The following is a 124,828-nucleotide window of genomic DNA, read 5'->3' on the forward strand; positions in this document are numbered from 1 at the left end:
GAGAGTTAATAATGTTCTTAATGTCATTAGTTAGTTTTCTCTGAAAAGAATTGTAAATGGGTTTGAACTTAATATTACGAACCATCTCGTATAAACCATTCTCAAATGGTATCAAAGCACCATGCTGTGGAGGTGTTCTTTCAGTCGTAAAGCCAAAGTTATTAAAATGCTCAGACTGAGAAACATCCTGCTGGTTAAGATCGAAAAAATAGGCCTTCCAACGTAAACGTTTAATAAAATTTTCAATCTTACCTAACATCGTCTTCAAATATCGATCCTTACTTGGGATAGCAATGTTTTTTAAAGAATAACCGTAGTTAATCTTTTCCAGATTCATAATAACTGGATGGTAGTATCAAAATAAAGTGCTCAACTGACTCAGTGCAGGAGCAATATTAAAACAATGAAAACTATCAATACTACAAAAAAGTGCTCAATGCTAAGCAAAAAAGCAAAGCAGAGCAAATTAAATCAAATATAGTTATTACTATCTGAAGCCTTTACAAATTGTTTCACCTAACGGATCATCAGAAGGTCTGTAAAAACATGTAAACAGTGAAGAATCGATAATTCTGAAAAGATATTAAATATTACAACTGTAATTTAATCTGCCAAAAAAAATCTCTAAACCTGTACTTCCTGAGGAGATATTAAATATTACAACTGTAATTTAATCTGCAAAAAAAACCTCTAAACCTGAATTCCTGAAAAGATATTAAATATTATAACCGTAATCCAATCTGCAGAAAAAACTCCAGAACTACTAAGGACAGCCTCCATCCGCCACGATAAAGTTTCAATCAATTTGTTCCAATGGAAACCAAGCAACTGATGGCAACATCTATGACATCACAAAGAAGCAAAATGCTTGTTATGATCGGCGCATCCTGTAGTAATCTGAACAGAATGAACAAAAATTGTTTTTAAACCTGTAAAAATAAAATGAAATTCAATTTTTTCAAAATTATAACCTGTAAAAATCCCAAGGAATTGTGATGATGTAACCTGTAGTGTCCTGAACAAATGAAATAAAATCTGTTTATAAACCTGTAAAAATTAAATGAGATTTATAGCCTGTAAAAATCAAATGAAATTTTAAAAACCTGTGAAAATCAAAATCAAAAGGAATTTATTTTATTTTGAAGTACTTGAGTTTAAATTTGTTTCTATGACGACATTTGCCGACCAGTTCCGAACGCTTGTTCAAAAGGTGGCCACTATCAGCCTTCAGAATGGCCAGCTTTTCAGCCAAACATAGGCCACAAGGCTTCAGATAGTAATAACTATATTTGATTTAATTTGCTCTGCTTTGCTTTTTTGCTTAGCATTGAGCACTTTTTTGTAGTATTGATAGTTTTCATTGTTTTAATATTGCTCCTGCACTGAGTCAGTTGAGCACTTTATTTTGATACTACCATCCAGTTATTATTAGGGCAACCAAAAGTCAATAAAGTCAAAATTTTTCTGCCTTGTTCAAAGTTCATAAAACGTCCACAAACTAAATTTCAGGCTGACACGAAGAGAAGTTTCAAAGTTATTAAGTAAAAAAAAAGTCAAAATTCATGGTTAGGTCAAAATTTTCTTTTAATGTAGTTTTTCTTCTCTCTATTGATATTTTATTAAAAGCTACACAGATACTGATTTTTTGTTGCAATTTTTGTTGCTATTCTGACGTAATAATTGATTTGTTGCAATTTCTGAGGTAATAATTTTGTTTCGCCCACTACTGACGATTGAATATTAGCCAACTACCCTGCTGTTGATCAGTTGGTTGCCAGGGTTAAAGCAGTGACCATTAAAAACAGGTCAAGAAGAGCTAGTTTTACTTCCATTGGCCAACCTCCACAGCCAAATGTAACTAGATGGGTTACTTGGTTGAAAGCCGCTTACTATTATTCAAGAAGTCTGCCAGAAGTAAGGAATATTGTGGAAGACTTCCATGATGGTGGTGTCTTGATGCGGCGTGCTTAAGATGCTGTAAAAGCTCCCAACTCAGCTACTCACCTTGTAGAAATAGAGGAGCAGTACAGCGCACTGTTCGATTCAATTCAGAAGATGGAAGACAGCCGATACACCATTCAAGAAGCTTACCAGAAAATGAGGTCCCTTAACTTTGGTGTTGATGACTGCCGAATTGGAAAATATATTCAAGCAAGAATCTCAAGGAATGACATCAAGTGCATTGTGAAAATGGGACGAGATGATATTTCACTACATTTTTATAGCCTACTGAGGAACTCCCAAGCAACTTCTGTAGCCTATTTCTCTATTTTAGGAAAAATTTTGGCGAGAGACAGGAACTTCAAAGGCGATAATGTGAAACATTAGTTGATGTTGAAGTATAATAGTGCAAAACCCTCTCAGTAATTTTGGGATATTTAAAGACACTCCATATTTATCTTTTGCAGTTTTTCGAGTGACTTTCTTTATACCTGTTCGCTGTTCGATAGATGTGGTGTCCTTGAGTCTTCCACATTTTTCTCATATTTTATTAGAAAAGAAAATACCCTTACCTAACGGTTTGATTTCTAATATGCTTTGTATTTCGCATTTGGGTTGCAAACGCAGAAAGCTATTGGTCAAAATTAGGTCAAAATTTGTAAATTATAAAGTCAAAATTTCAAGTTTTTAGGTTAAAAAATTGGTTGCCCTAGTTATTATGAATCTGGAAAAGATTAACTACGGTTATTCTTTAAAAAACATTGCTATCCCAAGTAAGGATCGATATTTGAAGACGATGTTAGGTAAGATTGAAAATTTTATTAAACGTTTACGTTGGAAGGCCTATTTTTTCGATCTTAACCAGCAGGATGTTTCTCAGTCTGAGCATTTTAATAACTTTGGCTTTACGACTGAAAGAACACCTCCACAGCATGGTGCTTTGATACCATTTGAGAATGGTTTATACGAGATGGTTCGTAATATTAAGTTCAAACCCATTTACAATTCTTTTCAGAGAAAACTAACTAATGACATTAAGAACATTATTAACTCTCCGGATCTGTTGATATCAGCAGATAAAACTACTAACTTGTACAAAGTTAAAACCCAGGATTATAAAAAATTACTTAATGATAATGTATCGGCAAAATACAAAAAGGTGAATCCTGCTATCAGTGACACAATCAATACTGAGGCTAAAAAGATTGCCAAGGCGTTAAAGGTTGATGATAGGGTTGAAAAAGTATCAAGCAACCCAGCGTTTATTACGCTAAAAGATCATAAACCAAATTTTACATCGAACCCTAAATGCAGGTTGATTAACCTTTCCAAGTCCCAGATTGGCCGTATAAGTAAACAATACTTGGACTCTATTAACGTAACCATCCGTGATGCATCACGACTGAATCAATGGAAAAACACAGACTCTGTGTTATCCTGGTTTAAGGCTATTCCATCTAAACGTCAATGCACCTTTATGAAATTTGACATTGTTGATTTTTACCCATCCATTACGGAGGAACTTTTGTGTAAAGCAATTGAGTTTGCCAAACCATTTATGGATTTGGATGATTGTATCATACAAACAATTTTCCATGCTAGGAAATCGTTGCTTTTTGATGGTGGTGAAACTTGGGCTAAGAAAGATGGTTTGTTTGACGTTACAATGGGCTCATTTGATGGTGCTGAGATTTGTGAGTTGGTCGGCTTGTTTCTTTTGAACGAACTTTCTGCTATTGTTGACAGAGACATGCTTGGCTTATATCGTGATGATGGTCTGGCTATTTTGCGTAATTTATCCGGCCCTAAGATTGATCGTTTGAGAAAGAATGTCATTCAATTATTTAAACAACATGGCTTAAATGTTACTGTGGATACTGGTCTAATTGAAACTGATTTTCTTGATGTCACTTTGAATTTGCTATCTGGTAAATTCTGGCCTTATAGAAAACCCAATAATGATCCAATTTACATCCATGCCCAGTCCAATCACCCACCCAACATTAAGAGACAAATCCCGACTATGATTTCAAAGCGATTGTCCGCCACATCATTTGGCCAAAATGAATTTGATAAGACCGCATCTGTTTATAACGATGCCCTTTTGAAAAGTGGTTTTGCGGAGAGAGTTTGCTACAACCCTGCTAATAACTTACGAACATCTAGGAAAAGGAGCCGTAAAGTTTTATGGTTTAACCCTCCTTTCAGCTTGCAGGTTGATAGCAATATTGGTAAGGAATTTTTCAAACTTGTTTCCATACACTTTCCACCCCATCATAGATTGCACAAAATATTCAACCGTAATACTATTAAGCTGAGCTACAGTTGTACTCCGAATGTTGCAAGCGTCATATCCTCCCACAATAAAGCAATATTGCAGGCTGATAATATACCATCGCAGCCTGGTTGCAATTGTAGGGTGAGGCTAGAATGTCCTTTGAATGGGCAATGCTTGCAGAAGGCCATTGTTTACAAAGCTACCATTGATAACAGCCCGAAGGTTCTTAATTACATTGGTTGTTGTGAAACTACTTTTAAAAAACGTTTTTCCAACCATAAATGTACCTTCATGGATAGGTCTAAACGAAACAGTACCGAACTATCTAAGGCAGTTTGGGACCTTAAGGACAAGGGTGTTGATCCTAAAATAACTTGGTCCATCCACAGCTGTGCTCGGCCTTATAGTGGTGGTGGTCGTAACAATTGTGGCCTATGTTTGGCTGAAAAGCTGGCCATTCTGAAGGCTGATAGTGGCCACCTTTTGAACAAGCGTTCGGAACTGGTCGGCAAATGTCGTCATAGAAACAAATTTAAACTCAAGTACTTCAAAATAAAATAAATTCCTTTTGATTTTGATTTTCACAGGTTTTTAAAATTTCATTTGATTTTTACAGGCTATAAATCTCATTTAATTTTTACAGGTTTATAAACAGATTTTATTTCATTTGTTCAGGACACTACAGGTTACATCATCACAATTCCTTGGGATTTTTACAGGTTATAATTTTGAAAAAATTGAATTTCATTTCATTTTTACAGGTTGTAAATCTCATTTAATTTTTACAGGTTTAAAAACAATTTTTGTTCATTCTGTTCAGATTACTACAGGATGCGCCGATCATAACAAGCATTTTGCTTCTTTGTGATGTCATAGATGTTGCCATCAGTTGCTTGGTTTCCATTGGAACAAATTGATTGAAACTTTATCGTGGCGGATGGAGGCTGTCCTTAGTAGTTCTGGAGTTTTTTCTGCAGATTGGATTACGGTTATAATATTTAATATCTTTTCAGGAATTCAGGTTTAGAGGTTTTTTTTGCAGATTAAATTACAGTTGTAATATTTAATATCTCCTCAGGAAGTACAGGTTTAGAGATTTTTTTTGGCAGATTAAATTACAGTTGTAATATTTAATATCTTTTCAGAATTATCGATTCTTCACTGTTTACATGTTTTTACAGACCTTCTGATGATCCGTTAGGTGAAACAATTTGTAAAGGCTTCAGATAGTAATAACTATATTTGATTTAATTTGCTCTGCTTTGCTTTTTTGCTTAGCATTGAGCACTTTTTTGTAGTATTGATAGTTTTCATTGTTTTTTTTATCTTGTGATTTCAATATAGGCTACTTGTGATTTCAAAAGTAAATTCTTCAGGCAGATTTGCACCGATTTTACTTTGATTGTTGTTTGCACAATGCGTAGAATGACATAGGCTACAGCCCAATAAACCTCTGACAATCACATAGCACCAAATACATAAAAATCTTTAACCTTTTGGGCCTTCCTTTGTAAAATGAACATTTCCTGGAAACTTTGAAACTACCTTGTAAATTGGTGCGTGTCTTGCAGAGTCAATATGTAAGCCAAACATATATAAGTTGAAAAAGCAATATTGCTCTTGTAGAATTTATCTCTCTTTAACAACTGTTTGTGTTTGTTTTGCTACAGGGATAACTGCGAAGCAATGTAAACCGATTTATTTACATTGAGTTAATGATAAATAGCAAAATGTTTCTTGAAAACTTGTCACTAAAACTAAAATCAGCTTTTTTGGTAATTCTATACCAATAGCCATTAGCTCCTGTCAGTTTAAGCTTGTGAAATCAGTTTCATAAAAGACACTTCAGTTTCAGTTCAGTTTGTTTTTTATTTCTGACCATCAAAACGAAAAAAACAATATAGGCTATGCCAAACATAGCAGAGGTCTAGAAAAGATAGAAGCGACAAAAAGCGGACGTTAGTATGAAACTTACATTCTAGTACGAAACATTAGCTGACCTGAAAAAAACAATAATGCTAAATCGTTTCAGCTAAATTGGCTAGAATATTCACAGTTAAAGCTCGTTGTCTTTTGGCCAGTTCATAAATATATTTTCGCATTGGTAAAATGTGTTGAAACTATTAGGCTAGCGGGTAGTGCAGTCCATGGACAGTCTAAAATCAAATGACCAACAGTTTGCTTCCTTTTTTCGCAATTTAGGCACATCGGTGTGTTTTGAAGAGTGGTTAATTGAATAGTGATAGCAGTTTCGTCATGTCGGAATAAATGTTAGTGAGCTTGGCGGAGTGTCGCCAAAACTTAAAAGTCTGTTAGTCGGTGCATATATAAAAATGTTCCAAAGGAGAGGTAATTGCCCCCTTTGCCTCCCCTGACTTCTCCCCTGCCAGGTAGGCGTATTTTTCCAAAACTTGAGAGGTGACATGTTCTGTCGATTTTGTTTGAAATAGATTGAGATAGAGTCCGAAGACATAAAGCTCTAGTTAAAAGTAAGGTAACATTGTGCTCATAAAGAAGATTATTTTCCAAATTTGACAAAATCAAACATGTAGCCAAGGCTCTAGGTCACGTTTATAGATAGGGATTGACAGTTGGGACCCTGGCTGTCGCCGGACGTTATTTGTTTATTTAATTACCTAAAAAACTGGACAATCGGAAAGGATAAGTAGGCTATCGGCTACTGACTACTGTATATATAAAAATTTGTCGATTTCATCTCAAAATACCTTGACTTGAAAATGACCTTTAAAATGATTGTCGTTTTCGTGTGAGCTTCTGGGGCCGAGGATCTATCCTTTTACCACCCCGGATTACACTGGAAGTCTACTAGAGAGCAACCAGTCTTTGGTTTCATTATCCATTAGGCGCATACTTTCCATTCCGTTAGGTGGCTTGAAGATGGTACAATCATTGATGATGTGGTCTGTGGTCTGTTCCTCGGTATCACATTCCCAAGAGGAGGAAGAGGCTATTCCCCATTGGTGCATGGTTGAGCGGAAAAGCCCGACGCCCGTGCGGGGACGGTTGTGTGGCACCCATGCCTGTTTTAAATGATGAGAGACTGACACAGTGCAGAAAAAACTCTCGAAGATTTTTGGTATTACGGTTTTCTTATTTTGCAGCATAATTTCGTGCTGGGCCTTTGAGAGAGCAAGTTGGACAGGTGCTGAGATAATATCCGGACATAGCCCTATCTATTTCAGTAGTTTCTTATATCTGAATTGTATGATTTTATTTTTTAACACCACTGCAAAATAGCTAGCAAAATTTATCATAGTCTAAACATTGAATCGTAATATATTCAAGTCACTTCATCACTTTTCATCAGATTTAGAGTACACCAGTTGCAAGAACTTTACATGTTAATCTTGTAGCCATGAAAGTGATTTGTGCAGGCCAACAGAAAACTGGAACAAAATCGTTGTGTGCTGCTCTGCGTATACTTGGCTTAACAGGTTAGTTGGTAAAACAAGAGTTTTACTGATAATCTGTAGGCAAATCAAGTTTTTTGCACTCAAATACAAAAGCTATTCCGCTATATTATACCGTACACGCATTGCACTGTTAGTAGATGCATAGTAGCCTATCAAATGTGTAATGTAATTATAATTGTAATTTCAAAACAAAATTGGTCTAAATTACAATTAGGCTACATTTGATAAGCTGTACGCATGATATTGGTACTTTTGTTGAGCCGCTATTTGGGGTTCAAAAGGGACTTCTACATTGCAACCTAATCTTTATCAAATACAATTCTACTTGTCTTTGATAAAATCAAACTTTCAAAAATCATCGATAAACATAAATATTGAAACATTTAACTTGTGTAATTAATTACATTTGGAAGAAATTTTAATACATTTGAAAATTCCAGAAGACTGTAGGCCTAATTTTAATGTATTTGAAAATATTGTGATGCATGTAATTGAACTGAAAATGATGTAATTGAACTGAAAATGATGTAATTGATTCAACTTTGCTGTCTAATCGCAACTTGGCTAAGCTAGTGAAAAAGCTTATAATTGATTGTACAATTATCGGGTTGATGTGCATTTTTTTTTGACATAGGTAGCTTAAGGGCCGGATTTAGCTGATGGGGGGCCGGGGCACTTTAGACGGGGGCCCCCGTGCAAAAAAATTGTTCGCGCCTACCGCGCGAAAAACCACCTCTACGTCTACAGTACCATTAATCCAGCACTGCACTGCACAGCATTTTGCAGAAACTTTCAAGGCTAAAAGAAAAAATAATAACCACAAAATCAAAATCACATTTTTTCCACATAGGGAGGGCCTTCAAAAGGGAGGCCCGGGGCACATGTACTCTCTTCCCCCCACCCCTAAATGCGGGCCTGGGTAGCTTACCAGTTTTTCAGCATGTGAGTGAAGTTAAATTCGTTTTTATGGCTGTATACAAAGCTACTCCGAGTGGGTCAAAATTTTTTTTATTGCTTTAACACAATACATTTTATTCCAGTTTATGACTTTGACGAGCAAGCTTGGTATATAGGCAATGAGCTTAAAAAAGCTTTAGATGTCGGATGCAGTAAAGAGGAATATCGGCGCATGCTTGCTGGAGTTGACGCTGTAACGGACACTCCATGCTGCATTCTGTGGGAAGAAATCAGTGCGGCGTTCCCTGATGCCAAAGTACAGTATGCGTTAAGGTTAAAAAAGTAATCTATCTACCCAAACTACTACATTTAAGTGCTTCCAGTAAAATGCTCAATCGGCATAAGCCAAAAGCGTCCTAATCCTAATATTTAAGCAATGTAAACTTACAACTTGCGATACCGCGTTTTGTTTTCAGATTATATTGTGCAAACGTGCTAACGAGGAAGCTTGGGTAAAAAGTGTTCTAAACCAAGCTTCCAAAGTTCGAGAAAAGCCTCTGTTGAGATGCTTGCTTGCGTTATCCTACACAGGATTATGGATACAAGAGTATGGCAACTCATTCAGTAAGTAGGCAACAAGGGCTATAGCCTAGTATTCAAAAACAAAAGATGAATGGCTAATTTCTAAAAGCAAAACTTTCATTTCCTGTTCAGTTGCGAATGAAACTTATCAAGTTTATTTATTATTTAACTGCAGATAGTGCACACCGTTTCGGCCTTCCGGCTTCCTCAGTACAGTAGGTACACTGGGTATGGCCACAGAGATATGTTATTTATTGAGTTAGTATAACTTTATTTAAAATTTCACCAGTCGGCTAGGCCTACATAGCCGAGTGGTGAAAGCTCTGGTTTGACGTTCGATACCGCTCAAGAGCATATGACTGTAGCTTTGGCATGCCGTCGATTACGGAGTGGCGCCCCTTCGACTTCGAGAGAAATGCATACCACCCTTCTTAAGATTAGGCCTATGACCTGCTGAACTAAAGCTTTCTCGGTCCGCAGATAAAGATCTCCTCAATCAATTAAAAGTCAAGTTTTAATGAACTTGTGATTTTTTTATTAAGAGTAAAGTAGCCACCATTGGATTAAACGTTGGTTGGTTGGTTTTGAATCTTTATCCTCTGACTGACAAAGCCTGGATAGGTTATTCCTGGTAGTTTCGCATACGCGCGTAACGACTGAGCTCTGGAATAATCTGAATGCTTATGAGAACTGCCAGCTTCATGTCAGAAATTTTTAAAGGCTTAAAACTGCAAAATGGAAATATGACTTACATCTGTTGTGTGTAGTTTTCTGTATAGCTTTCTGCTGTTGAATTCAACAAATTGTAACTTTTTCGTCTCGAAAATGACGAGACAAAAACTATCTGCTCTTCAGCAGCCTTTCGTTGCGAGTCAAAACAAATACATCAACTAGTAGGCACAGTGCCGGTCTTTGGGGTGTGCAAACCGTGCGATCGCACAGGGCCTGCAATTTACTCAGAAAATGCAGTAATTTTATCATTTCCAATGGAAAAATTCAACAAAGGAATTAGCAACAAGAAAACATAGAGATTCAACGGGTGCAACCTATTTCGTCACCTGAACATTTCGTACTCTGAAAAGATCGAGAAAAAAAACAACAGAACCGAAGTCGCTAGTCGGAGTTGCCGCAAACTTTTCAAAATTTTTCTCGATTTTTTCAAGGGACGAAATAGGTCGAAATTTGATTTTGTTACTCTGATTTCAGGGTACGAAATTGGGGTACGAATTTTTCAGGGGACGAAATAGGTTGCATCCAGACTCAACATAGAGACATAGCTTTATTTCCGAAAAATGCCAAAGAAAGCATGATCTTATCCTTTTGCTATGCCACCGGACAGCACCATTTTACCGTAGGCCTAATATTCATACCCAAATTTTTGTTGAACATGCTCTCAGAATGCCCCAAATTCAAAGTAATTTTTCAAAATTTTCTGGGAGAGGCCCCCAGAAAGACCCAGAAAGTCTGGGGTCCTCCCCAGAAAGACAAAATTTTCTGGGGGAGGAGCCCAGACCCCGCCGCTGGGTGTCGCCTTCGGCGATCACGCCGTCCGACCTGCAAACCACCACTCTCCCCTTTCAACGTGCCTAGCTACGCTACTGAATTGGATCATTGTCATTGGGGCCCGCAAAGCATATTCGTCACAGGGCCCGAAATACCCTAAGACCGGCACTGAGTAGGCATCCTTCCATCTTTTCAGATGATGGTAGCACTCTGGGTACGGCAGCTTCTCATGTGGCTCTGAAGTCCAATCCTGGCGTGGCAGTCTCGTCCACAGTTTGGACATATGAAATCAGCGGAGTTCTGAGGCTGCTGTCTCTCTTTCTTTTATACATCAACTAAAGTTGGAGAATAAGCAGGGTCGTTGAGAGAATAGTTGAAAGAATAGTGCCAACAAGAAGTCCGGACCCCCAAACAAGACTTATAAAGAAACCAATAGGGCTCCAAAACATATGTGGTGATTTCTTCGTTTGTCCAGAAAGTTTTCAATAGCCCTTGAGATTATCCTAGGCCGCGTCCAAATGTGTCCCCGGAAGCCCCTTGTCAATGTTACTGTGATTTAGTGGCGAACGGTGACCATTTTTTTGGGTGTTCATTTTTTCCAGCAGGATTTAAGCACACACCAGATTTACAGTTTGCTCGAGAGTTGTTCAGATCATATCAAAATAAACAGATGTAATATGATTTAAAGACCCACTGTGCAAATCAAGCAAGTGTTTGAAACTTCATAAGAAATGTAAACATCCTAAAAATGGATACCGTATGCCACTGCTGTAAATAGACCATAGGTTCCAGGGATGTCAACAATGATGACAATGACGACAACATTACTTTGTTCTAAACTTCATTTTGCAAGTGAGAGTTGGATTTGGCCAAAAAGGATCAAAGCCATGGAGGCGCGAACCCTTCAATGAACAAGTGATGCTTATGCGATATAGGCAACACAACTCTCACATTTATCAGGTAGGTGAATGGTTGACACATAAGGCTACAACTAAAAAATCAATCCTTTTTGTAAATTTCACTTTTTCTGGTATTGAGTCAATGTAAAAATTGATTGGTGTGGAGTCCCACCCAGAGAACTAGTGTATTTCTACCATTTCTACCTGCGCTGTTGTATTTTATAAAAATAAAGAACGATGAACAAAAATAAATAAATCGCGTACGGTGTTATATTCATTATTCAATAAAATCTACTCGTGGAAAATTCCATCGCATTAGCTTACATCAGGGAAGGACAACATAGCATACGACATGGGGCCGGACCCGGCCGCCGATTGGAGACGTTGCTCGCCCCCGGCTTATATTTTTTGCTTATGTGATTTAGACTGTTCCCAAAGAGAAGCTTTTGGACTTCAACTTAAAGGATGGTTGGGAACCTCTGTGCAAATTTTTGGACCTGCCTGTTCCCAAAGAAGAATTTCCTTTTCGAAATAAAGGAGGAGTGATTATAGACGAACTTATGGACGATTCTTTAATTTTCAATCAAATCAAAAAAGAATGCCTTATTAGTTTAAGTGTCATCTTTATCGTAGTTGCTTACATTGTGTATACTTTTGTGCTATAACTTAATTGCATTACTGTCTACCACAGCAAAAGCTTCTTGATTGTTTACAGCAGATCATCATGGCTATAGATAGGTAGGCTAAAACTTAACACTTAAAAGAAGAAAATATGCTCAAAAACACGATGTTTCAAAACTTTATACTGTGGTTGTTTTGTTGCATAAATCTGGCTTCACGAAGGCCTGAAAGTAGCCTACAAAGATAAGTTGTCATCAGTGGCAATACGGCAATGATTTGAATCATAAATGATTTGATCGCATATTTTAATGAGCTTTTTTTGCTCTCACTAGCCAAATTGTTGACAAGCTATTTACACGAGAAACGACATTAAAAACAATTTTAATGGGCAAATCAGCTTACCCTAATGTAGTTGTCTAGTATTAGAGTACCGTATATTGGTTAATAATGACAATATTAAAAGATGTCATTGTAAATCTAATTTCTTTCTTTTTTGTTTGAGAAAAATGAGTGGAACTCGTACGTGGTAGCCAAGTTATTAAGCTTTTAAATCGCAGTTGTTGGATCTTGAGTGGATATAATAAACAAAACAGCTTTCTAAACTTGTTTCTGAAACGCTTTTTATGTTGAGGGATCTAGAAAATAAACTTTGAAACACTTTTTTGCCATCTGGGTAGTCTATCTGCTTTACTTAGATTCAAAATAATGTTTGAAATAGAAATTGGCATTGCAGCCTGCTGCATAAATAAAGCGATACCGGTAGTCACAATAAATCAATTTCAAGTAAGATCCCAATAACACCGCTACCTTCATTGTGACCCTTGTAGCACTCATCCCGAGAGTTGATCCTTGCTTAATTACACAAGAAAAAAGATATACGGCAGTGGTGGGAATCGAACCCACATCAGCGAAATAAATAGCTTACTTCTCTAACCTTAACCCTCTAGGCTACAAAGGGGCGTGAAAACTTAAAGCACTGCTGGGCCAAATAATACCAGTTTGGTCCGTTAGCTCAAATTTACCGTATAGCCTAGCTCGTGAGCTTACCGTACTTGTGACATATACAGTGCAATACAAGAATAACAAAATTTGCAAATGGAAGATGGAAAAAATTTTTGAGATGGAATGGAAGGTATGATAGATGAAAGTAATGCGTTCTTTTAATGCGTACTACTGTTGCCTATTAAACGGTAATGAACTGCTTTATCAGCATTCCGATTGTTACCGAGGAGTTACTTAGGCCTACCATATTTTCATCGCCTAAGAAGAGGGCACGTTTCGCCAGCGGGTAAAATACAAGTAGAATGTTACGTATGAAGAATTTTTTACATCCTTTTCGATAATTATAGATTTGTGCAGTAAAAGTTACACCAAAAAAATAGACAAGTTTGTTCGTTTCTCGAAAGCCAATTTGTTAGATTTGTGTGACAAAATGAAAATGTGATGTGATAATGTCATAAAAATGTGACAAATCAGGCAGTATCTGCAGCTATAGCAGGGAGCTATAGCCATCATAGCCATGCCTTAACTTTTTTCAGAAAAAATGGATCAGCTTTAACGAAATCATAAAATTACTTGCCCGAAATATAATTGAAGTTGTATACAGCTGTTAATGAGATGCTAAGGACAGACTCAACTAAAAGGCTGTTTCTTTCCCTGTAGCCAACCATTGTGGCTGTATCATAGATTAAAGTCATTCTACATTTGCACTCACATAAGTTGTAAGTATCCATGCCACGATTTATTTTGAAATAGGCTGTATGTCATGCATAGTGCACTTCGGATTATTATTTCGATTTGCTTCACTTGACAAGTTAGCCAAACTATTAAGTTGGTAATCAGCAACGTTTACAAGCGCTGGATCAATACAAAATAGCTCTGGGTAAAATAACTTAATAAGTTGTTGTAAAACTGTGAGAACCTTAAAATGTAAATATGTCAAACTCTTTTGCAAGTTTTTGCGTTTTTTAATGTTTCATTTCTTTGTGATTTATTCCATTTTTTAATTTTCTCATTTTTTTTTAATTTGTCCAATTTTTCATTTTCATAAATTGGTTGATCAGATCTCCTCAAATGAGGAAATTTCCTCACAATGAACGTCAAAGCAATGTAGTATGTTTCAATTGTTTAGAACAGCAGATCAAATAGTACGTCAATGTTTTTTTTTAGTTTATAAATCAGAATGTTGTATTGGTAGAGAAATGGTTAGAAATTGCGAAAAAGTCATATAACAATGAAATCCTGTTGAAAATATGAGCAAGAAAACTGAAAATGTAAAAAAATAGGACATTTGAGCATTTTTGGGTGTCCTCGGAGGACAATATATTTTTCTTCAAAAAAAAGGACAAATCCTCTTAAAAGAGGGCATATGGTAGCCCTAGAGTTACTCCGCTGAATGGAGAGCAGTCTTTAGAATGCGTTGAGAACCAGCGAGTCCAACCAGCGTCGTCATGAGAGTCAAACCATGAGAGTCGAACCAGCGTCGCGTGATCTTGAACCTTTTTCGTTCACGAAGTCGCACGCTAACCAATTGAGCTATCGGACCGTGGTTTCGCATTGGCCTCTGCTGCTTCTAGATCTGATGTCGATTCCAGGTCAGGTCAAACCCAAGACTTTAAAACCGGTGCCGATTGTGTTCTTTCTTGCATAAAGCAGTGAGAATAAATCGGGTGATAATGTGATGATAGCCTATTTGTAAATCTGATATAAAATTTAAAATGAGCCCTGTCGTTAAAAGACCTTAGCTGTTGTAGAGCGACAATAAATATAACCATAACATTATTAAGATAACGATGTAACACGATGTAACTTGTCTTCCAATCAATGGATTTATGAACTAATGCGAACAGACTGCTATTATCAATCTTTGTATTTAGTACATTACGACTCAGCTCTTCGGAGTTGAGTATCTGCTTTGTTTCTACTTTTTATGTGTGATTGTGTAATATGGACCATCTTGAGTCTGATGCAAATAAATAAATAAATAAACAAATTATCCAGATTGGTTGAAGCGCCGTTCTGTCTGCATCTTCTGTTTGGTTCCAAGTTTCACTGCAATCACTGGGCTCTAATAAAGTTCAGTTGGTTTTTATTTCTGACCATCACAACAAAAAAATAATATATGTCAAAGTAGCCTACCAACCATAGAAGATTAGAAAAAGGTAGAAGCAACAAAAAAGTTAAAGCAAATAAAAGTTGTTATATTAAAGAGGCTAAGCTTATATCAACCCTATCAACCAGTGGCGCGGGAACTATTTTTCTCTAGGGGGGGCTGAAGCTGTCGTAGTGCTGACAGCTTCTGCGGGGCTTTGCCCCCCAGACCCCCTTTGTGTGGGAGAACATTCAAAAATGGTAGTAGGCTAACGATTCGCTTCCCTCCTGTGTAAAAAAAAAACGACGCCAAAACACACACATTGTAAATTGTGACCAATCAAGAACGGCAACAACAAAGCAGCTGTTTAGGAAATTAAAATGAAAACGAACAAATTAAAAAGTGATATCAAAACGACAGTTTGTGGAAATTGGTTCTCACACGCTTCCGAAGATTGCTTTTCGCTCAGGTGTTTTCTCTATGAATTGTGTCATGAGTTCTTTGACATCGACAGTGTCCAAAATGTTTTGGTGGACATGCATCAACGCAAGATGAGTAAGTATTTTTTTGTCATTGAGCTTCTCAAGCACGTCTTCAGGCGTCTTAGAGCTGAAAAAAGAACGTTCTGATGGTGCAGCAGAAACTGGAGGCAGAGCTCCACGAATTTTTGCATTTTTTTGAAAAGATCTAGTGTTTGAGGGTTTACTGTAGTTGCGATAGTATCTCAGCAACCTTTTGAACGAATTTGCGGTTTTTCCATATTTTACAACATCCCTGAGCAAGGTAAATTCCGTTTTTAGGCGATCTTTTCTGATGGCATCGGGTAAGCTGATCTCAGTATCAGATCTTTCCTCACCGTTTTCACAGCTCAGAAGGGCCTTCTCTCTGTTGGCTGCTGTAAGCAGATCCGCCTGGTCAAATCTTCGATCAAGCTCAGCTTGAACCAAATCAAGGGCTTCATCGATGTATTTCCGTTTCCACGCTCCTTCTCCAGCCGACGACGACAAAGCATCCGATTCCTCTGTGTTTCGAAATCTCTAATGACGTCTTTAAGGTCATTGGCAGACGCAAAGACGTTCGCTGCTTCCATAAGCTTGGAAACGGATTCATCGTTTCTGAGATTTTTGATCTGTTCGAGGAGAATGGTGATGGATTCCAAGCTGAAGAAGCAGAGATCTTCTTGTTTTGAAGCTATCTTGCGACGGCTTCTGCAGGCTGAAAAACTTCACCGCTGCAAGTAATTGCAAGATAAAGCCTCGTCGTGCGTGCTTGTTTTACTAAGCCGAATATTTTTATGTTTGTCTCCTCTTATTGCACTATCTTCTGTCATGTCAGTAAGACATTGCAACAGGGTAGGGTAGCACTTAACAACACGAGCGAGGACAGAAGCACGAACGCACCAACGAGTAGGACACAAACCCAGCAAATTGCAGGCAACTTCATAGGAACCAAAAAGCGACATGAATAAAGATTTACATGTAGAGTTAGACGATTCACGAATTACAACTGCAACAATTTGAACGAAGTTTAAGGCATCGGCAATAATCCTCACGTCCTTTACAAACAACGTTATGTACTGCACCTTAAATGTCAGAATTTTCTAGGGGGGGGGGGGGGGTGGAGGGCTGAAGCAATTATCGAAAATTCCAGGGGGGGATGAATTGGCTGTAGGGGGGCTGCAGCCCCTAGAGCACCCCTACTTTCCGCGCCCCTGCTATCAACCATAATAACGCTGTAGTAGAAAAGTGTTCTCCGAAGATTTAGTAGCATGCACAAATGCACAACGCATAGCCTAAATACTTGACCCGAAAAGGCAGCGATGGTAGGTTACAATTCAAGTCACTACTTGATAATAATTATTTGCTACTCTTATAAAACCAATGGTTTTCAAATATTTTGTAGAAACATCTTGTTTGTATGAATCGCTTTATAAAATCATAAGCTAAGCCTATTCTCCGAACATTCGGTAAATTATTCAAAAAAATATTTTTAAAAATATTTTAAAGACAATATTCTCTGCTGTGTTTTCGTTCCCTTTCGAAAAAAAAACATAATCAAAGCCGCCAAAGCGGTTCGTGGTTTTACAATTAATAAGTTATAGAAATAATTAGGTGTAGAACAAGAATATCTGCTTAATTTTTTAGATCAGATTAATTAATCATTAATATTAAGAGCACATGATTCTGAAAACCGTATAAAATTATTGGAACTTTTTTAAAAGTAATCATTGGAAAATTGTAGATCCTGCATCGTGATGACACAAGCTTTTCCGTATTCAGTAATTGTTGGGACAATATAAGTTTCAGAGTGGCAACGCTGGTTTTTAGGTCGTCAAATTATCAAATGAGTTTCTGTAATTCTGTTCAGACTTCAGACAGGAACACACAAATCGTGCTACTGAATAGAAAATTAAAGGCTGTGGCTATATTTACACTACATAGTGTAAAAATAGCCTCAATAGTGTTGCCAGATAAGGAGGTCTGTCCTAATTTGAGAAAAGTTTAAAGCTGTTGAAAACAAAAACTTGTATTTTTGGAAATTTTTTTAGTCCTTGGCAAAGATCAAAACCTTAATATTATTCCTAACTTTAACCCTTACCTTAACCCTTCCTAACTTTAATTCTAACTCTGGCAACACCTGATAGTAACCATGGCATTAAGTGTGGAAAAATAGCCACTTCCAAAATTAAATGCTAATGTTCGGGAAATCTTAAGGATTTTGTGAATAAGAAATTGTGATTGTAAAAAATTAGAAGTCCTGTTGAGGTCAATTTTTGTAGTAGTGATGGAAAGTTTATTTGAAGGGCTCAAATTGAATATAATCCTTAAACTGTCTTTTTAAACAAACTTAATTTTGTTGACCGGGTTAAGTACTTAGGTGTGCATATAAGAAGTGACTTGCATGATGATTGTGATATCACCACAAGTTTGTTCCTTTCATTGCTCTGTAAATAAATTACGGTAAGAGCTAGAATTGTTAAGTGTTTTCAACTGGTCGAAAATACCTTATTTCGATCATTTTGTATACATACGGTAGGCCTACTACCGCACCTGTATGTATGGAAGCCAACTACCAGAGCAGATATTTGTGTTTTAATATTCATCGTCTTCGAGTAGCATACGATAATTCGTTTCATATTTTATATGGACTCATTACATCAACATCAGTGAGCTTAACATCTCTTGAATGACTATTAGGGTGTGTCGTGTGCCCCCAAAAATTTAAAAAATGGTTGAAAACAAAATTATTTTTTTTTGTGGGTGAGGCTTGACTAAAAAAGCAAAATTACAAAATTTCAAAAAATTTGGTCAAGGTTTAGGTGCTCCACATCCCAATTGCCTGTATCCCCTTGTTGGTTTGACAATAGGGTGGATTGAAAAAAAATTTTTTTTTAATTAAAAAAAAGGGGGGTCTAGACCACTGACAAATTGGCTAAAAACAATAACAAAACTGGTTTCAGGGAGTTGTACCACATATTGGCCGTTCTACCCCCCATTTTATGGGGAAATACCCCCAAAATTCTCAAATCGGATGTAACTTTGGAACTGCTGGTGCTAGGAACATGAGTTTGGTATCAAATGATGCAGAATCATAATGTTTCTATCTGCTCTATGAGGATTTTTTGGCTTAATTTCACTAGAAAAAAAGTTATGACAAAAGCGTATATTTGACAATGTTTTGGACAAAACGGTAGCGCAGGCACAAGGTAATGAGTAAATGCACATGCTGTACTGCATATGTTGATGCAGGTCACAGATGACTTGGATACTTTTGCTTATTGCATTTGCAATCAATATACAGCATGGTATGCATAATATATGGTACACACTACACATGATGTAGAGAATACAAGGGTTAATCGAGAGCATGTAGGCAGTGGTCTAACGTTACAGTAGTGTGACTGGAAATACAATATAGTGCTCGTGTCATTTACACACACACTCAACACAGTAGCAAGTAACAACTTTACTGCACGACCTGGGGGTTACTAACTGGACTGTTCAAAGTGTAGGTGCATAAAACAAATACTGTAATTAGTAGACATAATTGGTGATGGGTAGACTGTGATCTGCCATGAAATCATTGTCAAGAAAATACCAGCACACAGATTGATATACTCCATACTGCTGCATGTGCTAGACTACCTGTACTACATTGAGACTTTAGCAACCAGCACAAAAAGGTGAACATGTCAATCTAGTGGGAATTCCTTCTTGCTGTTGAATTCTTTCATAAGTTGATGATATCGCACCTTCTGACGAATCAGTCCATCCCTTCTTTCAAAACCTACAGCATATAAGCTTGCTTTAACAGTCACTAGCTTAACGTGACACTCCACTGCTTGGTTGTGGCAAGGATAATCCAGCTGCAGAGGTTCGTCGATGACATTGTCAAGCTGTTGATCTGCTAGCGATCTCATGATAGGTGGCTCAGACTTATGAACTGTGCCAAGCTTCACAAGTTGGTGGTATGATTTTGCTTTAGTATTAAGCTGTAGCACAAGAAATCTGCATATTGCAGGTGGCACGGCTGGTGAAATTTCCTTTCTCAGCTTTCGATTTTCATCTTCTGCTTTTTGTGAGGAGCCAACATGATTCTTGCTTTGCTTTTCCTGTGCTTGTGAACCTAAGGAATAGATTTGTTGGCCTGCTGCTCTTCTAACTTGGCAGTCTTCATCACCTAGCATTCCAACAATGACATTTTCAGAGTGAGCGAATAATGCATTGCATTCCAAAACCTTCTTTGAAATCTTTTACTTCTTGGCTTAAGAAGATTTCTTTGCAACATGTTGAAGAAGTTTTTTGACCCATCAGATAATGAATTGTGGTGTTTTATTTCAAACCAAGGTGGGAAGCAAACCTTGATGCAGTACTCAGACAAGTTCATGAAACTTTTGGAAGGGTTGATTGCATGAGTGTATTTACGAAGTAGCCTACAAGCAAGTGTTAGCCACCTTGAATGACATTACTTTTGTCAAAAGTGGAGGATTTGGTGTTGCGTTCACCACCAACATACGCAGTGCTATAACGAATGGTTAGTGTTAGACAGACCAAAACAGCCTAAGTAAGGTTACTGTACAAGCATTGCCACAGGCCTACTTAATCCTTTGTGGTTTCATGCAAACCTTTGACGGGGGGGGGGGGGGGGGGGTCAGTTATACTTTTAGCCTCCCTTTTAGATTGTTACTACTGCATGGTTAATAATGTTGCTTAGAAAACAAATTGGTATCAAAATTTATATTTGGTGTATTTCAGCTACTTATGCACGACATGGCCTGGATTTCTGCATATAGCAAAATATGTATGTGCAATAAACGCAACGTCAAATCTTCCACTTTTGACAAAAGTAACAATTTGCTGTCATCATATCTCACATACCTGACGTGATAGGATAAATCTGAGGGCAGATTCGGATTCAGCACCCCAAAATTACTCTAAATCAGTTTTCAAAGTTCATAGAGCAAAAATCGTGTACACCAGTGTTATGTTAAAACAAGGTATTTATGGAGTATGGGGGTCAAAATTCCTGTATTTTTAACTGCAATGTGTAGCACCTAAACATTAATATTTTTTGCTGAAACTTCATATTATTGTTGTTTTAGTGAAACCTCACCATTGAAAAAAAATAATACAAAAAATATGAACATTGGGGCACACGACGCACCCTAATGACTATATTTAAGGCATTGATATTTTTGATTTGATTGAATCTTTATCCTCGGACTGGGAAATCTTCTTGCAGAGCTTGATCCTGGCAGTTTCGCATACTTAGAGGCTTTGAATCACTGACACAGGCCCGGTCACAGACATTGACAGAGTGAAGTGTCCGATTGTTAAAGTGTTGCTTGTAAATTATTCCATCCATTAGTTGCCACTGAATGGAGAGCAGTTCTTAACATGCGTTGCTCAATCGCACACCCCGAGAGTCGTACCAGCGCGCTTGATCTTGAAGCTACTTCGTTCCAGAAGTGACACGCTACCCAACTGAGCTATCGGTAATAAGAAAGCTTTTTGCTTTTATCAAACGCTGTAAAGTAATAGTTTAATTTCGTCGCTCATAAAATCAGATTCTTACTGTCATCGTTTCATGAACACTACAAACAAACAAGAAATCGCGTATAACCTTATTATGAATGTATCTACTTGTTTATACTGACATAGCGTATCTCTTACCCACGTAGCCGGTCGTTTGGTCGACAGACATTTGGTCGACAAGACATTTGGACGACAAGACATTTGGTCGACAGGACATTTGGTCGACAGAACATTTGGGTTAGGGTTAGAGTTAGGTTGGGTTAGTTAACTAACCCTAAAATGAATCGTTCTGTCGACCAAATGTCCAGTCGACCAAATGTCTGTCGACCAAATGTCCTGTCAACCAAATGTCTGTCAACCAAACGTCTTGTTGACCAAATGTCTGTCGACCAAATGACTGTCGACCAAATGTCTGTCGACCAAATGACCGGGTACCATAGCCACATGGACTACCAAATAACGTGCGGAGCGATCTTCAAAAAGAGAACCTTGTGGCACATGTTGTGTGCGCTTGGGCAACCCATTTTAGGACTGCTTTCCATTCAGCGACATCTAGTAGTGGATGGAATAATTCCTCATCAACAACGTTTCAACAATTGGAAACTTCACTCTGTCAATCTCGGTAACCGACCTTGCATCAAAAGCCTCTACAAGTATGCGAAACTACCAGGAATAACTTATCAAGGCTTTGTCAGTCCGAGGATAAACATTTAAAACCAACCAACTGATACCGTAGCTTGTAAGATTAGATGCTGAATAAATGATTTTAATTTTTAACTTGTTTAAACACATGATTTGATTTCTAAAGGCTATAGCCATTGTACTGATGTGAAAACGCTTAATGATTGTTTCAGAGTTATAATTGATTATATAAAGCAAGTTAAAGTAAAAATGACCAGCTTATTATTCTGCACAAATGATGAAGTTACTTAGAAAAAGATTATCATGGAAAATTATTAACATTTTCATAAACCAAGTCTTTGGCTTACTTATATTGTAAATTACAATGGCTCGTAAGGACTCATCTTCTAAATCTCCGTCAAAAGACAAAGTGGATCGACTTTCTGTGGTTATTATTGAAACAATATGCCGGGTAGGTGTTGTATAACTGCTTTTATTTTATAAAATTATAATTGGAAGAGGCTATGTTTACCATATATTGTGAATATTATATAGCCTGTTTCTCGGTTTACTCAAGCGAGATATTTGACCTCAATATACGCTCAGGTACCGTATGTTGTATACAATTCATCAGCTTGTATTATTTTGCGAACCGTAAAGTTGCGCATGCATAATAAACGTATGACTGTGGCAGTGTGGCTGTAAAAAATAAATGCAAAACTAAAACCCTCAAATTATACATTGATGAAACTATTGTTTTTTAAACATGTATTGGTAATTTTTGCAGCCGTCAAACTTATTGGGAACAGCAAAATTGTAGTGGGTCAAAACAGTCATTTCCCTAAACCAGTGGTTCTCAAACTTTTTTTGTTGCGACGCCTCTGGAGAAGTTTTCTGGACTTGCGACGCACCAGCAAATAAAAGTTAATGAGGAAAGTTTATTATTAAAGTTGTGTTTATTGATACAACAACAAAAATCAATGCACATTATTTAGCGTGACGTGTGGGTTGTTTGTTTTTACAAAGTTTGTTGAATCTTGGGAGAATTTTTGAAATTGTCACCTGCATTTAACTTTCAGTTTTAATTCGTAAACGATATTTGCTTTTTGTCACCGCCAATGCAGAAAATCCTGCTTCACATAAATACGACGTGGCAAATGGGACAATAATTTGTAGTGATTTTTTCATCAAAGGTGAATAATCATAATTTATTGAAAACCAAAATTTGCCGGATTTCCTGAATTAAACATCTTTTTCAGGGAATTGTCACAGGAAAGGTCAATGTAGGTTTCTTTTTCTTGTGCAGTAAAAGGTGATGAAGTAGGTTAGACGAAAAGATCACGAATCTATTCGTAGTTTAATAAATTTTCGGGGAAGTATTTTGCAAATTTCGACTTGAGCTTGGACAAATGTTGCCCAAATATGCTTCGCAAATTTGAAGGCAGCGCCATACTTTTCTTTTCAAGCAAATTGGACAAGAAAGTAAAGTATTGAGAGCTTCCAGACAGGCTTGCTATATCTTCCTTCCAGCTTCCACTATAACAGCTTATTAACAAATGCTGCAATTCTATCTGAAACGTCAAGCATATTTTTATCCGGCCTTTGCAAAGAAATGTTCAGTTTGGCAAAGATATCACACTTAAGTAAGCCATTTTCAATAAAAAATCGTTCTGAGGAACAATCTGCAAGTGGATTATTTTCTTGCTGCAAAAAAGCCTGTAGTTCGTCTAACAATTTGTAAAAGCGTTCAAAAGATTTTCCAAGTGAAAGCCACCTTGGATGAACAATGAAAGAGCAAACCTTGATGCTCTGCATTCATTTCTCCACAAAGTTTTTCGAAAACTCTTGACTTACCACATCCCCTTTTGACGAACAAAAACTTACCTAGAAAAATTCTCAAATTCCAGCAAAATTTAAAAAAAATTCAACATCTAAACTTTGTTACTCATTATTGAAAAGGCATAAAAAATTGGGTTGTGTTTAATATGCTGCAAAAAAGGCAGTAGTCTACATCAATCGAGTCGCTTAAAATTTGAATCAAGTTTTTAAAAAAAGAAATGCTTCCGGGCTGTATTAAACTGATATCCTTCGGAATCTTTATCACAGGCTACGCAACACACGAGCCACCAATTTTGTCGAAAAAATCTGACTTTAGAAATAACATATGCACTAGGGCGGTCCTTATTTGGGGCTAAAAAATTTTTTTTATAATTTTTCAAGTCTCACCCCCCAAAAAGGTTCCATTTACCACAAAAAACCCTGTGTGAAAATTTTTTTCAAAAATATTAACGTTTAGAGGTTCCTCGAGGCCTCTGAAAATTTCACGTTTTTATGCATGTATGCCATACCTCTGTAAGCTTGGTTTTGCCATGCTGATTTTAAATGCACAAGTGTTAGCCTGTTAGGGCTTGTTTTTATCAGCATGGCATAATTAATAATAACCCAGTTTGGTATACCTAAGACAAAAGTTCTTTTTTACGATCTTGATGATAAATATTATTCATAAAAAAAAATGATAATGTTCACATGTTTGAAACTGATGAAGCATATTTAACTGCTTTGACATATTGCGCAACAAACAGTGTAAAGCAATGGCTATAAGTGAGCCTTTAGTTGCAATAAAAATAACAATGCACGCTGAATAGATATAGCCTATATAAGATGTGTAATTTAGAAAAATTGTGATTCATACGATATTGCAGTCATGTTAAAACAAACTTGCTAAATGCAAATTAATAGTCATTGGTTAATGGTTATAATGGTCAACGCCTCAAAAATGGTAAAATTTCACATTAAAGTCTTTTAAGTTAAGTGGTTCAGAAATGCATTTTTGATGTTGTAAAATGGCTTGAAGAAGATACTGCAACTGTTCCTCATCCTTAGTGAGTCGCCCGGAAAAATTTTGGATATGTGCTATAGCTCTTTCTGCATAATCATTGGTCACAGCTAGAGATTTACATAGTTCTCGAGCAGTCTGATAAGCACGGTTTTCTTCCCACTCTGACACAGGAAGATGGAGAAAAGAATCGGGAAGGCTTAATTTTTTGAACAACAACTTTGTGTTTGTACTGGCAAATAAAGATAGTGTCTTAGTTTTTAAGCTGTCAAGTGTCATGGTGACTCTTTTATTGGGTGCTTCCGAATTTTCTTCTCCAATTCTCACCCCTTCCACTATTTCTTCTTTGATGTTTGCTGCAACATCATCATCAAACAGAGAAAGGGCAACAAGCTCTTCCGAAAGATACCACAGATGACGACCCATCTTTTCAGTTGTTGCTTCGGAGATACCTTTGTTAACAGTTTTATAAGCTTCCAATTCTTTATATAAGGACAAATCATTGTTGGGTGCTTTTATAGCCAAAGGAACTGTTATCCACGCCTTGATATAGATACGTGTAAAAAACACACATAGGTCACGGAAACCGTTTTACTTACGGCACGTCAGGTGAAACTGACTTCGAAATAACCACACCTTAAAGGTGTATATCACTTTCATCATCCACCGTGCATGATGGCTTGCACCAGGTGCTTCAAAATTAGCTTGCCCCAGTGTAGTATCTCCAAGAAAAAGCAATGAGATTTCCATTAGTTCATGATAATCATCACGAGGTTGCTTTTCCTTGGCTAATACTACATGAATGAACTGAATAAGGTCATCCTTGATATCTTTAACACCAGCTGCAGCTTCTTCATCAGTGGAAGAATCTTCATAATTCTCTTGAGCTACGTACTCCCACTGCTCCTTGAACCGTTTAAAGAGCAGAACATCTGGTGCAGAGGTTGTTGACATTGCCTTTGTAAAGGCAGCTCCAGCGATAAGCTCCATGATATGATGGTGACATGCCAAATACAGTAGATCTCGACCAAGAGTTTGCTCAACAATAACACAGGCTCCATTTACACGGCCGGTATTTGAGCTAGTTGTGTCAAAGCACATTGTTTGTACATTTTCCTCCAGACCCCAGTGCTTAATTGCATGGCAAACTGCTAAAGCCTGGGCTTCACCTGTCCCAGATGGCAACTTACGTATGGATAGAAGCTGTGTTTGTCCATAAGAAACTAGTACATCAAGGTGGTCGACACTTTTGTTGCCAGTTAATTCTGGAAGAAGTTTTCCGTCCAAGTGCACAGTCAAAGATGCAGGAGAAAAATTTTGTAAGATCTCTTCCGCCAACTGTTTTCTGTACTGCCGGCGGCTCGCCTGATTGTTGACTGATTCAAAGCAAGATCCCTAATATTATGACCAAGGCTTTTAGCTGTTGAAGAGATGATAAACAATAAACATAGCTGCACGATCAGATACATTAGTACGGTCTAAATTTATTGCAAGATCAGCTGACATGATCTCCTTTTGCCCCCCGTTTTTTTTGGATGTGGAGATCTGGATGAACATGTGGCATCCTTAGAGTCAGTTGCAGAATCATTGTTTGTAGAACTAGAACTATCTTCTAGAACTGCCATCGATTTTAGTTCTACTGCTGCTTTTTCTGCTAAGTGTTGTTTTCTTTGTTTTTCAAACTTCTCTTTTACGTTTTTCTGCTTTCTCAATAAAACCACATCAATCTTGTCCATACATCCACGACTGCACGTCGACCCTTTTATCGTTGTGTCATAAGGAACTGTTTGTCTTCCTCAATGGTAATCATATTCATTGCTTTCAGGTGTTTTCATGTCTGCACAAAGTTGTTTAGAGGGGTTTCAAAAAGTTTATTTCATACCGCATTACACCCCTATACATAGTGTATGGGGAAATTTCAAGGGCCTTGAGGAACCTCTAAACATTAATATTTTTCAAAAATATTTCACACAGAGTGTTTTTATCCAAAATGGAACCTTTTGGGAGGGTGAGACCTTAAATTTTCAAAAGTCAAAAAATAAGGACCACCCTATTATGCACTTATGCAGTTTTTCTATGTTGTTCACATCTCGTTCTTCATTGGTGAAGCCAAGGTGAAAACAATATGTCATGCTCAATAGGGTGATTCATAAATTGAAATTTTTTTTAATTCAATGGGGCACCCTCTTGTATCGTGTCAATACCTGAAAAAATAATCCTGTCAACTTTTTAGGGCAATCGAAAGCATTTTTAAGGTTGCTACCGACTTTGAAAGCTGCACATAATACACAAATGGGTCATTCCATGTCAATTCAACAGGGTGTGTAAGCTCGACCCTCTTAGATTTTCTTGAAATTCTCACTAAAGCTTTGTATTGATGTATAATGAACACAAAAAAAATTTCAGCTCACTATTTCAAGACATTTAGAAATTACAGCCCTTCAAAGTCACCAAGGTGCCTCAAAATGCTTTCGCATATACATTTTCCTCCATGTTTGGGTCTTCATAACTTTTAATTTAAAGCATTTACGCAGCTGAAATTTGGTATTCTGAGTAAGAAGCAGCCCTACTTTTCATATCTACCACCAAAATTGCTAATTTCAGATTAGTTTTAGATGTAGAACCTTTCAAAAATTGAAATTTTTTGTATATAAAAAAAATTTATTGATTTTTAATGTCCACTATCTCCCAAACCAATAGTCACAAAACTACCATTTCGCGTATCATTAATCTATACTAGTTGGTAATTAACCCCCATGAGACTGACATCAAACAAATGTGAAATTATTGAAGTTCGGAGGGTGTAAAGATGGTTCGGGCTTCATCTTTGCACCCTTCAAACTTCAATAATTTCACATTTGTTTGGTGTCAGTCTCATGGGGGTTAATTACCAACTAGTATAGATTAATGATATGCAAAATGGTAGTTCTGTGACTATTGGTTTGGGAGATAGCGGACATCAAAAATTGATAAAAAATTTTCAAATGTAAAAAAATTCAATTTTTGAAAGGTTCTACATCTAAAACTAATTTGAAATTAGCAATTTTGGTGGTAGATATGAAAAGTAGGGCTGCTTTTTAATCAGAATACCAAATTTCAGCTGCGTAAATGCTTTAGATTAAAAGTTATGAAGACCCAAACATGGAGGAAAATTTACATACGAACGCATTTTGAGGCACCTTGGTGACTTTGAAGGGCTATAATTTCTAAACGTCTTGAGATAATGAGCTGAAATTTTTTTGTGTTCATTATACAGTACATCAATATGAAACTATAGTGTAAAATGTCAAGAAAATCTAAGAGGGTCGAGCTTGCACACCCTGTTGAGTTGACATGGAATGACCCATTTGTGTATTATGTGCAGCTTTCAAAGTCGGTAGCCACCTTAAAAATGCTTTCGATTGCCCTAAAAATTTGACAGGATTATTTCTTCAGGTATTGACACGATACAAGAGGGTGCCCCATTGAATTAAAAAAAATTTCAATTTATGAATCACCCTACTCAATGTATTTACAGCCTCGGAGGATGTATTCACAATATATAGTAAGAATAGCCACTGCTTTTATAATTTTATAGGTTATATGCCAAGGATTATTGTGTTTTGTTGCTGCACCCGACACCTAGTGACTATTTTGCTTAGATAATTTTTAATGGTCCTTTTGTATTTTGGAATTTTTTTGAACTCCATCTGTGAATGTTTCTATTGCAGATGTCTGGTATGCTTGCTTTCGAATTTTAAAACACAGAAAGCATTCTGATCAATATATATAACTTGCATTTATTGAATTAATGCAAGTCAAGTGGCAACTATTTTGCTTGTTAAAAATGGATCAGTATCACTAACCAGAGTTTCTACAAAATTCAGAAGCTCTAAAATTTTACTAATCACTGTATCCTGACCTTGACACTGTGGCATCCTAGTGACCCCTTTGTTTTCTACTGCTGTTTTAATCACATTTCTACTTTTTTTTGTTATATTATTGTGCTATACTACATGTACCGGTATCCCAATGTTTCTTCAGATTATGAAAACATCCAGAATCCAGATATCAAACTTTCTTTTGTTGTTGCTATTTCTTTGGTGGTTTTATCAAACATTTTATCTAAATATGAAACGTTTGTATGAATGACATTGAGTACAAACTATACACTACAGTTTATATATTTGATGTTGGATTAATTTTATTGTCCAACATTTTTTTTATTATCATCATGTTTTACTCATGTTTAAATTCAGTTGATTGCTGTTTCTGTTCTTTTTAAATCCACGGTATGTTTGTTTAATTAACTTTAGCACTTCAATTCAAATAGATTCGCAAGCAGAAACAACGTCCTTCTCTTGAACGAATATCAAAACATATTTTGTGTCATGTGTCACCCTCAAACTATACGTTCGATGAAGTCAACACACACCTAGAAGCAATGGTCAAATCAGGAGAAGTTTTAAAAGTATCATCACAATTCTTTACGTTTTTTTTAGTATTTTTATATTTACATAAATCAATCAAATATATATAATATATATTTTCTCGTAATATCCTACTTTTGTTTAAATTATGAAAAATGGCATAAAAGTTTCACAACTAAGTATAAATATATATAATATATTTTATCATGTATGTCGTACTAGTATCGTAAAGAAAATTTGATATCTTTTGTTTATAAAGTCAGAAAATATTTTGGAAAATTTGTTATTTTAATAAGCAAATCCTCGATCCGCATGCATATGATTTTTTTTATTGGTTTGTTGTAGATAAGAAATTAGAATCTAAATGTAAGTAAGAATCTAAGTAAGAATCCAAGTAAGAATCTAAATGTATATGATATACATGATATTATATAGCCTAATCAGTAAATACTATTAATGGCACTACAAAAAGTGCTCAATGCCAAGCAAAAAAGCCAAGCAGAGCAAATTACATCAAATATAGTTATTACTTTCTGAAACCTCCACAGTCCACAGCCTGTTTAACCCAAAAAAAGGATCATCAGAAGGCCCTTATTCAAATAGAATTCGATTTGAACAAGGCGTTGTGACAATCCCTCTTTCTAAAATCTCTACAGCCTGTTTCACCCTAAAAGGGGATCATCAGAAACTCCTTATTCAATAAAGTATTTAATTCTATTTGAATAAGGACCTTCTAATGATCCCCCTTTTATGGTGAAACAGGCTGTAGTGGTTTTAAACAGTATAATAATAACTATATCTGATGTACATGATATAATCCATGCTCACATCTCAAGATTGTAGTTGTACTGTTTTTTTTATTTTATTTCCAATATAATGTAAATTAAACATGTTAATGTTTGTTTTTCTGTAGATTTTTAATCAAGGGAACTTTTCGTATCGTGATCCAAACACAATGACCCCCCTCGCATGTGGTCCTGGTCCAAAAAGTTTACAAAAACAAATTGGGCCAGAGCCATCCTCCCCAACTAAAACACCGAAAAAATTCCAAAAGCAACATCCACTTTCATCCAACCTTGGATTTCCCAAATTGACTCTTGCTCCAAAAGACTCTTTAAAGGATCAGAAAACAATAAAGGTACATCGCATGTGAAACAAGGTCACTTCAATGAGATCATTCGTTTGTCCCATCTTCAGCAGATGAGACCTGGCGATTGTCTCCGCTGGCAGATATGTATAAATAAAAATGGAGTATGCGCCTGAAAAAATAATTTAGTTTTCATGTTTTGTTTAGCAGTGTTTCAAGTTTGCATAGTAAATAAGGTTTTCAATTGAAGAAATGTTCTGAAGAATATCTCTTTTGTATGTTTACTATTGCAATGCAGAGATAAAGCAATCTGCTTGCTAGCTTTTATTAATTTTTGCCTGACAAACAGATTTCAGATAATATCAAAGCAGTACAAGTAGCCTTGGATGGTTTAAACAATAGAAGAGGAGCAACTATTAGGGAAATGGACGAATACTTGGATACAACTTACTTCATTCAGGTATATAATTGAAGACATGGATTCAAACAGGACCCAACTCCAGCAATTGGGCTTTAACCTCTCCATAGTTTCTCCACAGAATTTTTACCGAGTGAAGTTTTCAGGCGTGATGCTTCTTACCAGTATACCTCAGCAATTTTTACTAAAGTTCCACCAAACAAGTAAACGACCAAAATAATAAAAACGCATTTATCTCAATAACACCTTTACGGAAGTTGGGTCTTTTTTTAATTCACTTGGTCAATTGGTCTAGTGACAATTTTGATTAATCAACCTATTTACCTAATTGTCAAGACAGATGCTAACTAAATTTAATTTAGGTTTGTCGGCAGTCGATTGTAGCTTGAATTGACAGCGATAGACAGATTAGACAGTACTGGAGTCTTCAATTCACTATTTCATCCAGTTTTAATTTTGCTCTGAACAATTAACACTTAGCTCTATTTTCTCAAATCTAAAACTGTTGGGAAATAGTTTGGTATATCCAACGGTCATGTCTTGTTTGTATTGTGGTGGTTTTTAAAAGAAGTTTTCTGAAGTGAGTTTATTGAACATATTTGTTTTTGTGCATGGAAGGTCTGAAGAATCGCAATGCTGGCAATTCTTGGGTTATTTAACACGTATTGTTTCTGATCCTGTTTTGCCTAGAATATAGATTTTTAGTCATTATCCGGTAAAAGGCTTTTTCCATCAAATAGCTTGATAGGCCATGCAGTTTTTTGAATCCTCAGGTCCCACAGATCATTACATAGCTTGGAAAAGTTATATTCGCTGGTTTTGTATAGGAACTGCACAAAGATTGATCACTTCAGCAAAATTTCCTGATAAAAATAACAATTTTTGTGATCTTTTAGGGGATATTGCCTTCTGAAATCAGCCACTACCTTCGATTTGCATGCAAACGTGGGCTCCATTCTGGAAAAGTGATCAAAAATGGATTGAAGCGCTACAAGCTTGCTGATAGTGAACCAACTACACAAGAAAATGAGGTATTTCAACTGAACGGTCAGCAATTCAACTAGAAAGAAATTAAATTTAACATGCATGTTGTTGAATGAAGCTATTGTTGTATGTTGTTATTTGCCTCACATATTTAGGTCATAATGTCACGGCTGTTCAAGGTATTTACTTATTTAATAAATTGAGTACTGTACGCTTTTGATTGGGTTTCTATATGTAGGTAGTTTGTTGTCTTGGTCATACCTTGCTAGTATAGTATTTAATCCACACGCTCTACGATGGGATGGCGCAACGGATGAGGCGTTTGCTTTCCAATAGTGCGAATCTGGTTCGACACCCGGCTTAAGCTGATTGTTGGTAAACATCGCTCACATAAATTGGGTGGGTCTAGCCCCCCTACTCTCGTTAGTGCCAATAGCTTAGTGTGATGAGAACTTTATGTATATCTTCTCATTTCCCGAAGCTCAATGATTGGGTGTGGGGCCACCTTTACGATTCACGTTTGCGCGATGTATGTACAATTGTACATCATGTACATGGTTAAGATCGCAGGGAAAATGTAGATCACTGATCACAACATCAAAAAGTTTGATAGATCACTGGCACCGGGCAAGCTTTTTTCTATAAAGAAAGAATCACTGATTGGTCGCGCAGACCTGTATTCGCGCGCACCAGTGCATGACGCATTGTGTGTTTTCGTCTGACTGGTTTATTTGACCAGCAATTTTTTCACACTGGGTTTTGTTGCTTATCTTGAGTACTTTTCGACTTGTTTGGCTTGGACTCATGTAAGAAATCTGAGGATGAACGACAGAACGTGTTTTCAAAAAGATAGATTTTTTATTTATTCTGCTTTGTATTTCATTGTGTGGTGTGGTTGAAAATGTACGTTTGTTAATCCCCTTCCCTCCGTAAAAAATTGAAGATCGTTTTTGTATATTTACAAACGCCGTTTTTTCTAAGAATGCTTTATACTAAACCTGGGAAATCAACTGATCTTTTGATTTTTCAATAGTATGTTCAGTTGTTCACCATGATAACTAACTGCAAAAACTATGAACTCCAGTTATACTGTAGACTGCGTTTGTTTTGTGATGGTCTTCGCTCTACTGACACTGCTCTAGCGTTGACATATTTTAATTTGAAATTACGCGGGAATTCGCGTGTCGTGTGCACATCACCTCCAGCTAATTCCCGCCATGTTTAGTCACTTGTCTGCTATCGGTCGTCTTCACCAGCTGGCAAAACATTTCTGTTTTACATCGTTACAACGTCTGCGGACGATACTTTTGACTCGGCATTTATTTAACGTGTGTATCAGTTCTCATGTGCTTGAGTCAGTTAAAAAAACAACCAACGTTCTTCCATTCAGAAGTTTTCAAGCCGAGATTTTCCAGCTACACGAACTCCAGACAACAAATCTGTCATTTTTATATTGATTCAACCTTGCCAGACGTTGAATCAATGTTACTTTCTGGGGAATGATCTCTTCATTGACGCCACTCTAGCAGACAACGTGTGTAATATCAACGCATTTTTCAATGCGTGCCCCAGACAGCAAAAATCGTCATTTTTACATTGATTCAACGTTCGCAGACATTAAATTTATGTAAAAATGACGGATTTTGCTGTTTAGAACTCTATTGGAAAAGACGAAAGTTTGACTTTTTGTGTCACTGCCATGGTTCAAGAGTCTGAAGTCAGACCGAACGTCTACGACAAGCGCTGTGTGTGTGATTGCGACTGCGTAGCCTATAACTGTGTGTGACAAGTTCAGAAGTAACTTAAAAAGCGACGTCACACGTGTGCAAGCCAACAGACGTTGAATCAACTTTTGTTGGCGGCATATCAGGTCGTGTCCCAGACAATGAAATCTCTCATTTTTACAATAAGGTCGAGCATTTACTCAAGGTCTGCCGACGTTAAATCAATGTAAGAGGACGTAGGCCGCCAGTTGGGTGATTCCCTGCATTGATTATATTTCACTGCAACTTAATATTGCTTCAATCACTGCCAAAATGTTTTGGAAAATTGATGGCTAATTATTTCAGCAACGACAGGGATGTCATTTTCTCACATACTCGCTCCACTGCATCATGATACACTTGAACATTTTCTGGCTCAACGAACCTAAATCTCAGATGCAGTTCCATCGATTTGCGTTGATTATTTATTTTATTGAAAGCAATCACGGCGTGATATTGCAATATTTTGAGAAAAAAATCGATAGAATGTAAATTTAGTAGTTAAAGCATTTTGTTTATTAAACAAAACTATAAACAGATCAATTACCGCAGTGTAATTACCCTCATTTAATTGCCATACTCAGCACAGCTGAATGAAAAATCAAAGCTTTAGGCATATCGAGTAAATAAAATCAGCTAGGTGCGGAAACTTGTATAGTATTTGACAAAGCTTTCGCCACCGTAAAAGCGGTTTCTGCAGTATTTTATTCAAATAGAAGTGCTATTGATTTGTTTATAATAACGTGTCGTCTATTTGTGATAGACACTCTACAATCTACATGTGCAACCAAACGCATTGTACATTAGGACTCATTACGTAAAAATGACGGATTTTGCTGTCTGGGTAGTTTTGTGCCTGTTAAAATTACCTGGTATTTTTTACATTCAGGTTTGGTTGGCACTAATGCACCTGCATTGTATCTTTACCTAGCCGACAAACTCGTTGATTTTGACATTGTACGTTTGCAGACGTTGAATCAATGTAAAATCCAAGGGTATTGCAAACTACTGTGCACCTAGATATCAAATCAGTTCTTTTTACATTGACTTGACGATAACAATTGTTAGATCAATGTGAAAAGGTTAGTTTTTCTTTTGATTGTTGGTTGTTTGATGATATTTATACATCCCGATAAAGCTTTTTCTTGTACTTCTTATCCATTGTTTAGGAGCAGCTGTCCTGCGCACCGCCACAATTAACATGTGGTTACTGTTGTGGTACAGCTCAGTGCAACAAAACAGGAAATTCTGAGGAGCTGCTTTCCTGCGTGGACTGTGGCAACAGTGGTAAGACAAAGCCCATCAAACTTACATTTACGTTTTCATTCAAGCCTCTGTGGACTGAATGCTACTCTATGATATCGATTGACGTTTATTAATGGAAAATCGTTAATTAGGTTGAAGCAGGTTTCAATGAATTCGTATCGTTGGTAAACTCTTGAAGCAAAATAAAGCTCGAAACAGTTTCATGCAGATAAGTATAGTGTGATTTCTATTTGCAGGTCATCCTTCATGCATGAAGCTTCCTCCAGACTTGTCTTCCCGAGCGAAAGAACTGCGATGGCAATGTATTGAATGTAAAAGCTGCAAAGTCTGTGGCTCTAAAGGAAATGCGGTAAGAAATCAAAATCTAACTCTGTGATTTTTGCATTGGATTTTTTACTGTGTTGTTGAGATAACATTTATTGCCACAGCAGTGTTTTGATTTAGCCGTGGCTGTCCAAGCCAGGAAAGTCGTCATTTTACGTTGATTCAACGTCTGCAGACGTTGAATCAATCTAAAAGTGACGGGTTTTGCCTTCTGGGATACAATCCTAATGCCGTGTTATTCTATTACTGTATGACGATGGCTGTATATTATTTGCATGTCTTCAACCATTGGTGGAATTGTAACTGCTCATGGTCTAGCATGGCAATGACGTTCTGGGAGAGCAATCAGTTGCTTGAATAAAATGCCGTTGAACGCTGACCTCTGGGGCATGTACCTTGCTAGCAAAACCCTACTTTTCTCATCGATTTTCAACGTCTGTAGATTGATTCTACCACATTGATTGCGCAAATATCATGTTGGTCCTTTCTACATTGACTCAGTTTGCAAATGTCGAATCAACATAAAAAAATTGTTTTGCCAAACTAGCAAAGTTCGTTTTTTTACACAAATTTAACGTCTACAGAAATTTTAGTAGCTGCGTAGTGAATGACGTGTTGATGACAGAAACTGCGTCACGTCGATAAAATGCTGCAGTTTTTTTTTGGTCTCTAGCTAAAACCGAGTTTTTATTCTTCCAGGATAATCTGCTGTTTTGTGATTCTTGTGACCGTGCCTTCCATATGGAATGTTGCAAGCCTCCTCTTTCCAGGCTCCCGAAAGGTTTGTTGGAAATATATACAATTATACATCAGTGTTGCCCGTAGTTTTTTTCGTGTCCTAGCCAGGCTTACGTCCGGCAATTGAAGATTTGGATGAAGTGGACCGGAAGGCAAGAAAGCCAATCTTCGTGTCCACTTTCAGGCATGCCTTTAAGTGTTCTGCCAAAGACACAGTCGTATGCTCTTGAGCGGTGTCGAACCGGTGCCCTTTCGAATGCCATACTGGGTTACTGGGGTCAAGGCTCCCACCGCTCTGCTTTCAACAAACCCGTCATTAGTAGAACCAGGGTACAATACGCAGAAATGCAATATCAAATAAACTCAACCTTGCCAGATCAATTATTTTTTATTCAACGTCTGAAAACGTTGTACCATCGACGTAATACCGATTGATTGACCGGCTGAGTAATAAAGTGTAGCGCCGCATACATGGGTTATTTTGATGGGTGATCCATCATATTGGGAAAAACGTAAAAACGTAATACCTTATGTACAGCTAGAACACAGTGCACAATTATCTACTTTAACTGTGAGTGCTTGTACATAGCAAAAAAAACAAAACAGATATGACAGCCATTTCATGGAGTTCAACATTTCCGAAGAATCGGGTTTAAAACAAAGCTACCTTGTTTAAGTTTTGAAAGTGGGCTCCGCTTAATGGAAAGATAACATAAGCGGTCAGTCAGTCATTACCTCTGATTAGGATAAATTATGATTTTTACGTTGTGCGCCTGCCAGTTATTAAATCCGAAATCATTTCTGGCCAAGGTGGACTAATTACATTTAAACGCATAAACTATTGTACTTCCAGGAACATTCGAATGCAGCTTATGTAAAGCTGCGGCACTTGTCACAAAGAAACGTGCAAAGTTAAAAGACGGCAAGCTATTCAAAACGGTTCGACCAGGTCTTGGGAGGCCCACCCTCAAACAGAGACGCTCCTTACAAGCGGTGTCCCGCATCAAAAGCAACATGAAGAAAAGTAAGCTTTTCACTTGTGCTCTGAGAGTCATCCTCCTCATCAGAGATTTTATCTTCCTTTCGAAACCCATTCTTCTCATAAAATAAATAAACTTATCCCTAGCCAAAAGACCAATTCTTTTTCACGTTAATTCAGCGTCTGATCAAACGTTGATGACTTCCAGTGTAGTCCTGGGACATCGTGATCCTGGGGTTGTAAAAGTATAGACTCAAAGTGGTAGACCCCACATCCTCAAACGAAGAAGATCAGACATTGAAGTGATGTAAAAAAGATCGAATTACTGGCTGGGCTATACCGGTATACCCCAATCATTACAGTTGTTTATGAGGTAAAGGCCCTCTTTATTTTAAGCTACTTATGGTTTTTCCAACAAACAGTTCCCATTGTTTCCAAAACAACGGGGGTCACATTAAAGAGTATGTGAACTTTCATGGTGGCAATCTTCATTGCAGGGTCTTCATTAGGTTCCACACAGGAAATTTTAGCAGAGAACGGACAACACTTTCTGCAGGTGTCCTATGACAAGAAGCCCAAAGGTTTAATTGATGGAATGACCAGGTACGCATCTTTACTCTCATCTTTAACTGGTTCGTTGCACCAGATGTTTATGGTCTTCTTTACCCGCTATCACAAGGTTTCGTTTGTGGCAAAGGATGTAAGGCACATAATTCGACTTTTTACAATGCTAATGTGCTATAAATAGATTTAACAGTAGTATTGTAGATTTGGTATAGAAGTTGCTTTGTAGTACCGTATACAGGTGATAGGACACACGTTTTTTGCCGCAGCATTGTACTTTAATCAGCAAAATAATCGCAAATACACAATCATTCAAACCAGTTTACTTTGAAATAATTGTTGTTTTTTTTTACTTTGGTTGTTTCGTATTTCAATAAGAGTAGCCAAAAACATAAATTCACTGCATATTTCACATATGACAGTTATCACAATGTTGCAGATTTTTCACCCCTTCTATGGGAGGACGTACCACGGTCACTTCACAAGCAAGGAAAACCCAGCTCATGATTATGCAGGAGCGATCCTTCTCCTCCAGCAAGAAGAAGAAGAAGATCATTTCGAAAAACGATAGTGGTCCATTAGCACAGAATAAAGGTTGGTGAAGATATTTGCGGACAGGTGGCCAACTGGCCATGCTCCACCGATCAGCACCGCTCTGATTGGTCGGATTTTAGCATAGGGAAATTTTTAATCGTACCGTTTCGAAAGTTGCAGCCGGGACTGCTTTCTCCACTATCATCCCGTGGGACTTTAAATATCTTGTTAACTTTTGTGTTGCTTTCAATTCAAAATAATAAATAAACGGATAAAACCAAACAACGACACGGCATGTAACATAATGTAAAAATTTAAACTAGAAATTGCGAACGTTTTCGGCTATACAACAGCGCTTGTCAAGCATTTGAACAACTGATTTTACACATACATGAAATTATAGTGGAAAAATAAAAGAATTGACTAAATCAACATGGTAAAAGAGATAAGGCACATCACATGACGATTGAATTGAATACGTTGAGGTTAAGTTTTCAAGTAACTTTGTTATATTGAAAATTTGTTGAGTAGTCGTTTTTTCGGAGGTATGAACTATAGTTAAGTTAGCTAAGGCTGTCTTGTTTTTTTTGTGGCCCCCAATAAACCCTTTTTACCTCCGGGGACAACCAAGGGATGGACAACAACTTGTCATTAGTTTTACTTGTCAGTTTCTTTCTCTGCTTGATCTGATCCTGTTTCCTCCTAGGAGATCAGGAGAAGTCCTGCAAGGCGAATATAACGGAGCAGGATGAACAAATGTTCTTCCAGGCGAGAGAGGAATCATTACAGGTTTGCAATTAATGTTTTAATTGTTTCTTAGATTTTATGAACTGCTTTTTCACACCATACCTCTTGTTCAACCTCTTTTTTACTTCATTGCGTCAAAATTTACCAGACGTTATAAAAACGCTTTAATAAAGCTACTTTTATCAAATTTTATGCTTGAAAAAATACTTCGACACGGTTAAAACCTTATTGCCAGAGTTTTCCCTTATTTTCTAAACATTGCTTTACGTCATTGCAGCGTACAGGTGCAGTCTCAACCGAGAGCCCTGACCCTTCCTCCACCAGATGCCCTGCTAGCATCCAGTTTGGGAAATACACGATTGAAACTTGGCACTCGTCTCCCTATCCTCAAGAATACGCAAGGTACCCTCGTCCCTCAGACAGCAAATCATCTTTTACATTGATTTAACGTCTGCAGACGTTGAATCAATGTAAAAAACAACTGATTTGCAGTCTGGGCCAATGTCATTTCCTTGTCGTCCGTTTTATTTTCGATTGAAAAGCATTCATATTCGTTTAGTCAACGTAATGAAAACAGAGAATGAGATGCTTGATTCTGTTGCTGTTAAAATCTTGTCAGATTAAGTTCTTGTTGAAACTTTTCAAGCGGCTGTGATTTCCTCTTGTTGAAGCATTGCAAAAATATTTTTACATTTTTTATACTTACGGTAAGTACTTTTAATTCTCGTACTAATTTTTTAGACTTTACCCAAAATCAGATCTCTGACTTAGTTGTACTGTACTTAAAATTAATCATGGGTCCCTAAGATTATCCCGACCCGAGTCCAAAGGTTCCTCTGGGCCTCCCCGTAAACGCTGCTGTTTCGTATTCAAGTAGAATATTCCAACAGTCATTCTATATATCTAATCTATGATTGAAATATAGTTATTAATTTCCAAAACCTCTACAGCCTGTTTCAGTCTAAAAAGAGATCATCAGAAGGTTCTTATTCAAATAGAATCCTTATAGAAATTCGCTCTGCTTGGCTTATTTGCTTGGCATTGAGCACATTTTGTAGTATTAATAGTTGTTTAATTTATGATTCTATTCCTTTTTAGGCTTTCAAAACTTTATCTCTGTGAGTTTTGCTTGAAATACATGAAGTCCAACGTCATCCTAAAGCGCCATGCAGAGAAATGTCTCTGGTTTCACCCCCCTGCCAACGAAATCTACAGATCGGGGGGGTTGTCTGTCTTTGAAGTCGATGGGAACGTGAGCAAGGTTTGTAAAACATTATGCCTGGTATGTAAAGTTGCTTTTCTGTATTGTTCCGACGTCTGCTGACGTTGAATCAATGTAAAATGATGCATTTTTCTGTCTGGGATTTTGTGTGAAATTATAACGTTAGTTTTGTGTTTTTATTACCACATCATTATACATTAGTGTTTCTTTAGTAGTTAATAGTGTCGTAATACGAACCTACTTGTTACTTTTTATCATCCACCGTCATGCCTCTGCTAATTGACTACCAAGCCTATTTTAAGCCATATCCGGTAGTTTTTATTGATTGTAGTACGACAATGCGTAAACTATAGTTTTGCAACACACAGGTTGATAAACACTTTAAAGACGGTGTTGGTTCAACCACTTTGTTTCACGCTGCTTTCATTCGGATGTCTCGAATCTATTCTATCACCCCAATTTGTTTAGAACTGATGTTAAAATTACTTTTCCAATACGTTTTGTGTTTATATTTAGATATATTGTCAAAACCTGTGTCTACTGGCGAAGCTTTTCCTCGACCATAAGACTTTGTATTATGATGTGGAGCCGTTTTCCTTCTATTGCCTCACCACCAATGACTCAAAGGGTTGCCATTTTGTCGGATATTTTTCTAAGGTAACATCCAGTCCAAACCAATTGTTCTACTTATGCGGTGATATAGGTGGTGTCCTAACCCACACAGTATGGCTTTCAAGTGTTTTTCGGCATTCGAGTGTAGCAACAATTGACAGCGATAGACACGTGTTTCGCCCTTGAGCCGCAACTTATCACCAGTTGAGAATTCTGTGATATGAAGTAGTGGTGGGATACTGATGAGCCCGGCCTCATGAGCAAAACACCTCTTTATCGCTTTCAATTCTTTTTATACCGACTGCCGAGAAACTTGTGTTTTTAGAAAAGACGAGATGGCTAGCGTGGAGGCTACACCAGTATGGTTAGCAAAACGCAATGCTCGCTGTTCTAAAGTGAGTAGTCAGCCTTGTGCTGACGACAGGAAGATTGCTCCTTCTACATATGGCATTCAAAGTTAATCTTTGAACAAAAAGTTGTCTTTTTGCAAATGCCTAGCAAAAGTAGAGATTAAGACAAGCTGTAGTGCGTAGTGCGTTAGTGCGTTAATGTAGTGCGTTAATGCTTTCGGACAAACTTTTTAAAGCCTCCCTTTAACAAACGCATCTACGCGCGGGAGTCGCATCTGACGTAAGCGCCATGACGTAGAACGTAAACATTGCAACTTCTAAAAGACAATAGTTTTCGTTGTTTCAACTCAATCTTGTTTTGACAGGAAAAACACTGCCAGCAGAAATTTAATGTCTCATGTATTATGACCATGCCACAGTACCAACGGCAAGGATATGGAAGATTCCTCATCGACTTCAGTAAGCGTAGCGCGAACTTGAGGACAACTAGCTAAAATTGCCATTTTTACGTCGCTTGATTGTATGGCGACATTAAAACGGTGTAAATACGGAAACTTTATGTGTTTTTTCTGGCTCTTGCATTGAAACAATGCATGCTACCAATGAGAATGGTTAAAACCGAATTACGCCACATTTCGTTGCTCATTTTGCAGCCTGATTTATAGTGGGATTCTTTATTCTCGGACTGAAATAGAAATAAAGTCACTGGTAAATAATAATCGGTTGGTTGTTTTTTGAATCTTTATTCTCGTGCTGAAAAGCTTTTCTGAGCTCTCACGCAGAGCCGGTTGCCGAGATTGACAAGGTGAAGCTTCCGCTTGTTGAAGTGTTGTCTGCAAGTTATTCCATCCACTTGGGCCGCTAAATAGAGAGCTGTCCTTGAAGTGCGTTACTCAAGCGCACACCCCGAGGGTCGAACCATCGTTCCGTGATCTTTCCTTGCTTTGTATGGGGCTTGTGCAGTTGTATCTCCTTTTGTGTTGAAACAAATTATTTTATGCTTCTAAAAGTACTTGCTCAGAGCATAAGAATGTTCTCACTCACCCCAGGCTACCTGCTCACGAGGAAGGAGGGTCAGGTTGGGTCGCCGGAGAAGCCGCTGTCGGACCTCGGCCAGGTGTCGTATAACGCCTATTGGCGATCCGCCATCTTGGAATGCTTTGCTGCGAGAATCAACGAGAAGAAAGTTTCGTTGCAAGACATAAGCAAAGCTACCGGTTTGTCAGACGATCTTCTTTTCCTTTTTGTTTCTCATGATGCTCAATACATATTATGAATCGAAAATATTTTTACACCGCTAATCCTTGAATCCATTGTTGTATTAGTTCTCTTTGTGATATCCTCCTTGGAGTTGGGTTAAGATGATCCTAGTTTGAACTGTTTCGTGGGAGATATTTTAATAATCGAGCAAATTACAGGACTGAAAAGCATGCCTAAAATATAATAGGCCCTTTAATTTTAATATATTTAATAAGGCCCTTTTTGCAAACTTTCCACTGCACGCATTTGTGTTCGACGAAAGTTATCTCTACATCGCTGGGATGTGGTATAGCCTAGCAAATTATTTATTCTAGCAAATTCTTCTAATTGGCAAGAAACAGACGTATTGCAGCCTGCGACCAATTGTGTTTCTAAAGACAGAGAACCGCAACAGGAAATTTTGGGTTTTATGACTTTTCGAACTGCTGACATGTCCAGGCGGCTATTCAACCACGATTTTAACTTTATATGGAATTCCCACGATTTCCCCATTCATTGGCGCGGCGTGTATATTGTAACTGGTATTTCTTTTTCGTCCCTAATACGTCATTGAAAAAAATTATACTCAAAAACGTCGATTTAGTTTGAAGATATTTTTTCAGGTATCTGCCCGCATGACGTCATAAGCGTGCTGCAAAAGTTCGGGATGGTTGAAGTCAAGAGGAGAGAGCAGAAGGACGGGATCAAGGATAAAATAATGTAATTTTATCGTCTTTTTGTCGTAGGTTTGACATCAGTTGACATTGTTTTGGCGTAAAATTCTGTTTATTTCGGTTTTTTAATTCCAATCGTAGTAGCAACACAAAGCAGGCTGAATATGAAGCCTTGTTGCTGAAAGGCTTATGCTACAGAATATAAAACTGTTTTACGTTTTCCTTATTCTTTGTATTTGTATAGAATTAGAACTTTACAAATTTTAAAAAATAGGCCATGATTAAGCGTAGTGAAAACTGCCTTAAAATTCAACGTCGGCAGACGTTGAATCAATGTAAAAATAATGGAATTTTCTGTCTGGATAGCAAACCGATTATTAAATTGCAATTTCCGGCACAAACAGATATTTTATGAACTTTCTTAAGATTTCATCTGAGACGCCGGCGCCAACTAGTGGTGGAACATATGGTGAAATTACAAGAATATGAAAAGGACCCCAACAGACCTCCAAGACCCCGCGTTGACCCCGATTCGTTACGGTGGATTCCCTTACAGGCTCCAAGCTTGTTTACTGACCTGGTGAGAATATTGAACTATAGAATACAATGCTACCATGGCAATTCATTGATGGCAACTTTACTGAAACGAAGTTTATCTAGCCATTTGTAATGCTGAGAAACTGACAAAAAACGTCATATAGTAGTGTTTCGATTGGTTTATCACGTCAAATTTTCAACATACGAGACAGTTTGAGCATCTCTGTTTTGCAAGACATCATTCGTTAAGCAGTTTCATCGTCCGCAAATTCCAGTTTAAATCCGTATGGCCTAGTTGCCATGGTAAAGCTTTTATGCAGTAATTGTGTTGTAAGTTGGTGTTCATTCATATGAATATTGACGCAATAACTGATAAATAAATTGATTGCAGCACAGTAGTCCCTGCTTTTAGCTCACCTCGATACTGGACAATTTTGGGATCATTAAATGGAGGGCGATTCCCTGCCATTCTTATACATTCAGTAATTCCGGACCAAATTGGGCTTAATAAGCGGGGACTACTGCATTGACTCAACATTTAACACAAATCGTATCTATTGCAGTCTGGCGTAAGAATACCTGATGCCACTCCAGAGAGAAGCAATCGTCCTTCAAGTAAATCCCAAACTCCTCCATCTTCGCACTCCAATGAGGAACCGAATGTCAATGGCGATCTTGAATCCGATAATGACATTGTGGATGTCACTGAGGTGCAAAGTCCTGGAGGATTTCCCAAGGATACCATGTCAGCTGATGAAAATAAATCAGGAAATGATCTTATGAAGATCACAAAAGTTCACAAAGATGTTGATGGTGTAGTTCCGCATGATAAGATCCTTTCCAAAGACATTCAAGTATTTCCTAAACACAATGGAGCAACATCCAAAGAGAATTCTCCTCCTTCCACGCCGGATCACTGTGGAAGAGGTCGACTAAAAAAGCTCCTTTTTTCACCTTCCTCTGCATCCTCGCTGCATCCTCCCTCTTCTCAAGATGAGATGTCATCTTCTTTAAAGACCAGTTCTCCTAGGAAGAGGAGGAAGAGAAAGGTGAAAGATTACCCATGGGGACATGTCAAGAAGAAAAAGAAAAAGCTACCAGATGTAAGTAAACATAGCACGTGCTACCCATCTTACATTTTTTAATCCAAATGTTGTAGAAGTGGAATTTAAACTTGAATCATCATTATAAGTTATTTAATACACTGAACAAGACACGCTTCGGACTTTGGAACGCCGGGCTGTTTATATGTTTTGCTATGATTTCACCTGAAAATATAATTTCAGCTTTAGAAATAGGTTTACTGAACATAACATGAAAACGAAAGACCTACAATCCTATATATTGTTTATACTGTATAACTAACATTCTATCAATTTCATCATGGTGCGTGAAATCCATGGCTGAAAGCTTGCAAATGTAGAGATCTAGGCCAATCAAGTTCATTTTCGGTACGACCCCACATAAACAAATTAACAGTGAAATAAGCTGCACAACTATTCTCCAACCGATATCCTGATGCACTCTTTTTGATGCTTTATTGTCGAAAGTGTCATTTGTGTTGAATAGACATGCTTTAATACTAATATGATGTGAACTCCATCTCTGTGTAGGATGTGGTTGAAAAGTCACGTGACGGTAAAGCAACCCTTGGTGATGGGCAGGGCTTACAAAGTAACGACGACCAATCAGTGAACGGCAATGGGTGGCGATTGGGGAACCCCCACGTGACATCATGTGATGACAACGATAGCAACAATGAAGGTAATATGACGTCAAACTATTTAAGATAGGCCGTTGTTTAGCATTCTCACAAGTGTTTGTTGCCGCACGTAAGATTTAGATCATCTACTGATGTGTATTTTGCAAACCACATGCACAAGAGCCTTTAAAAACGATTTGCTTTCAAAATGTCTTTTCTGGCTTGTAGATCTTCTTGGAGAAGCATACCCGCCAACTTCAAGTGCACGGCGGCTAAAAAACGATGATGCGACCGATGATGGACTCTTGGTACCTCAAGTAGTCCTAGGTCAACCAACCCTTGGTACAAAACGAACCCGTAGAAAGAAGAAGAGGCGGGAAGTTTCAAGAAGGCTGATGAAAAAAGATTTTTCTGAGTCGGGACACAGTAGAGCTGAATTGAAAGAAACCGTGTTGGACTCTAACGTGAAACTGCGATCTATGGCTAAGGATGAGATGAAAGAAACGGTATTGGACACCAGTTTGGAATCACTCTCTGTCGCTAAAGAAGACGCAACGCCAACTCAAGATGGTTTAACCAGAAAGAAATCGCTTCAAACCACCATGGGCCGCTTTTTTCAAGCGAAAACAAAACCAGTTTTGCAGAAGAAGTGTTCAAACACGAATAGCAACAATGCCACGCATTTGGAAGAAAATGTAAATGCGACGATATCTTTCACTCCAGAAGACCCAGCCGAGCTTGCAGAGGCATCGCCTGATCTAATTTTAGAGTCACAGCAAAAAGATTCCGACGCCGTGCCACATAATCATCTCTTGCAAAATGATGGCAAGCTAGTGTCATCGTCAGCTGGGGGGTCTAAGCCGCGTCGCCGCAGCGCTGTAGCTGGCGATAATTTTGTTGCTAGTTGCCTTTTGTCCAACAAAGACTTAAAACCATTTGCTGTGGACAAAAGAAACACTAAAGCTCGCCCTTCTAAACGTAAACGTTCTCGAAGAAGGGCCCTTAGCACTGATCTTCGCCCACGATTGTCAGATGCTATTGAACATACTAAGTCAGAAGACGAAAGTTCAAAAGATGTTATACAATCGAACGGGACTTTTTTAGGGGAAAGCCCCCAGTATCAAAGCAATGATAACGACTTGAAATCTCTGAATGAAACAGACAGCCAAATATCGGTTGTCGCTTTTGCAAAGCCTTGGATATCTTCTCTCGTAGTTTCAGGCTCTTCCAGCTTCTCTAAAACAAATCGAAGTTTGTCGAAGTTGGCCAGAGATGAAACATTCAGCACAATGTCTCTTCGGATTTCCACCAATGGACCTCTTCCAAAAAAGGAACATGCCAAAATCAATGAAGTCCGATCTCCATCATTGACCAGCTACCGCGAAATGAGCAGAAATGACCTGGATGAAGATACTGCATCTCTGTCTTCCTTAGACGCCGTTGTGGAGTCTTCATCTTGCGGATGTAGCTCTGATGAGGATGCCGATGATGCGTTGGATGCTGCGAGTGATTCCGATGATTTATGGCTGAAAACTAGAAAAAAGAAATCTGTTCAACCAAGCAAGGCAATTGCAAAAGCCAACACCAAAGAGTTGGTCGAATTGAGCAAGAACACAATTCACCAAAATAATCTGCTTAAACCTCTGTCTGTTCACCAAGAGAAATGCTTTGAACTGGGGGCTGAAAAACGGGTTGTGAGGAGACCCAATGTTAAAAGGGGCCGCGGGAGGCCTCGTAAATACCCTGTCATGAAACAGGGTGAAGTCAGTAGTGTTGTAAAGCAGAAGACATCTATGCAAGGACTAAGACGACGGCGAAGACGCAAAGCCGTATGCGCTTCCAGATTATCTGCACAGAAAAATGAAGAGGACGACAGTAAAATACTGAACAAACGTGGTGAAAATTATCTGACCAACGGCGAAGATGATATCGGCAAACCGAATCATGTGCATTCAAACGTAGGTAGCGAATCTAACCTCAACCACCAAAGCTCTGGTGAAGAAAACATCACACTTACAGAATCTGATTCTTTCCTAGAAGACAAAACAGACGTTTTCCAAGATGAAGTTGAACCAGTCGATGAGAATGATGACGCAAGTTCAAAGGTCAGTGACTCGAGTTCAAAACTCAATGATACTTTGCCGTCTATCCAAGTCATCGACAAAGATTCTTCAAATGTATATGATTCGAAATCCAGGGGTAGCTTCCAGGACGTGTCCTCAACGGAAAGATCGTTTTCTCATCACGGAGATCCGAGTTTGGGAACGTGGAGTGAAAAATGTCCTGCAGATGCAGACACGTGGAGTTTGCTGCAAACCTCTTCGAAACCGCTACCAAACGTGGATGATGATTCGTTGATGGAGAGCTCTTCTTTCATCAATGTTCCTATGGATGATAGTTTAGGAGGAGTATTTGCCGCTGTATCAAACGTACCTCCCTCATCTCCACTGTCGAACTCTCCTACGCCTTTCTCCGACTGCGATACAAAACAGGAAGATGACACAGAAAATGAACTGGCATCTACTCTTTCTGAAGATATTGCAAGAAACGTGCCACATGTAAGTAGTCGTGAACAAATCCCGTTTAAACATCTCATGTTTTGTTGTAAGATTTAAATGAAGCGGACACAATAGCAAGGAATGTCCATGTCTAGATTGTCTACCTTCACTTACATTTTTGAGTGTCTCGTGAAAGTGTGTGCACTTGATAAGTCTGCACCACCAGCTTTTGGAGCGCCTGGCAGCCGACATACATTTATTCGCAACCCAGATTGCATGATTGTTAGCTTCGTTTTACGTTCATGCCATGCTGCGTGTGGTACAAGAAGTTGTTACAGCAGAACTGGGTGAGAAATGAGAATTCAAAGCGAAAGTATTATTTTTGCTGATTTCAGAACATAATGAGCACACCGTTACCTGAAGACAACAAACACTTGTTGTCTTCCTATGAAGAAGAACGGGAGATCCGTGCAGCTGTAGCCTCGATAACAGGCCTGGACTCAAATTCTTCCCTTGGTGAGTTTAGTAGTTTACTTTCGTTTTTTTTTTATGTAAATTGGGTTACTTTTTGTTGTTTTTTGGGTTACTTGAGGTCATTCTGGTGCAGATGGCCTTTTAGTCTATCTTGTGATTCAGACTAGCGTCAGAAAATGAAATCGTTAATACAGAAACGTATTTGATAAGTAGTGTGTGCTTCTGCATTCAATCACAGTGTTTTTAAATGGAAGACAAAAGAATCCTTGTGTTTGGACAGAGCATTTCTGCTTGCATTTACTATCAACGCCTTATAAAATTTTCACTCATCACTAAGAATGCTGTTGTTTTGTTACTTCGTTTTACTTTTCAATTTTTGTCATCTAATTGTGGTATACACACTTTAGAGAATATAATACTGGAATAACGCGAAGTTTAAATACAGTAGAAACTATCCCCTTGCGATTTCCCTTAATTTTGACGCTACTGTATTTTTTAAAGGAATTGATTTTGAAGCCCATGGAAGACATGTTAGTGGCTGTGGAGATGCAGTTGAGGTCAGTTATGCAGACGACAAAGAAGAACGAGGACTCCAAGAAAGACATGTGGAAGGTGCAAGTTCTATCAGTGATTTCCAGGGAGAAAACTTCCAGTCTCTTCCTGAATCTCCACAGAGGTTTCCTCAACCTCTCAACATTGCGTTTTGTGATGGCATGCAAACGCAGCAGCTTCATGCATCTTCATTTTCCGCAACTGCAGATGAAAACACAGGGTGCTTTGATACTGAAATTAATCTTCAGCTAAAAGGTATCGTGAAGTCCAGCAACAGTAGCCAAAGTGAAGAGAGCACTCACATGTACGACCAACCTCCCAGCGCTGGACGAGCTTCGGAGAACCACAGTCCACCTGAGCTCTGCCAACAAACTGACAACACTCAACATAGTTTGTTGTCACAAAATCCCCTTCATCAGCAACTCCCAAGCTGTAAAAGTCTAGCGGTGAATAACTCTGAGATATTGGTCGAAAAACCTGGCTGCTTCTCTTCTGTGGCAGAAGTGCCCACCAAAGCAGACTCTCACCATGCGAACGAAGGTTGTTCTACAAGCGGTTATGAAACACAGAGCAATCACAGCACGAGTCCCCATGCGATGCGGGATGACGTCAGCATTTCAAAACCTGGCAGTCGTGTCGAGATGACTTTGGCTGCAATTCCCCAACTCGTGGCTGCCCGCACGTCTCCACCTACACAAGCCAATGACATTGTGATTGACTCCGAACATGGAAAAGCCGATCCTGTGTCAACCAGCCTGTCTACAACTATGCACTCTGCTAGTAACGGCTTCGGTAAGATATATTTTAACTGACGGAAGCACCAACCTTGAATCTTTTAAGCGGCCGATTAAGTTAATTGTGATTTCGGTTTAAGTGGAATTCGTCGGTGGATTAGTAATTTTTAATTCTAATCAGTGGGTTAATTTTGGTGCATAAAAGGAACAAATAGTCCATAAAGCAAACTGCATGGTGATCCATTGGTGATGCATCTGACACTTAGACTCGGCAGTTTCTCGAAATGACAGCTCATTGACAACTAGTTTTGATTTAAATTTTTTCGAAGCGAGGTTTCAAGAGGAACCAGTTGTTATAAGAGTGAAACTCTTTTACAAAGTTTTTTTTTGTAACTAAGAAAATCCATTTTAACGTACTTACTCTCCGAACAAACTGTAGTTCATTGACAGACCGGTTGCCGCACCATTTTGTGGTACCTTTTGATGAATAAGATTTTCTTATTCCTCTTCATACGATAAGTAGACGTGAAGAATTAGCTTTTTTTTCAAAATCTGTATACGTTTATTCCAGTGTACGTAAGCCAAGGAGTCTGTTACAAGATGCACGAATAGAAATAAATTTTAATTTGAGTCTGATCTACCGGCAACAATATTGTTAGTAATTTTCCTTACACACTTACACAGTACGTTGTACAATCGGCACCAAAAATAGTTTTATCATTGAGCAAGTACAATCGAATAGCTACCGGTACACAAAAACTTAGCAGTGCAGGGAAGAAATTAGAACTTGTTGTGGTCACACTTCCATAAGCCAATGCTGTACCAAACTTCAATAATAATAATGTTACTTTTTGTAGTTTAATAAGTAATTTATAAACTTATTTACCTTTTATAGACCAAGGAACAGATTACTTAATGTCTCCTTCCACCCATTATGGAACATCCTCTTGCCATGAAACTGCTTCAAACCAACATCCAGCGACAACATCCTGCTTGGAGCCAGTTATCCCTGATCATCGCTCAATGTCTAAAAATTCCGAGTACTCAGAAACTTTCTCTCCAAACTTTGTATCTTCTGCATCAGTAAGAAGACCCAGCTGCTCTCTTCTAGATGAAGAAATACCAGCATCCGTCGAAAATTCATCTATCCACTCCTGTGTGGTTTTACAACGTCCTCCATCGACCAACAATAACCCAGCTGAGCTATTCCAAAATCTCAATCGTGTCCATGGATTCAGTGACGACAGTTTTTCTCCATCTTGTACTTCCGAGATTGATGTTCCTCAGGAGCTACCTGGAGCGGACCAAACCTCCTCCACACTCGACTCCCACACTTTTCAAAACTATCATCATTTGACTCGTGACACTGGAATGGAATCGTCACTTGCGAAAAATCCGCAGTTTTCTCAAAGAGAGCTTTCTTTTCAGGACTCTCACGTATCATATGAGCAACGCATGACCACTAGTTGCAGACCAAGGTTGAAGTCCGTGGGGGATTTTAGGGCGCCGCCTAACGTTAAGTCTCCCGTGGTAAGACCCCATTCTCAGACTTCCGTTTCAAGGAACGTTAGAGATGTACATTTACCAAGGCAGCAAGGTATAACATCCAAAAGTCATCCTCCCTTCTCATACGAAGACGAATATTTTGCCGGTGATTTCCACTCCAAACAAACTCCTCCCAATCCTCCAGGTCGTTGTTATCGTTCAAGCTTTCAAGCTTATGGTCCTTTTTCTTGCCCATCGCCTTACGAAAATGACACATACAGCAGCTTTTCCTACCACGAGGCCAATGACCCTAACCCCAGCTATGGTGCTCAATTCAACGCCACAAGCCGCCCTAGGCAAGAAGCTAGTTTTGACTTTTCTTCAGATCGCAGAAGACTCGAAAATGTACCTTGTCCATCGAATGTCCCACCACTCCCCTCGCATTACCAAGGCCCGGATTTTGGGGACTTCGAATCAGGTCCGAATCTGCTGCTAAATAACCCAAGGTTTGGACGCAACTTTCAGCACCCTAATCCAGGCCAAAATCCATACGGGCCTCGCCCAAGCCATCCTGTTGGGGATTGCAGCATTGCGTACAATACGTACCGGTAACAAACTGCGCCGACAGTTTGATTCCGTGGGTCAACTGGTGCTCGTGTTCCCAGCAAGAAAATCAGTCCTTTTTTATATTGATTCAACGTCTGCAGACATTGAATCAATGTAACAATGGACTGATTTGCTTGCTGGATTATAAGCTCAAGAGAGACAATGCGTTTTTTCATTGATGCAACTGGAAATATCGGGCTTTGCTTCATTCAGGGGTGTACAATATCCGACTGACGGGTGTACCAGTACCACACTTATGATTTGCTTGCAGTCAATGGAAGAACATATGGCTACTTAGACATTTTAAGAATTTGTGATCACTGATTCTACAGTACTGGATTGTATCATCACCAATCCAATTAGTTGAAGGCTTTTTGCAACAGAAATATTTCATTTTCTATTTTTTGAGGGGCACTCATGCTTTGTTGTTTTTGCACGAATTGTCACTATCAATTTGCTTCTACACATCAATGTTTTGTTACGTTGTACTGGGATAATTTCCGTTAATTTCTACCGAACACCAAACGACATTTGACTTCCAACTGTGATGGCACCTCTAAAAAGCTGCTAAAGTTACGCTGCTCCTTGACTAATTTTAAAGATTTAGGCTGCAATTTACCTTGTGTCAAACAACATTATTTCTCACTACCACATTGAGGTTTTTGCATCCATCAATGATCCTTCTATGGCTAATGTCTCTCATTCTTGTCTATGAGATCACGAGCGTTGTTACAGGAGCGAACATTTTCTAATTAGTGTCGTCACGGGATTTCATATTTTTTTGGTCTGACAATCAAAGCATTGTTTTTAAACTATCGGCGACGTAGTTGTGTAGTAGGAAATGAAATCTCTCAGGCGCAGTAGGCTGCTATGCCAATATAGGCAATATACCACAGCAATCCTGTGCTGTGGGTAAAACTTTTAGAAATGGACAGGCTGTTTATTTACTTTTGTCAACCATTGTAATTTGTGTGATACGTTCAAGATGTCATTTTTCATTTGATTTCTAATGTGATCAGCACAATGAACTACAGTGCTGCTTTGTCCCTGGTAGAAATTCAATAGATTTTCTCCGATTTGTTTCTTTGCACCTTGGAAACACTTTTCTGACATCACCATCGAGTTTGTTTTTTCACATCGCATGTTTTACAGACATTTCTACACCAGATAATCGGCTAGCCACACTTGTGGTAAATTTTACATGAATTGATATTCTGGCAATGCATTTTACACCTTTACCGCTTCCTCGATCAAAAGGACGTTAGAAGAATTTTTTCTCTTGCCATTCGAGTTTATTCCGTGTTTGCGGTGAGACGAAGCATGTGCTAAACAGCTTATATCCCACGTTTTCGCACTACGCCTGTTCTTTCAATATCTTTATGGGGTAGCTTGTATGCGAATGCTGTAAAGACATATCCAGCAAGCAAATAAGTCCTTTTTTGCATTGATTCAACGTTTGCAGATGTTGAATCAAAGTAAAAAAGGACCCGATTTGCTTGCTGAGTATAAGCCCCATGGCATATTGCATTTGCTGCATTAAAACTATGTTCAAAATGTATTGAATTTATATCAACTGCTTTTTTTTACCATGTAAATCGTAGGAGTCGATTGCGTAAACGTAAATTATTGCCAGCTGAAAATTTTGTCTTGACCATAGCATTAAATTATTGTTAAAATATCTAACATTATTAGCTGACCTGTCAGCGATGCGGTTACCGACTTGCACCATGGACAAATCTTTTATTTCTTTTTTGTGTAAATAAAATCTTTTGTCACGTAGATTTAAAGAATTCATTTTTTCTCAACAGCGTTCTAAATTAGACTAGTTGGTAACTTGGTGGCGTTTGGGCTACTTTAAACCCCAATCATAGCAAGACGTGCACGCCACGACGCTAGGCATACGCTACGAGAATACAACAGTTACCTGAGCTATTTTTAAGCTGATTAGTTTTTCAGATGAAGCACATGAAACTTTTTTTATTTTGCAACCGACCACATAGAATAGCCCACGCTGCAAACCACACATAACAGACAGCTGTTGGCGTGTCATCACAGGTCGTGATATGGATCAGCTTACCGATGCTCTTTTGAGCCTGTTGCATGTGCTCATCAGTCAGACTGGCGGGATAAATCAGCAGAGGTGGGCAAAGTTACTTTCAAAAGTAACTGAGTTACAGTTACTTGGCCAAAATAGTAACTGAGTTACCGTTACAGTTACCAATTTTAAAAAGTAACTAGTTACCGTTACTAGTTACAGTTACTAGTTACTTTCAGTTACTCACAAATCTGAACATAAAATTCTGCACCTGGCCAGCTCTGCATGCAAGCCCAGTTTAACCGCAATGTTTGATATATAGTGTTAGAGCCATCCATGCTAACATAACAGCACAAGTACAAAACCAACAAGATTTTATTTTAAAAAAATACTCAGTGGCTTATATGTTTATTTCCTTTGAGAAATACGAGCATTTCAAAGTGCTCGTCACTCAGGCCTGCCCTTTTGGGCTTTAAAATGTCCATCCTTGCCCAATCGTCGTCGTTGTGTGAGTCCCTGGGGCCGAAAGTCTATCCTTTTACCGCCCCAGATTCACGATGTTCCCGGACTACACTGGAAGGCTACTAGAGAGCAGCCAGTCTTTGGTTTCATCATCCATGACGCAGACCTTCCACTCCGTTAGGTGGCTTGAAGATGTTACAGTCATCGATGATGTCCGCCCCGATAGTTCAATTGGTTAGCGGGTCACTTCTGGAACGAAAAAGCTTCAAAATCAAGCGGCACTGGTTCGACTCTCAGGGCATGCGCTTGAGCAACGCACGTTAAGGACTCCTCTCTATTTAGCGGCATCTAATAGATGGAATAATTTCCCCGGCAACAAGACTTCAACAATCGGAAACTTTACTCTGTCAATCTCGGTGACCGGGCCTGCGTCAGTGATTTAAAACCTCTACAAGTATTCGAAACTGCCAGAATTAAGTTCTGCAAGAAGCTTTCCCAGTCCGAGGATAAAGATTTAATCAATCAATCAATGATGTGGTCTGCGGTCTGTTCCTCGGCACCACATTCACAGGAGGAAGAGGCCATTTCCCATTGGTGCATGGTTGAGCGGAAAAGCCCGACGCCCGTACGGAGATGGTTGAGGCGCACCCATGCCTGTCTTGGTAGTGTCAGGCCGATGGAGCGTGTGTCGGCGTCGGGGATGAACGAATAGTCTGGTGATGAACAAGTGCTGCAATGAAAACAACATTTCCAATGCAGCACTTGACGGAATGGGAGTGTTATGTTTTTAAAACAGTTTTTTCATCGGTCCAATTGTGAATCTGGATCCGCTTAACTTGTCCTCAGGGTCCGCTTCCAAATACTCCTGTAACAGATTCAACGCGCATTGCTTTCTTTTCTAGGTATTTGCGTAAAGTGGTGCAAAAGTCCTCCGTGGCTCTACCTACCACCATCCACTTCAGCGTCGCTGCTGCTCCCATCTTCAGCAGACCAGTTTGCTTCTTCAATTGCTTGAAGCATGTTCTGTTTTATTTTTGTCTTCAATTCAGCAGTGTCGCTTAATGATCAGGCATTAAACACAGATAAGTCTAAATTGTAGGTGGAATGCAGTCGCTGTCCTCGAACCAATGACCAAATCTGGTTTGTATTGCTTCCACAAGAACGTCCACCAACGGCAAGCAAACAGCAATGCTGTTGCTGGTTTTAATGTCAGACAATCTTTTTAGAGGCATTGCAAGCGTTACACTAAATGCAATAAGTTTCAACTTCTTGAATGTAACTATAACTAACTGACTATAAGCATCAACAAGTTTCTTTTAATCGCTGCGTGTTTCTTGATGCTTAAAGTCAGTTAGTTAGTTACCTTCAAGAAGTTGAAATTTACTGCATTTTTATAAATATTTTCAGGTTCCTGATGAGGGCTTAAGTTAAACCGAAAACGTTTGACTGTTAAATTCATTTGTAAATATGTAAAATTTATTATTATAATGCTCAACCCTGTTGCATTGTTGTGTCTTGCCTGTCTTTGGTACATATTGATTAATCGCCAAAAACAACTAATTTAGCCAAATCAGTTATAAAAAATCGCCAAAAAAGAGCTAAATCATAAATATGAAGCTAAACGTCTTAAAAAATCGCCAGATTTCTGGACTTTGGCGATCAATTCGCCAATATGGCAACCCTTCTCCACCAGTCCACAAAACAAAAGTAGAACCGCGCATGCGCAGTGCTGCGCCGATACATCTGCGAAAAAAATGCATTATTGCGCAAAACGCAGCAAACACGCACTAAGCAAGACACAAACACGTGCAGAGAAATAAACGGCAATTAAAAACTAAAATTTCAATACAAAAGTAACTTGTAACTGTAACTGTTGAAAAAGTGTTAAAATAGGAACTAGTTACCGCGTTTCGTTACTTTTGGAAAATAGTAACGATCGAAGTTACCGTTACAGTTACTCAAAAAGTAACTAGTTACAGTAACTAGTTACTTTTGTAACTAGTTACTGCCCACCTCTGTAAATCAGCAGTTTAATTCGTCGACTACGCGCTTTTTTGTGCCCGACACGGAAAACAGTTTGTTTCTCCGCATTGGAAGATTACTTAGTTTTTCGTTTATGTATATCAAGAGCGATGCAATTACATGTTTTTAGACGGCCTTTTTCATTGCCAAATTATCCTCCAAAAACGGACCTGTAAAATCATTTAGTTTTTTTAGTTAAATTCCATAGCCCTTTGCATTGTTATGTAGTCAAAGATGAGTCCCAGGCACCTTTACAGAAAAGTAGAAGCCTACTACTGCTACTAGTGAATTTTAGAGGGAGGGGTGACGAGATGGCCATCCCACAGCCCTATAGGGTAGGCCTTTTTTGTTAAAAATGTTTAGTAAGCGCGATTATAATTTTTGTTCAAAGTACGGTATCATAATAAATTGTATTCGACATTTAAACTTTCATAGAGAGGTTCGATTGATGCTTTAATCTATAAGGACATTGCCTTTTAATCAAACTATTAGCCTACAGTTTTTACTTACCGTATCCGTTTTTAGGCATATATCATGCTCTTCATATTCCCATAGCCCAGCGTTTCTCAACCTGGGGACCCCCAAGGGGGTCGCGAAGGTCATTTCATGGGGGTCGCAAAGATATTCATAAAAGACAGATAAAAGATTTTTGAAATCGCAAAAATTTCCGAATAAATGAAAAATCTATGCAGCAATCACTTTAGTAGGCTTATATGGGGTAACTTTGGCCTTCTGGGGTAACTTTGGTCCACATCTGAATTTTTTTGTTTTTTGCACAACTCCAGTTTTTCTTGCAACTTAGACGATTATAACCTCTTGTTTCTGATTATACATCATATCATAACGTATTTCTAGCTGTTAACTTTGTTTTTGCGATATCTGCTGCTGAATAATTCCATCAGAAAAAGGTTAGAAATTTGAAGCCAAATTTCTGAGCTGTCTACTTTCACTTCTGCAGTGAAACTGAGTCAGTGTGGTAAGTTATTTTTTGCAATTTCTCATCCTAAAAGAAGTGTTATTGATAATATATAAGCAATATTATGATTGTGTTACATTAAAAAGCAATCTGTGGGGTGGCCAAAGTTCCCCCACTAAATCACATCATTTTGGGGTAACTTTGGCCAGTGGTCAAATATATGTTTAATGCGGTACAAAGGATGTTTGTGTAAATTTAAAACCTTTTTAAACACATTGGTGTCAGAAGTGCTTCTCTCCCATCTTCAAGAATGGTGGTGTGGAACAAGGTATAGGAAACAGCTCCGCGAAGAAGCGTCGGTTGACTGTTGAGCCAGGGAAAAGCGTTCGTGGGCCTGTTGACGAGCAGGACACAAGTGATTCTGATGCCGAGGAAGGCGGAATGGAGCCTCCAAACGCAGGTGAACGGCAGGAGCTCTTGGACACAAATGGTTCTGTTGCCGAAGCAGTAGAGGTGGAGCCTCCAGATGCAGATGAACGGCAGGATTTCGTTTCAGGGCAAGCCGAGACCGACTACGATGATGAAACCATTGAGGAAGAGTTATCTGATTCCGGATCTGACCCTGAGTGGGATCCCAGGAACCAACCCTCTCACTCCCGTACTAATATTTTCGAAGTGTTTGAGGATTAGAGAGTGTCATCCGGCCGTGCTGGTATCTTAACCTTTTATTGTGTCTTCAAATTGTATTGTTTTTGAAAAAAGGCATTTTCTGCTTCGTTATTGCGCACCGGTGTGATTATCAGAGACCTAGCAGTCTTTAAACACTTTTTTAAAACTTGGATGGTGGCCAATGTTACCCTTAAGCCTGGTCTACACTGCAAGCCCGAAAAGCGCAAACGCCTGCCTTGTCCAGCCTCGACTGACCAAAAACTGTCTACACTGGCAAATTTGATCTTGCGACCGTGTGCATTCAAGCGCTAACAACTTCACTTTCTGCTTGGTTACGTCAACTGGCTGGAAATTCGCCTTCAATTGATTCAAACTTATCAATCAAACGCATCCATCATTGTACTGACACAGTGTAATAGGTCAACTGAAAATAATCTAGAATAGTATTGTAGACCTAGAGCTATCCTATAACTTGTAGAGTTGAACACTGCAAGGCTAGTAGGTAGGCCAACCCAAGTTTGACCAAAAGCCTGGTGAAGTGCTACCTGAACCTGACCAACAGCTAAAGATAGTTTGAATCCGTCTAAAAGGTAGGACCACCATACTAGCTGGCAGTAGCGTAGCCAGAAATTTTGAAAGGGGGGGGTTTTCCCTGAAAACGACACCCAGCGGCAGGGGGTCTGGGTGGCCTCCCCCAGAAAATTTAGAAAAATTACTTTGAATTTGGTGCATTCTGAGAGCATTTTCAACAAAAATGTGGGTATGAATATTACTGCAAAATGGTGCTGTCCGGTGGCATAGCAAAAGGATAAATCATGTTTTCTTCGGCATTTTTCGGAAATAAAACTATAAGTGTCTATGTTTTCTTGTTGCTAATTCCTGGCTGAGATGTTTGAATGTTTGGTATTGGCAAAACTCACTCTTTTACTGCAGTTTTGTATAAAATTAGTCAATTTTTTTTTAGACTGAAAGCATCATTCTCAATATCGTGACGTCACACGTGTGCCAAAGGGGGGGTTGTAACCCCCAAACCCCCCCCCCCCCCCTTGGCTACGCCACTGCTAGTTGGAAGGCCAACTTTAATCATACCAAAAGCCTAGTGAAGTGCCACCTTAACCAAACTAACAGCTATGTAGGCATATGTAAGACTTTTTTAAACCTAACCTTTTAATTTTTATCTACACACACCAACTAACCTATTAACTGAAACAGAGTAGCCTACCATCTTTCCAGAAAACTGAAACTGCCTTTCCACCAAAGTCCCACAAAATGCCAAGACCTGAGCTCAAACTAAATTCTGCGCCAGAACCTTGGTCAAGCGAATCTCTCCAGAGCGTAAAAAAGCTCGCGATGACCAGACATTTTCAGGCCGACGACGGCGCTGTTGCCGAGAGAAGCTTTGTGTTAAATAAACAAAGAATGCGCCACGCTCAGCGCAAAATATTTTGTAGTGTAGACCAGGCTTAAGGCGGTTTAACATTGACATTCAAGGCATTGTATACACATGGCCAAAGTTACCCCATCCTGGGATGGGGTAACTTTGGCCACCACAGTTGTTTTTAAAAAACTCCTTTGTTACGTTGAGTTTTCAGCATCAGCGTATGTAGCGCTTGTGTCAGTTCATAAGCCCATGTTTTGGAATAAAATTCCACTTCTTACAGATTAAGTATTCTGTGATAGCATTCAAGAAACAAAAAAAATGGACCAAAGTTACCCCATATTACGGAATGCCGTAGAAAGTGACTAATTGGTTGCACTGTTACGAAAGAGAACGCGTAGCTCGGTTGTAGACCAATTTATCATCGTTTGTTCAAGTAGAACAATATTTCCCTGAGCTCAAAGAAAGAGATGCCGCATTTGTTCGAAATCCGTTTTCTACTGCTTTGGATTTTGCTGATATTGCAGATGAAATACAAGACCAATTTTATGATCTTCAAAATGATTCTTCCGCATGTGACGTTTTTCATGAAATGCCACTCTCTCAGTTCTGGTGTGCTATGCGTAATCATACCCGCAACTATCTGAACTAGCTTTTTGAATATTATTTCCATTTGCCACAACACAACTCTGCGAAAGCGATTTTTCAGCTCTTGTCCATATCAAAACGAAGGCAAGAAATTGAAGGAAAGTTGAAGATGATATGAGATTGGCGTTATCAAGCACTCAACCACTAATTTAGAAGTTGGCCAAGCAGTTGCAGAGTCAACCGTCGCATTAAAAGTTGTGACCTTCTGCAGTTCTTTGAAATTAAATGTTATTGAAATGTATTTTTGTGCTAATTTTTATGTCTATAGAAAACATAGCAGGAAGGGGGTCGCAGGCTGTATTAAACACCCAAAAGGGGTAATGAACCACAAAAGGTTGAGACACACTGTAGCCTATATCTAATAATTCAATCCAAAAGTACAGTGACATACTTACGCAAAGTATTGATCTTGAAGCTTTTTCGTTCACGAAGTCACGCACTTTAGTCCGCCCTGTTAGCTCAGTGGTTACGCACCCCGGTTCAAGATCACGAGGCGCTGGTTCGATTCTCGCGATGTGCGCTTGAGTAACGCATTTCAGAACTGCTGCTCTCTATTCAGCGGCACCTAGTGAATGGAATAATTCCCCGGCAACAACACTTCAACAATCGGAAAACTTCACTCTGTCAATCTCGGTAACCGGCCCTGCGTCAAGAGCCTCTACAGTCTACAAGTATGCGAAACTACCAGGCAGGGCCTCCGAGAGAAGTCAGCACTGGTCGGGAAACAACACGAAAAATGGGCCCTATAATATTTTTTAGCAAATATTGCATTGCATGTTCGTGTTCAACTGAAATTAGCCTACTTTCCTCAGCATGAAAAGAACTTCGTTCAATGTAAAATTCATCAATATACAGTATAATCACTGGATTACACTTGCAGCAAAAATGCCATTGAGGCAAACTATTTTGTCTAGAAAGCTTTGTAAACACACAATAGGCCGACAAGCAATGAAAATAGTTCAACCAAGCATTTAATTCAGGAGTGTCCAAACTTTTTCTCACGCGAGCCAGATTTGATAATAAGTGTTCGCGGGCCAACAGCCACAATAATTTTTCTAAAAACGGCAAATTGCATTTATATGATTTTTGTGTGTCTACAGACCAAAAATAACACATTGTACAACAACAGGTGCGGGCCATACAAAAACGTCTCGTGGGCCGGAGTTGGCCCGCGGGCCGGACTTTGGACATCCCTGATTTAATTCAACCCATTCTGGACTTTTTGCAATGCAAAGCTACGGATCACAGCATCAAATGATAAAATTTTGCGACGTCTGAATTGATGCACAACATGTATAGTTAGGCTTTTCAATCGGTTTTGAGGCATAGGCTATTAGGCCTGCTGGAGCGCAAACAATTCTTTACAGATTTCAGTAATTGCTAAAACCACGTTCTCAAAGCACAACCGTTGGAGGTAGCTACCGGAACACAAAAAAAAATCATAACAAAACTGTTTGGAAAAACGGGGAAAAACCTTTCGAAAGTTGCAATCAATGATTCCTTGTGCAAAGATTATGGGGAGGTTCGTTCTAGTTTGCAGCTGAAGTTTGCTGTGTGGCTTTCTGTCAAAAGTACCAACTCATCCAAAATGTCTTGAAAAATGTCATTGTTGTAGCCTACAAATGGTTTAAATTTGTCCCACTTGCCCGCAACTGCACAACAGACACACAATGAAATTTTCATGGAACTTCAAACTCATCGACGATATGTTTAAGTTTGTTCATACATTTGTCAATTCCAACAACTATCGAATCCTTTGCAATGTACGGTAGAATACATTTCCTTCGAATGATTCAGCTAGTTAAGTGGAGTTATAAAAACGTTCTGTCCTCAGGAAAACAAAGTCATTTTGTTTTAAATTTATAATTGCCACTGCAACTTTAGCTTGCGAGTAGTAGACTACTCTTCTCAGCTTTCTCTTACTTAGATTACATCTTCCTATAATTTCATTAAATTCATCAGTGAATCTTGTTTAGGACCGTAATCCACATAATGCAAAGCAGTCACAAATTTAAAACTGCTAGTTGTAGGCTACTTTAGCATTGACTCAGCTTCCGATCAAGCTCTTGTTGGTTCCAACTTGATGCATTTAAGAAACGTCTTTAGAGCTTCAACTGCAAAAGGATGATGTAAAGCATTGGGTTTGACTGCACCACGCCTTGATTACCCTCTCGAGGTCAATTTTCTTTGCAAGTTGATGAGACAGCTTTCTTTAGATTTTTCAGAAACTTTCCTCTGACTGAGCTATAACTTTAAAGATGCCACAAGCTTACAGATAATTAATTAGGCCTACTCCAAAAATGATAAGACATTTGAACAACGCTGTCTGTAGGCAACATTATGAATTCCAACTAGATTTAAGCAACAACATCCATAAACAAAAAATATACAGGATTTACTTTCTTTAATCGTGCTTGGAATGATATCTTTAACTTTCCCAGATAACTTATGTTGGATACAACATCCTATGCCTGGCCAACGCAGATTTTGAAGTTAAGGTTCAGTTGTCGAGCAAAAATAGTTCCCGCTTAGCTAAAACAGCGCCAATTTTCAAGTTGAAACTATCAATACAATCGAAACCGTTCAGTGATACAGAAATCATTTCAGCTTGTTCAACATCGCCTACCTTAACACGAAAATGATTTGTTCTTGATGAGAAGCATCGAGAGTGACATTTACAATGATTGAGAAATACTTGGAATTACGCACTACATTTAAGAATTTGTTGATTATTTAGTTGGTACATTTTTACTTTAGTACTAAAAATGGGCCCCCTTCAACAGTGCAAAAACGAAAAACTACTCGTTTTTCCTTTACAATGTTTTGCTAGTGGGGAAACTGGCCCGACTTCCCCCCCCTCTCGGAGCCACTGCTACCAGGAATAACCAATCAAGGCTTTGTCAGTCCGAGCAAGTCCGAGGATAAAGATTCAAAACCAATCAATCAACTGAGCTATCGGGGTGGACAAGGCTGTGCATTTTTAAGATAATGTTTTCCAAAGAAGAAAATGAAATATCTTCTGACAGGTGTCAAACCCACAACAATACTTGAAATGAACGACTCGGTCACTCGGTTACATATTTTGTAATAGGTAGCCTACAAACGAATTTATTTTCACACGAGTCAGTTCAATATAAACAGCTAAAACTCAATTTCGATCAGCTAGCAGTTACATCATTTTCAATCTTATTTTATAATTTTGTACCATACTTTTTCGTGCCATTTTTCATTTATTTCGCCTTTGGTTGTTAGGCCTACTTGTTTGTTTTTTCCATCAATTCTTTAACGTAGCAAGAGTGTAGGGATTGTAGATCATTTGTACCGTCCCTAGCAAGAGTGAAACGTTTTTCATTCTTTCGCACCTTCATCATTTGACTTTTTGTGCTGTTTGCTTTCAGCTTAACTGAAGATGATCTAGCTGCAAGCTGATCGAAATCGATTTATTTTTTTCCATGCCGTGTTTTATCGATGCATATTTTAAACAACTTGGTTTTGTCATCTTTTCCTTTTGTTGGTGCGAAATTCATGTGTTTACTTGATCGTTTTCTACATGTTCGAGAGAGCAATGAAAATTAAATTAAATTGGTAATATTTTATCGACTGTTTTTTGTTCGATTGGTTTTAAACATGCGCGCTCTTGCACGGAACTAATGTTCAGTGCTGCCATTCAAACCATTGCCAATCCAGATTTCGATACTTTTATTATAAACTTTTGTTTTTGTATTCAAGTTCAAGGTGGACATTTTGTAAGAACGTTACTCAGTTGTGAAGTTATTTTGCTGGTTTTACATGAAACGATTTAAAGTTACAAGGTCTGAAAGCAGGCTAAATTAATAAAAATCATTACTTTGACCATAATTTTTTTTGCGTGTATGGTGTAGGTGGCAAAGATTTACAGTGGGCCTGTGCCCTGGCCAAGTCAAAGGTAGGGTTGCTGTGTTGCAGACTTAATAAGGTACCTTGTAGTGCAAATTGGTTTGGCATTGGACAATACTCTTAAATTAGATAACGTTTAAAGAACACATATTTGTTAATTACCTGCTTCAACAGAAGTTTAGAAAGGCTACCAGTACTATTACTGATAGTATTAGGCTTCTAAAAAATGCTATTGATTTGTTTTTTGAGTATTAGGCTTACATTATTTCTTCATTCTAATAGAGTTATCTTTTAGAATGTAGGTCGGATTCGGCTTTTGACAGTGAAATAAATACATGCTGACGATCAGCATTTTTATACAAATACCGGTAACTCTCATGAAAGATGGTATGGTAGCCTAACTAATTTTACTGCTTCAATAGAAATACATTAAAGTTCTTGGGTAATGTGGTGAGTATATATATATTTGGTATAACTGTACTTTGGTAAGTGAGCCTCTTGGTTTGTTTACTTGAAGTTCATTTTTAATACCGTAGTTTGGATCTACATATACGGTATTTTAATTGAAACTACAGACGAAATCGGTTAAGCGCACACTGCTTAAATGTACGGTATCAATGATTTTATTGTATCAAAATCTGAAATCCCAAACCAAATACAGAGCTGGTGTACAAGTCTCCACTTTGGTAATAAATGTCATATATTGGAATCAACCAAAAATATAGGGCTGTTTTGTGTCTTGACTACTTTACCTTTGCTTTACAATTTTCGAACCCCAACTGAAACCCTTACCGTACCTAATCCTGACGGTTAGGGTAAGAAATTAAAGGGCTGAAACATCTTGTGCAGTGATAATGGCTTTGTTTCTGCAGACTTGACTTACCGGTAGTCTATGCTACTGAATGTTCTTTGCGCTTGCGTCATTTGGGCGCAACCTAATTCGTACCATGAACAATTTGTACCTTCAGTTCGTACCTTGAAAAGATCGAGAGAAAAAATTAAAAAATGCCGAAGTAGCTGATTGCAGTTTCCGCATCCGCAAACATTTTAAAAGGGTTAGGGTATTGGTTGGTTAGGTTAGTAAAATCGAGAGAAAAAATAGAACATTGCTGATCTCAGTTTCCGTTTTTCCGCAAACATTTTAAAATTTCCGGTAATGATCCTAAAAGTTTGCCGAAGTCGCTGATCTCAGTTTCCGTTTTTCCGCAAACATTTTAAAATTTCCGGTAATGATCCTAAAAGTTTGCCGAAGTCTCTGATCACAGTTTCCGCAAACATTTTAAAAGGGTTAGGGTTGATCGGAGTTTCTGCAAATTTTAAAATTTCTGGTAATGATCCTAAGAGTTTTTGTTTGCGAAAATTTTTAAAATGTTTGCGGAAACTGCAATTAGCAACTTCGGCTTTTTTTAATTTTCTCTCGATCTTTTCAAGGTACGAATTGTTCATGGTACGAATTAGATTGCATCTGCGTCATCTAAACCTCACTTATTTCAAAGAACATGATCTTACATTAGTTTAAATTTGTTTTAGGCTATTTACAGTTTACGATAACACTACAATAATCCGTCATAGAGTATAGGCTTTGAACCACTGACACAGGCTCGCTCATCGAGATTGACAGTAAAGTTTCTGAACATTATGAAAGTAAGGTTGTCTGTAAAATGTGAATTATTCCGTCCAATGGGTGCTGCACTGTTGCTGAATGAAGATCAGTTCTAAAATTGCATTGCTCAAGTGCACATCCCGAGAGTCAAACCAGGGCCGTTTGATCTTGCAGAGTGCAGATTCTTCGTTTGTAAAGTCAGGCGCTTATTAACCAACTGAGCTATCGGGGCAGATATCAAGATAACAATAAATTGCCATTGTGTTAGGATTTACGTTTGGCAGAACATAAGGCATTAGTTCTTGATTATTTATACAACTCACAGACGGTCCCACGAATTACCCATAAGCACCATAAGTCGCGTCGAATTACCCATAAGCTCCGTACGTCGCGTCGAATTACCCATAAGCCCATAAGTCGCGTCGAATTACCCATAAGCTCCATAAGTCGCGTCGAATTACCCATAAGCCCCATAAGTCGCGTCGAATTACCCATAAGTCGCGTCGAATTACCCATAGGCACCATAAGTAGCATTGAATTACCTAGAAGTAACGTCGAATTACCCATAAGCCTGTAGAGTGTAGTCTATAGCCGTCTATAAGCCTAGTAGTCGGCTGCATAGCCGAGTGGTGAGGAGCACTGGCTGGGCGTTCCAAAATATAGTTCGACCTCTGGTTCGACACCGCTCAAGAGCAGGACACTGGAAGGCATGCCTAAAAGTGGACACAAAGATTGGCTTCGTTGCCTTTCCGTCCGCTTATGTGTAATCTGCAGTTTGCTGCAGCAGATGGAGTGTTCTGTCCGATAAAACACCTTAACATTGGACAATTTTCTCTCTGTACCAGGTGACTGCAGCATAGCAATCGTTCTCGCACTCAGCCAGAGACTTCATTCTCGCTTTAAACTTGATAATTAAAAAAAAAAAAGAATAATGGCAAGGGTGGGAATCAAACCCGTGTCACCAAATTCAATAGCCTTTGGCTTAACCACTCTGCCACGCAAGCGCTCGTGAAATCTTCGCTTAATTTGATTTATATGGGTAATGTTTCGAGAACGCTCACAATATTATCAGTTTGGTTTGTTTTTATTTCTGACCATCACAACGAAAAAACAATATACGACAAACTTAGCAGAGATCTATAAAAGCTAGAAGCGACAAAACGCGGACGTTATAACGTGCAGGATACCAAAGCAGGACAATCAGTTTAACATGACACGGTCGCAACAGCAACCTGCAGATTACATATACGCTGACATGAGGCGTAAGTAATTCCACGTTGCTTATGGGTAATTCGACGCGACTTATGGGGCATTTGGGTAATTTGACGCGACTTATGGGGCATTTGGGTAATTTGACGCGACTTATGGAGCTTATGGGTAATTCGACGCCACTTATGGGGCTTATGGGTAATTCGACTCACGTCGAATTACCCATAAGCAACGTGGAATTACTTACGCCTTCATGTCAGCGTATACGTAATCTGCAAGTCGCTGTTGCGACTTGCGATCGTGTCACTTAAACTGATTGTCCTGCTTTGGTATCATGCACGTTATAACGTCCGCGTTTTGTCTATTCTACCTTTTATAGACCTCTGCTAAGTTTGTCGTATATTGTTTTTTCGTTGTGATGGTCAGAAATAAAAACAAACCAAACTGATAATATTGTGAGCGTTCTCGAAACATTACCCATATAAACCAAATTAAGCGAAGATTTCACGAGCGCTTGCGTGGCAGAGTGGTTTAGCGCTTTAGCCAAAGGGCTATTGAATTTGGTGACACGGGTTTGATTCCCACCCTTGCCATTATTCTTTTTTTTCTTTAATTATCAAGTTTAAAGCAAGAATTAAGTCTCTGGCTGAGTGCGAGAACGATTGCTATGCTGCAGTCACCTGGTTCATAGGGAAAATTGTCCAATGTTAAGGTGTTTTATCGGACAAAACACTCCATCTGCTGCAGCAAACTGCAGATTACACATAAGCGGACGGAAAGGCAACGAAGCCAATCTTTGTGTCCACCTTTAGGCATGCCTTCAAGTGTCCTGCTCTTGAGCGGTGTCGAACTATATTTTGGAACGCCCAGCCAGTGCTCCTCACCACTCGATCGGCTATGCAGCCGACTAGGCCTACTAGGCTTCTAGACGGCTATAGACCACACTCTACAGGCTTATGGGTAATTCGACGTTACTTCTAGGTAATTCAATGCTACTTATGGTGCCTATGGGTAATTCGACGCGACTTATGGGGCTTATGGGTAATTCGACGCGACTTATGGGGCATTTGGGTAATTCGACGCGACTTATGGGGCTTATGGGTAATTTGACGCGACTTATGGGGCTTATGGGTAATTCGACGCGACTTATGGGGCTTATGGGTAATTCGACGCGACTTATGATGCTTATGGGTAATTCGACGCGACTTATGGGGCTTATGGGTAATTTGTGGGACCCCTCACAGATGCTATTATTCACTAAATTTTTGGACGCTACAAGACCCACCTGTAATTCAAATCCTTCTTGCGAAGTTAATCATATCCCAAATCTATTGAAATCAGATTTGAAAACGAAGTAAGCTAACAAAATATCATACAAATCTAACCCCAAGAGTACTTTGGTCAGTGTTATAAATCATTGCAACTTTGTTTATAATGCTTGTCTAGATAGCTGTTGTTAAAGTGTCAGATTAAACATTTTTTTCAAATCATTTGTTTGGTAAATCATCTCCCAAATCTAATTTGATCAAGTTTTAAAGCTCAAGAGACTTTTCGTCCCTTACCAATTTTAAATGAAATAAGATCCAAACTGTGGTGATCCTTTCATCTGCACAACTGGAAAATGTGGCAATAATTTCCAAAGTGCGCAGGGCCGAATGATCTGGCACACCTTCGGCCTTCGCTCTATATGTGTTGGATGATTCCAATCTTTGATGTATATTTTCGTTATAGCGTTTATGACCAACACTAAGACTTGTACACTAGCTTCCCAAATCTTATCTAATGTCAAGCGAAACTGTCACTTTAATGTACCCCACTTCTAGGAATATGTCTGATAATTGGGGAGCAAGTCTTTTAGGCGCAGACAGTTAGGTGCTGGTCAAATAGGCGCGTACACTGTGGCGTCTGGATATTTAGATGCGGAGCACTGTGGCGCCTATTCATTTAGGTGTCATTCCTAGTAAGTCTCCAGATTGTATCAGCTTGGCAGGTAGGGCAATACTTTTCTGACTAAATGTTATAGTGAACAGAAAAATATGTTGTTTTGTTAATGCGCATGGATTTATTTGTTGTTGGTCAGGGCTTCAGTGAGTGAAGCTGCTTAAACCGGCAATGCTTTTCACACAAAATGTTGTATTGAACAGAACAATATGTCATGGCTTCGGTGAGTGCAGCTGTTAAAACCGGAAATGCTTTTCACACAAAATGTTACATTGAACAGAAAAATATATTGTTTTTTTAATGGGCGTGTTCGGCATTTATTTGTTGTTAGTCCAGGTTTGCTTTCAGCGAAAGCTTTATCAATAAATTATTCAAGTTTCCGAACATGACTGAGTTCACTTTAAGTTATATAAGTCAAATAATAACTACACTAAACATCAGTAAAAAATATACCGTAGCCTATATTCAAGCAGGTGGTAGGCTTGAGTGAAGAGTAACTTAGTTTTCTGTCAAAACCCCGACTAGGTTTGCCAAAGCTGAGCTCATAAAATCTGCAGACTTTACTAGGAACAGCATCTAAATGAATGGGCGCCACAGTGCTCTGCAACTAAATATCCAGACGCCACAGTGTGCGCACCTATTTGACCGGCGCCTAAAAGACGTGGACCCGATAATTGTATCAGCACTTGCTTCTCGTTTGCATACTTCATTCATCTAATCGTATCATTGTCTTTGCTTACAAACATCTCAACAAAGACAATGAGTCGTGTGACAAACGTTTACTGGTAAGCTAAAAACGTATGTCCCTTCGCATAACTCTCTGTCACATGCAAAAGCAAAGTGCAGAAAATAATGTCACCAGACAGATGCGTGCCATTAAAAGGAAAACAAGCGACAATAATCCTGTGTTGTCATCTTATGCGTAAGACACTGCACCACAAAGATCTATTTATTGCATAGCTGGACTTCAGACGAAAGAACAGATAATGGAAATAATCACATTGCAACAGACCTAAAATAGCATGCATAAACAAAGATGTAGGTGATCAAAGTTTATCTTGTGACATCACAAAGATAAAAGGGGTCTGATTGTCGCGGTTTGCAGGAGAGTGCTTTAACCGTACAAGCAATGCACGTGTTGTGTAACGAAGCGCTAATAACCACCCGAAGTTTAATTAGACTTACAAACAGTTGTAGGACCAAACCGCGTAGTTGTGAAGCTCAATGAAACAGAGTTAGCACACGCATATTCCCAACAAGAATGCCTGATCACAATATACCACTTTTCTTCGGAATGGCCCGTTTCGGTGAGTCCGATCCCTTAACGGGGGATTTTTTTAATTATCGGGTACAGTAGCCTAATTATCATTGCCGTTTTAGGGTTAGGGTTAGAGGTTAGGAACTCACCGAATCGGACTCACCAAATAGTAGCAGACCCACTTTTCTTTAGGCAAATTGGTTAAACGTATCAATTGGATAATCAAAATGTCTTGCAAATGGCTGATACGAGTAGCTGATTTCGGGTCCACGTCTTTTAGGCGCAGACAGTTAGGTGCCGGTGAGATAGGCGCGCACACTGTGGCGTCTGGATATATAGGTGCGGAGCACTGTGGCTCCCGTTTATTTAGGTGCTATTCCTAGTAAAGTCTGCAGATTGTATCAGCTTGGCAGGTAGGGCAATGCTTTTCACACAAAATGTTATATTGAACAGAAAAATATGTTGTTTTGTTATTGTGCGTGTGGAGATGAGGTGCGAGACAACATTTACTACTCTTGATATTAGCACATCTTCGCAGGACATTTGCTATGCATCCTGAACACAAGTTGCAGCCAGATGGAACTTTACTTAATCTGTTATCTTTCGCAATTACTTCTACTCGGGATGGATTGGTCGTGTGGCGAGTACGTATGAGACAACGCTCTACTACATGAATACATTTCTATAAGGCATATGAATTCTGGGTACAAGTTGCAATCATAATGGTGCGACTTTGCTCGTTATCAAACCTAGTCGGGGTTTTGACGGAAAACTAAGTTACGGTACCCTTCACTCAAGCCTACCACCCCCTTGAATATAGGCTACAGTATATTTTTTACTGATGTTTAGTATAGTTATTATTTGACTCACTAAAAGTGAACTCAGTCATGTTCGGAAACTTGAATAATTTATTGATGAAGCTTTTGCCGACGCAAACCTGGATTAACAACAAATAAATGCCGAACACGCCCATTAAAATACAATATATTTTTCTGTTCAATATAACATTTTGTGTGAAAAGCATTGCCGGTTTAAGCAGCTTCACTCACTGAAGCCATGACATATTTTTTTGTTCAATAAACATTTTGTGTGAAAAGCATTGCCTTACCTGCCAAGCTGATACAATCTGCAGACTTTACTAGGAATAGCACCTAAATGAACGGGCGCCACAGTGCTCCGCACCTAAATATCCAGACGCCACAGTGTGCGCGCCTATTTGACTGGCGCCTTTGCCACCGAACTGTCTGCGCCTAAAAGACTTGCTCCCCTGATTTCGTCTGTATTACACAGAAGACCCTGTATTAGTAAAAAAGCTTTAATAACTGCTTTTCTTCAACAATTCTAATTTAGTTATACGTTGTTATGAATGCATATACCAAATTACTAGTGCTCAGTCGTAAACAATGTTATTTGATTTACATGGTCTATATGAAAAAAAGTAGCCTTTTGGGCAGTGGCTATATAATATATTTACTTTCTGGGTAGTATTAGCCACTGCTTATGTGGAGCTTTGCATTGTTGTTACATAGATTGATAACAATATTTGGTGTAAATATTTAATCATTGCTTGAAGAGTGATGTATCTAGTCTTTTACAGGAAGAAGGGAGAAGGCTATAAATTTTAAGTGGAATAACATTTTTAATAGCAATCATGACATTAAAACAAGCAAAAAAGCGAACATCAGCTCTGATATAAATGTTAAATTGTTTTCCCTCTTGACTAAAAGTAGTAAAAGGGAGTTGCTCATTGGTGTTGCTGCTGATTTTGTGCTATGATAGATAATATACAAAGTTAACACTACTAAGAGCTGTAAATTTTTCAGTAGCTCAATGTTTAAATTGCATACCAGTTTAAATTGTATATTTTGTTAGAATAAAAAGTTGTTTCTTCATGCAAGCTTCACAGACCTACAAAGACTCATTGTGGTGCTTCAGCTTGGAAATTTTTAAACACTGATAATAATGTGTATGGTAACCATAAAAAGTACTTAAATCCTCTCAATCAAGTGCCAAGCTGAAAAATATATCATTACATCTGCAGTATAACCAGTGCCTTGTCTCAATCATCTGCGGTTTTGCATACAAATGCCGGACGGCGCAGTTAGTCCTGCCAGTGCTACAGATGGTCATGCATTTTACCATGTCAGCAAGTTAGTAAGCTCTACTGAAGATCATTTTATAATGAGTTCGGTAAGCAGTTGTATTTATTATTTGAAACTTGGAGGAATTCTGTTTCTGTTTTGGCATATAGTGTCGAATTGCTCAGATTTCCTAAGAGTCTGTAACTAAGTCTTTGGTATTGGTAATAGTTTTCAATCTGCATTACGAAAGCTGCTGCTTATGAAGCAGCTTACAAAGTAAGTAGCTTACGGCTAAGCTTAAGAAGCTACTGCATGTTGAGTGTTAACTCACACAACAGCTTGCTCTGGTCCCATGCTTCATTGTGCATCGGTGGCCAGCGGCTTTTGAAAAATATTTATTCTTTGGTTTGATGCTTATATATCAATGCATTTAAAAATTTCTTTTTAAAGAATGTGTTATCAAATTTACTTGTTAAGGTTGTGGAAAGCAACAGTTCCCATGAACATGCCGCATCAACAACTTGGAACGAAAATAAGGGTCTTTTGGAGCCATGGTGTAGAAGTTGTCAAGAATCCGGACGTCTTAGCCAGCTAAAACTGTTCCAATTCAACTTTGAAGATGCATTGTATATGTGCACACAGGAAAATGTAAATAATAATGATATTGGTAATTTGTAAGTAAAGTGTGGTGATCTTTATAATGGTTTACACTGCAATTTTGATTTACTAAAACTCTTGGGCTTAAATTTTTCATACTTAAATACGTTTTTATGGGGTTTTAAACATTATTTTTTTCATTGCAGTGCCAGTTTCCAATGTCAGAAAATAATGTAGAAGCTTACGTGGTCAAGCGCAGTCTTCAACAATTGTTTTCAACATCAACAAGAAAAAGGAAGAAATCTCTTAACTTGCAGGCTGCCATCAAGTCAAAACGTTTAAAGCAGGATGTTTCATTGCTTGATTTGAACAGTTTGCCTGATTTGAATGAAGAATGCCTGGCTATTCCTCAGATAAACAAAATCCAACATCCAGATAAGCATAACCTTGATATCATCACTCTCAACAAAACTACGCATTTTTCTCCTCCTTATAAAGTTAAGAATACAGGTTGGACGCGGCCATTAAGTGAGGATCAGAATTCTACTAGCAGCCTTAGTGGCAGCAACACACTTAAAAGTGAATGTGGTGAAACAGCTTCTATTTCAGACACTTGTAGTCTGAAGAGTGATGCATCACAAAATCTTTTCAACAACAACGCAATTTGCCTATTGCCTGAAGAATCAGTCCCTTTTTCAAAAGATTCAGTTGTCGATCCAAGTAAAGAAGCTAATGCTCAGAAAGAAAAGATTTCTCCACATGCTGATACAGACCTGTCGGTGGGCAATAATTGTCACAATGATCTCCAGGACTTAGATGGTGAAATTTCTGAAATACAAAGTGATCAAGCTGATAAAGATAGCACTCCATCAACACCTTTAGCATCCAGCAATGGTTCAGGTTGTCAGAGTGATAGTGAAGTGATCATGATACCTGAACAACCAGACCAATGTGGCAAACATGAACTGTCAGGCGTACCAAGGAATGTTAAAATGATTCAATGGAAAAATGAGAATAATTTGTGCTGGCTAGACACCATACTTCTGAGCACAGTAAATAACTCTTGTGTCAGAGAAGCATTAAACTTTCATTTGAAACGCGCAACAAGGAATGAAAATATCTTTTATAGGTATTGGTTTGAATTTAATATGCTTAGCTGGTTTTAGATATCTTTATCATAACGTACCTTAGAGTTGACTTAACAATCCATTTAACTATGCAGTTACATTTGCTTGTTTAGATGTTTAGTCAACTTTTATGTTTCATTAAAAGGTAAGCTTGTTTGGACACCTTTCTTGTTACATCTCACAGCAGTTTACCAACTCGTAATTCAACAAACTTTTAGGCTCATGCTGATTGAAGTTGCGTCTGCTCAGAATAATATTGAACTTAGAGGTATGCAATAATTTTTATAAGTTTATGATGCAAGACCAGATTTTTGACTTGAAGTATTCAGCAATATTAATTAATGAAAAGTACTTTCTCATAACTAATCGATGTCGATATGTTCCATAAAACTTAAGGTCCATGTACTTGTACAATGTACATTGTTCAATTTTGGTTGAATATCAGCTGGAGGTTTGACCGATGTCATCCACCAAGAGCACATGGCTGCAAGGCTGCCTATTGCTGAAGCACAGAAGCAATAACATGCTTGATGTTGGATGTTTTGTAATAATGATCTTATTGTATTTAGGCTTTGCAAAACCTTTGATGACTGCCAAGCAGAGTGCAATGAGCTTTTACTGAAAAAACGTGCTGTCAAAAAATCTGTTGCACGTTTGAAGGCTGACATTATCGCTAAACTGCATTCAATCCGACTCGAAGTGTTCAATCTTCTCCAGACACATATTTTTCTAGAAAACGGTTCGTGCGTTTGTTTTAATTTTTACATCAAGTTGAGTGCATACATTGTTTTCATTAAGTTTTTTCAAGTATTTTTGCGGATGGATGTCAATTTAGTTAAAACACATCTTAAAGAAAGTTGTACTTGAATGCTTTTTTTTTATGTGTGCCAACATTGTGCTTTTGTGACAGGTCATGTGTTTGTGTGTAAGTAAGTAACTCTACAGTAGGTATGATATTGAATGTTTTAAATCTCAAGTTCTCACATCCGTACTTGGAAAATCATTTCATTTAGCATTGCACCTGGGTTTCATCTACTCATTGTTTTTGTAGGGAAAGATGAGAGCATTGTCGAATTGCTTCCCGGTTTTCTCAAACTTGATCCTATCATGCAGGATATGTTCTCTGTACAGTTACGGTAAGTTCACATTTAACCGTGGTTAAAGCTTGAGAGCGATTTCTCTGAAACGTGCAGTAATTATTGCATTATATATTACTTAAATTGTAACTTATCACAAACTACAACAATAAATTACGTTTACTCAGCAGTCAAACCACCTGCACGACAAAATGTTAGCAGAAGATTGACCTTGGGTTACATGTTTGTTATGAAAGAATTGCTATACTCGTTTTTGTGTGAGTTTAATCTAACCTTTTGTTGACAATTTTTACCATTTTTTTTTCAACCTGAGAATTTACTGCTAGTTTTTAATTGCGTCTTTTTCACAGTTGGGAGCTGGCTTGTGAAGAATGCAACTACAGGAAAGTGAGACGATCAACCACTACCGTTGTTTCTTTCCCGTCGACTTGCTGCGATTTCCATCCTCTGAACGCTTCTTTTTCTCGGCAGTGCTTCTCCTGTTCTGCAAAAGATCAGCGGATGAATATGATCATGGAAGTGTAAGACGAGCTGTGCAAACTGGATAAATTAGCAATGTTTTATTTACGAAAACCTATATAGTGATTGTCAAGAACTTATTGAAAACGTTACTTCCAATATCGTCTTACTGCAAAGTTGCCCTACTTAAAATAGTCAAGTTTGAAGAGTTAATTGGTGGTACTATAAGCATCAAAATAGCAAGTAAAAGGTGGCTCTAAGCTGCAGGTTTTCGTCTGAACTCAGGAGCTGTCGTCAGAATAAAAATAAACCTAAATGTGGTGCAGTCTTTACAATAGAAGGATGAAGAAAATCGAGATGTAAATTTTGGCTGATCACATTCAATATACACATCACTTTCACAGTCAATCACTTCATTCCAGCTTTATAAGGAAGCTGGAATGATGTGATATGTACTTTGAAAACACTTTATTGATCCAGCTTCTTTGTAGTGTTCCTCCATGTCTGGTGATGCACTTCCAAAGAGGTTTACCACACAATCGCCTGAGAACTATGGACTTCAGCATTCAGGAGCACTTGTATTGCGTCACTGCCGTCATTCAGTACGTCACAAATCCATTCAATCATTTCGTTGTCTGGATAAGAGACAATAAAGGTGAGTAGAGTTTCGAAGTGTCGTTCTTGGAAATAGTTGGAATAGACAACACTTTTTTATTATGCGGAAGGGGAGATGTTGCATGCGTTCCAACTGGTAGCTTTTCACCGCTCTATATTAGGGTGTTGCAGGCGCCCCGACGCTCTCGGATTTTGCTTACCTTTTTTGTGGTACTGTGTTTAGATCAGTAGACCACAAATATGAAGTTTCATAAATTTTCATCGACGTTTACCTCCACCGCCGAGGCCATTTTGAGGCCCACTTTTTGAAATTTTTCATGTATTTTGCCACTAGATGGCAGTGTATAAGTTTTGCAATATTGGGGTACATTTAAAAGATGCTCAATGATGTTCTGAATTGTTTAAAAAAAAAATTGGAGAAGTGGGATAAGTATATCCTAAAATATTCAAGTTTTGTCACTAATTTTTTGCACAATGCTGCCCCTAGTGGTAAAAAGAAAAGTTAAAATATCTTGAAAACTACTTATCATATTGTTATGGAACTTGCGTGCACCCCCCCATTTTCATGGGTAAGGAGTTTGACTTCAGCAATATTTTTGCAAAATATTACCACTAGAGGGCGGTAGTTCTAATTTTGAACTATTTTCCTGTGAAAAGGCGATATTGTTGCATTTCCTGAGCTGTGTTTCTGAAGAATACAATTTCATGGTTTATGCACAACAAAATTTATTCAATTGTAAAGAAACTGCATGCATACCTGTACTATATCAATAAATCCAAACAGGCAATGTGAGTCTTAGTTAACACAATTTCCGCAAAGGCAGTTGTGCATCTTCATTGTGTTGATAAATGACGTTTCTAAGATTCGGTATCTTTCTTCGATTCTTCTCCACCGCTTGAATATAGTTTTGTAGATCTTTTTCTTGTTTTGCTAGATGAAGAAAGTCGGATACCATTTTTACCCTTCTCTCTGCTGAATCATTACAGACTCTGAGTGCACTTATGATACCATTAGCAGAAGCATAGCCATCATCTATTTCCCACTTTTTTGGGTGTTTGACAAGAAAAGTTGTTGAAATGTGCAAAAGTTCAAATAACATTTTGCTGCTAACATTTGCATAGGAGCACAATGACAATGAGTTACCATTAACAATGTCTGGCAGCTCTGGCTTATCGTATCCATTACCAAACTTGTTTGTAACCTGGCCATGGAAACTTGCATTTAAACGCTGCAGAGTTCCAGTCAAAGCTTCCTTTTCATCAATAGTGACTTGTTTGTCCCATAGAGCTAAGGGGATCAGCTCCCCAGTTACATACCATGTGTGCCTATCTAAAGCTTTTAAAGCAGCAAGACTGATAATTTTGTCTACCGCAGCATAGCTTTTGATGTCACTTACCAGTTGCAAATCTTCTCAGGGTGCTGATGCAGCAATTGGACAGTTGAACCACCATCCATTAAATACAAACCTGCAAAGGTCAACAAATCACTCTATGTTTTGTATTTGTGACTTGGAAATGATTCCTTGCAGTAGAAAGTCTTGCAGCATTACTATCTCATAGCAATAGAGCTGCTTTCCCATCCACCTTGCTCGATGGACAGCAGAGAGAAATGCATGCAGCAGAGAAATGGCCTTAAAAAAAAGAAAAATTTAACACAACAACATCCAAAAACTGTTTTCAAGCCATCTCTCTGCTGCATGCATTTTTTTCAAATAAAGCTAGACAAACCACTTCTCTGCCTAGCATGCAGAAAACATATTGGAGAAGTTATACTTTCTCATGTGTGGGAAGCCCTGAAAGTCGAAACGTCAAGATCTCCAGGCATTGAACTATTCGAAAGATTCCGGAACAAAGGATTCAATGCAACCCCACATGCTGTAGCTGTATTGCACACCAAAAATCCTCAAGAGTTGGGAGAATTTGTAACAACTCAAAGCAGAAAAGTCTAAGCACATAAAGTTTGAGAGAGATATGCAAAATTATCAGAGGGGTGATTACAAAGAACTTTTAGACCTGATGACGGTGTAGATTGGAATCAAAAGTGGACAGTACAACTTCATGAAATGTGGTGCAGTCCATCGAGCAAGGTGGATGGGAAAGCAGCTCTATTGCTATAAGATAGTAATGCTGCAAGACTTTCTACTGCAAGGAATCATTTCCAAGTCACAAATACAAAACATAGAGTGATTTGTTGACCTTTGCAGGTTTGTATTTAATGGATGGTGGTTCAACTGTCCAATTGCTGCATCAGCACCCTGAGAAGATTTGCAACTGGTAAGTGACATCAAAAGCTATGCTGCGGTAGACAAAATTATCAGCTTTAAAAGCTTTAAGTAGGCACACATGGTATGTAACTGGTGAGCTGATCCCATTAGCTCTATGGGACGAACATTCGAACAAGTCATTATGGATGAAAAGGAAGCTTTGGCTAGAACTCTGCTGCATTTAAATGTAAGTTTCCATGGCCAGGTTACAAACAGGTTTGGTAATGGATACGATAAGCCAGAGCTGCCAGACATTGTTAATGATAACTCATTGTCATTGTGCTCCTATGCAAATGCCAGCAGCAAAATGTTTTTTAAACTTTTGCACATTTCAACAACTTTTCATGTCAAACACCCAAAAGAGTGGGAAATAGATGATGGCAATGCTTCTGCTAATGGTATCATAAGTGCACTCAGAGTCTGTAATGACTCAGCAGAGAGAAGGGTAAAACTGGTATCCGACTTTCTTCATCTAGCAAAACAAGAAAAAAATCCGCAAAACAATATTCAAGCGGTGGAGGAGGATTGAAGAATAATACCAAATCTTACAAAACGTCGTTTATCAACGCAAAACTGACTTTGCGGAAATTGTGTTTTAAACTAAGACTCACATTGCCTGTTTGGATTTATTGATATAGTACAGGTATGCATGCAGTTTCTTTACAATTGAATAAATTTTGTTGTGCAGAAGCCATGAAATTGTATTCTTCAGAAGCACAGCTCAGGAAATGCAACAATATCGCCTTTTTACAGAAAAATAGTTCAAAATTAGAACTACCGCCCTCTAGTGGTAATATTTTGCAAAAATATTGCTAAAATCAAATTCCTTACCCATGAAAATGGGGGGGTGCACGCAAGTTCCATAACAATATGATGAGTAGTTTTCAAGATATTTTAACTTTTCTTTTCACCACTAGGGGCAGTATTGTGCAAAAAATTAGTGACAAAACTTGAATATTTTAGGATATACTTATCCCATTTCTCCAAATTTTTTTTAAAACAATTCAGAACATCATAGGGCATCCTTTAAATATACCCCAATATTGCAAAACTTATACACTGCCCTCTAGTGGCAAAATACATAAAAAATTTCAAAAAGTGGGCCTCAAAATGGCCTCGGCGGTGGAGGTAAACGTCGATGAAAATTTATGAAACTTCATATTTGTGGTCTACTGATCTAAACACAGTACCACAAAAAAGGTAAGCATGATGAAACCAAGATTTAAATTTCATGGGGCGCCTGCAACACCCTACTCTATATTTAAGATTCAAAAATGTTTGCTTTCTACGCCTGTAATCACTTCGTCTAGCTACGTTTCATCAAGCAATTGTTTCTGCAACTTTCCCACCCCAATTCCAATATGATTCACCGTTTATTAATTACTTAACGGTAAAATGGGCATTACTGTTTTGCTTAACAATAATAAGAGTCTGATAACTTAGACTTGTGCGCTTCGGAAATAAACCTCAGCTTGTCGCCCGTTGAATATTTGTCATCTTTTTCAGAAAATAAATGGATGTGTTGTGATGATTTAAAAAATCCAATATGCACTTGGAAAATCCACGCCCCGAAAATATCACCAAAGCAAATTCATATGATAGTATGGGAAAAGCAAAGCCTTGCTGGCGAAAGTCCTGTAGATATAGAAGACATGAGAAGAAAATATCTAACCTTTGTCACTAACAAAGAGGCCACGTTATCAGGTTTGTACGCTGCTCAAAGTCTGACAAATACCGTAGGTAGGATTCAGTTCATTTTTTTATGACTTTAAGTTGGAGTTATTGCAGTTCTTTTTCTATTTTGCTTCAAACACTCTTAGTCTTTATCCTGAAACATCAGAGGTCGGCCAGTTGTCTGTCGGTACTCTTCAATATGTACCGTTGACATTTCCAATTTGTTAAGTTCCTTTTTGCCAGGTCACAGTCGCTCCACTTATGGAAAAGTATTTTTATTTTGAAGGTGATGAGGAATTCCCGCAGGAAGTCAACACTGAAAAAGAGGTTATTGAAACCATTGTCTTGGATGAAGCTATCGATAGCCGCATACAGCATGACGCCAAAATGCGTGTTGTAAAAAAAGACTCCGTTGCTTTACCAAACTCGCATATTTCTCTGAAGTCTTCAAAGACGTACAGTGACTTTAAAAAATTGCCAGCCAGCAGCGGGCGCACGAGAGCAAAGTTGATCAGTTCCACTAAAATTGAGGAACTTATTAAACCTAAGCGCAATTTCAAACTGGCGGGATACAAAAAGGCAAAGTTCAAAAGTATTAATGTTTTCACCAGACCGTATGAAAAACCGTCCCCAACCGTAACACCCACAGAAAAGACGTCCTCTGTTGGCTCAAGTAGCAAGCTGTCTGACATATCTGATGTATCCGATCTTTTTTTTTCGGACTTCAATTGTCATAGTAACTTCAGCGACGGCAGCGTCACGACTGCTTCTCAAAATAGCGACGCTCGAAGCTTTGGTGACGATATCAAGCGCTTTGTCGATGCCCAATTTCCCCAAGTCCACTCGACCCCTCCCGAAAGTAGTGACGGTGACAATTCGATTCCGTTTGCGACGCTGACACCAACTATTGGGAAACAAAGCAAGAGTAGTATCGCGGAGAGCGTTCCACTAACCCTCACGCCTACGTCAACGGACTTGGAAGACATGTTGGAAGGTTTGGATTTTGATTTCGAGTTGTCAAAAGCTTCAGAAAGTTACCCAAGTTCCTCAGCAACCAGCAGCTCAAGTACAACTCCGCGCTCCGTTGGTTTACCGCCTCTGGATGTAGCAGAAGACCCATTCAATTTTTCCTCTTTTTTAAACTAATTATGATTCACTCACTCAGTTGACTGTTTGCGTTATTTGTTTCGTGTATCTTGACCGAAAGAGTGTAAATCTGTCACAATTGATAATAATCTGTTCATAATTGACTTCCCACATAAACATGGGCGTCCTGATTACGTTCAAATTTCCTCTGCGTTCTGAGACCACTTTTGTTGAGTCGATCACCTTTGGTTAATCTTTACAGCGTTGCTTATGTTGGTGTTCGGTTCGTGACATAACGCGTTATGTTGAGTGTTCTGCCATCAAGATTACTGGTGCATTAACATAAATGGAACAAATCTATAAATGCTGTGCGTACCTGTACTGTAAAAACACAGATCAATTTGCTTTACGTTTGTAACATTGAAAGGAAGGCAGTAACAGTCATTTTGGCATTTCGAAATCCAGTTGTGCCAAATTACGGCAGAGAAAAAAAGCCGTGTTAGGTCTTTTGCACTGATTTTCCAATTACTCAGTTGCATTTGAGGTCGACCAGGCTGCAAGGCCAAGCAATGATGACTCATCTCTAGATTTACGCCTTCAGTGTCACTTACTTGATGGAACAGTTATTTATATCATGTTGCGGAGACTTTAAAGTACCAGCCAACGAAACTTTGTCGATTGGAGGGGCAAGATTTCCCATAACAGCCGAGAGTGTGATGAAACGTCTACTGGTATGGCTAGCGGTCAAATTGCAAATACCTTACTACTTCAGCTGCAGGCAATCAGAGTGATTGATTGTGCACTGGTTCGGTCGGTTCTTGCCGTTCATCAATCGCTGTTTCGCCAGCGTATACAAGTGATATCTGATTGCTTCAATTTTATAGCTGAAAAGATAAACATTTAGCCTTATAAAATGTTCAAATATCGTTTTGATGCAAATTTATAAAATATTGTAGGCCCAACTGGCCCATACTGTAGCGTATTTAAATACGGTACAGATTCTACGGCAAGAAATAATAAAACCATGCAAAAGAACCCTTTCTACCGGGGCATTATATAAAATTTGTATACTGAGCACCAGGGCCATTGAAAAGATAATTTGGATTCGGTAACAATAAGATCCTCGGGCCCTGTTTAAAAAAACAGATTGTATCCTAAGAATGCTCTGCGTTTCCGCGTCCAAAGGTCCCCTGTCAATGGTGGCACACACCAATGACGACGATTCAGCTGAGTAGCCAATTTAGGTCTCACTTTGTGTTTCTTTCGGCCCTGGTGAAGCATGAGTTATTGAATACAAACACGCAAAACCAGAAGGTTCAAACTTTCAGAACAGCCTTTTTCTGTCCACGAATAAATATTTCTTAAATCAGCAACATCCATTTGTCGGCGTTGAACGTAATCCAAAATTAACAGTTTTTCTCCCAAATTTGAGAAAACTGTTATGAAGAAAATGGGATAGTTTTGCTGATTAAAGTTGGGGTCCGACAACCCTTGAAATGGGTCTGTCAGTCTTGGGCAATGTCAATAGTTGGCATTCCTGTTGTGTTCTCGCGTAGCCTAATGATGCCACTTTATTTCCTGGTTAAGAGAATTTTTTTTATCTGGCAGTTTTGAAGCCTGATTGGCGAAGTTTACTTCATTCTTACACAATTTTTCTACCCTGAAGTTGCCATAAGGCCAAGCAAGAACTGATTCAAGCTTATCTTCGGACTGAGAAAGCTTCTTCGAGAGGTTAATTTCAGCAGTTTTGCATACATGTGGAGGTTTGATCCACCGATGCAGGTTCTGAGTTCGACCATGGATTGGTTGGTTTTGAATCTTTATCCTCGGATCGACAAAGCCTTAATAGGATATTCCTGGTAGTTTCGCATGCGATCCTTGTAGAGGCTTTTGATGCATGGCTTTTGTCGGCTGCGTAGCCGAGTAGTGAGAACGTCTGCGCGACGTTCGAAAGGACGTGGGTTCGACACCGCTCCAGAGCACGCAGCTGTGTCTCGGCAAAGACACTTAAAGGGGACCTGAAATGAAAAATTAAAATTTTTTTTGATGATTCTTTAGTGTTTAAGTATTATATTTTTCAAAAAATTTTTTTGGTGTGCCTTTTTGTTTGGGAGATATAACCAAATGAAAATCGGCCACCTGATGGCGCTATGTGTCTTGTGACGTCATCTAAGCATCAGCAAGAAACAACCTTCTCAGATGTCTAGTTGGGTCGACTTGGGGATCCAACACTGCGCACCAGCGCTTGTGTACAGTGCTGCCGAATATGCTTCTCCAGTCTGGTGCCGCAGCACACACGCAGAAAAAGTAGATGTCGCCCTTAACGACACTATGCGCATAATCACTGGATGCCTGCGTCCAACTCCTACAGACCTACTACTAGTGCTTTCAGGCATCGCCCCACCAAAACTACGCAGAGAGAATTCTACCATACGGCTCGCATTAAAGGCAGAGGTCAATGATCGCCATCTCCTCCACAATGTAGTCCTTGACGCACAACAACTCACACATCAACGCCTGCCTTCCAGGCGCCCTTTTTCTCGACACATTGTGGCGCTTCATGAAGGTCACTTTGACCTGATGAAGTCAGGGATACCTAGACACTAACGGGATGCGAAACTCAAAATCCGTCCGTCCAACTGAAGGGCTAACCATGTTGCCTACAATAAATTGCACAATGCGGTGTTACTACACGAGAAAATGTTTGTTTTGCACTGGCTGTTTTATTCGTCGTTTCACAAAAGTTGTATCTGTACATTATTGTCAATCTTATGTTGATGACAAAATTATTAATATTGTAAGTTATAACCAATTCATTAGGCTACATGTAGAATCCACAAAAGAAAAAAACGACTAATGGCTTATTGTTCATAAACTTGGATACTAGGCTATGTACACAAACAAAAATAATACCAATAAATATCACTGGACAATCAGATATCATAACTTCACACTGTAACCACAATCAGGCAATGACACAAATTCAAGTATTTGCAGTCTTGCGTGAACCACCACTCGTAAGCTTGCGTACTGTTCGAGCCATCTTCGCGGGTTCCTCGCGCCTGGGAGCGTTCAAACGTTTTAATTGATTTTTGGCAAAACAATTAAACGAAGTTTTTACAATCAACTCGAAATCACAGTGTTCTTTTGAACAAGCCACATCAGCCTGCAAACCGAATGACGTCTCTGCTGCATTTTTAACGGCTCGAATAAAAGCAGAGCGTGGGTTTGGTAGGGTGAGCATTTTCTTTTTAGCAGAAGGATTGCTGAGTACGACATCGTAATACTGAACAGCCATTGTCGTTACAGCGAAGCACAACTCTGTTGGCACTGAAGAAGGAACATCAATCCCAAATTGTCATGCAAATACTGAGCAAGTTCGGGCACTGCTGTCATCGTTTGAATGTATGCTAAGAATGTTTGCTCAGTGAGACCAGCATTTCCAGATTGTTGCCACTTCACAAATATATCAACTGCAACTGTAAGGTAGCACATGATGGGAGGTTGATCCTCTTCTTCTTTAGGAAATTTCCTTGGCATGCACATGTCATCCTTTTTTGCCACACCTTCAAAACACACAATGCAGTGAGTTAAGTGAGCATTTCACAAACAAAAAAGAAAAAATGTCATCAATAACATTGCATTAATATGTAACCGTTTATAAGAGAGTGCGATGCCTGGAAAGTAACATGTCGAACCGCTATCAGTAGCAAATGTTTCCTCATGTAGTCTACAAGTCCTGAATTTGGCTATTAATGTGTTGGAATAGTTGCTGGTGATAGTGATTCTACCACTTGCTCATGATCTAATTTGATTGAAAAAAAAAACAGAAAATTTTCACAAGTAATGTTGTGGACAGGAAGCATAATAAACTTTAAAACAGCTTTAGGGCCGTCGTATGCACCAATAAGATTGATCCAAATATGCTGGTTCACTGTTTTTAACTTCTTCCACTAACTTCTGTAAACTTTGCAGAAAAGCTGTTGCTGTTGGTTGTACGAAGTCTGCTTTATATACTGTATAGGCTATGTAAAATTTGCGATATCAGTATAGTGACATGACATACCCTTAAATGGTGATTTAACGAACATGATTTTCCAAATTTGAGATATGAATTTCACAAATCTTGATGTTTCCAGGAACCCAGCATTGCTTTCAGCATACAACTCCAAGGCATGCGCACTGCGCAGTTGATTCACAGAATACACCTGAAAATAGCAAAGGCCATCGTTGGCTTGCGGCTGGCAAAAATAGTTTTATTCAGTATTTTTTATTCTATGACTTTAATTTCGTACACAGTTTCCAGTAATAGTGCTAACCTAAGTTACTAGCATATTATTACTTTCTTTTATATATGTCTTTGTGATGTCATAACCGACCAATTTAAAATGCTATTTTAAAATGTTGTTGTGCTCAATGCTCATAATCATCCGGACAAAACCTTTCTGCATACAAGACAGAAACTACACCAGCTGAGCACCATTTAAGTGTATGCATTACAAGGCAGTGAGTTCTATACTCAATTCACAGATGGGTCTGTGTCATTAATACCATATTTTACAACTTTACTTACTTAAAGCATGTTACCAGGTGATGTACGTGCTATGCTGCTGGGATTTAGCGATGTTTTCCTCAGTGCAAATGCAGCCTTCAGAGGCTTGTGTTCCTTAAGAGCATACAAGAGTTTTATATGCTCAAAATGAGCAGTGCATTTTTCACCAAAGATGTGTCTATGATCTTCACCAACAGGGGGAAAGTGCATTCTCTTTCTATTCAGAAAATTATTGAAAATATTTTTAAAATTGTGTGTGAAGTCAAATAATAGGTACAAATGCTTGTCTTTCCTTGTAGGATGCACAATGCAACTTGACAATTTGTTGTTTCCGCACATATCCATGAACATTTTTCTAAATAAAAGAGTATGTACATTGTTAGTTAATTTGAACTAAGTGAAGCAAAGCATTACCACCAATAAAATTACACCTTTTGTCAAATAAATTTGTATATACATTCAAACTGCATAAAAGTACACCCAACTTACAAGGGTCGACGTCTTTTAGGTGCAGACAGTTAGGCGCCGGTCAAATAGGCGCGCACATGCGCAAACCATTACCCTTTAACGGCGCTGGGAACTACCCTGGGTCTAGTGACAAATTAAAGCATGTCAAAAATATCATTACCCAGCTCTCATCACAACCAATTCATGCAGACATAAATACCTGTTGCAAACATGATTGTCAACGGAGACAGCAACAACAAAGAAGATTTCATCTAGTGCATTCATCACTTTTTTCAAATCATTAAACGAGTCTAAATTGTTCGGTTAGTTGTTAAATCATTTTCCTTTTTCAGTCTTGCAGACGCTGTAGATGTAGAAGTGGATCTTTTAGGTGGCTGTTGCTTTGTCAGATAACCAGGTAAACCAGGAAATATTCTTGGTACAGCTGACGGCTTTAGGCGAAGCTTTTTCAGTTGCAACAATTCTCTTTTTGCAACTCTTCTTTCTCGGACATCGGTAGTACTTGTTATAAAGTCTGAATCATAAAAATGTTTTGCACAAACTCTACTGGAGGAAGTGACTGCATATTGTTCTCTAGGAATAGCTTTAATCCAAGCTTGAATTGCATCTTGATTGCGAGGTAATCGAAAAAGTGACACTGTTGGTCTATTACTTTGAGATAAACGATAACCAGTATTACAATTAGGAACGCAACAGGTAAACCCCATATTGCTAAACAATTTGAATGACCTATAACATTCAAGCACAAGTACTTAGTTTCAGATATAAGCACAATGAGATATGAAAAAGACTTGGTAGCATTATATCATACATTGGCACAAGTAGAAATGATGTGTAATTGTGTATTGTTAGCCTACCTACCAGTGTTGGGTCCACGTCTTTTAGGCGCAAACAGTTAGGCGCCGGTCAAATAGACGCACACATTGTGGCGTCTGGATATTTAGGTGCGGAGCACTGTGGCGCCCGTTCATTTAGGTGCTATTCCTAGTAAAGTCTGCAGATTGTATCAGCTTGGCAGGTAGGACAATGCTTTTCACACAAAATGTTATATTGAACAGAAAAATATGTTGTTTTGTTAATGCGCGGGTGGATATGAGGTGCGAGACAACGCTCTACTACTCTTGATTTTAGCTCATCTCCACAGGACATTTGCTATTTATCCTGAACACAGGTTGCAGCCAGATGGACCTTTACTTAAGCTGTTATCTTTCGCAATTACTTCTACTCGGATGGATTGGTCGTGTTGCGAGTACGTATGAGACAACGCTCTACTACATAAATACACTTCTATAGGGCATGTGAACCCTGGTTACAAGTTGCAAGCATAATGGTGCGACTTTGCTCGTTATTAAACCTAGTCAGGGTTTTGACAGAAAACTAAGTTACTCTTCACTCAAGCCTACCGCCCGCTTGAATATAGGCTACGGTACATTTTTTACTGATGTTTAGTGTAGTTATTATTTGACCTAACTAAAAGTGAACTCAATAATGTTCGGAAACTTGAATAATTTATTGATAAAGCTTTCGCCGACGCAAATCTGGACTAACAACAAATAAATGCCGAACACGCGCATTAAAATACAATATATTTTTCTGTTCAATAGCCTATAACATTTTGTGGGAAAAGCATTGCCGGCATAAGCAGCTTCACTCACGGAAGCCATGACATATTTTTTTGTTCAATATAACATTTTGTGTGAAAACATTGCCCTACCTGCCAAGCGGATACAATCTGCAGACTTTACTAGGAATAGCACCTAAATAAACGGGCGCCACAGTGCTCCGCACCTAAATATCCAGACGCCACAGAGTGCGCGTCTATTTGACCGGCGCCTAACTGTCTGCGCCTAAAAGACTTGCTCCCCCAGTGTTAGCCTACTAATCTCATTAGTCATTCGCTGCTTCCAGCTGATTAGTACTAAACTCAAGTATGTTTTTATTATGAATAAACTTGGGCTGTTAGTTTATAATGAAATTAACTATTTCCCTCCAACATACCGTACTGGTACCCTAAGGCCTAGAAAATGACCACTCCAGGCAATAGCAGATTGACACTTCATCCAATCAACAGAATTTTGAAAATTAAAAATCTGTTCGGTCTAGCCTATCTGACACTAGTCACAACTTTGTCTTCCATATTCATAACCAAGGATGCCAGCGACAAATTTCCAATAAACTTAGATTGTGTGCTAAAAAAAACCCAGATGAGGCAAAAAAAACCCAGGTCCAGAAAATATGTAGTAAAGCGGTTAAAAAAACCTGCGTGCGCTTTCAGCACCATTTTTAAATCATTACACAGAAGCCTCAGAAAGCTACAAATAATAACACGTAGCCTATATATATATAATTATACAATAAAAAAAAACAATGAAAACTATCAATACTACAAAAAAGTGCTCAATGCTAAGCAAAAAAGCAGAGCAAATTAAATCAAATATAGTAATTAATAACTATATTTGATTTAATTATACAATATACATGCTTATGTTGGTATGGTAGTTAATATATATGTAATATAACTATATACAAAAACAAAAGCTTGGTAGGCCTATATGGGCTCACAGCAAAGATTTTGGTTCAAAATTACCTTTATGGTAAAGCGTCTAGCTAGCAAGGTTCAGTGCGTGTTTAACCAAAATTTCTAAAACTGACTAGACAAAACCAATAAGGTTAGTTTTGACTTTTAAACTAAACTTTTTGCTGTGTGAGTTGTAGACTGCGGCTGAGGAGAATCATCATGCCTGCTTACTGCTTGGTGTACAACTACGATAACTTGGTACTTAGCAATAGGCTAAACCCTGCTTAGCCTTTTTCATTTGAACATAATGTTGAAAAAAATAACTCAAATTCACAATAAGTAAATGTTCAGTAACACAAATAGTTGTACTACTCCAATTTTTAGTCATCCACATTTTCATAAAGTTGGATCATTTCTTTAGCATCCTGTAGGCTACCTCACTGACTGCAGTAGCTGATGCAAAAAAACATTACCAGTAGGCTACCTTATCATTTTTGTGTTGCAGTGTGGACCATTTATCGAAGATCCCAGTGCCTTAATACCGTGCAAGCTCTGTACAAAGTTAAAAACCAAAAAAACCTAGATTTACCTAAATTTGAAATAAAAAAACTTAAAACCCAGATGTGGTCAAAAAAACCCAGATCTAGGTGGAAAAACCAAGGTCTGGCATCCTTGTTCATAACCTACCAGCTTAAACCAAACTAAAAACGAGCACACCGCGATTTAGGCATGCCCTTCAGTTGGACGGAATAAATGAAAAAACGGATAAGCTTCGGATCCCCTAAGATGAAGTCATGGAGAGACCGCTGGGAAACCATCTCACGCCCAACCAGCTCCAAGTCACACCAGACACTACGGTACCACCTGGCTCAGACCTGCCAAGAAAAAGAATCGGTAACTCTGAATCGCCTCCGTAGCCTACTGGTGTTGGTCGCTTCAAGCACAATATGTTTACCTGAGGATTGTGTGACTCACCAGCCTGTATTTGTGGTGACTGTCAAACAGCACAGCACATCATAAATCGGTAGGCACTTTAACAAGCAGATTTCTAATAATCCACGCGCGTATCCAATCCAACCAAGAACCAATGAGATGCTACGTTATCTGTACGCTATCTGCTATTGTGACCGTTCCAGCATTCAGCCAGAGAATTAATAGTTACTTTGAACTTTGTTTGGTAATTACAGAAGAAAAAAGAGCTATAGCAGAGGTGGGAATCAAACCCACGTCATTGTAATGACTACTACCGCCCTAACCCAATGCGCCAAGCCAACCGATGGCAAAAAAGTGATGATTTAATTTAACTAGAATTTGCGTTTTTCCTTTATTCTTCCCAAACGCAATCTTGATGACGTCATGAAAAGCGTAGCTTCTGATTGGCTCGTGCTGGATTGGATATCTGCATGTTAAAGTGCCTACCTCATAAATCACTGTCCAGTGTTTCGACCTGAAAAACATGTGAATCTGATAGACCCTGATATGAAGACACTGCTCTGGTTGCAACAATTGGGAGATGTTACCTGAATTGCTGCCTCATAAGCAAAAAGAAGATCTGCGGACAGCCAAGTAAACAGCTTCACGCATTTGCCTTAGAAAAGTCGCATAGGTCATTGTAAGTTATATCGAGTAATAGAAGATCAGCACAAACAAAATGTCTGAAACAAGACAAGGATTTCTCTTTGAACCAAAAAGATGGCGACTTGACAGCGAAGAACATCATTTTGATTCGTGCTCTGACAACACCAGTTCAGACAGCAGTTGGATGGAAAATTTGCATTGAAAAAAATGCAGGAAAATAATTTGCTTGAACCAAGTGGTTTATATCAACTAAAAGTAGCCTATGTATTCAGAGTTGCCTACCCTGCCAATGTTTTACTGTCCTACTGACCTGTTTCAAAGTCTTGTTGTTTTCTCGCTTTGCTATTCGATCCAAACGCCCGATCGTGCTCACAGACCTTTACCTAGGTCGATCGAGTTTTGTGGGTACTGCATTGACCGTGGCTTTCACATATCTTGAAAAATCAAAGACAGAAGAAACAGCTTCAGGGATGAGCAGGTGTCTGGACTTGGTGCCTTGTAGCTCTGCCTGTAGATCACGTTGGTAATCGCTGGCCAGAAAATGATTGCTGCACACACGGCAGTGCTTGTTTACAGGTGGGTCCTTGAGTTTCATTGCCGAGATCCATTTCTTCAGCTTGTTGCCATTATTCAGAGGTAAACGATGAAAGGACACTCCTTTGACGATTCCCCGGTTAGTACAACCGGGAGCCATACAAGAAGCCACCTTTTGAAGGGCGTAAAAACTCCCTTAGCATAAAATTGTTCGTTGTTTCGATAGATTACGCGATTTGTTCCTTGTGTTTGCACGCAAAACAGTAGACCTTGGATGCCGCTTTGCCAGCCAATGACGTTATCAAAATGTTTGATCCAATCAGAATCATTCAATTCAAAAAAGGTTTTTTTATGTTTTTTAATTAATAGTAACACAAAAAGAAAAAAAATTGTTGAAAAACGTTTTATTTCAGAAAGATCTACAAATACAAAAGCCATGTATTTTTGTTGCAGTGCGCCTTTAATGGCAAGCCAAAATAAGGGGAGCAACTGACTCGAAGACTATATGTCACTTCGCTGCTTCCTGTCGTCTGTTGTATCCAGTGTTGCGCGCGATAACTCATTTTTCAGTTAAGCGATAACGATAATCGATAAACGAAAAATGCCTAAAGCGATAACGATAAACGATAAATCAAAAAAAAGTTAAGCGATAATGATAAATTATCGCCGATAATGTCTGATAACGATAATTTTTTTTTTCTTGATTAGCGCTGCCCCGTCCCATGCAGCACGAACTGTTTTCATCAACATGACGAAAAATCGAACATAATATACTGTAAAGGGACAAAACTTTTGTAAGTTATGCATGAAAAAAATCGCAACAGCGGCAGTAGGTTTCGAATCTTCAACCTCTTGATCCAGAATCAAACCACTGAGGTAACCGCCGTGCTTATAATAATTATACCTTCAGATACCAGTTGGATGCTTTTATCAATTAAGTTACACTGCCGCTTACGTGCAGTAGGCAAAATAATTAAATCAAATGAAAATACCATAAAAAATTCCAAACTTTGTATTTTGCTTTCTGCAGGGCTGTTTACAGCAAAGTCAGCAATAATTGAAAATATTCCAAAAAACGCCAAATGCTTGAAAATTTATCAGTAATCTTAAGCGTTATTGGTAGTAAAAATGTGCATACACTGTGAAATCCATCAAGCTTGTGAAATTTGATAACGGATTTGCCTAGCGTCTTATATATAGGACGGCTTTTTTCTCAAAAAGTAATAACACAATTAGGAAAAAAATAATTGTGATATGTTTTTTTAGGTCATAATTATGCAATATTTAAATTTTCCAAAATTTTTTTTAAGTAGCCTACTTTCACTTTCGGCACAAATGGGTTAACTTTTTAAGTTAAATGGCACTTACGCATTTGGTTATTGTTTTTGGATTAAAGTTATATCGCCAAACTAGAAAAAAATCGATCTTACAGTCTATAATCGATCTTGTGTTGTTATTGTGTGTGAATTTTATCTTTTAAACTGAGCTTGTGACGTAACCGCACGTCTCAAGGCAAGTTCTTGCAATTTTAGTTAATCTACTCATCTAAAGATTTAATGCACTTAAAACAGTAAGTTCAAAAGTGAGAAAAACTAACTGGTAAAGGTGATCAGGTACTATGACACTTCCTCAAATGGGCGATCAACCTAACACAGAAAGCAATCATTAAGAAAATAAATCAATAGTTTTTTTTCCAAGTCTAAACCTTAAACCATTTGACCAAGTAAACACTCACAATAGTATTTCAAATTTTTTTTTAATAAAAAATTTTTTTTTTTTTTAAAAAATTTGAAATACTATTGTGAGTGTTTACTTGGTCAAATGGTTTAAGGTTTAGACTTGAAAAAAAACTATTGATTTATTTTCAAAACAGTAAGTTTCATGTTTTGACGAGAGAGATTTTATTTTTTACGACAATTACTAAAAACTAACACTTCCAACGAAAAAAGAAAACACAAGAATAAAATAGTTGATCATGAGGTGGCGCGAAAGACCATGTTTCCGATGTAAAAGCGGCCTCGTATTGTGACACTTTCACAAACCACTTGCCAATTTCTGTCGCTTTGATTCAAAGGAATCTGTAACGCTTGTGCGCTTACATTTTAATTGTAAAATTCACTCGCGATTGCCGATTGCAGCAAAACAACAAGAGACTTGTTGCATGCATTTCATTGCATTGCAATTTGCAACTCTAAAAATTATTGTGTTGTCAGGGCCGTCGCTGCAGGGAGGCGTGCCCCCTCCCCTGACAACGCCCTGTGCATACACACTTCAGGCACTGAAGAAGAACTGGTTTTAATTTTAGTTTCATTAACTAGGTGGCTAGTAAAAGTATTACTTTTCATGGTCTTTCCACTTGTGCGTTGATCCGAAATAAAATTTATCGGCGATTAATTATCGGCGATAATCAAATATTGCCTTTGGCGATAACGATAAACGATAACTGAAAAAATAATTGAGCGATAACGATAAGCAATAAAAATTTATCGCCGATAATGCCCATCACTGGTTGTATCGCATCTGTGATCGCAGTGTACTGTATGTTATCGCAATGAGCACAAATAAAAACACGATTATCATTATTACAGAGACTTTATATTGATTCCAAGTTCACGTTTTGTAACTGTAGCGCTAGAAAGCATGATGTCATGCTTGACTGACGTTGGGAATTATAGCTTGACCATAGACATCTTATTATAACTAGACCGCGCATCGTCACTTCTCTCGTTTACGATTTTTGAAGAAAGCAGGTTCAGACGTCAGCCATTATTAGTGTACCTATTCCGCGCGTTTGCCAATGCTTTTGTAGGGACCCGTAATGAATTTTCATTGTTTTGAATTCAATTCAATTTATTTTTCCTTGTCAGAATGCAAAACAAATGATATTGTGAAAAAGAAATACAGGAACAAAACCAACAAAAGGAAAAGGTGGCAAAACTATTATGGTTTAAGACGTGCATGAACGGATTTAATATTGCGGTATATGAATCGATAAATATACAGTAGTTAAGCACGGCCACCAAACCTGATACTTTAAAACAAGTAGAAGTAGATGAATTAATTAGTTAAGAATCAGTCGCCTCCTCGTTCCTGAAACAACTGGAGCGCCAATTCTTAAAGCAATGAGAACACGACTGAACACAACTTAACTTTCTACAAAATGTAATTCTCCTATAATATTTGCGTTTCTTAAAAAACTCAGTTGTTGTGAACAAATAATTGACAAAACAAATAGTTTTCTATGCAACAACACAACCGCAGCTTTTACCAGGATTCTGTTCAATAGAGATTGATGGCTTTCGATTTTCTCCGTTGTAGCAAAACGTTGCATTATGACGTAAATTCGTGTGATTTCATCAACAATAACTTTTAAAGAAATAGCTTCAGTTTCAAGTTGCTGTGAAATAACAACTAATAAATATCTCCGCAATTCACCTAGTATGACGAAATCTTTATATGATTTCACCTTTGCTGTTCTACAATCGCAAACATATTGTTAGAATTTGTTAATTTATGCTGCCAAAATGTGCGCAAAGATAACGTTATGTGCAAGGTGCCGCTTTGAACTGAGTTCACACACTTTACCTGTTCAACCCAGCTTCTTATCATTTAAAGATAGAAGTGGACTTTTTAAACCTTCTTTCAGTGTTGTATATATTTGTGAAGAAACTGAATTATGCATTAAACGGTTACTAACTACCACAGCTGGGAGATTACCTCTTCATCCAGGCATTGTGGAAGCTATTGCGGTAGCTGTGCTTGGAAATATAAATCATTCCAAGATATTTACTAATCTCACGGATCTTGTGTTTGAATGCACCGTTACCGATAATCACATTTTTACGCTAGTCAAAACTGTGTCCAAATGTTATTTAAAAATTAGGTTTTACCACATTGGTAAGGAAACCTGCAAGCAAATACAAGGCAAATTGGTTCGTAAAACGCTTAACAAAACAGTACTTTTCAAACACCAATAAACTACTTCCTTTCGACATCACATCAGTATTGGTGAATATTTAATTTGTTTTGATTTTGTTGAGCTATAGGCCTACGTTATAGCCGCTATAATATAGCGTATCATTTGCTTAGGTTTGATGTAATACACTGTTTGTTGCTGTTTTTACAATAGGCTAATCATCAGCTCAGCTGTAACGCCAAATTGAATACGGTAAGAGTTCTGCTGAACTGCTGGAAATGATGCATTCAGTGTATCGTATACGTGCTCTCGCATCGCAGTGTTTTTGCTTTATATTATAGACTGTATGTATAATTCTGTACAATTTAACACATGCTTTTATTCATTTCATAGATGAATAAAACCTCTATTACACCAAAGTTGTAAATTATAGTTAACAAGTTAGTTTTCTGCAGAAGCGCAACCAGCTCAGAAATGTTATCGTTAACAGCGCAGCTTTCACGCGAGTTTGAGACACTAACAATGGCCGCCGCCTTTTTTCAATTTCTTCAATCGAAATACGAGAAGCGCAGTCTAGTTATAATAAGATGTCTGTGAGCTTGACATACCATCAGAATTGCCAGTTTTGCAGTTTTCCATTCCTTCGTAATTGGGCTAGTTCTGTTTTGACGTCACGAGAAAATTTTAGCAGTCCCTTTTTTTGTTTGGTTTTGTTCTATTTTTAAATAATGTTTTAGATTTGACTATATTTTAGGTAGATTTTTTATATTATTAGCCACTTTTAGGCTTCTAAGCTACTTTTCGATAGCAATTATGCCGGGAATTTTAAAAACATCTGGCAATTTTGGCTACCATACATGGTAACTATAACTTGGTGCCATTTTTTCAAAGTTATGAATGGTATTAAGATTGCCCTTGCCCTCAGTTGCTGCAGAAAGTGAATAGTTTACTTTCATGTGTATACATTAGAGAAAATACCAGTTCGTTTGGAAAGTTGAGGTTGGGTGTGTTATTTTGAAGCTTTGCTTTCATCATATCAGGATGGATTTGGCGTAAGTGACATACTATGATCATGTGCTATGATAATTGTAATAAAGTTGGTCTTGTCTTGGTAATACTAGAATACATGCTACCTTAATTTTTTGCTAGTAATGATTGCATGAAGCACCAGAGTATTGGCGTACGGTACATTGGGACTATTTATCTATTTATTGGGTAAAATTTAGAAAGTGTCAGGTAAAAGTTAACGGTATCACAGTTTTCAGTGCTTGGGATTTTATGATGGATTTTGTGATTTTGAGATTTCATCTCTTTTCCAACTCATTGTGTCCATAGCATCTTCTCTCAACCTAACCTTATCTGTTTCATTTGTGCTTTTTATGAAATTTTGAAATTCACATTTTTACTTCCCATCCATCTTCTTTCCCAACTATAACCCTATTTTTTTCATTGCAGGATTGTTCAACCTGTTGAATTCTACAAAGCGTTTTTGGTGAGTCATTCCTCGTTAATCATTATTTGTGTTTGTTGCGATTGTTTTACCTTGTTTTATCAAAAATGATGATATATTGACAACGTTTGTTTGAAGCTTTTACCAAATATATAATGTTTTATCTTAAACTCAAGACCTTTAGTTTTTATGACAGTAAAACACAATCACTTTCAAACACTTTACAGACGAAATTGGTTAATAGTGTACTGCTTAAACGAATCAATCGTTTGTTTGAATCAAAACCTGAAATCCCAAATCCAATCTAATGTTAAGTAAAAACATCGGTTAAGTGTATACCGCTTAAAAGAATAAATTGGATAAAAGCATCAGGATTTGCTTCTAGTTTGCATACTTCATTCATTTAATCGTATAATTGTACCCGTTAGCGAAAAGAGAATGTCTCTTTTTTTGTTTCGTATAATTGTCTGTAATGTTCAAAGGCGAAATGAAGCAAAGGTGAGACAGACGCATTTGATCAAAACAAAGACAAGTGTCTGTAATTCCAGGCCATAATCTTATGTGCTAGACATCGCACTACAAAGAACCAATTTTCGCACAGCTGGGCTTCATTAAAACAGAAGAGCAGACAAAAGGAATAATCACACTTTCCAATAAAGAAGTTTAAATGCTTTTGATGTCATCCGTTGGCGACTGGCTTTCCAAGGAATGGACACGGACAAATTCAAAAAGCATGTCCAAAAGTTTAAACCAGAACACTTTGGAGAATTTTTTTTTAAATTGCTGAAAAAAAGTAGCCTACTGTTCTGAAATGCAGTGCGTAATTTTGTTTGTGCAGTTTCGTTCAGTTGAAGAACATTGCAAATTAATTATTTTACCAGACAGCGCAAAACACTTGAAAAAAAAAGCCTTTGCGATTTCAAAACAAACAATGAGTGTGAGCCGTGTTTTTCTACCATACCACTATTTTCGTAGACCACGTTCCATACTCAAAACTACACAGCTGGTACGGAGCTAAAAATAGCACGGTTGAATCAAAAACGTCAACGTCAAAGTTCGCGTTGTGACCTCACAAAGATCGGTGAGATTAAACGAAGTCCGATTGCCGCAGTTTGCAGAAAAATGCTTTGATTGTACACGCTCTCCCACTCAGCAAAGCTGGTCTTTTTTACATTGTTTCAACGTCTGCAGACGATAAATCAATCTAAAAAGGACCAGTTTTGCTGGCTGGAACATACAGCATAGTGTCATGTAACACAGAACTAGTAAACTCTTTAAAGTTTAACCAGAATTGTAAACAGTTGTAGGAAGTATCAGTTGTAATATGCGTTGCAGCCTAGTCAGCACAGACATCTTCTCAACAATTACGCCCATTCACAATAAACCTTTTTTTTAGTAAATTGGTTAAACGAATCAATCGTATAATCGTATCAAAACGTCTGGCAAATAGGTGATTCAATTAACCGATTTCGTCTGTAATAAAATGGTAGGGCCTACCGTAGTTGACTAACAATATAATTATTTTAAGGATCAAAAGTTACGTCCTGATGGCAGAGAATTAATGGAAACTCGACCAATTGTGCTAAACGTTGGTGAGATGATTGATGGGTGGCACTTTGTCAACTTAACAGAAAATTTGAAGTTGCAACACTGGTTTGCCTAAACGAGTATTTTAGAATGTATACCGTACTTTACAATAGGCACCAGTAGCTTATAATGTTATATTTGTTGTGATTTGTATATTAAATACGGTACTGTGCTTTAATACACAGAATGCCTTAAGTGTAGCAGATTCAAAAGTGTGAAAGTTTAAAATAATATTCTAAGTTTCATTAATAGTAGCAGGCCTTGAAATTCACAGCGGACACCGCGGACATGTCCGCCATCACAGCATGTGATGTCCGCGGGAAGTACCATCTAGATCGGTCATATTTGTCCGCCGAAAAATAACACAGGAACTCGCGATACTAATCGTCATCGCATAGCATGAACAATTACTGCGAGAATATAATTTCCCGCGCATTATAGCGCGCATCTAAAAAGTGTTAATATTGTATCCCTTAGCTTCCGTTCAAGCAGAAAAACTTTCGATTTTTATGTTGCTTCAACAATGGATGACATTGAATCAGCGTAACAAGGGTGAATTCTTTGCTAAGAATCGATGGGAGTACCGTACTTTTACGCTAATCACGCGCAACTTAGTTCAGGTCTTACGTCACAATGTCTGGCTTTGATCGAGTAATATTGATGGCAAGGTTGGTTACACAATTAGCTTACACGAGTACGCTATTACAGCAAGATGCTAAAAAATTTGTTAACTTTTGGTATTACTGTAAGAAAGAAAAAACCCCTGGAAAATTCTAAAAGTGAGAATGAGGGCGATGAACCTACTCGCTCTTTGAGACTTTCACTCACATGACACTCAAAAATAAACCTAAAGAAAGAAACCTAGACGGAGCTTTGACTCTTCAAGCGCACGTCGTTGGTCTGATAAAAGCTTTTCAGAGTGACTTCTCTGAAATTTTCTCTCTGATCTCTGAAAAATGATCGACGTTAAAACTGGTGTATCCGCCGTGAGACTTAATTTGTCCGCCGAGATAGCTGCTCAGACCGGACACGTTTGTCCGCCGTCAACAAAAACGAATTTCGAGGCCTGTAGTAGATTTTGATCAACTTTTTAATTTTTTGTTTATCAGTGTATAGTAGACTAAGTTACTCCTCTGACGTTGTTTTTAGGAGCTGTTGGCACTGCTGATGGTTCAACTTTAGTAAAGCTTGGTGAGACTATGGTGATTTGCGGAATAAAGGCTGAACTTACTATTCCTTCAGCTGAAGAACCAAGCAAAGGAATCATAGGTGATGCCATGTGGATTTTTATTACCTACCACAAAGCTGCTTTTGACATAAGCAACATCAATGGCACTTACTTACTCTGTTTGTGTTTACTTTTGCTGCAGTACCAAATCTAGAGCTTCCTCCACTTTGCTCAAGCAACTTCAGAGCGGGCCCTCCATGTGAACAAGCACAAGTCGTCACAAAATTTCTTGACAATCTCATGAAAACGCAAGTTGACTTTTCTGTTTACAGTTTCTATTCTTAAGTATATATTATTATATATGTACACTATACAGTCTTTTATGAATACATCTAAGCACATTTTTAGATAATAGGCTACATAACCAAAATGAATATAAAATATGTCGGACTGATCCGTTAAAGTTACGCTTGTGTATTGAACTGATCCGTTACAGTACTTTGTGTAGTACTTTGTGTATTGAAATACATGCTAATGGGGTTGTGCGACAGGATACCACTAGCGGCGGTACAACTGGGTCCTTCTAGACGAGAACTAGCCTTGCGCAGCATATAGACCAGGGATGGCCAAATAATTTTGGCCATGATCCACTACCGGCAAATCTGAGAACTTAGTGATCCACAATGAGCTGAAGACGACACCCAGCGACGGGGGGTCTGGGGGGCCTCCCCCAGAAAATTTTTAAAAATTACTTTAAATTCGGTGCATTCTGAGAGCATTTTCAACAAAAATGTGGGTATAAATATTCCTGTAACATAGTGCTGTCCGGTGGCATAGCAAAAGGATAAGATCATGTTTTCTTGGGCATTTTTCGGTAATAAAGCTAAGTCTCTATGTTTTCTTGTTGCTAATTCCTGGCTGAGATATTCGAATGTTTGGTATTGGCAAAACTTGCTCTTTTAATGCAGTTTCGTGTAAAATTAGGCAAACTTTGTTTTAGAGACATAGAAACTGAAAGCATCATTCTCAATATCGTGATTCGTGACGTCACACGCGTGCCAAAGGGGGGGGGTTGTAACCCCCAAAACCCCCCCTTGGCTACGCCACTGGCTGAAGATGTGCATTTTTCCTTTTGTATCATACAAAAAAGATGGAATTATTTGGGTACATCTAAAACAAGGCGTCAAGATACGATATATACATAATTTGATTAAAAATCAGTGAATGAGTGTGCTGTAATGAACAGGTCTGGTATTAGAGAGAAAAATGATGAGTGGGCTTTGATTTTACAATACTATCGAAACGTGGTTTCCTGTTACTTACAGCGATTTTTACGAGTTCATGAAGATGAATATTTAAAAAAAAAGTAAAAAAAATTAGCAATTTTTAAAATAAATACTTTGAAGTTTTTTTCAGAGCCAACTTGAAAGATCCACAAAAAAAGTTGAAAAGATCCGGAACCGGATCGCGATCCGCCATTTGGCCATGCCTGATATAGACGATGCGTTGTACAGCGCTTGGTTATGCATGGGCGAAAGAATAACTTAAAATATGATTCGGATATGCATTGTAGTTATCAAAACATGTTTGTTTTTAGAAAGTTGGAACGCAGAATGATACAAAAATAAGAAAAACATCTCATAAAGTTACAGAATTCTCATAAAGTTGCAAAAGTGCTTGTAATTAACTAAGTGTACAGTAGGGAGGGCCGTCGAAAACAGATCGCTTAGCAACTCGAGTTTCTTAGGAGGTTTGTCGAGTAAATGGCGAAATCGAAAACCATTTTTTAATTGAACGCCAGGAAGACGGTGCACAACACGGACCTAATCGGTAAATCACCCCATTCCAGGGATATTGCCAGGGTTGCCATACCGTCCTTATTTTGAAGAACTCTATCTTAGAAAATATTACTGTCCTTATTGCTAGGAAATGTTCTTCTTTTTGATTTGAGTCCTTATTTTGTCTTATTTTCAACAATTAGTGAATAAACTTAGTAGAATGACAGCCAAATCCTTACTACAGTAGTTAAGTAAACCTAGACCTGAATTGTCGTGAGATGCACAAAGTATTTTTTTACAAACAATGAGTTGCTGGAACACATTGTTTCTGGCAAACAATATGGCATGTGATATATAATGGCTCGTATAAATGCTGAGATTTGTTCAAAAACGTTTGTTTTATTTTGTATGAAAATTTAATTTTTCTGTTGTCCTTATTTTGGGGTCCATGTCGATGGCAACCCTGGATATTGCAGTGGCGTATATTCAGAGTGTGTGCTCCGCACACTCATCAAACATGGTTGATTCATCAATCATCATACAGTTAAACATGCAAGTAGGCTACCTGGTAGCCTATATAAATGGTTAAGGCATGGCATGCAAGTAGCCTATAAGCACTTGGTAGCCTATATAAAAGGTGATGGCAGGGTATGCAAGTTTCACTACCCAACAAAAGTGCAGAGACAAATTTTTGAAATGGCAGAAAATGTTAAGGAGACTGTTGTGAAGGAAATTAAAGAATCTGGCTTGTTCAGCATTGCAGTGGATGAGTCCACTGGAGTTCGATCTTGTGCACAGATGCTAGTTTACGTCCATTACAAAATAAAAGATGACATTAAAGAAGAGTTTTTATTTAATGTCATCAAAAGGCAAATGCTTTGAATCAAAAGGCAATGCTTTGAATCGATTATTTCAGCTAAGAAGAGAAGTAAAGGCATTTATGCAGAATAAAATTGATAGTGAAATGCAAAAGAAGCAAACTGCCAAACAAATCCAAAACAAAATGGCATGTACGAAAAAAAAATTGATTGATGTGATGAATGCTGATAATTTTGAAGAAAATCTTGCTTAATTAACTGACATGTTTACGGAGTTAAATCATCTCAATTTATTATTACAAGGAAGAGACAGCACAATCATAGACTTCAAGGACATTATTAAAGGATTATAGCTACAAAAACTGCTCTGTCTCCCTCTCTGCCTGTCACCACAAGTCGATACCTTGTCATGCAATGTGTTCGAAAAGCCTGTTTACTTATTTGCTTTTATAGCCACAGCAACGTTAAATCAAGCCTAAAATGTATCAAACTTGGTAATATGCACCTTCTTACCCTCACATCAACACAACACTGCACTCCTATCCCACCCATATCAGCTGTACGCGCGTTACGCAAAGCGTGCTAAAGCTTGAAGCAATCACTGCGAGCGTGTTGCTAGGACCCAGTTGTAGCGCCACCGAGTGGATCGTACAACCCCATTGATAATATTATTATTTATTTTTTAATTCAACTGTAATTGTTGCACTTGAGAGCATGTAAATGATGTAAGACAGTTGCTGCGTTCAGCCGTTCACACTTCACAATTCACTTGACTTCTTTGGTAATCCCAGGTCACTTGACTATTTGAAAGGATATCATGCTATGAAATTATACTATTAGGCGATTTGCTTACTCAGCACCACAAATACTGTGTTCGCATGCTCTTAACCCAAGTACGTCATCATCCACTTGTCCCATCTTGAATAAATGAGACCTGGCGTTTGTCCTCGCTTGCAAGGCTTTACCAGTTTTTACAGTCCCTTTGTTGTTCTACCCACTTTCCTTGCACTGATATCTTCTCTTACTAACTCTAGACATATTTTTTTTAATTCTTTTTGCCATCTTTTCCTATTGATGCATGCTAACAAATCTGCCAGCCAATTATGGCTGTCTTTCAATGCACAGACAAACTTTCCTTTGATTATGAATTTATTGTTTGCAGTTGCAACTTGGTAGACACATCGGATTTGTGCATCGTGAAAGATAAACTTGCCTGGGTGTTATACTGTGACTTAATTTGCCTTAATTATGACGGAAATATTCTCGATGCTTCTGTCATTGCCTTGACTGCCGCTTTACAAAACGGTAAGGAAGTTAGAGAGCTGGTGATGCTGCATTGTAATGACAAATATATGGCATTGTTCTACTGTCTATTTGACGCTTTTGGTGCATTTTACAAACGAGTGTGTACTGATAGTGGACAGACAACAGGCGTCGTAAAAACTAAGAAAAGTGGGCCACTTTTACCAGTGTGTGCCCCTTCATATGTAGCCTATTGACGTACTATTATCCATCCCACGTGCTGTATCAATTCAAAGAATTTTTTGAGTAGGTTTGAAGCAATATACATGTTTTTTTGAAAAAATCTCTTTCAGTTCAACTTCCTGAAATCACAATTGATGACGAAACAGACACGCCTTCGACTAATCTTGACGTCATGACCCCTCTTAAGTTACAGTGTTCTCCAACAGCATTGACATTCACTCTCTTTCAAGGGTAAAGTTTTTTTTTTGCAATAGGAACTATTATTAAATTATAGATCGCAAGTTAAATTTCAAATTTATTCTCATCAATTTAACAACAAAGCATATCTGCGTTGATTAGAACGCTATACAAAAACACACTATCAAGAGTTCTGTTACTGCTTCACTTGTGACATCAGACTCACAACTTAGTATTTCACTTAAAAGAAATTTTGCCGTGCTGTATTTCCCTATCACCACAAGCTAGTACATGTCTTGCAGCTCAAACATCATTGCGGACCCAACCAGTAAAGAAGAGCAAATTACTCAAGGTGCGTTGTCTGTAGTGACCAATGAGAATGGCTACATCATGTACATCGAAAGAACGGGTAAGTGCAATTTGTAAGATTGAATATAGCCACCATGGTCTTGTCAATATACACGAATAACCAGCTCAGTGTGATGGAGATCAGCCCTCGGCCTGGGATTTCATGGCCCTTGTTTTCATATTCATGGTAGGGCCGTGGGCACAGTTTGGACCACCTCGAAACTATCGTGTTACCTATTAAGCTTTGCTTAGTGCGCTATGATTGCATCAAACTTGTTTCACATTGTTTTTAAACAAATATATGCAATATCCGAAAACGTCTCACTGTATTAAGACAAGACGTTTTCTATAGTTTGGAAACATTTTATTTCTGATTAAGCCAACTAGCCAAGTCCCTAATTCTATCACATTTGTTTTGTGCTAATGATAGAATTTAACATACTGCATTTGTCATTTGGCTTCAGGTGTTGTTGATCAAGTTAAGTTTGGAAGCAAACACATCATCAAATACCAACACATTTGTGTACTGTTTACTTTTAGTTGCAAATAAAACTTTTGTGTATGTTAACTAACATGCAGTTTTATGAACAGGCGGTGTTGCATTGGCTGAAGAAGAGGTCCAAAATTGCATTAAGAAAACGATCGAACACAGCAAGGAAGTTCGCAAGCTGTACGATGCTGTCAAGTCATAGCATGCTGAGTGCTTCTGTGCCCAGCGGTTAAATGTGATAGAGGTCCTCGTGAAATGATCGATCAAATCAAATGACATTGGAGCCGCTCTAACATTTGACAGCTGCGAGGTCATTTAGGCATTCTGCCTCTAGTCTGAACCATGCGTTCAGTGCATGTGTCAAGAAAAAAATCGGGACTAGTTCTACCCTTACGTTTTGAAACTTGTTATCAAGTTTTTAATTCACGTTCGGCGGTACGTTAAGCGGTAAACTGTTAAAATATTTACAAAACCTTTATGTATAGAATACCGGGCTTTACTACTGCGTCAAAATTGAAAAGTTTTAGCTTTGTGATTTGTGCAAAAAATGTCCAAGAAAAGTCATAGACATCAACATACCATGGAGTTGTAGCTACGACAAACTTTTTAACCGTATATCTTTTTTTTTCCGTTGAATCCGACGACAGTGCTATGCAGTCCAACCAAAAGTACTACAGTCGAACTGCCTACTTTGGACTTCGCAATATCTCAACAGTAGGGTGTTTTTAATTTTCTCATATCGTAAGTTTGATTTGTACAGGGCACCAGGTTGTTACAATTGGTAAGAAAACAATGTCTTTCAAATTTCAAAAAATTATTTCAACATTTACAACTTGCGCAAGGAGGTTGAAAAATTTGCAAAATCAATAAAACAAGCAACTTTACAACACGCAACCAAATAACCAGCTTTATTCAGTGCCTTTAATATGCACGCATTTCAGGCACGTTTATAGAATAACAAAGCAAATATAGCAACAGAGCAACTATTCCTCTCTAACAACCTTTACACCGTGTTTCACTCATAACCGAGATGATCAGAAGCAGTGGCGTATTTAGAAAGCTTATTAGGGGGGGGGCAATACATTGTGTCAGTCAGCAGTGTAACGGTCCAGAATCGCCAAAAATACCGTCATATGATATTTGAACGGCCCCATACTTTAAATCAAGAGCGATTCCGCGGAAGTAAGTTACTGTTCCAATCAATGAACCAACAAAAGATATCAAACACTTCAGAACATAAACAATAAGTTAGTCCTTCCAACCTCGAATACTTTTGAATATTCTCGACGATTCGCAATGACAGCCATCGCATTAAACTTAGAGTTTGCGCTTGGCAAATATGTCAATGACTGCATCATACTCGAGTACAATATCCTTGTCTAAATACATCTGAGCTAGACCATCCAAACATGGCTTTTAATTTTTTTTGGCTACGGGAAATTTTCCTCGATATTGCTCCACTACCTGCAGAACGTACTGTTTCTGCTCCTCTCCCGACTTGTCGAGATTATCTTCTTGCTGAGTATCCATTTCTAAATCACTGGATTCCAGTATGGTTAAATTAGTAGATTCGGCAACACGAACTGCTTCCGCCTCAACTCGCTCTCTCTCCTTTAATGCTCTATTTCGCACTCGCTCGTCTCTCCTGCATAGAACCATACCAACGCCAACCATGGAACCTAGGCGGCCCTCTTCTCTCTGGGCAAGAAGGAACTGGCGATCTTCTTCTATGTTGATCATTTCCAAAGCATTACTGTGTGCTATATCGAATAGGTGATCCAATGATTTCTTAAAGTCTGTCCGTTTGACTAACTCAAGCGCACTCTTACGATTGATAGATTTTTTCAGGTTTTGCCATTCCTGGTGTAATTTTTTCATCTGATTTATCACATGATTAATCACATTAATCACAAATGACTGGATTTATACCTAAAGAAATGAATGAAACTGTTTTTGTCAGACTACCAAAGAAATCCAAAGCAAAGAACTGCAGTGACTTTAGAACATTAAGTTTGATCAGTCATGTACTGAAAATTTTGTTGAGAATAATTTTATTAAGAAATCGAAAATCTATTGAGAATGAGGTTAGCATGACTCAAAGTGGATTCATAACTGGTAAAGGAACACGAGAGGGTATACTTAACTTCAGAACAATTTGTGAGAGTTACAATGCAGTAAATAAAGATGTATATGCATGTTTTATTGATTATGAGAAAGCATTTGATAGAGTTAACCATGAGAAACTGATTCATTGTTTGTCCAATATTGGTATGAATGGCAAAGACTTACGTTTTATTATCAATTTGTACTGGAATCAAAAAGCATTTGTTCGCATGGAAAAAGATTTGTCTAAAGGAATTGATATCAAGCGTGGAGTACGCCAAGGATGTGTACTTTCTCCATGTCTTTTTAATTTATATATAGAAATGATTTTTCGATCCATTGATGATATGAGAGGAGTAAAAGTTGGTGGCTTGAATATAACAAATTTACGCTACTGTTCTGTTGGCTGAATCACAAGAAGATCTTCAAGAAATATTGGACAATGTTAACTCAATTGGTAAAGAATTTAATATGAAAATTAACTCTAAAAAGACCAAATCAATGATAATCTCAAAATCACCAGACACTTCAGTACTCCAAATTATAATTGACAACGAAATTATACAAAAAGTAAAATCTTTTTCATATCTTGGTCATTTAATAACTGAAGATGGGAGGTGTGACCATGAAATTCTTAGACGGATAGAAATTGCAAGAACTACATTTGGAAAAATGAAAAATATTTTAACCAATCAACGTTTAAATTTATCAACTCGTCTCAGGATATTAAAATGCTATATTTGGTCGACCCTATTATACAATTCCGAAACTTGGACATTGGACAATGTCACAAAAAATGGAGAAACGGATCGATGCCTTCGAGCTCTGGACATACAGGCAAATGTTAAAAATTTCATGGAAACAAAAGATCACTAACGATGAAGTACTCTCCAAATTCAATTCAAGCAAAATGCTCTTACAAACAGTCAAAAGAAGAAAATTGAAGTATTTCGGACACACAATAAGGCAAAATTCATTACAAAGATCATTAATAGAAGGGAAGATAAATGGTAAAAGAAGTAAAGGCAGACCAAGAATGATTTGGACAACAAACATCACAAAATGGACAAAATTAACTTATGAATGTGCAGTACGCACAGCTCATGGTCGAGAACAATGGCGCATTGTATCCAACCCTCCATACGAGGAAGGAACAAAATGATGATGATGATGAAATGATGATGATGAATCACATGGTTTTGATGGCGTGTTGGAATTCGTGCTCGACTCCAAATAGGCAAAAGCAAAGATACTGTGTTCTTGACACTACTTTTCCAATCAAAACCTTTTTACAATGAAAATCAAACTAAACTTGAAGCACTTCTCCCCTCGATGGTAATTTTACAGCGCTGAAATGACCTGAACTGCTACCAACCAGCCAAATTTTATTTTTAGACCTTATAGCCATTGTACAACCGCAAACTGTTAGTAAACTGAAATAAATGCAACAACACAACAGACTTGACAGTGTAATTTTTGTAGTTTTACGAGGTGTTGCAATTGTGACGTAACAATGCTTTATTTGTTCTGTGAAGTGACGTAGCCTACAAGTACCGGTAATTGCTTATGTTCCGCTGCTAGATTATAGGCTAAACAACCTAAACTTTAGCTTCCTTGCGCAAGTAGTAAATGTCGACGGATTTCAACAAAAATTTGCCAAAAGGATTTTTCTACTGAAAGGAAATGAACACCACCCTGTACATTAATACTAACAATGGTTAGAATTTTGCGTATTACGCTAAAAACACCCTACTCAACAGTTTTCTTCTGATAAAATTCTGACTACAACTCTGGTCACAGTGAAACAAATTACACCGTAGAATATTTGAAGGAAGGATCACAATGTATGAGTGGTACCATTATGTTTCGTGCTCTAATGCTCATGTTAAAAGTTAGTTGGTGCAACCGTTGATGGAAAGTTTTCAATATGTTGTAGTCATGTCTTCAATCATATCTTGATGTTTAGCAAGATTGTTCCTTTTGATTTCTTTCATATTGTGATCGAAAAATATCGTTGAGTAGACATTGCAATTACCACATCTGGAAATTTTTGAGATCGCTTTGGCTGATTTTCAATGTGAATATAAAGCCTGGATTTCAATTATTACCACACGCAAGAATTTCATCAATCAATGGTTTAGCACAACTTTTAACCAGTACGGTTTTTTATTCTTTCTAAAGCGATATTCAGTTCAAAAACGTTTTCTCATACATAAACTCAATTTTTTTGCATGTTTTGTTCTGATCTTAAATGGTGGCAGTTTTGAGCATTTGCTTATAATATTGTCGTGTCATCTGTTTTCTTTGAACCTAGACACTAAACGCATTGGAGTTGCATGTCTCTATGCAAAAACTTGACTTTCTAAAAGCTACATGCTTCCCAACTACTTCTTTTCATGACTCCATGCCTTCAGTGTTTAGGTCATTTTTTATTAATAATAATTAATGTAAAGCTTTTCTCGAATACTTTGTGATGTCCAGTTTATTGCAAGTGGACCGCGTGCAATATTTAATCGACGAAAACAGCGATGAATCCGAACCTTTGTCAAGACTCTACTTCTGCATATATTGCATGGCGCTTCGGTGCGCGGACGACTTACAGTTTGAGGTACACTTTTTTAATAAGTATCTTGCTGGTTATTTATGTCCGTACTGATTCTTATTGGTTATCTTACTAGTTTTTTACGACCAACTTGAGTTGTATTTTAAATTTGATATCTTTCAATGTCAAATGAAGATCTTGCTAAATGGTGTACCCTTGCTTAGGTGTTGCTGGACGTACTCTGAAAAGGCCTCAAACTTTAACTTCAGAAGTGTAGATATGTCACCAAAAAGCAATCTTTTTCCACTGGTTAAAATTTTTTAATACAGTTGTTAGTAATTTTTAACTTGTAACTTCTACCTCTTGTAGCGCTATGCTGCATTGTGCCCTGACAGTTTAAACTTTGGTTCGAAAATCAAGAAAGCTTTTGTTCTCTACCAACCCGTGATTGTTTAAGCTCACAAAGTTTTTACGCCTACGGTTAAAGATTTTGATAATGTAGAAATCCGATCTTTGTTACCACTATCTAACAAATTACCGAGTATTTTCTCAAACCCCTTGCTCTGAGTGGGTTTTCAACCTATCTCCTCTTGGGTGTCGATGTAGCGCTCTTAACTGCTCAGCCGTTATATTGAGTCAGCAAGGTGGAATCTAGACAAGTAGTTTTTTTCCTTTAAGTAAGCATTCTAAATTACTTTGCACATAATCTTTTTCCTTAAATTCTCTTTAGATTGATTCTCACTTCTGTCCGCAAACATTGGATGGTTTACCCTCCGGAGATGCAGCAGTGAAGAAGAACAAGTATGTGCCGTTTGACTAGATGTGTCACCATGACATGCAATGCTGTGTCAAAGATTTTCAGAGCACAGCTTTTACTTTTAGGCGCATACTCGTAGGCACATGCATGATAGGGACCCTCGCCGGGCGATTTAGACTCTACTCAGAGTAAAGAGTATTTTATTAGAGAACCCCATGTAGTTTAACTGAAACCGCCACCTTGCTCAATGAGTGATTCTACAAGTCTTGGTTTGAACGTCTTGCTGGCGGCTCGTATCCAATTATTCGTAGTCCAGATCGCGCTGAAGCTTCTGCAAAATGTCGATTAATTTTCAAAAGGTTGAGTGATTCATTCCCGGTTCATTATAAAGTTTCTGCGTGATTGTTCGTGTTATGTACTCGATTACCACAGTGTCTAATGTCTATAGAATTAGACTGGAGAGAGAGTTCAGTTGATGCTTAGTATTCAAGTTGCTTATCAAATATTAGGTCCAGTGGCGTGTGCATTAATAAAATACACCCATGCTGTCGCAAGCACTGAGCAAAATGCCATTTAATCGGAATAGAATCTAGAACGCCCATGTGCCATTGTGCCTACATGTCTGAGCTTTGAAAGTCATGGGCCCAGATTTTGCTCTTTTACATTTTTTAACAACATCATTTATATTGTGAACGGTTGATTTCATATACTTCATATGTTCAATCGTTCCTTTACATACTTATCACTGGATCTGCTAAGATTTCATAAATCAAAGGTTGAGACATTAGTGTGCATTTTATTACTCCATGTATCCATATTGACACAGTAATGGCAGATCCCTACCCAGACGTCTGCAAACGTTGAATCAATGTAAAATTGACGGATTTTGCCGTCTGGGTAATTAGGCAACGTTTACTTCAGATCCGCCAACTCGTGGCAATGTCCTTTTTGTACCCACGCGCTCTCAACGAGAGCTACTAACTCAAGTGTGCCCTCTACCGACGATCCATCGAAGATGGTCAACAAGAAGTTTTATCACCAAGTCTGCACTTTCTGCAAGTGGTCGTCCAGAAGTATCGGAATGCCTGATAGAGAAACCGGTAAATATTTCTGTGCGGTGCACGTCTGTTGTACACTAACGGTTGGTTGCTTTGTCGATTTCGTTTAGCTTCAGCCTAATTGCGTTGTTTTTAACCAATTTTCTAGACAGCAAAATCCGTTATGTTAGCGAAATTCGTTGAACGTCTGCAGACGTTAGATCAATGTAAAAACGACGGATTTTACTGTCTGAGATGCTCTAACATGCAAAAAATATCCTTATCAGTTGGACTTCACCTTATAGTGTCATTTACTTTTACGAGTAATGTGTCTGCTTACGAATATATAATAAGAGATCCTTCATACTTTCTATGAAGCAATGTAGCTTCTAGTAGCTATTGTCGGCTGCATAGCCGAGTGGTGAGAGCGCTGGAACGGCAATCGAAAGGGCGCCGGTTCGACACCGCCCAAGAGCATGCGGCTGTGTCTCTGGCAGGACACTTAAAGACAAGCTTGAAGGTGGACACGAAAATTGGCTTCCTTGCTTTCCTGTCCACTTAATCTAAATCTTCAACTACCGGGTGAAAGCCTGAATAAGACGAACAAAGTAGCTATTTGTAAAAAGCAACGAACGAAATACTCTTACCGGATTCACATGCCATTCGCGGGTACATCCCTATCTGTGTTTAAGATTTTTCGGCAAAGTTGGTATTAAATGAAGTACAAGAAACGAAAAGACTTAAATTTTTTCATGCTTTTGTTATTTAGTAAGCGGAGGGTGGACAGAGATGGAGAACCCAAACCAGTCGCGGGTAAGTTCATGTGTTCAAGTTGATGTGTTCTTGCTTTATTGTTGTGATATTGACTTCACTAGATGAGACACACATACCGAGAGCTCGATCGTCGTTGCGTGATCTAGTCATTTCTTTGTTTGCAAAGCCGAGTGTTTGTACTACTGTATTGAGACTATTTTAATTTCTGAATAGAAGGACAAGGTTGTCTTTATATTGTATAATACAAAAAATACTACAAATAGCACTAAAATACTACATTTCCAGACATGCTAGCCGCCAAATCTTTTTTTTTTCAAATCTGACTTAAATTTCACATTCTGTTGTTGGACACTTTAAAAAGTCTTTGTCAAACCTCCTATTTTGTATAAAGATCCAGAACTTGTTGGAGTATTACAAGTGCATGTCCTTGAAAGAGATGGCTGAGATAGATCAGAAAAAATCAACAAAAAAGCGAGGCTACTTCACTCTTGCTATGCAGGTACCCTTGCTGACATTTTGTACCATGATTGTTGATATACAATTAGCTGATTGATGTGTGATGTCATACATTTCGTCAGTCATTCCGCAACACTAGAAGAGTAATTTTTTTTCACACCTTATTGTTGTCTCGTCTGAACCATTTTAGAAACATTTCAACTGCGCAATTTTGAGCAATTAAATTAATTTATATTTAGTAATTTAAATTAATTGTAGTACTTAAATATTGGTGTTAGTGTTTGGGGGCAGCTGAATTTGGTAACCTTTTGGTCTTTTTCTGCCATCTTTGTGCGAACTATTTGCCATTAATGTGTGTGAAATTTTTTTCTGCAACAAAAGAACTGAACTGAATTGAACTAAAGAAGTGAGAAAAACTAACTGTAAAAGGTGATCAGGTACTATGACACTTCCTCAAATGGGCTTGTCGGCAGTCGGCTTGTCGGCAGCCGTGGCCGAGTGGTTAGCGCGTTGGGCTCGCAGTCGAGAGCCTGCATGTTCGACTCCAGCCACCCGCACTTGCTGTTGTTTCTCTGGGCAAGAAACTTAACGATAATTGCCTCTACCTAGTGATCGATTTCGAGTAATGGGTAGTACCAAATTTAAGTCATAAGTAAAGTAGACAACCGGAAAACAGACATTGCCGTCGGCTGCAGCGTGGGTCAGGTGTATGTCGGAAGGCGTACACCGATGCATAGCGCTCAAGTCCGCTTTCCCGCAATGCAGGATAAAGATAAACAAACAATGGGCGATCTACCTAACACAGAAAGCAATCTGTGTTAGTGTTTAATGATTGCTTTCTGTGTTAGGTAGATCGCCCATTTGAGGAAGTGTCATAGTACCTGATCACATTTTACAGTTAGTTTTTCTCACTTTTGATCTTTTCTTTTCTTGAACTAAAGAAGCTCATACTTTTAGTTGCAACAAAAATACGGCGGACCTCGCTCGTCTCGAAGTAAGAAGATATCTCCGTCATTGGCCTCGAGTTTGTCCGGGCTCCGACTGAAGGACACGATAAAGGAAGTGACGATTGAGCCATCGCAAACCCTGAGCTTGGACGAGGTCGAGAGATTGCCAGAGGACGTCTACACTAAACCAGTTGAATTCACTAAAAGTAAGTGATCAGATTAAACACTCCTGAATGCGCCAGTCAAGAATTTGTAGCGATACTCGCTGAAGACATCTACGTTTATACTCCATCAAACGGAATGTAATATCTTCCACAGACTATCTGAATGCCACTCACACAATACGCGCCAATCATCCAGCAGTAACTATTTTGTTTCAAGGGTGCGTACTGAATTAGGTAAAAGGCAGATGTTAATAAGGGGTCCTAAAGTGTGGCATGAGGTCCAAGGTGATCTCAAAGGTCTTTCTCCAACTTCTTTTAAAAGAAACTTTAAACACTACCTTCTTGATTTAAACGCCACTGTTGAATAATAACTGTTTTGTCTATATAATTACATTATTCTATTCTATTTGCTCATCTCTTTGGTATATATATGTTGCTTTTTATCTTTTTTACTGATTAAAATTGTCGATTGATATCTCTTAAACTCCACTCACAATTAATTCATTCAGTAGCACGGTAAACCTGCTTAGTTTGTTTGCTTTTTTTTCTCTCTTTTGCATAATGAAAACATGTGTATCTGTATCACCAAATGCTTGATTTTCTTTTTTTGTATGTGTGTTTGTGTATTTACTGTATATATGTTATTTAGGCCTACATCACCAAGCTTGAGGTGGCTGCTGACTAGATGACCGTTTGGTCTTTTCGCAGTCTCCTCGTCATATGACACACAACCGATTATTATTGTATACTTTGTATTCTTTTCATGTTTGTGTTTGTGACAAATAAATGAACTGAACTGAACATCAGGCTAAATCTATCCTTTTTCTATTGCAAACGTTGAATCAATGTAAAAATGCTAAAAAATTGCTACCATCGATGTGCTGGTGTATCACATGTTGAACTTAGTACTTTTTTCGTCCTCGTTAAAGCTTCCGTGGCCGAGGGTTTATTTTTTACTGCCGTACCGATGCCCGGTGTTGCCACCAGGGTGCCATTCTTTTGCTTTCATCATTCAAGCATGCAGACCTCCTGCTCCATTCGGTGGTCGAAGGATTGTACAATCGTATCGTTGATAACATGATCTGTAGTCTATTCCTCAGCACCAAACTCAAAGGAAGAAGAGTGCTTGTTTGGCCCATGCGTCGCGGGTGCATGAAACGAAATTTTTAACATAATCACATTTCTAGTTTCGTCAATTGGCCAACGCCTCGACCAACCTGGCTACCAGACAGACACAGTGGCATCATTCTGGCCTCGCAGGTCTACAATGTTCATCAAGAGGTCTCTCCGATGCACGGTAAGGACATTGAACTGCAAGATGCTAGAGGGTGAGGTTAATTTTAACTTTGGCCCTGATTTTAAGATACAACAGTACATTTTAAGACCCTTAGAAAAAATTTAACTTGACCCTGTCTTTTTGTTTCTTTCAAGAGCTGTGACCATAACATCATCAAGCCCGAATACAATTCCTCATCTATCAAATTCAAGATTAATTTAATGGCCGTGTAAGTTGAACCTTTGTTGATGTTGTTAAAACTTTTCTTTTTTACTTTTTAGATCTATAATTTTCCTCAGCGATTTTCTGATGTAAGGGGGCTGGGCTCGTAGTTTTTTATTTTCTACAGCAGTGGTTGTTAAACTTGGGGGGGCGTGAATATTCATATCTTAAACGAGAAGAGGGTGGCACAAGTTTTAGAAGTGACGGCAAGGGGGGCGCAGCCCAAAAAGTTTAAGAACCCCTGTCCTACAGTACTTTGAATGATCATAGCCTTAGTTCCGGTGTAATGCCAATGCCTTCATTTTTTTAGAAAGCACTTCTGAAGCGTGCTGACTCGTCCGACAAATTGGAAGACGTTGAATTAATGTAGAACAAGGTTGAATAATGTACTTGGCTGCGCCTCTACAAAGCTGCGCTGGCATTGTCTGCTTTGTAAAGTACCGTATATCTACGATGCATGTACATTGTTCATGCATTATATTTACGATGCACGTATATCTACGATGTTACTACTCTCTATTAGAACACAACTATGTACTTCCTGGGTACATCTGCTACCTTTCCCACCTAAATTCATCTCACTTTGCTTCATCCAGAGAGCACATACCAGAAGTTCGTATCCATAAGGCTGTTCCGTTCGAGCCCGGGCGTCACACACGCGTCATTTTGTCGTTCATAAACAGAACGGAACGCGTCATTCACATCAACCTGCTTCCTCATGGGGAAAAGAACAAAAAGAAACGTAGCAACGCTCAGGTAACGACTACGTCATAATGAAGTCTGCTGTTCAAGCAACTCAAGCGATATTTTAAACTGGCTGCAGTGATCCTAAAAAAGAAACCACTCAGCTGCCCAGTAGTGTTTGCACATCAGCTGCCCAGTAGTGTTTGCACATGTAGAGAGACCCATAAGTAGGTGTGCAGTTTATATGCTTGAAGTTAATTGCTAAGTACAACCAGTATAAAACATTCTCTACTGTATAACCGGGCTTCTTTTAAGGGGAAATAGGGGGAAAATTGCCCTCCCCCCCACTTTTTAGTAATTTTTTCACTTTAAGTCAAGTAATATCAATAACAGTCTCTGTAATTTTTACAAAAAAGATAAGTAGCCTGCTTTGTCTTTTAAAATTGTTAGAATCTCCTCTTAGAATTAGGCATTAGTTCAGCATTATTCCTTTGCGGCGGTTAAAACTCTTTTGACATGATAGGCGTGATTATCGGACCAATGAAAAATATTGTGTTAAATGTTCGGCCACCCTTTTTCTATAACTTGCAAATTGCAATCCATTTGCTGTAATCCTCATCCTAAGCGTCAAATGTCCCTGCGATTTCAACAATAAATCGAAATCTTTTCTCGAAAGTTTAGTCTGCTACAAATGACGTCACATGCAGGTAGAACTGCCTCAAACCGGTATTGTAGTTGCAAACTATGACGAGACTGCAGAGTTTGGATCGGTGATGGGAAGTGCAGATGAAGTTGGGACAGATGATCCAAGGTAAGTTGAGTAGATGAGTGATAATTATTTATTTAACTTCCACGTGATCGTGACTAAAAATTTGTAAATGCAAGTATGCAACTGCACCATGATACAAAAGGTTTGGGAAATTTTTACTGAACAAAATAATAAAAATAATCGTGTTTTTATTTGCGCCCATTGCGATATCATACAGTACACTGCAATCACAGATGCGTTACAACAGGCGACAGGAAGCAGCGAAGTGACATATAGTCTTCGAGTCAGCTGCTCCCCTTATTTTGGCTTGCCATTAAGTGTCTTTACCGAGACACAGGCACAGCCGCGTGCTCTGGAGCGGTGTCGAACCCACGTCCTTTCGAACGTCGCGCAGACGTTCAGCAAGTAGCAGCAAAGGCACTATTAATCAAGAAGTTAACGCGAGAAACTCCTGGATTAGATAAACAGCATAAAAGTTAAAAGTAATTCCCGACGTTGCAAATGTCTGTCATTTTTCATTTGATAATTCAATTTTTGTTTTCGTTTGTGAGCCATGGAGCTAAAATTGCCCAAACCCAGAATTGGCAGACATAACGTAAAAGTAGAACAACGTCGGTTTCAAATTGTTTTAATATTGCTAAGGTGTTTGATTTCAGCAACTTACTTGACAGATTTATTTTTGAACTGCAGTAATCTTATACAAAATTTTATAAAAACCAATTACTATTTTTTTAATTTAAAGGAACGTAATCCTCCGCCCAACCAAGTGGTTCAAACTAAGTTTTGACTTGATGGAGTAATTTCATAAAAGATTTTTGTATCGACACCAAAACACTAAATACAGAAAAGTTCCAGCGTTTCATTGGTTTTGAAGTGCTTGACAACATTTTAAAACCGTTTGTTGCGATGTATCGAAAAAAAGTATCTCAATTCCAGTTTCTAAACTTTTCAGTGTGGTCGCATTTCGTTCTGCAAACAAACTTGGCTTCTACATCCACTGCACGCCTGACAAAGGTCTCTCTCCAAATGATGACGTATGGATCACGTTTTCTTTCAAGCATGACGGCTGCGAAACAAAACCCAACTCCCAGATATTGAAAGGAGCTGAAGCAGGGAAGCGTGAGGTACGGTGGTTGACACACACTGTTTATGTTAACCTTGGAAAAATAACTGCTTGAGCCGAAGCCACCAAGTGAAATCGATTGCTTGGTGCTGTAGTTGATTGTGCTGTTGTTGTTGTTGTGATAGTTTATCATGGAACTCCTGTCGATCTTACGTAGCTGAAAATCGAAGTAAGATTTTCATAATACAGTACATTGATTTTCGATCAATTTGCAATTTTTCTGCTACCGGTTTTTCTAAAATACAGCCCCCCCCCCCCCCGCTTGATTTTTTGTGATGTATTTATAGTGGTACAACTTTTGTTATGGCTGATAATGACGAACTTTTCTTCGATTGATTTTTGTTCCATCATTACAACTCTCAAGACAGCAAAATTCTTTTACATTGATTCAACGTGTGCGGACATTAAATCAATGTAAAAATGACAGATTTTGTCTGGGTAGTCTGGGTCGCATTCACAAGAGCCTTCCATCCAGTAAATCTGATTCTTTTTCATCGATTAAACGTCCGCAGACGTTGACTCAATGTAAAACTGTCTGATTTCTATCTCTGGTGTGTACTTGTGCGATGTATTTGGAACCGCAGCATTAGCAATCCATACATGTTGGAAATCAATTGATCCACATCCGTAAACGTTGAACCAACGTAAAAGCAATGATTTTCCGTAAAATAATGATCCACTCTGTACCAGTACCTTGCATGTTTGCAGAGTTTGGACCACGCATACTTTATGACCGCTTGTTTTGCTGTTATCAGACATTATTTTGAACTGATGTTGTGCTGCTTATGCATGTTGTCTGCCTTAGGCAATTAATAAACAAAGTACAAACCTCCAAGTGTATTTTTGTAAGTCAGCCAACTAATTAAATAAATTTATTGTTGACCCAGCGGATAAATAACGCCAAGATCATGCAACGCGGGTTCAATTCTCGAGGTGTGCGCTTGAGCAATGCAGTTCAAGGACAGATCTCCATTTAGACTTTAGAGGCACCTTTTGACACAATTTGCTGACAACAACTTCAGTCACCTACTTTGCGTTAATAGTTTTTCAGTCCGCAAAATTGCCATATTTTTACTATTTCAACGTCTGGCAACGTTGTTACTTGTTTAAAATAATAAAAAATTCCAACTTTTGCTGCATGAATCCATGCCAAACTGACATAATTTAGCTTAAAAATTTTTTTTTCACTATCTAAAGATTCCCTCCAATTGACATTTGATTTTTACATCCAATCATTAAATGTCACATCCGCTTTCAACAGAACTTGCTTGGTCACTCCAACATTGTAATTTGTCGACGTCACAAAGTTGTTGATTACTTGCCCAAGTCATGAAATGTTACGTCAGCCAACTGTGACGTTTGTGTAGCTAGATACGTTGAAATTTACTGCTTGTCATGTCAGAAGAAAGCACAGTTCATCGCTGAAGGCCATCTCAATGACCAAGCGCTTGTTGAAAACAAAACAGCTTCTGTGGAGCTCGAAAGTTTTACAGAAAAGAAATCATATTAAAGAACGCGATTGAATTTAGCCTATGTAGCAGTTTTTAAGACGAATTTTAGGTTTGATAGCCTAGCCTACCAGTGAAGAATTTTGTTTGCATTGAATAGAATTTGTCTCGAATACTCAAATTATTTGTGGTATCCAGGATAAAGAAGGGAAGGGAAAAATCTTATTTTGTCTGTTGTGAGAATGGTAGGCTGCGGTAGACTATTAACGTGATAACCCAATAACGAAACAAGCAGTAGCTCAACTGTAGAACATCACAAAACAGTAGAGCTTTCAATCAAGATTTAATTTATTACACTTTGGAGTCGACCAGGGTTGCTGGAACATCTTGAATTTTTTTTCCCGATTTATCTTTTTTGTAGCCTATAAAGATACAGTCAGTGGCGTACGCAGGGGGGGGGGGCCATTGGGCCATGCCCCCCCCCCCCCCCCTTAAAAATGTTTTATTAGTTAACAACGTAGATTAAGGCATTTAATATGTTTTGCATTGCTTTGTCAAAGCAATTACTGTAACAATGTTGTTTTATAGACTAAGCCAATACGAAATACATGGCCCTATCCACCTACCCCACCCCAGGTATGCCAATGTAGCATAGTGTTCTGTAAGCCTATTATAGTGATTAGTGAGAGAGAAATGGATAAAGTCTAAACTAAAACCATACTGGGATATCATGAAGACGTCTGGGATATCAATGGCCAGTAGCATAGCCAGGGGGGGGGGGTTGGGCCTTGGGGGTTACAACCCCACCTTGGCACGCGTGTGACGTCACGATATTGAGAATGATGCTTTCAGTCTCTTTATGCTTGGGAATGATGGTTTCAGTCTAAAAAAAACTTGCCTAATTTTAAACAAAATTGCATTAAAAGAGCGAGTTTTGCCAATACCAAACATCTCAGCCAGGAATTAACAACAAGAAAACATAGAGACTTAGCTTTATTTTCGAAAAATGCCGAAGAAAACATGATCTTATCCTTTTGCTATGCCACCTGACAGCACCATTTTACAGGAATATTCATACCCACATTTTTGTTGAAAATGCTCTCAGAATGCGCCAAATTCAAAGTAATTTTTCAAAATTTTCTGGGGGTGGCCCCCCAGACCCCCCGCCGCTGGGTGTCGTCTTAAGCGAAAACGCCGTCGGGCTTCGCCCGCCGGTCGTCAAAACTCCCCCTTGAGAAAATCCTGCGTACGCCACTGGATACAGTACTTGTTCTGTAAAACGTCTGATACTTTTCTGCCATATGTGAAATAGAGGGCGATATTCAGGAACAGGGAAATCCGACAAACCACACGGGTTTTTGGCTAATCAGCTGCCAGTACAACAGGCTGTTAAATCTCTTCGTATGGTATCTCATTGTAGGGCAGGCAATATGTCATGCTTTTAAAAGGCTAACTCATATCGGCCGTTACCAGCCCTTTTCAAAAAAATCGAGGGGTAGCTTCCAGCCAAAACGTGGACACTTGGTGGAAAGCATTTAAATCCTTTTTGCTGGTTGGTTTCAAAGAAACGATATGGACAATGACGTAGCCTATACACCTGAAAAAGGTTCTCAACAGATAAAATGACCATCTGCGCTATTCGGCAAGTGGGTTAAAAAAAGACTAGCCTAATTTTTGAAATTACACTTCCAGCTGTATGGTCACGAAGATAAAGCAAATGGTAGGCTGAGTTGAAAGAGTTTTATAATCGTGTCATTCCTGATTTATCCTGCCAAAATAGACCTTATTTGCGCCATGAATCTTGGGAACAACCGAACAAACCAACTTTTTGAGCATCGTCCCAAACCAAAGACTGAGTTTTTAGTAGGTAAAAGATTAACAAACTTTTCTCTTGCCCTTATTTTAACAAATATATTACCAATAAACATCAAAGGATGCACAACCACGCCCATACATTCATGCAAAAATCAAGATTTTTACAGTTTTTGTTAATTAGTAGGCTATAGGCTACACAGCAAGCCTAGGCAACGGCACTCGAAAGGGCACCGGTTCGACCCCGTTTATGAGTAGGCTATGCGGCTGTGTCTTTGGCAAGACACTTAATGGCATGTCTAAAGGTTGACACAAAGATTGGATTTTTTGCCTTCCTGTCTACTTCATCCAAATCTTAAACCACTGGATACGACAAAACAAAATTTTACAAAGAAAAACTGCAGACAAAGTGAACTTTTAAAAAATTTGTTTTTGCCCAACCAGGAAAACCACTGACATTGGTGGTGTGAGAAAAAAAACAGCCTTCCACTGAAGTTTTACACAAAAGCAATATTTGGCAAAGAAATCTAAAAATCTACGCCTCCTTTTTGATTGGTTGCCTTGGTAGGCGGATCCACGATCATGCAATGATAGATCGAAAAATATGCTGTCGATTGGACGATTTGCAAACTTCAGCTGCAATTTGCAACCTTCAGCTGCATTTAAAATAAAAGTTAAGGACTCTTTGTCTATTTTTACTACAACTTGTTCGAAGACCGATAACTCTGTAAAAATTTCCTCATCATGGCTAATTTTAGAACAAAATCTGTTAGTTTACGACTTTACGACATTCCAGTGTAGGCCTAGTTGATTCGTCATGGGAACCTTTATTCTCTTTCTAAAAAGTTTCTTTGGAAGCTTCGTCCTGGCAGTTTCAGTGAGTTTGACAGAGTGAAGTTCCCGATTTTTGAAGTGTTGTTGTCTGTGTAACCGCTGAGTGCAACCGTTGCTCAAGTGCACACCAGGAGAATCGAACCAGCTCCGATTTGTTGAGCTTTCTTCATGTTTTGATACAGCTTGTCGCTGGCGCGGATCTAAGAGTTTTATTCGGGAGGGGGGCAGAAAATTTGAAAATCAATTAAAAAGATAAAACATTAAACTTTTTATCAATTGTTTAAAACCCAGTAGGCTATGCAGTGCCCATTGACCATAACCAATTGAATATTTGTATGTTTGCAGGCATAGGCCTATACGGTATGGTAATTGATTGAAATTTTAATGAAGACTAAAAACTATAAAACAGCCATTCAAGGTTTCAGATTGTTTCAACTGACGTCATTTGGTTCAGCGTTGGTGTCAGGGGCGGATCCAGGTATTAACGTTAGGGGAGGCGATGTCATTGACATTCAGGAAAGTGATCATCCCGGCACAAACAAAGACGGGGGGTCTCCCCTAGAAAATTTAGGTTGAATTTGGTGCGTTCTGAGAGCATTTCGAACACAAATTATGAGAAGTTCTATAACTTAAAAAATCTTCAACAATGCTGTTGTTTAACAAAGGGAGGGATGAAGAGCTGATGTGCCCTTGCCATGTCAAGTTGAAATCTGAACAACCTAGCCGTATTTATAGAGACTGAAGGTTTCAATCTTGATTGTTTCACAGCAATTTAAAAAGTGACCACGGAAAGATAATAACAGCTAATGCTGTCTACGCAATGTCACAGCATAATATTGATACCGTACAGACATTGAGGTTGTTATAGACTTACTGAATAACTTCGAGGTTTTGTTCCTCTGAAAAGTTTTGAATTGTTTTGAACAAAAGGTCAGAACACTGAGCCAGGTCAGAACACTGGGTCATGCTCCACTCCCCGTAGAATCGCCACTATAGGCTAGCTTTCGATTGTAAATTTTTATTTTGGACCAGCGAAACACTGCAATTTGTACAAATAGAATGACAGTTAAACATAGTTAAATGACGACCAAAGGATATAGTCCTCCTTAAAACGTGTCATGCACAGTCGCTGCACCAGACAAAGAAAGAAACTAACAATAACAGAAACAACTATTTCTGTGGACTTCACAAATAAAACGAAAATAAAAAAGCTACTTTGCCGGTACGGGTAATAGGCTACTAGGACAGGTGTCGTACCTTTGACTACAACACAAAGTCAAGTTTGCGGTTTCTACTGTTGGCAAATCGATTTATCACGGAGTCTGTGTCAATTAAAATGTCCCGATGCTGGTATAGTAAGGCCAATCCATTTAGTCTTTCCTCGCCGATGTTGTTCCTCAGCCAGGTTTTCAACGACCGAAGAGATGAAAAGCTTCTTTCGGCTGATGCTATACGCTGACTGGCTGGGTTAATAGTATTTTTTAGAAGAGAGTGTACGATTGTGTACACATCTTCATCTCACTGTTGTAAAGCTTCTTCCGCAGTCATCGGTAAGACTGCAGCAGTCGCCGGAACAGTTATATTTGCCCACTTCTCCTTCCATAAGTGGATCTCTGAACATAGAGCTGATTCCACACTAAATATATGACGTAACAAGCCGTTGTAGGCATTGCAAATGACTTTTGTCAATGCTATCGGGTCACACTTGAGCAATTTCGTGGTGGCAATGATGTTAGGTGACAAGATGCTAAAGTTTCATTGAAAAAAATTGAACTTCGCTGTTTTTAGATGCAATTTCAAAGATAGAATTGGAATGGTTTAGTTTAACGTCTGACCGCTAAAGTTGCCAATAACCTGCTCTGTCAACCAACTTATCTAGGCTAAGGGATATATCGCTATGCTCTACTACAGTGCCGGCAAAAAGTTTAGAAACTTTTTAAATTTTAGTAATTTTGTTCTGTAATTAGACGCTGTGACGAAATAATAACCTTACACTATATTATTATAGCCTACCCTAGCCTAACCTAATCTTTGAACATGGCGAAAGACTTACTCAGCATTGCTTTCGATAAGTTGTAGGCTATTCCAAATCGTATAGGCTAACTTATAAATGAAGAATAAAGCTACTTTCCCAGGTTCCTCTGGATCCGCCCCTGGTTGGTGTGGTGTTTGAATGTTTATCCTCGGACTGACAAAGCCTTGATATGTTATTCCTGGTAGTTTCGCATACTTGTAGAGGCTCTTGACGCAGGGCCGGTTACCGAGATTGACAGAGTGAAGTTTTACGATTGTTGAAGTGTTGTTGCCGGGGAATTATTCCATTCACTAGGTGCCGCCATGGGCGCCGATCGCTCTCTAAGATTGGTGGGGACATTTACTAGGAAAGGTAGGAAGGGGCGACGAGCGAAGCGAGCTAAAAAGGTCAGAGGTCTGTTGTGATAAACAAACAACTACAGTAGATACAAGTCTAATGCGATGTAGGCTATATATATTTTAATTGTCAGCATTGGACAGCAGTCGGCCAAGCACTGCAACTCGGCAACGAGTCTTCGGCAAATTAAAAACGAAGTCCTTGCACTCCTTGGAGAGGTCATGGAGGTTGATCGAATTCAAAACTTTGTTGTACACATGCCAGACCTTTGCATGATTTGGTCGTTTCTGTGTCATGGTAGATCGCAACCAAGTTTAGAGACGTCGCAAAGTTGAAAATGACCGTTCAGCTGAACACGAGCTGGCTGGTGAAATGAGCAAAAGTCACACAAAAAGTTCCACTTACGGAAACGTTTTCCGAACAGCGGATGGTATCTTTTTGATTATCTTTCGAAAATTTTGTGCAAGGGACTCTGTGTGAGAGAACTCAGGATAATCGTCTACCACATGTGATTGTAACTTTCCACTAAAGAGTGATTCTTGTAGAATTTTTTATACCGTAGTGCTCAAAATCGGTCGACTTGAAATAGTCAGCAAAATTTTGCTGCGCGCTGTCAATGATTGCAAAATACTTTGACCGATATTTCGTCCGTGGTGTTTGAAGTTGAGGAGGTTGACCAATGACCATGGCCATGTTCATACTGAATACGATTTGGGATCTTTTTGGGACGTGACAATTCTTTAAAAAATTGGCACGGTAAGAGTTTTTCTTTAATTGAAAAATAAAGCATAAAAGCTGCCTGCCAGCTTTCCAACTGCTGATTTGGCCTACAATTTATTGCATTATTGGATTTATTGCATTTGCATTATTGCACAATATATTGCATTATTGCATTACAATTTATATACAATTTTTTGCAATGCAACTAAAAAAACTCCTTTTTTCTCACACAAAAGTAACACAAGCTCAGGGCCTCTGAGAGAAATTTTCACTAGGGGTACGAAGAGTCATTCCGGGCCCCCTCTCACTCCGGGCCCCCTTTGTCTTGGGCAAAAAGTGTGATGTTTGCTTAGGCGTATTGCACATCACACAACATTTTACTGCAGAATTGGACATTTGTGCGCAATAATAGTATCAGGCTGCAACAAAACTATTATTTTGTGTCGTGCATAACTGCATGTCATGTGATCTGACCCTCGCCAATTTCTGTATCCTGCATTGACTTTGTGTGTCAGTTATTGATGGTGCTCTACTGCTGTTGAAAGGTGTCGCTAATTGTACATCTTTAATGTAAAATTTTTAATTTCATTGTTTTATTTCTCTTAGGTGTAGCTTATAATTATTTCTGAAGAGGACTGTCATGTCGAAAACGTTGGATTTAGGCTAGTAGTTTTTTATGTTTTTTTTTTGTTTCTGTAATGTTAAATCCATTAACGTTACTGAGTGTTATATGTATCTGGTACAAAGCCAAGCTCTCTACCAAGGCTCAAACATAATAACTTGTTAAAACATAATCAAGCTAATCATCTGACCAATCCTAACCTTTCTTCATTAACTTTTGCATTCACCACATGCTCAGTACTAGCAGAGGTGAACGAGAGAAGTCACTTTTTTTTACTTCGGCTCCGGTCATGCTCCGAAAGTATTCTCCGGCTCCTGCTCTAACTCCGAAATTCATTTTGAAGTGAAATAAGCGTAAAACTACCTCTGTCCAATAGTTTTTAAAAAACACAAAAAAACGAAAACACCCGGGCTTTTTGCCTGGGTTTTCTCAAACCTGCTTTTGCTACACTATGCCCCTCCCCCCCAGGGCAGGAGAATAACTAACTCTTATGATTTAATTTAGGGTGCTTTTAGCAGAACATTTGCGCACGTAAAGCATTAAATTACCCACTTTTGGCCCCTAATTTCCTCGAAAGGTATATACTCGATTACCTTTCTGGGCCCTTTTGCTGGATTACGGGCCCCCAGGACTAAAGAATAACAACTTTTATGCTTGAAATCAGTCGTTTAAGATGGTTTTAACTAAACATTTTTGCGCGTAAACTATAAAACCACAATTTCGGGCCCCCCAGCAAACACAGGCCTGGGCCCTCAAGGGTACGCCGTACCCTCCGTACCCCCCTCTCATAGGCCCTGCACAAGCTAAGCCTACTGCACCACATGCTTGTACGACTCTTTGTAAGTAATTCTAACACTCTGCACTGTCTGGCTTTGGCGTAACCAAAACAAATACAATTTGCGAGTTCCACCTTAGTTTTTCCGCCTAATAGCCTAAAACATTTATACCGTACTACGGTTGAGGTTTGCTCGCATAAAACAAAAATGTTGTCCCCTCCTTATAATAGATTTTATACGTCTGACTGGTAAAGTTGTGACATTCGGTTAA

At 38.4% G+C, this 124,828-nt stretch overlaps 6 protein-coding genes across 8 annotated transcripts; 5 read left to right on the forward strand and 1 right to left on the reverse strand.

Annotated features, from left to right (window-relative positions):
• Positions 1–7,554: 7,554 nt before the first annotated feature.
• LOC145767174 (uncharacterized) lies at positions 7,555–12,712 on the forward strand. The gene is made up of 5 exons (XM_082578947.1): positions 7,555–7,674; positions 8,694–8,866; positions 9,027–9,174; positions 11,489–11,595; positions 11,960–12,712. The coding sequence occupies exons 1-5, from the start codon at positions 7,596–7,598 to the stop codon at positions 12,197–12,199; spliced, it is 747 nt and encodes a 248-aa protein (XP_082435073.1). The 5' UTR covers positions 7,555–7,595; the 3' UTR covers positions 12,200–12,712.
• Positions 12,713–30,102: 17,390 nt separating this feature from the next.
• Positions 30,103–53,015, forward strand: LOC145766805 (uncharacterized). Its single transcript, XM_082578511.1, has 23 exons — positions 30,103–30,285; positions 30,584–30,694; positions 31,549–31,683; positions 34,569–34,686; positions 34,902–35,014; positions 35,689–35,770; positions 36,581–36,751; positions 37,204–37,309; positions 37,710–37,864; positions 38,511–38,593; positions 38,829–38,953; positions 39,650–39,812; positions 40,290–40,430; positions 41,101–41,194; positions 41,785–41,952; positions 42,598–42,694; positions 43,075–43,228; positions 43,749–44,288; positions 44,799–44,949; positions 45,116–47,445; positions 47,781–47,901; positions 48,361–49,203; positions 50,041–53,015. Exons 1-23 carry the CDS (start codon positions 30,103–30,105, stop codon positions 51,240–51,242), a joined length of 7,386 nt encoding a protein of 2,461 aa, XP_082434637.1. The 3' UTR covers positions 51,243–53,015.
• Positions 53,016–63,517: 10,502 nt separating this feature from the next.
• LOC145767187 (uncharacterized) lies at positions 63,518–81,153 on the forward strand. Of its 3 annotated transcripts, XM_082578961.1 has the most exons (10): positions 63,518–63,692; positions 71,295–71,443; positions 71,812–71,982; positions 72,138–73,060; positions 73,628–73,797; positions 74,110–74,194; positions 74,506–74,676; positions 75,106–75,269; positions 79,000–79,197; positions 79,454–81,153. In XM_082578961.1, the coding sequence occupies exons 2-10, from the start codon at positions 71,339–71,341 to the stop codon at positions 80,311–80,313; spliced, it is 2,847 nt and encodes a 948-aa protein (XP_082435087.1). In that variant the 5' UTR covers positions 63,518–63,692; positions 71,295–71,338; the 3' UTR covers positions 80,314–81,153. The 3 variants fall into 3 exon arrangements, with proteins under 3 accessions (XP_082435087.1, XP_082435089.1, XP_082435088.1); XM_082578963.1 differs by lacking the exon at positions 71,295–71,443 and having other exon boundaries at positions 63,519–63,692; positions 79,454–81,152; XM_082578962.1 differs by lacking the exon at positions 63,518–63,692 and having other exon boundaries at positions 68,381–71,443.
• Positions 81,154–85,563: 4,410 nt separating this feature from the next.
• On the reverse strand, positions 85,564–85,980 carry LOC145766806 (uncharacterized). Its single transcript, XM_082578512.1, has one exon. The coding sequence runs from the start codon at positions 85,978–85,980 to the stop codon at positions 85,564–85,566; it is 417 nt and encodes a 138-aa protein (XP_082434638.1).
• Positions 85,981–94,740: 8,760 nt separating this feature from the next.
• LOC145766225 (exosome complex component RRP43-like) lies at positions 94,741–103,830 on the forward strand. Its single transcript, XM_082577895.1, has 9 exons — positions 94,741–94,871; positions 95,275–95,311; positions 96,798–96,861; positions 98,006–98,125; positions 98,227–98,332; positions 101,783–101,925; positions 102,216–102,336; positions 102,585–102,691; positions 103,222–103,830. Exons 1-9 carry the CDS (start codon positions 94,861–94,863, stop codon positions 103,320–103,322), a joined length of 810 nt encoding a protein of 269 aa, XP_082434021.1. The 5' UTR covers positions 94,741–94,860; the 3' UTR covers positions 103,323–103,830.
• A 1,385-nt stretch (positions 103,831–105,215) lies between these two features.
• On the forward strand, positions 105,216–116,801 carry LOC145766224 (dynactin subunit 4-like). The gene is made up of 11 exons (XM_082577894.1): positions 105,216–107,831; positions 108,496–108,566; positions 109,444–109,622; positions 110,329–110,372; positions 110,725–110,832; positions 111,747–111,942; positions 113,088–113,197; positions 113,332–113,405; positions 113,995–114,154; positions 114,790–114,893; positions 115,804–116,801. The coding sequence occupies exons 1-11, from the start codon at positions 107,697–107,699 to the stop codon at positions 116,027–116,029; spliced, it is 1,407 nt and encodes a 468-aa protein (XP_082434020.1). The 5' UTR covers positions 105,216–107,696; the 3' UTR covers positions 116,030–116,801.
• The last annotated feature ends 8,027 nt before the right edge of the window (positions 116,802–124,828 follow it).

The sequence above is a fragment of the Aplidium turbinatum genome, chromosome 3 (assembly GCF_918807975.1).
Source record: "Aplidium turbinatum chromosome 3, kaAplTurb1.1, whole genome shotgun sequence".
NCBI lineage: Eukaryota > Metazoa > Chordata > Ascidiacea > Aplousobranchia > Polyclinidae > Aplidium > Aplidium turbinatum.

Bases quoted from the DNA above. Each gene is read 5' to 3' on its own strand.
- LOC145767187 (XM_082578961.1), top strand. From the start codon at position 71,339: ATGCCGGACGGCGCAGTTAGTCCTGCCAGTGCTACAGATGGTCATGCA. The intron at 71,983-72,137 runs GTAAATAATAAT...TTTTCATTGCAG, and splicing joins ATATGTGCACACAGGAAAAT to TGCCAGTTTCCAATGTCAGA. The intron at 79,198-79,453 runs GTTTGTACGCTG...TTTATTTTGAAG, and splicing joins CAAAGAGGCCACGTTATCAG to GTGATGAGGAATTCCCGCAG.
- LOC145766805 (XM_082578511.1), top strand. From the start codon at position 30,103: ATGACCCCCCTCGCATGTGGTCCTGGTCCAAAAAGTTTACAAAAACAA. The intron at 30,286-30,583 runs GTACATCGCATG...CCTGACAAACAG, and splicing joins AGGATCAGAAAACAATAAAG to ATTTCAGATAATATCAAAGC. The intron at 43,229-43,748 runs GTGAGAATATTG...TATCTATTGCAG, and splicing joins CAAGCTTGTTTACTGACCTG to TCTGGCGTAAGAATACCTGA.
- LOC145766806 (XM_082578512.1), bottom strand. From the start codon at position 85,980: ATGGGGTTTACCTGTTGCGTTCCTAATTGTAATACTGGTTATCGTTTA.
- LOC145766225 (XM_082577895.1), top strand. The intron at 102,337-102,584 runs GTAAAGTTTTTT...CATGTCTTGCAG, and splicing joins ACATTCACTCTCTTTCAAGG to CTCAAACATCATTGCGGACC. The intron at 102,692-103,221 runs GTAAGTGCAATT...TTTTATGAACAG, and splicing joins CATGTACATCGAAAGAACGG to GCGGTGTTGCATTGGCTGAA.
- LOC145766224 (XM_082577894.1), top strand. From the start codon at position 107,697: ATGTCCAGTTTATTGCAAGTGGACCGCGTGCAATATTTAATCGACGAA. The intron at 109,623-110,328 runs GTAAATATTTCT...TTTGTTATTTAG, and splicing joins AATGCCTGATAGAGAAACCG to TAAGCGGAGGGTGGACAGAG. The intron at 114,155-114,789 runs GTAACGACTACG...CGTCACATGCAG, and splicing joins AGAAACGTAGCAACGCTCAG to GTAGAACTGCCTCAAACCGG.
- LOC145767174 (XM_082578947.1), top strand. From the start codon at position 7,596: ATGAAAGTGATTTGTGCAGGCCAACAGAAAACTGGAACAAAATCGTTG. The intron at 8,867-9,026 runs GTACAGTATGCG...TTTTGTTTTCAG, and splicing joins CGGCGTTCCCTGATGCCAAA to ATTATATTGTGCAAACGTGC. The intron at 11,596-11,959 runs GTAGGTGAATGG...TATGTGATTTAG, and splicing joins ACAACTCTCACATTTATCAG to ACTGTTCCCAAAGAGAAGCT.